The sequence below is a fragment of the Lissotriton helveticus genome, chromosome 12 (assembly GCF_964261635.1).
Source record: "Lissotriton helveticus chromosome 12, aLisHel1.1, whole genome shotgun sequence".
NCBI classification, from domain to species: Eukaryota; Metazoa; Chordata; class Amphibia; order Caudata; family Salamandridae; genus Lissotriton; species Lissotriton helveticus.
This window is the reverse complement of record NC_136073.1, coordinates 105,592,835-105,737,013: the sequence shown is the minus strand read 5'-3', so window position 1 is coordinate 105,737,013 and position 144,179 is coordinate 105,592,835. Positions and strand designations below refer to the sequence as shown.

The following is a 144,179-nucleotide window of genomic DNA, read 5'->3' as shown; positions in this document are numbered from 1 at the left end:
ATCACTATTTGGAAGGGGGGTTTTAAGGGCGTCCCTTCTAACTATCGCTTTATTAAGGTATGTATTAATGTGTTGTTAATGAAAACTGGTATGTGGTAACCCATTTGCAAACAGAAAGGGGTCTCCATGGGACTCCTTCCCCTTTGTGAATGGTGTCATTTTGTTTTTCAGTAGGAGGCAGTGGTCCCATGGTCCACTGCCTAATCTTAAAAACATTTTGTTAAAAAAATTAATTAACATTTTCCTTTTCTTTTTGTAAACGCATCCCGTTTTCATTTAGGAAAACAGGTTGCATTTAAGAAAAGTCTGCTATATATAAAAGCTGTCACAGACACGGTGGTCTGCTGACCCCAGCAAGCCACTACGCCTGTAATTTTAGGCAATCATAATAGCAATAGTATTTATGAGGTAGGTCGATTTGCGAACCACTGTGAGTCTGTATTTTGTGAACCGACCTATTAGTACATAGTTCGGTTTGCAAAATAGGAACGCATTCGGTAAAAGTCAGTGTGCAAATTGCAACCCCTTTTACCTAAAGCCTTCTTCGTACATAAGGTCCCAGAAGTAAAGGGCTGCTGAACAGCACTGGGAGGAGCATATCCTAGGCTGACCTCCTCCAATTTTCCAAGGTTTAAATAAAAAACGATACTAGACCGAGAAAAAAGTGTCTTTAGATGCCATACACTTCTGAGAATATGGTCACTGTTTTCAATTGCGAGCTTTGATATTAGACAAACGAGGTCCCAGCAGCATTGACGAGTGAGTAGCTGATTCGTCTTAAAACAAAAATAAAATAGTAAGTAAATATTGTAAAAAAGAAAACTTTTTTTTTTAAATTAAAAATGACACATTTGCCCACTTAAGGGAACCTCTTTTCAAGCACTTGTGCACATGTGAAATGTTAAGGAAACAAACAGCTGAAGGGGCTGACCCACTGATCCATGCTGTATAATGTGGTGGGTGGAATCAAAATGTGAATGACAAGTGAAAAGACCACTGAATGGAGAGAGCTGGCAGAAAGCCCCTATATGTATCTGTAATATATAATATTTGTTTTCTTAAAAACGATAATCTGGTGAAATGTCTAAAACTGTCTAAAAATAACATCCTGGTGAAATGTTAAGCAACGTAGGGCGAGATCCCAAGACATCTGTATCGATAACTACTGTTTTTTGTTTTAAAGATATATTTACTTAGACAGAGCCTGCCCTGAAAACTTCAAAATACATTTAAAAAGTAATTAAAAGAGAAAACATACCATGTGTTGGAGGAAGCATATCAAATGTTTAGGTTAGTGTTTAAATAGTACTTTTCTCTCAACAGTGGACCATACCAAAAACCTCCAGTGAACCTAGAACCTGCCTTGTGCTTTGCATTGGTTGGTTTTATTGTCACACTCATTGGCTTGCTTTTTATTTAATGGCTTGATTTCTGCTTCTTGTATTTGTTCCTCCTTATGATTGGCTAACATTTATCCTTGAATTGCGCAACATTTCGAGAACTATTTATTTTCATTTTCATTGAGCACTCCCTGAGAGTGCATGTGTTTTCTTGCTCTCTCTCGTGTGCTGCTCCTGGCATCACATAAGCACCTCCATTGCTCCCCTATCAGTGGCAGTCGTCACAAACAAAAATGTGGTGGGGTGGGTGAAGGAGGTGCGGCGAAAACGCAAGAGGGGAACGCGGGGTGAGTTGAATAATAATTTAAAAAAAGGAAGATTTACATGAAGCTGCCGGTCGCCTTCCACTTCGTGCCTTGGTGTTCTTTTTCCTGGTCCCAGGAGACACTGGGATAAAATCACAGAATCCCTATGCAATCCCGCGCTGCTCTTATGCTATGTGAGCAGCACAGGGATTGGCCTGAGCGGGCTGGTTTGACGCTCCACTCAGGACAGGGAGTCTGTGCTGTTTCTCCAACCCAGCTGTTCAATACATAAACGGAAGAAAGCAAAAATAAAATCTTTTATCGTTTTAAAATTGGAAGTCTCCTATCTAGCTGGGGACTGTTGGCATGGGCACGGCCGATCTAAAAGCTTTAGGTCAAGCCCTAGACTTTTTACTGTGGTGGGTGAGATTGCAGAAATACACCTTATCACACCTCCTCATTCCCAGCGTCCGAGATCAATGAACACACAGAAGCAAAATCCAGGGAGGAGAAAAAGGCTCAAACAATTCAGACCTCAACGCTATGTGGTGCCTTGCCCTTAGCACACACACACACACACACATATATATATATATATATATATATATATATATATATATATATATATATATATATACATATACAACAGAGACAGACTTGGGCTTAGGTCTACAGGGAAGTAGTAATTCAATGTTTTATATAAACTGTAGAGACTAATATTCAGTAAATCTCTGGATAAAGACTAGTAGTTAATTTAAGAATCTTAATTCTTCTTTAAAACCCCTTCCGCGCTAAGCGTTTTACCGCTGTGCGCTGAAGATTCGCAATTACTGCGTTACATGACGAGCTCAGCTCGTCATGAGCGTACGACAGGCGTACCTCATGACGAGCTGAGCTCGTCATGAGCGTGGAAGGGGTTAAGAGAACAAAAAGAGGTTCTGTGTTGTTTGAAGCATCACATAAATGGACTATGCAGAATGAGAGCCATAGTCTTTCACTCTCACTGAGAGGTGGGTATTTTGTTTGCTCACAACTGTCACTTTTGCCTCATGTAACTTAATGTTTGCTTTTGTAACATGCTGACTTGTAATTTCCTCCTCATGTATCATTACTGTTCCTTTTGTGAAGTGCTCTGACATCTACGGTATATAAAAGCGCATAAATAAATAAATAATAAAAAAAAATACACCCCAAAAACTTGAGAGGCATGTTGCTCATCACTGCCTTTTCTGGGTTCCAGGCACGTTTCATAAGTCAAAGCTTGAGCCACTCTTTAGCCGAATTTCTCTTACATTACAGCTAGCCTACGGCCCCCAGAATTTTTATTAATCACCTTTTTGAGACTCAGACAAATGAAATGACTCCTCTTTGTCCTCAACCGACACCTCCCTTTGGAAGTATTTGGTAATTTACATATTTCAGGTGACGTGTCAGCTTCCGCAGTCTCCATCGTACTCGGACTTCATAATATCCTTGAAGAAGAGGGTTCATAGGGCAGATAGAACTTGCCCCCTTGGATGTTGGTCCTTCACATGCACTTGGTTACACCATTGGATGTCTGGTAGAAGAAATCCCCTTAATTTGCTGACTTTTTCATTGTGTTTCTATTTTTTCTATTTATATGCAGTCTGGAACTGCATGACCCAGGCACCGTGGCATGGTGGCTCTTACTATGACCATCCTAAGAAGGTTTGTTGGTGAGCAGCAAGTTGACCAGTGACATCAGTTCCAATACACTATGAAGAACAGCAACAGGCCCTGCTCCAAGTACATGCCATGCTACACCCTGAAAAGGTGCATGATTGACTGTTTTTATCTACTGGTGTAGTCCACGAGTGGCCAACCGCTTTCTTCAGTTTGGATATCAACATGTGGTTTGTTACCGCTTTCCCAGAGTGGAAAGAGAAATGATCCTCAAGAACCAACAGATGAAATCCATCTGGAACAAAGGTTGAAGAAATCTGCACTGATCTCCTCCTCTTAGTGCTATGTTTTTCAGTGCTAATTGGCGCTCACCAATTGCCTTATACACATGATATGTATTTACAACTCCACCAATAAATACAACCCAGTATATTTTCCTTGGGTCTCAGGAAAGCATAGGTTTGAACCAACTAACCAGATTAAGGGGGACACCCAGGCAGACTGTGACCCTGGCACCTCCCATCACCTGCCTGGAGATAATGCTCATCGGGTAATGATCAATCCGGATAGAAACTTTCAGGAATTACATTTAATTTAGATGTGTTTTTTTTTTTGTCCTCATAACCACCATATAGACAAAGTACCAAAAGGAATTAACAGAGAATAGCTGTCTCAGTTTATCTGAAAACGAGTCTTATGGGGGCCAACTATCCCTCAGCTTTCGACTGTATTCCAGGGAGGCACAGAGGCATGAAAGTAGATACCAGAAGGCCCTTTTACTGTGATTATCAGATCTGGCCGGATCTGTACATGAGGTCTGCAAGACTGAGTTTTGCCAATCTCTAAAAGTAGGAGGTGAAGAGTCTTTCCATTTCCTGCAGATTTCCCTTCTTGCAAGCAGGATAGCATAAAAGACTAAACATCTGGCTGGATTTTGTACGCCTTCTAGGACACCAAATACTATTAGAGGCAAATCTATGGTGACAAGTCTTCCCAATGATTCTGTGAGGGAATTACTGATATCCTCCCAGAATGTGGTTAATAGTGGGCATTCAAAAAACATGTGTGTATCTGGTGCAGCAATCAAACCGCATTTAGCACAAGACACTGACTGTCCTCCTGCAAATTTAGATAGTCTAAGAGGGGAATAGTATGCGCTATGCAAGGTAAAGATATGATTTCTGCGAAGCCAGGACAGCTTAACAATGTTCCACAGAAGTTCAAAAGAAGTCATCCAAAGATTTTGTAAATTCTGGTCCGTCAAAACAGAACCCCATAATAACTCCGGCAGAACGAAGTCCCCGTCCGACTCCTCCAGGATGAAAATGTACCATTTAGATATTTCTTTTTTTAGCAGAACCACAGCTTAGTAGATCAGAGATAAATGGGCTATGTCCTCCGAGTTTAAATGTATTCCTATTGGCGGGAGATGTTTTATAGGCGACAGTCCAGCTATGGATCTGTATGTATTTGAAACGTGAAAGACTGGGGCCAACCTTGGCTTGCAGATGTTCCCACAAGAGTAAATCCCCCTCATAAAAGAGGAAGTGTGGCTCAATGGTTAGAGCGGCAGACCCTGATGCAGAGGTCTAGCCCGGGACCAAGGTTCAATTCCCTGCCTCGGCGGGTCTTGGGCTCATAAATTCCACGGACCCGATAATTCTCGCCTCGGTGCCTATTCCAATCATGGAGTCCCACTCTGCAACTCTGGGCAATAGCTTGCTTAATCTCCACAACGGCCCCCACAACGCTAAGGATGTCTGGCCTCCACCTTGGGGGTGCTCAGGAGTGGACACCTCGCAGGGAAAGCCAGGATGGGTTCCACAGCGGTATTCGTACAAGCGCCTTGAGACCCTTGCGGGTGAGTAGTGCGCTATACAAGTATCAATTTACAATTTTTACAATTACCTCACACTTCCAGGCCTGCCTCTCTCACAGGGATTGCTAGAGTGTCATCAAGCCAAGCAGGATTTTCAGGCAACCCCCACAGCGGAGTTTTTTCACAAAAGTAATTTAATTTTATGGATTTCATGACTTCAGCCCATGTTCTGGCAAGACCTTGTAGGGTCTTCAATTGAAATTTTTTTTTAAACTTAGGATTACCAAACTTAAAAAGAAAACCAGAATGATTAATTCTTTCCCCATCCAACATAGCTGCATACATAGGCCCCACCCCCGAGACTGCAGGACCCTTCAACAACATTCGTGAGTGGTATAATTGAAAGGCCCAAGCATAGATTTTTAGGTCTGGAGCCGCCAAGCCCCCCTTATCACGTCGCCGTCTTAGTTTTTTCCAAGCGATCCGTGGAAAATGATTATTCCAGATAAAAGATGAGATATTAGATTGGAACTTGGCTAAAGTAGTTTGATGAAAGTGTAAAGGAATAGTGTTAAATAAAAAAGAAATTTTAGGAAGAATAGACATTTTTATAAGGTTGGCTCTACCTAGTATTGAAAGAGGCAAGTGTGACCATGATTGAAGAAGCTTACGGCAATCTTTAAGAACTGTAGATAAATTAACTTGGACAAGTTTGTTAATGTCCTTCACTATTGTCAAGCCTAGATATCGCATTGAACTGCCTACTTGGAGTTCTGTTACAGAGTTCTCATCATTCCAAACAAGCATTTCAGTCTTGGCTGCATTAATTTCGTATCCCGACACTTGTCCAAAAGTGTGAGCCAATTTCAAGATAGCCGGAAGAGCAGTAGTGACTTCTGATGTTAAGATAAGCACGTCGTTGGCATATAATGCTACCTTTCTCATCCGACCTTGATAATAAAAAGGTTTAATGGAGACCTTCTCCCTTAGATATTGCGCAAAAGGCTCAATGTAAAAGTCAAAAGGCAAGGGAGAGAGCGGGCATCCCCGTTGGGTTCCCCTAGTGATGGAAAAAGGGCTCGAGAGGTCACCATTGACAAGAAGGCATGCAGAGGGATTGCTATATAACAGGCCTATCGCCCTACGGAACCTTTCCCCGACACCAAATTTGGCCAAGGCCTCCGACAGGTACACCCAGTTAACCCTGTCGAAAGCCTTGGTTGCGTCCAGTGTAAGGGCGGCCAATGGGAGATTGTTGGTTGTTGCGATATCTATGGCACCAATTAAATCATAGGTTAATTCATAAAGTTGTCTGCCCTTCAGGAACCCCTTTTGATCAGAATGAAGGACAGAAGGCGCGATAGCGGCTAATCTAGAGGATAGAACTGTGGTAAAGATTTTATAATCCACGTTCAGAATGGAAATTGGCCTATACGACCCACAGGCCTCCTTAGGTTTACCCGGTTTCAAAATAAGGGTGATAGAGGCATTATCCCAAGATGTCGGAGGGGGCATTCCTTCTAAAAGTATTTGATTAAACAAATTAGTGAGGAAGGGAGCGATCTCTGAGTCTAGGATTTTATGTAGCTTAGCTGGCAGCCCATCAGGTCCGGACGCCTTCCCCTTCTTACCCTTCCTAATGGCAGATCTCACCTCATCCTCTGTGATGGGATTATCCAAATGTTGGGATTGTTCAAAAGAAAGAGAGGGTAAAGTGATAATATTAAACCAACTCTTGATAGACTCAGCCGTGATTACCCTATCTTCTTGATATATTTCTTGGAAGAACTCCCTAAATGCCCTCCTAATTTCATCGTCTGAAGAAAAGTTGTTGTTTCCTACCTTTATAGATGCGATGTTGTTCCGGACCTGATCTACTCTAGTCTTCCAAGCCGGTAGTTTACCAGCGCCTTCACTATATTCGAAGTGCGCCAACTTACTGGCTTCCCATCTCTGTTGAACCCTCAGATTTAAGATCGAAGCCAGGCTTCCTTTCAGAATCAGCAATTGATTGTGAAGAGGATCTAAAATAGACCCTGAAGCTGTGCTGTTAATATCGATCTCAAGTTGAACACGAGCCATTTCTGATTCAATGGAAGAAATCTTTTCATTATAATTCTTCCTCCAAAAGGCAACTTTAGCAACAATCAGTCCTCTCAAAGTTGCCTTAAACGAGTCCCAGATAATTCTATTTGAGGCAGAACCATTGTTTAATAAAAAGAAGTTTCAAGGCTCCGACTTAAGGGATGAGATATCCTCATCATTAGTAAGGAGAGAGCGATCAAAGGACCACGTAGTCAGGGTTTTTTTACTACGGAGACCTAACACCAATTTAACCGCAGAATGGTCTGAAAGATGCGAGGGGAAGTAATCTATTGTCTTAACGTAATCGACCAATCTTTGAGTAATTAAAATAAAGTCGATCCTTGACTTGTGATGGTATTTAAGATTCCGAAAAGAAACCCCTTGTTGTTTTCCTGACCTTTGTTGCCAGACATCCACAAACCCATACTGCCTCATAGCGTCTAATAGGAAGGATCTAGCCTTAGACAAAACCAAAGATCGATTATTGGGAGACTTATCCAAGACGGGGTCCAACACGATGTTAAAATCGCCAGCTAGAATTATAGGTCCTGAAACGGAAAGTAACTGCGAGAAAACAGTTTCCAGACAAGAAGGGTCATCCTGGTTCGGACCATAATAGCCAACGATTGTAACTGAAAACCCAGCCATAAGGACTGAGGCTATGGCCCATCTACCAGAAGAATCTGCAGCCTGTGAAATCAACTTAGCTTTAGCTCCTTTTTTAAAAATAATCGCAAGCCCCCTAGTATGGGAAGTTTGAGTGGTAGAGACCACAAAATCAATCCATCTATTCTTCTTGGTAAGTGCAATCAGTTCTGAATGAGTTAAATGGGACTCCTGCAACACCAAGACCTGCGCATCCAAGTCCTTCAGATATTGTAGGATTCTATTGGCTCGGGGTTTGGTGCGGAGGCCATTGACGTTCCAGGAGAGAAAACCAACACTACTCATCTATCATCCATTAGACCAAGATGATTAAAAAATACTATACCAAAGAGAATATTTATGATCACGTTCATGACTTGCTTACAATAATTGTGTGTAATGTGCGAATTACCATTCCAAAAACTACTATTTAGGTTATTGAGGACTTTTTTATATTTTTGCCACCCCTTAGCGCTCACCCCCTCAGGGTGAAGGCCCCTCCCCCGTGAAGAACTCTTGCATTATCTAACCGGAACAGTGTCCAGTAGATAGTGCCTGACCGGTTGACCCCCAGCAAGAAAGATCACCCGCCTACTATTTAAGTGACTGATAAAGAGTGAAAAGAAGAAGAGAAAAAAAAAAGAGAAGAATGAACTAAGACTGTGAGCATATTGACTAGTGCAAATAAGTGCATATAGGTAAGTACGTCTGCATCTTGATTTTCCAGATCAAAACTAGAGGATTAAATGGAAGGTCCTCTTAAGTAATTGCGGTGGAGTAATGGGCGCCTAATGTTAAACCTTACGAGCCCCTTTGCCCAGATCCATTAGTAGCTTATCAGCTGCTTGTACAGACCTGATGTTAAACATCTTGTTATTGTACATTAGTTTAAGGGCTGCCGGAAACACAAGCTGAGCTGTTGCACCCAATTTTCTAAAGGCATCCAGGTGCCTCCCAAATTCCCATTGCTTTTCAAGTGTGATTCTGGAAAGGTCGGATCTTATCAAAAAAGTAAAACCTTTCCCAGACAAAGACTTTTGTTTCAAAGCCATATTTAGGATGCGTTCCTTTAAAACGTAGGTGTGAAATTTTACTAAGATTTTACGAGGTTTAGACCTCTGAGGATTCAGTTTAAAGGGATCCCTGTGAACTCTCTGAATGTCAACCGACAGTTCTGCGAGAGTATGCTCTAAATTCAGTGAATCCTTCAGTAAGGACACGATGTATTGTTTGATATCTGACCCTTCAGATCCTTCCGGAACATTCAAAATACGGACGTTCCCCCGTCTCGCATTGTTTTCAAGAGTCTCCATCCTCTCGTTGAGAGCCAGATCTTCCCTTGTGAGTTTCTGAATGTCCACTTTCGCTTGGTCCAAATAAATTGAATGGGCACCAACCGTTTCTTCTAGCACACCAGTTCTTATAGTGAGCCCTTGTGGGTTTTTTGAACAACTATCCCAAAGGATGCGCACACACGGGAAATCCACAAAATAATTTTTAATGGCTTTATTAATGGCTTGGTTTTAGTGAAACCTATGAATAAGCACAGATACAAATACTAAGGTGAGTAAAATAAAAGGAGCACGTATAAACAATAAACATTGGCAACATATTAGCAAAATAGGTATCAAGGCAACATGTATAAGCAATACAAATTGGCAACATATTAGCAAAATAGATGGCAAGGCAACATGTATAAACAGTAAAAACAAATTGGTAACAGCAAAATAGATGGCAAGGCAACATGTATAAACAGTAAAAACAAATTGGTAACAGCAAAATAGATGGCAAGGCAACATGTCTAAATAATCAAAATTGGCAACATATTAGCAGAATAAATGGCAAGGCAACATGTGTAAACAATACAAATTTGCAACATATTAACAAAATAGATGTCAAGGCAACAAGTATAAATAATAAAATTGGCAACATATTAGCAAAATAATGTCAAGGCAATACATATAAATAATGAAACTTTGCAACATGTTAGTGGCAAGGCAATCTTAGAATGAAATGTAGCTTCCTAAATGAGCTGCAGCAGATATATCTGTACATAATTTTGTATTTTTCAAGGGTGCAGCTTGCTGAGAGGAGCAGGCCAATCTTATTTTATGTTATGTTGCTGTTCCTTGAGGAAACAGACAGCTCCCACCAGCAAGCGCCAGGGTGCCACCTTGACACAGAATGGAATGGGACAGACGCTGCTTCCCGAATGCCTGAAGCTTCCCTCTATCCAAAAGGGTTTTGCTCAGACCTTATACACCATTTCTCAGCATTATTATGAGAAGAACAAGCCTTGTGATTTGTGAAGTAAAGTGTGACTAGAAACGTACATGATCTTGCATTATTGACTAAAACTACTGCGTTAAAAAAAATATCATAATGTATGAGCATATGATATAAGATACACATATATACAACGTTTACGAAATCATTGTTATACTGCAAATACATGTAATGAAATTGTAAACAAAATCATGCATTATTATAAAATATACAAAAATGATAATCACGTGAATAAGTGTGTTCTTTAAGCGGGCTTGAAACTTTTTGAAACTGCTTCCAGCTGCTACAGGCAAGAATTTGCAGTAACTCTCTCTTGCTCATCTCTACACCTCGCGGAACCCGCTGTGCGGGTCCCGCTTCGCTCTGAGGACAGAGCGCTTCTTCACCGTGGTGCCAGAGGGGTGTGCGACAGGGCAGGGCTGCGAGCGAGCAAACCGGGACTCGATCTCCCAGAAGTCCCGGTTCTTCTTCTTTCACTGGCCGTGTGACCTGGCCTGCTCTCCCTGACCGCCCCGCCCACCTCTACCCTGCAGAAAAGGCGAGGACGCCTAAGACCTGTGGGATACCTTTTTGAAACTGCTTCCAGCTGCTACAGGCAAGAATTTGCAGTAACTCTCTCTTGCTCAACTCTACACCTCGCGGAACCCGCTGCGCGGGTCCCGCTTCGCTCTGAGGACAGAGCGCTTCTTCACCGTGGTGCCAGAGGGGTGTGCGACAGGGCAGGGCTGCGAGCGAGCAAACCGGGACTCGATCTCCCAGAAGTCCCGGTTCTTCTTCTTTCACTGGCCGTGTGACCTGGCCTGCTCTCCCTGACCGCCCCGCCCACCTCTTCCACTCCCTCTATTAATACCCTGAAGCTCCGCTGCGCGGGAGCGCCCGGGGCTAAGCCCGGGCAAAGGGCGGGCCGTCTGCGGCCGTCCGAGGACGGACGAGGACGGGACGGGCCACCCTACTAACATCTGTGTCCAAAATCAACATCTCAGTGCACCCTCGCAAGAAGGTCCACTATAAAAATAGAAACGTGCTACGTGTTCAATTAAACACTTACCGGAAAGTGAAATGGGCTTTAAAAAACTACGTTCGCGTACAATATTTATGAAGCGAATGGGTACCGAGGAAGCTGTTAGGAAATCTACAAACAAGGCAATAAAACATGGCCGAATCACCTCAACCCCGGCAATTAGTAATTATTTTTCAGCTCTACCATCTCAAAGGGAATCCGATACGATTTTGCCGGAAACAGAAATCAAATGTAAATCACATTTAAGTATTGGGAAACAAACGAGCTTATCAGCTACTCCACATTTGTCTCTAAATTTAAGTGATTCGATCTGTAAAAATAAGTCCAATCAGTCCCAACATGATCGAGACTTAATGGATCATGAGGCAATTTTCTTAAAATCTTCAACTCCTTTAAGAGGTACTGGGAGTCCAGGCAAGCCAGAGGAACAAAGCGTAATTAACTTGAAATCGGAAGAATAAAACTCTGAACTAAAGTTATTTAATAGCTCTTCGAAAAAAGCATTGGACCGATCTTTAGAAATCGACTCTTTTCTGGATCCTCTATTATCTGAAAATAATTATTTGGCTAATTCTGCAGCGCCAATATCAAAGGCTCTTTTTTCACTACAAGAAATACTAGAATCGGTTCTCTCCTTCCTAGGAAATATTTTAGAAAATTCAGATCAAACTTTGGATGTCCAAATAGGCATACTAAAGTTCCTTGTAGAAGAGAAGAGAAAAGAAAAAAAAGAGTCCTCCAAGCCAATCGTGAACCAAATAAGCAATAGCATCAAGCAAACGGAAAATGTCCAGAAACTAATAAAATGTGACTCTAGCACTCAGACAACAGAAATCGTACTAATAGAAGGAAAAAAAAGGGAATAGATGGAAGGTCAAAATGAATCTACACTTTATTCCTTGAAAAAATTATTTAGAGAAAAACCTCAAAAATCCCCAAAACAATTTCCAATTTTCTTAAAATCTAAAAAAACGGATTTGCACGAAAACGACTCTGTCAAGGACGATCATAATATCAGCACAAAAGATATATCTGAAATTGTAAAAGGAGAAATAATAAATAAGAATAAGCAAATTGAGCATGAAGGGAGCAAAAAGAGGAGAAAAAAACCTCCAAGAAGGATTCAGAAAAAGAAAACCCGCAAGCTAAAATTTCGAAAATCTATTACACCTCAAAAAAATTGTAAGGAACAAGAAGAAGAACATAAAAATACAGAGCCTCATAATACAAAAAAAGTGGAATCTTCTACTAGAAATATCGTAGAAAAAATACAAGTATTGAACCCAAGAGCCGAAGAATACTTCCCAGAAAGGACATGTACAAAGTCAAGATACAGTAATATGGGGGACGCAGGAAGTGATGAGAGGTATGCTCAATGCAGCAAAAAGACACAGACCAAATTACTTCAATTTGAAGAACTTTTTCCAACTGATAGCGTTCCTCTCAATAGAGGAAGGATACTCAATCTTTTACAACTCATAAGGCCTCTCCAAACATTGACTAGTAATGAAATAGATTTAGTAACCTTTCCTAAAAAAGATTACAACAAAATTGCTCTGGTTTCCTTCTGGTCACCAGTCTTACCTGGGATAATTCTTAATGAAAAAGAGACACTACATAAATTAGGATATGATATAATTGGAAAATCTGAACCTAAAGAAAATAAAACCTCTAAAATGTTCAAGGATCAACCACGTTTAATTTCTAGTGCGCAATCTAAAAATACCTTTAGAAATCCCACTATGCAAGAAGATTCAGGATCAAGTTATTTAGGAGGTATGCATCCAGGGGAGGATATTTTGAAAATTCAAGTAACAAAGGGGGAAAGAGCAGTCTGGCATCTAGATTCTAGTGTGAATAGAGCCACTGATATCGTAAAGTCCTGGTCTTGGATAACGGAGACACTAAATAGCAATAAAATCTCTACCTGCCCGAAATATCCTGTTTAACAACGGATTACAAATTACATCGTGGAACATGGCTGGTAGAACTAAAAGTAAAATGATTGGAGCTCTAAATAACCAGCCTGATATCCTGACATTGCAAGAAACTTGGGCAACTGAATCCTTCTCTCAGACAGGATACTATGTCTATGATATACCGGCTAAAGCAACTAACTGGGGTCATGCCAAAGGAGGTCTGGCTATATTAATGAAGGAAGAATACCTGTGGTCTCAGGAAATAGTAGAGACTAACCTCGATAACCTACAATGCATAAAGTTCTTTTTAAGCACTCATAGTTCTGCCTCAAAAAATGCAATTCTGCTTTTCAATATATATGCCCCTCCTGGGAGAAAGCAAGACACTCTATTTGTAGATATCATGAAAACCATCACGCAGACAATAGAGGACCAATTTTTTCCGTCCTATATAATTATGGGCGATTTTAATGGAAAAATTTCAAATTCTGAAATAAGAAAGTGGGAAAGTATTTACGAAGAGGAAATACTGGAAATTTCAACACCACAATTCCCCAAAACTATCCGTTCAGATAGAAGAGGTAAAATGTTGCTATCAGCATTGCCTAATATAAATGGGGTAATCCTGAATGGTAACGTTGAAGGAGATATTCCGGCATCACACACCAGACGGGGAAAAGGGTCCCTCTCTATTATAGACTACTTTATTTGCGGTACGGATTTATTTGAAACTGTTATGTATCTGCATTCTAACTTTACAGCAGAAAGCGATCATGCACTGATGCAATTAACCACTAGTTGGTCAGCTCATCCTACAGCTGTAGGACAGATTATCCTTCATAGAAATACAACCACGGTAAACAGCGACCATAGACGAATCTTCTGGAACTCATCACTCATGGATAAAACATCAGCTCTGATTAAATGCACACAATTTCTAAGGAAAATTTACTCAGATGATCCTATAGCAAATTTTGAGCACATAATCAAGGATCTTAAAGAGTTACTACTAAATAAGTTTCATCAGGATGTAACAGGAAACAAAACGAAGAAAAACATAAACAAAAACAAAATTCGGAACTCACTAATTAGGAAAAAACTTAATAAATTAATACGTGCTCAATATACTAACTCTTCGCCTTCAAGAGAGAAAGAAATAAACAAATTAAAAAATCAGCTGAGAAGAGAGAAAAATAGTCAGAAAAAAACTCTACATGATCGCAATTGGATCGACATTCAAATAGCCGCAAAAGAATATAATCAGCGTAAATATTGGTCCCTAATAGCCAAATTAACTGGAACAAAAAAGAAACTACAAGCAATACCGGTTCCGCCTAAAGAATGGGAAATTTACTTGACCGATCTTTATAAAGAAAATTTGGCTACATTAAATGAAAACAGTGCAGGAAACATAAAGGAAAAGCACAAAAATCCTATTTCCAAAACTACCGCAATAATGGTAGAGGCACATATTCGAAAAGCTAGAAATACTGGTGCCTTTGGCCCAGATCAAGTATCCATCAAAGTCCTGCAAGTAGACCCCAAGGAATGGAGCCGTCTGTTACCCCTCTTTTTAACCATATTTTTCATACTGGACAAGTACCAAAATCATGGCAGGGGAGTACCATCATCCCCATACATAAAAAAGGGAGTAAAATAGTAGCGGGGAACTATCGTCAAATAGCACTGATGGATGCCACCGGAATTTTTTTGCCGCGGAGGTACTACAACATCTGAAAGATTGGGCATTTTCGCAGGGACTAATACCTATGTTTCAAGCTGGCTTTAGACCTAAGCATTCTGTTACGGATAATATTGCAATTATTCAAGTCATTTTTGATAAATACGTAACTCGGAAAAGTCAGACTGTTTATTCAGCATTCATCGACTATTCTACCGCGTTTGACCGCGTCGATCGACCTACCCTATGGAACAAATTAAGGGGTCTTGGCATCTCTGAACAACTGTTACAGGTCATAGTAAGCCTCCATTCCAATACCTGGAGTCAAGTACAAATGGGAGGTGAAAAAGGTCTAACTGGAATAATAAAAACAACCAATGGTCTCAAGCAAGGGTGTCTTTTAGCCCCAATGTTATTCTCTTTATATCTCAGTGACTTACCCCATCAGCTACAACAGGGTTCGAGCTTGCCTCCAAAAATTAATAAACAAAGCATTCATGCGTTGCTCTACGCGGATGATATAGTGATGTTTGATCTGACTCCCTTTGGATTGCAAAAATTATTAGACATCCTGTACAAATATTCAAAAGAAAATTTCTTAATCCCAAATATAAAGAAAACAAAAGTTGTAGCCTTTTCTGGGAGGAAATCAAGTGCTAAATATACCTGGAGGCTCGGTGGAGAAAAGATAGATGAAGTAGATGAATATATATATTTGGGCAGGACTCTCTCAAAGAACTTAAAAAATACAAAACATATAGATAACTTAATAAAGAAAACTGATCTACACGTTGGAGCACTATCTAGACTTTATTGTGCGACTGGTAGCAGGCATTTTTCCTCATTGTTAAAAGTATATAAAGTAAAGATTCCTGCTGTCCTATCCTACGCGACGGAATATATCCCTATAAAGCAGTGGGGTTACATGGATCGCAAAGAAGGAAAAATCCTGAAAAGAATTATGAAGGTATCCGATTCTATACCAGTTCAAGTTTTAAGACTAGAATTTTCTATAACAAGTTCTTATGCTACGGCAGTGGCGAATGTCATAATGTGGGCATATAACCTCCTCCATGCAAAGGAGGGAACGCTTAGATTCTTGTTGAAAAACGAAACTTTTAACTCAGGAGCAGCTCAGCAAACTTTTTTAGGGAACATGACGGTTGCATTTCGAATGGCTAAAATCTGTCCTGATATTTTACTCACTTGGTCTGTATCACAGTTGAAACTTTTTCTTAAATGTTTTACTTCAAAATTGAGCTATGATCTTGATCTTGCGCATAGCGAAAAATTATCTACTTACAAATCTTTCATAGACCTACTGGAGTACAAATGTATACAGCCGTACATTGGGTTTTCCCTAACGCATAGCGCGAGGAGGGCGATCTCAATGTTACGTTTGGGCATACTACCTGTGCAATCTTTTAAGTCGAGATGGTCATCTGGAGAAACCCCTTTGTGTTCCCTCTGTTATGGGGGCATTCAGACCATAGAGCACTTATTATTTGTATGCCCTAGTTCTAATGTAACAGTAGCACGTGCTATGCACCTTGATCCAATATATCGTACTTGTAGGATCAAAAGGGTAGAAGATCTATTAACTGTGTGTAAACAGCCTCCGAATGAACTAGTATGTTACAATTTTTATAAATTCTTAAAATCTTTGTTAATCTTATACTGATTTATGAAATTATATTTCTTTCTTTTGTTTTTATTAATTGTTTGATGTTGGATTTGTGGTCCTCTGTTGAGTACCAATACAAATAAAATCTTTTTTGACTTTGACTTAAGCGGGCTTGAGTGCAGAAATTAGGCTCGCCATATAAAAAGGTGCATTGTCAGCATGGCAAGTTAGGTATGTGTTGCCAAAGTCAAAATCTAATATGCATTAGATGAGTCTCTTCAGTACAGGCACAAGCTGGTTCTGCCTGGCATCGGGCGTTTCCCAGAATGCTGGACAGATGGGGGGCGGATTAGGGTTGAGGGCCAGGCTGGGTGTCACCGCCAGCATGTGGGTATTCAGGCTGCCGTGAGTGCAAGCAGGGGCAGTCTAGGTCTGGCCTAGAGCACCAGGCAGGTCCCTGGCTGTGGTTCCTTGGAGGGCTTGGCTGGGTGAAGGAAGGTCTGTCTGCCAGTGCCTGGAGACTGGAGCAGACCAGTGTACCTGAGATTGACTGTGCCTCAGTGGCGTAACATAGGCCCCTGCCGCCCCCGCGATGCTCAGGGGCGCCTATGCTTCAGGGGCCCCCTCAGCCCAGTACCCTTACCTGAGAGCTCCTGATTAAGACCAAAGAGGTCCTTTCCTTGTACCTTGCAGCACCCCCCCCCCCCCAAAGTTTTGTTACACCACTGCTGTACCTGCTGTTCTATCTCGCTTGCTCCTGCTGTGATTGATGAACAAATGCAAACATAAATGGATTTAAAGCAGGTTTAGTCAGACCACGTGCACTTTAAAACCATTTGTTGTTGAAGTTGGTTTTAAAGTGCTGCTAAAAAAGTAATACGTTCTGACCCGACTCCTGCCTCCAGCAACAATGCCACGAGCAGCACTGGCATCTGGCCAGAGAGTGAATCCAGTGGCGGTTGGCATGTATTGAGAGTGGCTGGGTGGCAGAGAAAAAAATAAATAAAATACACTTACCTTACTTCCTGCGTGACCACGACGTCCTCCCCGATCAGTCTTCTCTCATGGAGGTAGGCTTTCAAATCCCAAGCCAATCCTGGCACTGTTCTTACGCTGTTCACCAGCATGGGAGGAGCACCAGGATTGGAGGGAGTGGCCTCTTTCAGTGCTCTTAAGAGCGCTGGAAGCCTGTGCTTTCTCCAACCCTCACTTAGAGAAGTTTAAAATGCGAAAGTCTAGCTGGCTGTTGCAAGATGGCTGGCCAAAGGGACATTCTCACGTTAAACATATGTGCACAGCGCCCTGCTGCTACTCAGCAGCAATGGCACCACCCCGTCCTGATGCTAGTACGGGGCGGGTTGGTTGCCGAAAAATAAAATGGTAATGAATACATTTTGTTACCATTTATTTTTCAGCTCTGGCCTGGGGCATTTTTTTGTGGGGCGCCCCTCCTTGGCTCAAATGGAGGCGCCACCCCTGGGTGTGACTTGTCAGGAGCATGACTCAAAAAGAAGGGAGGCAGTCCACTCTTCGTGAATGTTCTGTGAAGAATATAAGTGTGAGGGTGCTGAAAACACCAACAGGACAGCTTAAGCTGTGTAATCAATAAACCTGCAACATATTTTATCCACAAATTATCACTGTCATTTATTGTGTTGCATGGATTCATTTGTTCTGTTTCTAAGGGTTCTCGCATCCAAAAGGCTATGGGTACCAATGCCATGCTACCTCGCCTGTGGTCCAGCCTCTGGGCATGCACTTGAGACAAGGCCTCTCCAAGCTGCAGGCGGCCAGGGCAAGACTTCAGGGGTAGCCTGCCTACTGGCATCACAGGCCTTACTGACAGTCACCTGTAGTGAATCCTCCAAGCAACCTCCAGTTCACTCACCGGGGCACCTCTCTTCACCAGCCTGACCCTGGATGTCAACACTCCCTGCTTCATTGAGTCTACCCAGACAGGCCTCTCCCTGGCTGGTGCAGGTTGGGTTGGGCCCCTGCACTCCCAAGACCACATACAGGCTCAAATACAAACCAGCAAACCGTGAAGACCAGGCACACCAGCAACATCACAACTGGAAGTAATGCTTCTATGAGAACATTGTCGACAATAAACAAATTGCGTTGTATGTTTTTAGATCACGTTGGGCTAGAAAGCGGTCCTCTAAAAAAGTCAATAATACTAATTGAATTACTGTTTCCACATTTCCCTATGTCTAGGGGTGTGTTCTTAAATTGTTTTTACAAAGCTTTGCCTGTAAGAGCTGCATTTTGTTTAGTTTGGTTCCACATTTAAAAGAAAGTCACCACAACAAAAACAGGAGAAATCTCACCCTGAAGCACATCGCTTCCCTCAACTCCTGCTAGCTCACCGCCAACTATTCATAGGGCCTGATATGAGTTACTAGGCATATTCCGACTGCTGCATAAACCCCTCTTTATGCACGAGTCAGAATTACGAGTTAAAATGTATTTAACGCGTCCAATAATTATTTATGGATGTGCAAAATACCTCAAACTAGTGATGACGCAATACCCAAGGCCGGCTGAAAGCTTCGCAGATGACATCGGTCGGTCGGAAGCATTGTTGGGGAACACGGCACTGCTGTGACAGAACTCATGGTTCCAGGTACTCATAGCTGTCCAGTTGCCTGGTCAATGTGTGACTAAATATTTCCTGTTCGCCCGATCTTTCCAGGCGGGCGGGTGGACGGACTCAGCGGACGGACGGACTCAGCGGTCAGCAGTCAGCAGACCGAGGTTTTGCGGGTTTCTTTGAGCCCGAGGAGGCCGAGCCCGAGCTCGAGGAGGTGAGCGCTGAAGTGAGCGCTGAGTGACGGGTGGAGTGACGGGTGGAGCAGCGAGGAGAGCAGCGAAAGGCGAAAAGGCGGAAAACGGCGAAAAGCGGTGCTAGCGGGCGGGCAGTTTCCGTGAAGAGTGAAGAGCGGCAAGTGAGCAAGAAACGCGGTAAGGTCGGCAAAGGGCGCCCTACCGAGTCCTGTGACCCGAGCCCCCCTCCTGCCGCTGCGGCCGCCGCAACCCCCCACCCCCGCTCCTTGCTCCTCGCTCCCCGCTCTCCCTTCGGTAGCCATCTCCTACAGCACCGCCCCAGTTGCTTTGACGTTCGCAGAGGGGGTCGCAGAGGGGGTCACAGCTTGCACATCGGCGGCGTTGCTTATACCGTCAGTACCGCCTGTGCAGTCATTCTGCCATCCCCGCTGGGAACTACCAACACTCATCCACACCCCCATCCATATCCTTGGAGAGTGCATGCGAGCACTGACATAGCAGGAGCCGCCAACACCAACACCAACACCAACACTAATACCTCAATACTTCATTGACCTGAAGAGTGGCTGAAAGGTGACGTGGTGAGACCGCCGAGCGCTGGAGGCGCATTATCAGCCTTGCAGCCCTGCCAGCCTTGCCAGCCTGCCGGTGGTGCATCTCCTCACTAGTTCCACCTAGTGAGGTCAGAGAGGGTCGGCGCCGGCGCTGACGGCGGTGGGAACGGGGCGCCGGCAGTCCGCCATGAGGTCTGGAAGGGAAAGAAAACCTCCAGTGACACAGCCTAACAAACGGAAACGGAACAACACAAGCAAATCCACAAGCCCAGCGCCACCCTGCACGACCAAGTTGACCCCCTGCAGGAGAAAGGCTCCCGACAATACAACAGGGTATGCAAGCTCGCTGGATGGAACCGACAAAGGACCCAACACTAACACCGGCCAGCTTGATGATCAAGTAGAACAAGCAGAAGGACTAAGACTAAGACTAGGAACAGAGGTCAGTCCCGCCTCAACACCTGAAAAGACCGGAGACAAGAAAACAAAAAATAGCCCTTCCCCAAAAGAAGGGAGGCGCAGAAGTCACAAAAGGAAAAATAACCAAAAATTAATTAGATTGCCAGAACACCAAAGTGATACAAAATACAACTTTCAGCCAAAAATCTACACCAAATTTAATTTCCTAAAAAACCCAGGGAATGCAATCTATTCTTCAAATGATTCCATCACAGGCCTTAAATCCCCTCTGCAACCGATCAGCGAGCCCAACGCTTGCCCCGCAACTACAAGCCACACCACAGCGGAAATTCACACGGCACCAATGCCAAACGAACCAACAAACAAATCCGAACACGGAGTAGACAACAGGCGCGACCTGGCACAGCGACATACTAGTACATCGTCAAAAGAAGACCAGTCACTCCTACAAGCGGGCCGCTCAGGGGAAATCCGACCAACAAGCCCACTACAGTCACCCGATATAACGAACAACCAAGCAAAAGGGGAGGATGGGAATACAGGGTCTCTCAGAAGTAACCCACATCACCAATTTGCAACAACAACCCACTCCCTACCCATTCAAGACGTAGAACCAGAGGAGGAAAAAATCCGAGAAATCAAAGATCACCAAGAACAAAACACCCACGTAACTATAGAATCTAAGTTTCACAGCAATAAAAGGGCTTCCAACTTCCTAGAGCAAAAACTAGAAGACGAAATTTCCATCTCGACTTCCTCACCAATTAAGGATATGACCTTCCTGACCTCGGAAGAATGGATTGACCTGGAGACAGCCTACAACGGCAGGCAGCCCACAAACAACACCAGTGAAGAAAGTTCACACCTGCCACCAGAGAGGATCACGGACCCAGTCAATACTTTTTGGTCTACTCTTCTCAATACAATACAGCTATCTTCAACGGCTCTACAGTACCAATCTGACAAGATGGATTTACAACTAACTGTCCTGCAAAGCTTAGCAGAGGCCACCATGGGGATAGACAGGAAAGTGGCAGACCTGAATGGACTCATAAAAAGAGGACAAGAGTCAGTCAAATTAATCGAAATCGACAGAACTAGCTGTACCTGCTCGTTAATAATCGATAAGTTATCATCATTACCCACGATGCTGAGTAACCTTTTGGATGAAGTTAAACTAAACATCATAAAACTCCCCCAAGCGGAAGCAAGATCGGAGCGGCCCGACCCAAAAACAGACGTGGAGCAGTCACCTCCAACAAAGTCAGGAACTATAGAAAAAACTGTTGATATGCAAAAACTCAACTTGCCGGGGGTCAAACCCAGAATGTCACCCCCTCACCAGAAAAGACCACCCAAAAAACTCTCACAGCAGGACAAATCAACGAACAAGTGAGCCCACAGAACGCACAGGCTCGTCGAAAGCAAAAAAGGAAGGGGCGAAACAGAAAGGTCAACGAGGACTGCAAAGGAGAAAACTGGGAATCCACAACATCGGAAGGCACGAGGCCTCCAGAAGACGGTGAGCTTCATAGAAAAGACAATCTCCTTCAAGTGAAACCAGAAACCCCTTTGCCTTCAACGGGACCGCATATAGAAGGACTAGGAACCTTTACCTCTAGTGCGGGTCCAATAAACCAACTGGAGAGAAAACAAACAGCAAACAGAAATGAGTCAACTGGCCAACTCCGAACAGAGCCGGCACTTGGGCAACCGGACAGCCACTCAACAGCTAGGAACAAAAACTCGGAGGAAGAAACAGAAGATAAGGACGACCCAAAACACACCAAAGACAACGCGACATTGAACAATTCTATAACACGGAGCACCTGGAAGAAGGTGATTATGACATCTAGCAACGCAAACCTTCAGACTCCATGCACTGAAATCACCGGAGACAAGCATTCTAGCGATCAATCTCAGTGGGCTATCTCGGAGCGCAAACCAATCGATAATAACACCAAACTCTCAGAAGGAACACGCGAAACTAAGGAACAGCCCCACCAGAAAACGTTGCCCCCAAGGGAAGTAGATACAGAAACAATCTTTTTCATTCCCGAATACAAATCGAAGGGAAGAGTAGACATCTTAAACAGGGGCAATATACTAAAGTTAATCAACTTAATAGACAATCTAAAATCCATAAATACCTCGGACTTGCTTCTAATTGAATTCCACCCTGCAACACACCCACAAGGGAACGAGATAACTAGGGCAACGTGGAAAACTAGGGAGGTAGCAAAATCAATCATAGAGAATGCTTCTAGTTTCTCCCAGTGGGGAATTCAGCTTGAACCAGAAATAAAACCAGCTTACCCCACACCGCTACTTGAAGGACGGAAGGAAGAACGACCCTTACCGGCCAAGTCAATACTCAAAGGGGCACAAAGCTATTCCCCGGTACGGGACAAACACCTGGTGAAATCGCAAAACCCATTGTTTCAACAAACTGCCTCTTGTAAAGAAATAATAACTCGTACAATAACAGGGAGCAACACCCACTTCCAACAAATAGCCCCCAGCAAAGAAAAAACAACTCGTACAATAACAGGGAGCGACATCAACTGACAAATAAAGTCAACCTCAGCCACTAAAACTGTGGCTTCCCTCAATAATAAAAACAAACTCAGTATTTGTAGTTGGAATATCAACGGACTAGCCGACAAATTAGAGGACCCCGAAACACTGAGCTACCTGCAAACCTTTGACCTGATTCTGCTCCAGGAAACATGGAAACCCAACGATATAGCCCTACAAAGATATACAGCTTGGACATACCCGGCCCGTAAAGCATCACAGTACGGCCGTTGCTCCGGAGGCCTGGTAATCCTCGCATCAATATCAGCTATAGGAGAAATCAAATCAGCAAGTATAAACATCACCCCACTGAACGCAATACAGGCAATATCACTCATAACCGACAATAACCAAGAAAGCCATCAGTTACTTGTAGTAAATACTTACATCCATCCAAAGAATAAGTTGACTGGATCAAACGAACTGGTTCAAGAACTAACAAGACTCATAGAGGATGAGGAAACGGACAACATACTACTGGCCGGCGACTTCAACCTCCATCTATTTGGTGACCCGGCAACTGACAACATGACACAGGAGATGGACACATTATGGAAAATACCAACACAATCTACCCTTTCCAGATACAAACATAGCAATACTGCTTCACAGTTAGTAAAAGCGCTAGAGCAATTGAACCTGCGCGTTCTCAATGGACGATTCAAAGAGGATATTCCTCCAGCACCAACATACCACTCGTCAATTGCCTCATCCTACCTAGACTTCATGCTAGTTACACTCCCGTTGTACGACAAACTACAATCATTTAAGATAGGAGATAGAGCCCAGAGCGACCATCTGCCACTAGAAGCTCACTTAGCTCTGACCTGTAAGACTGAGGCAACAGAAACAAGAAACATGTGCACAGAATATACCGCCAACTACAAGCGTTTAAGATGTAAGATCACGGATATGGACACACTAGCAATCAGTGCAAAAACAATAATACAGGAAATATCCAATAGAACCGACAATCCCCTTGACCTCTGGGAAGATTTTACAGCGACACTAGGAGTAAAACATGCCACGGCGAAGAGAACTAATAAAGGGAACACCACAAGGTTCACGCATGGCAAGTAGAAATAAAAAACATCAAGGTTGAAATAAAGAAGACCCTCAGGCAATTCCGCCAGGATCCAAACAACTCGGAAACTCAATTACAACTTCGAGGGTCAAAAGCATTGTTAAAAAAGAAAACTTGGGAAAGGAAAAGGCAATTGAACGAAGATCTCTGGGCAAAAATTCTACATAATTCCAAGCAGAAGAATAGCTCTAGCTTTTGGAAGATCATCCATAGGCTCAACGGCCAGAACACAACGGTATCTACTCAGAAATATTGGAATCTGACTGGGCCAATTATTTAACAACTCACTTTAATACAAGCAACCTTGCAACGAAGGAAGCCGTAGGGGTCGATTTGGAGGGAGCTCTCCGACAATTGGACAAAATTGATATACAACCCAAAATAGCAAACGAAGCGCCTAAGAAGAAAACAACCGAGTCCCACATTCCAACAAAGGCAGAAGCCAGTCCAAGGACAGTTGGGCCTAGAAAAAGTGAAAACGAACTATCAAATCAGGAAACAACAGACACCATTCTCAGAGAAATCTCTAAGGGAAAACTTGAGGGGGCTCCAGGACCAAACGGGATCCCCCGATATTATACAAACAGGATCCAGGTTTTTGGAGCACAATTTTTACCCCAGTATTCAACGAAGTAAGGGAAACAGGAATAATACCAACATCATGGAGCGGCTCAATTATAAGCCCAATATATAAAAAAGGTGCGAGGATCGATCCAAGCAGCTACCGTCTGATTGCCCTGATAGACGTAGAGGCAAAGTACTACGCAGGCCTTATAGCGAAGGACCTAACAACATGGGCAGAAAAAAAGAACATCATCCCAGCTACACAGACGGGCTTCCGGAAGGGCCAGGGTACCCTAACAAACATCATGGCGTTAACCCTATTGTTTGACGCAGCAAAAACAGCAAAAAGCTCCCTGTTCGTGTGCTTCATCGATTACAGCGCCGCATTCGACCATGTAGATCGGCACAAACTATGGCGGAAGTTGAGCACATGGGGAATCCCTGGCCCCCTGCTACAGCAGCTGGTTATGCTACATACCGATACCTGGGTCCAAATAAAACTGGGATCTGGCACACACCTATCGAGAAAAATAAAGACCAGCAAAGGACTAAAACAGGGCTGCGTCCTAGCCCCAACGTTGTTCAATCTCTTCCTCGCGGACCTGCCCGAAGAACTAAACACAGTTACATCTCACGCACCTCGGCTAGGAAACATTACACTCTCAAATCTGCTCTATGCAGATGACCTGGTCCTCATCAGCCGGTCTCCCATTGGCCTCCAAAACCTTCTGGATAGAACTAATGCCTTTTCGAAAGCAAATTCCCTAACAATCAATTTAAACAAAACCAAAGTCATGCCAATGAACCATTACAAAAAACGGAAACCTGCATGGTACCTGGACAACCAAAGATTAGAACAGGTGACCTCATATAAATACTTAGGAGTCATAATTGAAGGTAACGGCTCCTCCAAACAACAACTAGAGGCCATCCGTCAGAAGGGCATGACCTTTCAACTATCAACAAGGCCCCTTCAGAAAGCTCTCCCTGACAGGACATTAGCACCACTTCTCCAGGTAATAAAAGCTCGCCTACAGCCCATGCTCTCCTACGGCAGCGAATCAATGCGAGGCAAAGATGCAAGCACCCTGGACAATACTATCAGTCGCGCATACAGGGCAATTTTAGACCTCCCTAAAAACTCTTCGCCCGCTCAAATTCGTCTCGAATTTGGACTGCAGAAACAAACTGTGGAGAGGAAAGGCCAATACATAAAAAGCTGGCGCAAAATTAAAGACGCCGAGGAAGGATCACTCAACGCCAACCTATGGATTGAGCTCAACGCCAAAGAAAACTCACCTGCAAGGGCCTACCTAACAAACTCACTGGAGAGCCTGGGACTCTGGGAAACAAGAACGGATTTCGGGACCTTTAAAAAAGCAGTGTCGAAAATCACCAAACTGGTCTCCTCACTTGAGGACAGAGCCACCCTTACCAAGAGAGCGCACGGATGGGTTGTGCTTGAAGGGTACAGAACTATAAAGCCACAAGAATATCTATCAACGGGCCTTACACAAAAAACAAAAAATAAGTTTCTAAACATGCGCTTAGGCAACATACCCATAGCACGTCATCTGGCACCATGGAAAAGGCCAAATCCATCAACCGCCTGTCGCCTTTGCCAATCTGCAAAAGAGGATCTTATACACATCATTTGTATCTGCAAAGCACTTATGGGTATAAGGCGCTCCTTGCTACGGCCTTTATGGAACCAGAAGGGCGTAAAAACCTGCAGGCAAGCAGTGATGCTCTGCTTCAACCCCAAAGAGACACAGTTGAACTGTAGAAAAGTCAAATACTTTGATCTAGTGGCCAAAAAACTAAACGAAATTACACTTGGGCGGGATAACCCTACCGGCACCAGGAGAACAGTAGACTTCCTTAATGGCCTTGAAATTATAAAGATCCATAAGTAAATAAACTACAGCAATCAGAACAAAATACGGAATCACACACAAAATTAACAGAAAAGACAGTTGGGTGAAAATACGGCCCTACAACCAAAAGAACAACAATTATCAAGGCCAAGACTAATAGGAAAGACTTATTAATTTACTATGGACCCCCTGTGATTTTATCAATGTGCAACACCTCTTTGTAAAACCCTTTTTAAACAGTCAAATGATTTTTACCTATTGTGTATCAATTGTGAGTTTTAACTAACTGTACAATAAACAAAATTCAAGACTAAATAGGCACCTCCTGTTTTTTCTTAGAACTCTGGGTCTTGTTGTCTTATTCAACCCAGTATAAAACCAGAACTACAAGTTCCAGAATTCTCAGTCGAAACCGAGACAGGGCTTACTAGTCACACATGGCCTGGGATACTTGGAAGCTAGGGTGGGGGCCACCTGCTGGAGAGATCTGGCCAGCGCAGTATGCCATGGTAAGCCATAATTATTGGGCATGCACATGCTACATTAATCCTTGAAGCCTGGGCTTTTCTCAGGAGGGCTGACAGCCTGCCCACCAGGTTAGACGACAGGTGCCAAATTTATTTGCATGCTCACAGCAGAGTCCTGCAAGCCGCCTTTCCTTAACATGTAATCTTGTGTGAATTGTCAACTTAGATATGTGTAACTCTAACCACTAGTATCTGTAGTAGACATATGGACTTGCTACCATTCTTATGTGAGTTTAGAGATCATCTGTTTAGTATCTTTTAGATAATTCATGCACTCTGAAGTCCTTATGTACTGTAACTGGTTCGATTGTAAAAAAAACCTCTGACACCTTCGGGTAAAGTTTACGCTATTTAAAAATCATTCATAAATAAGAAACAAGAACCACTCAGTTAATTTCCAAGGGCTAGAGCTGTTTTCGGATAGTCTATTCTGATGGCTACAAAAGCCTGCCACCTTTGGCTTCTCTGAGCACTCCAGAGGAAGAGAGAGAGATGCAGGTCCAGGCATCATCACCACCACCACACACTGACTCCCCCCCCCACCCGCCATGCAAGCTATGCCAGGCCCCTGAAGAAGGCTGCACCTCTCCTGCACTGCTAGCTGCTGTAGGACCCAGCATTACTCTGGGATGTATGTGTGGACATGGATGAGGGGTCCTTAATGCTAGGTAATGTGGCCATTAGTACACTCTGCATCTCTCTGCCACAATACACCACAGAGCTCACAGGTTTCCCAGTTCCATGCGTGAGGAGCTCACACAGTCCAGGAATTTTGTTTGAATTCTTTGAATTGTAGTCCTGATTCTATAATGCGTCAAACAGAACTACAAATCCCACAAAGCAATGAAAAAATCTGGCCTGGATAAGCAACTCTTGGATTGAACAGGATAACTTAAGCTATACCAAGACACCAATCGTAGGCACATATAGTCCACATACAAGCAGTGAAGAGGACCTGCAGGGCACAGAGAAGGACACTGGCATCCATTGTAGGCTGTCATACCTTCCTCCCACTTCTTCACTGCAGGGAGGCCAGGATGGCGATATGATGTGTATATTAGATATAAGGGTAATGATTTGTATGCAAGATATATAAATATAAATACTCCCAAACCTGCGGACATGGAGTTATGTTCTTATCATGAGATATGAAGCAGACATTTGCCCTAAGGGGCTTCCTGGTATTGAGAACAAAAGCCCTCATAGGTTTTGCTTCTGTCTGGGTGGGTCAGACTGCACCCTGAGGATGTGCTTCTATCCGCGAGGGACAAACTGCACCGTGAGGATGCGCTTCTCTTCCCTGTTACTCGATTATAGGTTTCGCTTCTGTCTGGATGGGACAGACTGTACCGTGAGGATGTGCTACTCTCCCCTATTAATCATTCATAAGTTTTACTTCTGTCTGGGTGAGACAGATTGCACCATGAAGATTTGATTCTATCTGGGTGGGTCAGACTGCACCGTGAGGATGTGCTTCTCACCTCTGTTGTGCCCTCTATGGGCTGAACTGTGGGGTTTTGAGAAAGCGGGTGATCATATAGTGACGGAGCATAAGTTCCTTAGGAACTTAGTATCACTTCCCTCGAAGGACACCACTTCTCCCTCTCAAACTGGACATGGCGGTCAAATCTCTAAAAGATTTAGCAAAACTTTGTCCACTCCTCTTCTGGCGGAGACTGGTTTCAACCCGCAAATTGTCCTCATAGGCATCAGCTCTCAATGAAGTTTGCACTCTAGATACATTCAAGAAGATTGGTTGGATTAGGAACATTGATAACCTACTTGATAGTATCAGGGTAAAGGGGGATAATTGTCTAGAACTGCCCACAAAAATCTGGGTAGCCGAGAACGAGATTAGGGACAATAAGCTGGGAAGAGTAACGGGAATTTTTACATTTTAAATGGTTGCATTCCCTATAAGGTGTCCTCAAACATATTTAGTTGCCAGCAGATAGAACGCTTTACATCCAATTACAACTAATTTACAATTTACAAACTCATGGTCATGTAACGCAGCCCAGAACAAGGGCTGTCCCTGTTGCCCTGCCCCGACTGAATCCATAGGCCACGTTTTTTGGCTGGCCAAGCATACTCTGGCCCTAGATGGCCTATTCCTATCTGTGAACGGCTGGGAACCAGAGATCATGGTGTAGTTTTACGCATTTTAAAATCTGACACAAGACCCCTATTTGCTTGTGCAATTGCAAAGTTTTTGGGCACATGTGGGGAATCAGAAGGAAAGCCCAAAAATCAAATCTATTATCCCATCCATCAGATCAAGTATGAACCTACTGCCAGTGGTGAAACCTATCTATGTACTCATGAAGAGCAGACACTGAGTGGTCTTTACAAACCAGAAGATCAGGTCCCCAGTGCTGATTGATGTTTTACTACACTAATCAAATGTCAAATTTTAATCAGCACAATTTTTAGATGATTGTATTTTAGTAGTGAGTTAGAAGTATCGATCAGATACTATTCTTTTCAACAAAACCAAGGAACTTTTGTATATGTAAACTTTAGAAATTTGTATTTATGCACTTTGCACTTTTATGGTCTGTAAACTGAAGTAAAGTTTATTGACACTCTCCTCTATTACTCAGTCATAAGTTTTGCTTCTGTCTGGGTGGGACAGACTGCACCGTGAGGATGTGTTTATGTTATAACAATTTATTGTACGCACTACTACCCGAAGGTTTCTAGGCGCTCGCGGTCTCCAAGGGAACTGAGTCAGAAGAACTAGATTTTAAAAAGCCAAGTTTTGAGCAGCTTCCTAAACTCAAACAAGGAGGAGGACTTCCTAAGAGGGAGTGGAATGGCATTCCATTCCTTAATGGTATTATAACTGAAGCTCCTTCCTCCCCAATTGGAACTTTTAATTCTGGGTGTGAGCATCAGTAAGGCATTGGCTGAACGAAGCAATCTGTTGGGAGAGTACCAGCTAAACTGATCTTTCAGAAATCGTGGTCCTTCTCCATGAAAGGCCTTGAAGGCCGCGCAGAGGGCCTTGAACTTAATCCGCTGACGAACTGGTAACCAGTGTAATTCCCGAATTCCTGCACTGATAGACTGATATTTAGGAACCTCCAGGACCAGTCTGGCAGCGGTGTTCTGTACTGCCTGCAACCTTCTAAGTAAGTTAGACTGTAGATTAATATACAGTCCATTATAGTAATCCAATTTGGATAACACCAAGGAGGTCATCACAGTTTTTCTAGAACTTATAGGAATGAAAGGCAGAATTTTCCGTGTTATCTATAATGACCTCCAGATTTTTAGCCTTAGCCACTGGTGTGGGAGTAATGCCCAAAGTATCTGGCCACCAGACTGGAGACCACTGAGGAGAAAGATTGCCAAATAGCACCACCTCAGTTTATCCTGAGTTCAGCTTAAGGCAATGTCTCCCCATCCAGTCACTCAGGGAGACCATACATTCATGGAATTTGGTTGAGTAATTTATGTCCTTATCTACTGCTGAGATGACCAACTGAGTGTCGTCAGCATAAGAGGTTGGACATAAGTTAAAACACCTGATCAGAGGGGCTAATTCCGAGACGTAAATATTGAACAGTGTGGGGCTCAGAGAAGACCCCTGCGGCACCCCACATGGGAGGATGAAAGGTGGAGATTTAAAATTGCCCAGTTGCACCGTCTGTGTTCGTTCCGAAAGGAATGAAGTTAAGAGGGAAAGGACCCTTCCTCCTATCCCAATGGTTTTTAGGCGATTGACCAAGCTCGTATGGTCCACGGTGTCAAACGCCGTGGAGAGGTCAAGGAGAACAAGGGCAGTCAATCCCCCACCGTCTAGTGTTTTACGGATCTCCTCCGTGGTTTTTATCAGAGCTGTCTTGGTACTGTGACCCGCTCTGAAACCGAACTGACTCTGATCCAAGATTTCGTTTACCGCAATAAAGTTGGAAAATTCAGTATTTAACTGTTTCTCAAAGATTTTGGTGGGAATAGGGAGTCTAGCAATAGGACGATACTTGGCAGGGTCCATATTATCTAGATTGGCTTTCTTTAGGAGAGGCAGGATGCAGGCTTGTTTCCAAATTGTAGGGAAGTGCCCTTGGAATAACATTTGGTTAAACACGTTGGTTAGCAGTGGGCTGATAATATGGCTAATGTTTTTGAGAATCCTAGGGGGACAGGGATCATCCGGGATCCAGATTTAGTGGAAGAAAGAAGGGTAGATACTTGTTCGGAGCAAGCCGGAGAAAAATCTAGGAAAGTCACTTTGTCCGCCTATACTTGTACTGCGTTGTTAGAAGCAGAACTGTGTGTAGAGAATAGATCATATATTTGGTCCACCTTGGTCTTGAAATAGTGGGCAAGAGTATTGCAGAAATCTTGGTTAGAGTTAGTAGCATCATCCTTGGGTGCTGCGATTAGATTCTCTATAGTTTTAAAGAGTTCCTTGCTGGACGTGCCCGCACTCTCAATTTGCGCCGTATAATACGGACTTTTTTCCAAAATTTATTTTTTCTTATAGTCGGCCAATGTGGCTTTGTATATTTCCTTCTCTGCTTCATCATAACATTTCCTCCATCTTCTTTCCTGCTTTCTGCAAGCTTGCTTATCTAGTCGAAGAGCCTCTGAAAACCAAGGGGCAGACGGAACTTTCCTATTTTTATTTATCACTGAGGTGGGAATTATCATAGCAAAGTTTGACTCTAACCAATCAGTGTAATTAATGGCTGAGCCTTCTGCTTCCTCGTGCAAAGCAGGTTGGCTTTGACCTAGCTTAACCTCCAGAGTACTCTGGTCGATTTTTTGCCATGCTCTGCCAAGAGTCTTACTGCTGGTCATATTACCAGCCGAAGATCGAGGCAGGTTGTAGCTAAACAGGACGGCATGGTTATCCGACCAGGTCAAAGGGAGAGAAAGAGTTTTAGTGATGGCTGGATTGTTGGTGAATAGTCCGTCCAAAGTATGCCATCAAGAAGTTTGCGTGACTCTCTCTCTTCTGGAAGGTCAAGATGGAAGTTCATATCCCCTAGGAGAGTAAAGAATTCTGAATGAAGCCCTAGCTCTAATAATGAATGCACATTAGTAAGGAACCTGTTTCTAGGGCCGGGAGGACGGTACATTAGAATCCCATTAAATGTATCTTGGTCATTAACCCCTTCCACGCTCATGACGAGCTGGGCTCGTCATGAAGTAGCCTCCTCGCACGCTCATGACGAGCCCAGCTCGTCATGTTGTGTGGGATTTCCGATTTCTCAGCACAGCAGGGGAATATGCTGAGCATCCATGTGGTTAATGGAAATCTTAAAATGAACTGCCTCACAGTCCGGTGAAGAACAGATGAGCAAAAGGTGTTAAGCTCGACCTTAGGAAAGGATTGCAAGCCCTCCCTCTTTCTTGAGTAGCCTATCCTGTCTGACAACTTTATACCCATGGGGGACAGCGATGTTGAAGTCCGAATCAGACGATTGGTCACCCCAGGTTTCTGTAACAAACAGGATGTCCAATTTCTTATTAGTGATAAAATCCGCAATTTCATACTTGTGTTTGAGCAATGATCTCGCGTTAATAAGTGCTAGCTGGAGTTCTCTAGATTCCGGGGCAGAGCTGTTCAATATATCCTTCGATTTGGGTGGGACCCGGGTGCTCCTTGCAATTTTAGTTAGACATTCTGGACACTGAAATGCCTCACTATGAGGCGCTTCACAGGGGAGCAGAACACGTCTTACTCCTATGTAGGCGTAGGGCATGAAGATTATCCCTTGAGTAAGTAAGTCCCTCCCTTTGATACAAGATCCAGGGGTAATGGCCCTGGGCCCGGACGAGGCGCGGACCGTGCGCCAGCGGCACGCCCGCTGCGCGTCCTCTCCAGCCTGCCCTCAAGTATGAGCAGCTGTAGAACTAGAGCGTCAACCTGGGCGGATGTGCGGCCCCGGAAGTGTGTGCAAACTAACTGGTCTTCCCTCCGCAACAAGCGGTACAAACCTTGGCTGACCGGGGAAGCCAGACAAGTAACAGGTGAGCAGGAGCGTCAAAGTGCAAATGCTTCTCTCCATTATTTCTCAATCATAGGTTTCGCTTCTTTCTGGGTGGGGCAGCCTGCACCGCGAGGATGTGCTTATGTCTGGGTGGGACACACTGCACCGTGGGGATATGCTTCTATTTGGGTGGGGCAGACTGCACCATGAAGATGTGCTTATGTCTGGATGGGACAGACTGCACAGTGAGGATGTGCTTCTCTCCCCCATTACTCAATCATAGGTTTTGTTTCTTTCTGGATGGGACAGACTGCACCGGGGTATGTACTTCTCTCTGGGTGGGAAGGACTGCACCATAAGGGTGTGCTTCTCTCCCTTATTACTCAGTCATAGATTTTGCTTCTCTCTGGGTGGGACAGACTGCACTGTGAGGATGTGCTTCTCTCCCCCTATTACTCAATCATAGGTTTTGCTTCTTTCTAGGTGAGACAGACTGCACCGTGAGGATGTGCTTATGTCTGCGTGGGACAGACTGCACCAGGAGGATGTGCTTTTCTCCCCTGTTATTCAATCAAAGGTTTTGCTTATGTCTGTGTGGGTCAGACTGCACCGTGAGGATGTGCTTATGTCTGTGTGGGCAGACTGCACCGTGAGGATGTGCTTATGTCTGTGTGGGTCAGACTGCACCGTGAGGATGTGCTTATGTCTGTGTGGGCAGACTGCACCGTGAGGATGTGCTTATGTCTGTGTGGGTCAGACTCACCGTGAGGATGTGCTTATGTCTGTGTGGGCAGACTGCACCGTGAGGATGTGCTTATGTCTGTGTGGGTCAGACTGCACCGTGAGGATGTGCTTATGTCTGTGTGGGCAGACTGCACCGTGAGGATGTGCTTATGTCTGTGTGGGCAGACTGCACCGTGAGGATGTGCTTATGTCTGTGTGGGCAGACTGCACTGTGAGGATGTGCTTATGTCTGTGTGGGTCAGACTGCACCGTGAGGATGTGCTTATGTCTGTGTGGGTCAGACTGCACCGTGAGGATGTGCTTATGTCTGCGTGGGTCAGACTGCACCGTGAGGATGCGCTTCTCTCCTTTATTACTCAATCATCAACTTTGCTTCTGTCTGGGTGGGTCAGACTCACCGTGAGGATGTGCTTATGTCTGTGTGGGCAGACTGCACCGTGAGGATGTGCTTATGTCTGTGTGGGCAGACTGCACCGTGAGGATGTGCTTTTCTCCCCTGTTATTCAATCAAAGGTTTTGCTTATGTCTGTGTGGGTCAGACTGCACCGTGAGGATGTGCTTATGTCTGTGTGGGTCAGACTGCACCGTGAGGATGTGCTTATGTCTGTGTGGGTCAGACTGCACCGTGAGGATGTGCTTATGTCTGTGTGGGCAGACTGCACCGTGAGGATGTGCTTATGTCTGTGTGGGCAGACTGCACCGTGAGGATGTGCTTTTCTCCCCTGTTATTCAATCAAAGGTTTTGCTTATGTCTGTGTGGGTCAGACTGCACCGTGAGGATGTGCTTATGTCTGTGTGGGCAGACTGCACCGTGAGGATGTGCTTTTCTCCCCTGTTATTCAATCAAAGGTTTTGCTTATGTCTGTGTGGGTCAGACTGCACCGTGAGGATGTGCTTATGTCTGTGTGGGCAGACTGCACCGTGAGGATGTGCTTATGTCTGTGTGGGCAGACTGCACCGTGAGGATGTGCTTATGTCTGTGTGGGCAGACTGCACCGTGAGGATGTGCTTATGTCTGTGTGGGTCAGACTGCACCGTGAGGATGTGCTTATGTCTGTGTGGGCAGACTGCACCGTGAGGATGTGCTTATGTCTGAGTGGGCAGACTGCACTGTGAGGATGTGCTTCTGTCTGTGTGGGTCAGACTGCACCGTGAGGATGTGCTTATGTCTGTGTGGGTCAGACTGCACCATGAGGATGCGCTTCTCTCCTTTATTACTCAATCATCAGCTTTGCTTCTGTCTGGGTGGGTCAGACTCACCGTGAGGATGTGCTTATGTCTGTGTGGGCAGACTGCACCGTGAGGATGTGCTTATGTCTGTGTGGGCAGACTGCACCGTGAGGATGTGCTTATGTCTGTGTGGGTCAGACTGCACCGTGAGGATGTGCTTATGTCTGCGTGGGTCAGACTGCACCGTGAGGATGTGCTTATGTCTGCGTGGGCAGACTGCACCGTGAGGATGTGCTTATGTCTGCGTGGGTCAGACTGCACCGTGAGGATGTGCTTATGTCTGTGTGGGCAGACTGCACCATGAGGATGTGCTTATGTCTGTGTGGGTCAGACTGCACCGTGAGGATGTGCTTATGTCTGTGTGGGCAGACTGCACCGTGAGGATGTGCTTATGTCTGTGTGGGTCCGACTGCACCGTGAGGATGTGCTTATGTCTGTGTGGTTCAGACTGCACCGTGAGGATGTGCTTATGTCTGTGTGGGCAGACTGCACCGTGAGGATGTGCTTATGTCTGTGTGGGTCAGACTGCACCGTGAGGATGTGCTTATGTCTGTGTGGGTGAGACTGCACCGTGAGGATGTGCTTATGTCTGCGTGGGTCAGACTGCACCGTGAGGATGTGCTTATGTCTGTGTGGGCAGACTGCACCGTGAGGATGTGCTTATGTCTGTGTGGGTCAGACTGCACCGTGAGGATGTGCTTATGTCTGCGTGGGTCAGACTGCACCGTGAGGATGTGCTTATGTCTGCGTGGGCAGACTGCACCGTGAGGATGTGCTTATGTCTGTGTGGGCAGACTGCACCATGAGGATGTGCTTATGTCTGTGTGGGTCAGACTGCACCGTGAGGATGTGCTTATGTCTGTGTGGGCAGACTGCACTGTGAGGATGTGCTTATGTCTGTGTGGGTCAGACTGCACCGTGAGGATGTGCTTATGTCTGTGTGGGTCAGACTGCACCGTGAGGATGTGCTTATGTCTGTGTGGGTGAGACTGCACCGTGAGGATGTGCTTATGTCTGTGTGGGTGAGACTGCACCGTGAGGATGTGCTTATGTCTGTGTGGGCAGACTGCACCGTGAGGATGTGCTTATGTCTGTGTGGGCAGACTGCACCGTGAGGATGTGCTTATGTCTGTGTGGGTCAGACTGCACCGTGAGGATGTGCTTATGTCTGCGTGGGTCAGACTGCACCGTGAGGATGTGCTTATGTCTGCGTGGGTCAGACTGCACCGTGAGGATGTGCTTATGTCTGTGTGGTTCAGACTGCACCGTGAGGATGTGCTTATGTCTGTGTGGGCAGACTGCACCGTGAGGATGTGCTTATGTCTGTGTGGGTCCGACTGCACCGTGAGGATGTGCTTATGTCTGTGTGGGCAGACTGCACCGTGAGGATGTGCTTATGTCTGTGTGGGTCAGACTGCACCGTGAGGATGCGCTTATGTCTGTGTGGGCAGACTGCACCGTGAGGATGTGCTTATGTCTGTGTGGGTCAGACTGCACCGTGAGGATGTGCTTATGTCTGTGTGGGTCAGACTGCACCGTGAGGATGTGCTTATGTCTGTGTGGGTGAGACTGCACCGTGAGGATGTGCTTATGTCTGTGTGGGTGAGACTGCACCGTGAGGATGTGCTTATGTCTGTGTGGGCAGACTGCACCGTGAGGATGTGCTTATGTCTGTGTGGGCAGACTGCACCGTGAGGATGTGCTTATGTCTGTGTGGGCAGACTGCACCGTGAGGATGTGCTTATGTCTGCGTGGGTCAGACTGCACCGTGAGGATGTGCTTATGTCTGCGTGGGTCAGACTGCACCGTGAGGATGCGCTTCTCTCCTTTATTACTCATTCATCAGTTTTTCTTCTGTCTGGGTGGGACAGACTGCACAGTGAGAATGTGCTTCTCTCTCCTATTACTTAATAATAGGTTTCACTTCTGTCTGGGTGGGACAGACTGCTCAGTGAGGATGCGCTTCTCTCCCTCTATTACTCAATAATCGCTTCTGTCTGGGTGGGACAGACTGCACCTTGAGGATGTGCTTCTCTCACCTGTTACTCATTCATACGTTTTGCTTCTGTCTGGGTGGGACGAACTGCACCTTGTGGATGTGCTTCTCTACCTTATTATTCAATCATCGGATTTGTTTCAGTTTGGGTGGGACAGACTGCACTGGGGGGATGTGGGACGGACTGCACCTGCATGGCATGGTGGCAGGGCTTTAAGTGGAACAAAAAAACGACGGGGTCTCTCAAAGGGACGTGGCCGATGTAATGAAGGGCGTGGCTTAAAACATACAAGCTAAAAATCTGCGCTTACCATATTGTGCCGCCCGGCTAGTATTTTGCTGCTTCTGTCATTGCATACAGATAAATAATATAATAAGTAACATTACACCTACAACAAACTCGGGCTATTGGCTTTGCCAAACCTGGTTAGTTGTGGAATGTGAATCAGCAACAACTAGGGCTTAGCTATATAGAATATTTAAAACACTTCAGTTCTGAAATGATGAGACTATATAAGAACTATAACAAGTGTCTCTGAAGTTGCCTCAAAGGCAGTAAAGGATGGTACTGCTGCAGAGCTCAGACTTTTTTCCACCTTGAGGGCAAACAATGGAGAGCCTGATAGGGACCCGTCTCAGAACCTGCTTTTTAGACCTGCCGGGACTGAGCCCCGGCAGGACCTGGCCAACTTAAAGCCCTGCATGGCAGTATATCTGCAGAAGTCATACATGCTTTCAATTCAACAAAGTAAAACACCTACTTCTTGTTATGCTTTTTTGGCCTTGTGACAATTATCTTTAAAGAAACACTTTTACTGGAAATGTCTGCTTTTAATGAAATGTTTCTGTTCCGAAGTGCAGCCTCAGGACGGAGTGGAAAACAAGCATTGAAAATGCAATAGGTATCGCAATAGAAGAGTTTAACATTTTTCGTTTTGCAAATGGATGAGTGGCGTTGCGTGGATGAGTGGCGTTGCGTGGATGAGTGGCGTTGCGTGGATGAGTGGCGTTGCGTGGATGAGTGGCGTTGTTTGTGTGAGTGGCGTTGTTTGTGTGAGTGGCGTTGTTTGTGTGAGTGGCGTTGCGGGTGTGAGTGGCGTTGCGGGTGTGAGTGGCGTTGCGGGTGTGAGTGGCATTGCGTGTGTGAGTGGCGTTGCGTGTGTGAGTGGCGCTGTTGTTTGAGTGGCGCTGTTGTTTCAGTGGCGTTGCGTGTGTGAGTGGCGTTGCATGTGTGAGTGGCGTTGCGTGGTTGAGTGGCGTTGCGTTGTTGAGTGGCGTTGCATGTGTGAGTGGTGTTGCGTGGATGAGTGGCGTTGCCTGTGTGAGTGGCATTGCGTGTGTGAGTTGCGTTGCGTGTGTGAGTGGCGTTGCGTGTGTGAGTGGCGTTGCGTGGCTGAGTGGCGTTGCGTGGGTGAGTGGCGTTGCGTGGGTGAGTGGCGTTGCGTGGGTGAGTGGCGTTGCGTGGGTGAGTGGCGTTGCGTGGTTGAGTGGCGTTGCGTGTGTGAGTGGCGTTGCGTGGTTGAGTGGCGTTGCGTGGTTGAGTGGCGTTGTGTGGTTGAGTGGCGTTGCGTGGTTGAGTGGCGTTGCGTGGTTGAGTGGCGTTGCGTGTGTGTGGCGTTGCGTGTGTGAGTGGCATTGCGTGTGTGAGTGGCGAGAATATATACATTGAATAAATGCAACAATATGGTTTCAATTGAGATGTGGTCTAATTTGTTCTAGATGAACCATATTGTATCATCGCGCCTTTGTTTGCGCTGCTTGGTCGACGGCGTTTCGATCCTCTTACCTTTAGATCATCATCAGGACTGGGTTGGTGGAAACAGTGCTGTACAAGGGGGTAAGGGAGGGGGGTTAGAGGGATAGAGTGATTTTAAAGGCATCGCAGGCGAACTACATTCGAAGGGGACAGGGTAGCGGGGGCACGGAGGATGGGGGGTATATGAATGGATCACCCAATGTTGGAAATGGGATCCCCGGCTGGCCAGGGCTTTCGCCAAAGTCAGTCAGAGACCACCACTCCCAAGTCAGGGCAAGGGAGTTACACGCCAAGATAACCCCTACTCACCCTCTAGGTAACGTGGCGCGAGCAGCAAGGCTAAACTTGGAGGCGATGTAGGCTAAGTATTTGCGCACGCACCCCAGCAACAACAACCAAAGGCCCACCACAAAGGAAACTCCACACCAGGTTATATAAAAATAGCCTTTGTATTACACCAAAACACATTAGATAAAACACACACTTTACAATGTGCCAGGGGCACGGGCAGAATTTACAAGGGATTATGTACAAGACAGGGCCACCTGGACCACTGTCAGGAATCAGCACTTTTATAAGTAACAATACAATACTTGTAGGCCTAGAACTTAGAACATAGCCTATCAGACAGTACCTTCCGTCCTGGTTGCACGGGATAATGCGAGTGACCTCCTTAGTAAGCTTGAGCGGGCGACCCAGCGAAGCGGCGCGGCTCAGGGGAGAGCGGCGCTGCTCGAGGCTTGGACGGGCTGCCGGCATGGTACAAGCGTTTCTCTGGGGCGACCAATGTGTGCGGCTCAGAAGAGGAGGGGGAGGCAGGATGCGGGCGACCCAGCGAAGCGGCGCGGCTCAGGGGAGAGCGGCGCTGCTCGAGGCTTGGACGGGCTGCCGGCACGAGCTGCCGAGGGGAACGAGCGAGGCACACTTCAGCGAGGCCCCAGGGGCCCAGGGAGATCAGACAAGTCCCATCAATTTGGCAGGGAAGGCACCATAGAGTCCACTGGTCCTGGGACTCTGGTCAGGGGGCAAGCTTAGTATCAAGCCCTTGGGATCACTTATAACAGAAGATCACTGTAACACAAAATAGGACATAAAGCACAAAACCAGTACCCACTGGTAACTGGTAAGTCCCCCCTACGCAATCCTAACCACCCTAGGAACAGGTCACGCAGGGAACCAGGACCTTACTAGCACCACCTGCACTAGCAAGAACAACCACCTCAGTATCACAATACAAGTAGGGGCATAGACCTGGGGACAAAACACATGATGCAGAACCTACATTCAGCGGTGTAAGGAACACATGACGCATCAACACACGTTCAGCGGTGTAAGGAACAGGGCACATAATGTATCAACAACACATTCAGAGGTGCAGAACACAGGGTGCGCAAAACATACTACACATTGTACATTTCCTAACACCCAAAAGCAATAGGACATAGATCATAACAGCATCTAAACCTTTAGCGTAGAACTCACAAAGTCCAGGTTGCGCCACTGCGCCAGAACCTAAACGTAGCAGCTGCCCACTACTTGCTGGGCAGCTGAGGGACAGAACAGGGGGCCTAAACGCGGCAGCTGGCACTAAGTGCTGCGCAGCTGGGGAAAGGCCAGGGATGAAGGAGTGCGCCTCACTCCTAAAGTCCAGAACCTGTCCCTAGAGAAGCAAAACCTAAAATGGTACAGATGCCCACTAATTGCTGGGCAGCTGTAGATCAGTAAACTGCGCCAGGGCTCTCATCAGCCCTCTGGGACAACCACGGCGCCAAACTGAGCCATCTGGCTCTGGGGCCTCGGGGGAGCCTCGCAGGCTCTAAACACGAACTGCCCCACATGTTGGAGTCCCTCCTCTGGGGACTTGAACCACTTAAAGGCCCCCACTGAGCCTCTCGTGACTCTCGGACCCCCGGTGGTGCCTTGAGGAGCCTCTTAGGCTTGGAAGGACAATTGGCACCGGTGGAGCCTCTCGGGCTCAATAACTGAGTAGGCCGTCTTGGTTGGAGTCCGTCCCAGGGGACTCTGAAACAACTGGGCCCCCGGGAGCCCCTCGGGCCCGGGGTAGGGGTTAGGCGGAGTCCCTCTCGGGGGACTCGGCATCACATGAGGCCCCACGGGCCTCGTAGCACCTCAAGGGATTCACTGGAGGGGAGGGGCGGGCACCGACAATGTGCCCCGATGCCCTCCTCCCCTTCAGTCCACTCACCGGGTCTGGCGCGCCGGACTCTTCTTCTCCCTTCACCCGGGCCCCCATCTCGGGACCGGGACTCGATGTGGAGTCTTCGTGGCTCCGGGGCAATTAGTATCCGGGGCTCCCTCCTGGTCACGGGAGCCCCGCAACGCTCACACCACTGCCGGCTTCTGCCTCGCTCCCCGGCGGGGGCGGGACAGGGGAATCTCCTCGGGCCGGCAGCCAATCACGGCGCGGCCTGGGGAAATCGTCATAAGGGAATCCCGGGCCGGCCAGCCAATCACGGCGCGGCCCCGGGAAGGCATCATCAGGAGGCTCGGCCGGCTGGACCAATCACAGCGCGGCCCGGGCAGGAGGCGGGCGGCTGCTTTCCCCGGCTTCTCCTCGACCCATGGCTGCGGCGGTGATCCGGGGACAATACCGGGTGGGCACCGGCTGACGAGCATGAAGTGCTCAGGGCGCGACAAAGCGCCAAGGTGCGCTAGGGGCAAAATAAACTGTAATTTGCGGCGTGGGCAGCCGCTAAGGAAAAGGAAAGCGCTCCCAGCGCTTTTAGCAGGAATTATAGCGCTTCCAGGCGCTAGGTGAAAAGTGAAGCGCTCCTAGCGCTATATGTCAAAATAAAGCGCCCCCAGCGCTGCAGGAGAAATCAAGCGCTTCCAGGCACTTGGAAGTCCAGCAAAAGTCCCTCTGGCATCCAGGAGCTGGGCAGGGCAAAGAAGCCCCACAAGTCCAGGGACAAGCACAGCAGAGAAAAGTCCTCCAGGGCATCAAGGCAAGGCAGAAAGACCCCAGAGGGAGAAGGCATCCAGGGGCTGGGCAGGGCCCAGGGGAGGCAAGCCTTCCCCCTGGGCCCAAGCAGCAGCACGCCCCTGGTAGTTTCAAGTTGGCAAACAAGAACCTTTTTCAAGAGGTCACAGCCTCTTTTTATACACCTTTTCCCTTTGTCTTTAGGTGCAGGGTGGGGGCAGAACCAGTCGCAGCTGGTTCTGGAGCACTCTTGATGGCCCAACCACCCATTCTATTCACTGGCAGGGCTTGGGTCATCAGTCACACCACAGGGGGGCGGAGCCAGCATTGTGTGGGGAAAACCCAGCCCATCCAGGACACAGGTACACTCCTCCCACACATCACTCATGCTAATCTCCCACTCACCACCGGGGCAGACCCACACAGACTTCCTGGAGCCTGGCATCCCAGCCAGCTCCAGCCAATCACACGCCAGCACCCTCACAGCACACGTACAGCCATGTCTAGAAATGGCGCTTCCCTACTAGACACATACATGCTGCACACACCATCTCGCAGCATTCACTCCCCCGAGTTCACACATACCAAACTTGACCATGCACACCTCACGCACCAGGAACTACCAGGGACACAGACATTCCCCATGCATTCCTATGGGAGGGCAGGCCAATCTCACACACGCACTCAGGGAGAGCACGCACTTTACACTGCGCCACAGTGTTAAAGTGCGCGAAGGCCAGAAATCACTATACTTTCAAGGCAAAAAGTTCAGGGGTGACCCTGCCAGAAGGCCCAAGTCCAACACGACCCCCTTCCAGCCAAAACGCAGGGTAGGCCAATCACCACCGTGATGGACTTCCCTGCTTGGGGCGATAGAACACGGACGCGGGCCCGCACTGCAGGGACACCCTCCGGTTCTACGCCAAGTTGATCCATAAGACAAGCACATCCTTAAAAAAACACAGGCCCAACTAGGCTACCCCACTGGTACTCCTTAGTTGTCCACGGCTAGGACCAGGCCCTAGGCCACCTAGATACCACTGGTCCTTGCCAATACACAGAGTGGGGGGTAGTAACCCCTGGCCTACAATAGCCATTCTCCACTCCCTTTCTCAGCGTAGTTCCAAACTACCACTGATCCTTCAACCTAGGGTCCGCACCCTCAGGCTGACCAGAGGTCACGGGCAAGATTGCCCCACCCTACCTCTACTTCTGAAGCACCCTCCAGAACACAACTCTCCCACCGGGAGTCCACATTCACCGGATGCACAGGGGTCAGACTCCCTCTGACCCCCTTCCAGAGTTCTGCACCCTCCCACTGTAGAACAGGGTCCCTCCACTTAAGGTAGGCCCCACCTGCTCTCAGGGTAGTACCACAACACTCAGCCAAGAACCCTAAAGATCCCTGCTAGGCCTGTACCACCCCTTCTGGGAAACACAGGGTCTCTTCACTTAAGATGAGCCCCACCTGTGTTCACAGGGGTACCCCTAGAAGACAAACCGGCCAGGACACTGGCTACAGTCGCCCTGCCGTCCAGGACAGGCAACACCTGAACCTGGCTCCCTAACCTAGGGACGCTACCCTTTGGTTAGATGCCTGGCGCACCAGGACTTCTACAAGTTGAAAACAAAAATCTAAGACTTTCTCTCCTCCTTCAGCAGCAAGGCAACCACTGCAGGTCAATACCCCATACAGCTTACCCGGTTCCTTCTCATCAGGCAGGAGTTCCCTCTTGTAACTTCAGGACACTACATACAGTTGTCCTTACGTCCAGATCCGGAAACACCGGCTACTGGCTCCCCAACCGAGGGACGTACCCTTTGGTCAGATGCCTGGCGCACCAGGACTTCCTGGAGGGTGACACAACTAATGTGTTGTGTACAAGTCTGCCTGACACTCAGGACAGAAGTGGCATCACCATGGTCACTCCCTGGCGACACAACCCTTCTGGTTGGCCCCTGACCCACTGGTTCTTCCACTGGGGAACCTATCCCCCTCGCACCCCTCCATCTGGACTTCTGCACCCTCCCAACTGGAGCGGTACTGCCAGACACCAGAACTACTGGAACCCTGGTTACAGAGGTTCCACGTTCTCCAGACACTCTGGAAGATCCTCCTCAAATGACCTATTGGTACAGCCTAGGCCCCCGACCTGATGTTCCCTTCAGAAACACTCCAGGCCCTGACACTGGGTTTCGGGCACCTGGAGACATGCAGTCCCACCCACTCCTTCTCCTCTTGAGACAGGACGTGAGCCCCTACACCGAGACCTAGCTGGGCTACACTGAACCTCTTCCACCACGCTGGGCTGGAAGACACCTCAGACACTCCTTTTGGAATCACTCCATCCCCTATGCCTCTCTCCTCCCAGAACATTACCAACTCCAAAATTCTGTCTCTCAACAGACCACAGAAATCAAAAAGCAGGCTCCACTATCTGCAGACGTTCTTGGGAAAAGTTCAACACACAGGACTTAGGTATCTGAACAAAACTAGCATTCAGCAAGCTCCCCATCCAGAGAACTCACAAACACATCCAGTGCCACACACCATTCATCCACACACACCCCTCCCCAGACTGGTAAGGCAGTTTCTACCACCCCTGACTTCTCAACCTGACCACACTTGACACAGGTACCATTACTCCAGGGCAGGGACGGGGGACACATGCACTGGACACACTTATGCTGCCACCACTGGATCCCACCCTTCTGGTGAATCCAGAAAACACACTGCACTTAGGGGGATGATCTACCCTCCCGAGCTAGGGACACCTAACTCAAAGTGCACAAGAAACACATTTCCACAGAAATGACATTTTCAGCAAACTCCATACAATAATCCCCAAAATGTTTTTATCTAAAATGCAGAGTTTTGTGGTGCAGCCAGCTGCTACTAAGGTACAGCGCAAACACAAATCCTTATCCCACCGCTTGCCGCCAATGTTGGAAATGGGATCCCCGGCTGGCCAGGGCTTTCGCCAAAGTCAGTCAGAGACCACCACTCCCAAGTCAGGGCAAGGGAGTTACACGCCAAGATAACCCCTACTCACCCTCTAGGTAACGTGGCGCGAGCAGCAAGGCTAAACTTGGAGGCGATGTAGGCTAAGTATTTGCGCACGCACCCCAGCAACAACAACCAAAGGCCCACCACAAAGGAAACTCCACACCGGGTTATATAAAAATAGCCTTTGTATTACACCAAAACACATTAGATAAAACACACACTTTACAATGTGCCAGGGGCACGGGCAGAATTTACAAGGGATTATGTACAAGACAGGGCCACCTGGACCACTGTCAGGAATCAGCACTTTTATAAGTAACAATACAATACTTGTAGGCCTAGAACTTAGAACATAGCCTATCAGACAGTACCTTCCGTCCTGGTTGCACGGGATAATGCGAGTGACCTCCTTAGTAAGCTTGAGCGGGCGACCCAGCGAAGCGGCGCGGCTCAGGGGAGAGCGGCGCTGCTCGAGGCTTGGACGGGCTGCCGGCATGGTACAAGCGTTTCTCTGGGGCGACCAATGTGTGCGGCTCAGAAGAGGAGGGGGAGGCAGGATGCGGGCGACCCAGCGAAGCGGCGCGGCTCAGGGGAGAGCGGCGCTGCTCGAGGCTTGGACGGGCTGCCGGCACGAGCTGCCGAGGGGAACGAGCGAGGCACACTTCAGCGAGGCCCCAGGGGCCCAGGGAGATCAGACAAGTCCCATCAATTTGGCAGGGAAGGCACCATAGAGTCCACTGGTCCTGGGACTCTGGTCAGGGGGCAAGCTTAGTATCAAGCCCTTGGGATCACTTATAACAGAAGATCACTGTAACACAAAATAGGACATAAAGCACAAAACCAGTACCCACTGGTAACTGGTAAGTCCCCCCTACGCAATCCTAACCACCCTAGGAACAGGTCACGCAGGGAACCAGGACCTTACTAGCACCACCTGCACTAGCAAGAACAACCACCTCAGTATCACAATACAAGTAGGGGCATAGACCTGGGGACAAAACACATGATGCAGAACCTACATTCAGCGGTGTAAGGAACACATGACGCATCAAAACACGTTCAGCGGTGTAAGGAACAGGGCACATAATGTATCAACAACACATTCAGAGGTGCAGAACACAGGGTGCGCAAAACATACTACACATTGTACATTTCCTAACACCCAAAAGCAATAGGACATAGATCATAACAGCATCTAAACCTTTAGCGTAGAACTCACAAAGTCCAGGTTGCGCCACTGCGCCAGAACCTAAACGTAGCAGCTGCCCACTACTTGCTGGGCAGCTGAGGGACAGAACAGGGGGCCTAAACGCGGCAGCTGGCACTAAGTGCTGCGCAGCTGGGGAAAGGCCAGGGATGAAGGAGTGCGCCTCACTCCTAAAGTCCAGAACCTGTCCCTAGAGAAGCAAAACCTAAAATGGTACAGATGCCCACTAATTGCTGGGCAGCTGTAGATCAGTAAACTGCGCCAGGGCTCTCATCAGCCCTCTGGGACAACCACGGCGCCAAACTGAGCCATCTGGCTCTGGGGCCTCGGGGGAGCCTCGCAGGCTCTAAACACGAACTGCCCCACACGTTGGAGTCCCTCCTCTGGGGACTTGAACCACTTAAAGGCCCCCACTGAGCCTCTCGTGACTCTCGGACCCCCGGTGGTGCCTTGAGGAGCCTCTTAGGCTTGGAAGGACAATTGGCACCGGTGGAGCCTCTCGGGCTCAATAACTGAGTAGGCCGTCTTGGTTGGAGTCCGTCCCAGGGGACTCTGAAACAACTGGGCCCCCGGGAGCCCCTCGGGCCCGGGGTAGGGGTTAGGCGGAGTCCCTCTCGGGGGACTCGGCATCACATGAGGCCCCACGGGCCTCGTAGCACCTCAAGGGATTCACTGGAGGGGAGGGGCGGGCACCGACAATGTGCCCCGATGCCCTCCTCCCCTTCAGTCCACTCACCGGGTCTGGCGCGCCGGACTCTTCTTCTCCCTTCACCCGGTCCCCCATCTCGGGACCGGGACTCGATGTGGAGTCTTCGTGGCTCCGGGGCAATTAGTATCCGGGGCTCCCTCCTGGTCACGGGAGCCCCGCAACGCTCACACCACTGCCGGCTTCTGCCTCGCTCCCCGGCGGGGGCGGGACAGGGGAATCTCCTCGGGCCGGCAGCCAATCACGGCGCGGCCTGGGGAAATCGTCATAAGGGAATCCCGGGCCGGCCAGCCAATCACGGCGCGGCCCCGGGAAGGCATCATCAGGAGGCTCGGCCGGCTGGACCAATCACAGCGCGGCCCGGGCAGGAGGCGGGCGGCTGCTTTCCCCGGCTTCTCCTCGACCCTCGGCTGCGGCGGTGATCCGGGGACAATACCGGGTGGGCACCGGCTGACGAGCATGAAGTGCTCAGGGCGCGACAAAGCGCCAAGGTGCGCTAGGGGCAAAATAAACTGTAATTTGCGGCGTGGGCAGCCGCTAAGGAAAAGGAAAGCGCTCCCAGCGCTTTTAGCAGGAATTACAGCGCTTCCAGGCGCTAGGTGAAAAGTGAAGCGCTCCTAGCGCTATATGTCAAAATAAAGCGCCCCCAGCGCTGCAGGAGAAATCAAGCGCTTCCAGGCACTTGGAAGTCCAGCAAAAGTCCCTCTGGCATCCAGGAGCTGGGCAGGGCAAAGAAGCCCCACAAGTCCAGGGACAAGCACAGCAGAGAAAAGTCCTCCAGGGCATCAAGGCAAGGCAGAAAGTCCCCAGAGGGAGAAGGCATCCAGGGGCTGGGCAGGGCCCAGGGGAGGCAAGCCTTCCCCCTGGGCCCAAGCAGCAGCACGCCCCTGGTAGTTTCAAGTTGGCAAACAAGAACCTTTTTCAAGAGGTCACAGCCTCTTTTTATACACCTTTTCCCTTTGTCTTTAGGTGCAGGGTGGGGGCAGAACCAGTCGCAGCTGGTTCTGGAGCACTCTTGATGGCCCAACCACCCATTCTATTCACTGGCAGGGCTTGGGTCATCAGTCACACCACAGGGGGGCGGAGCCAGCATTGTGTGGGGAAAACCCAGCCCATCCAGGACACAGGTACACTCCTCCCACACATCACTCATGCTAATCTCCCACTCACCACCGGGGCAGACCCACACAGACTTCCTGGAGCCTGGCATCCCAGCCAGCTCCAGCCAATCACACGCCAGCACCCTCACAGCACACGTACAGCCATGTCTAGAAATGGCGCTTCCCTACTAGACACATACATGCTGCACACACCATCTCGCAGCATTCACTCCCCCGAGTTCACACATACCAAACTTGACCATGCACACCTCACGCACCAGGAACTACCAGGGACACAGACATTCCCCATGCATTCCTATGGGAGGGCAGGCCAATCTCACACACGCACTCAGGGAGAGCACGCACTTTACACTGCGCCACAGTGTTAAAGTGCGCGAAGGCCAGAAATCACTATACTTTCAAGGCAAAAAGTTCAGGGGTGACCCTGCCAGAAGGCCCAAGTCCAACACCCACAAACCGGGATTGGTAGATATGGCCCATGGGAGGGGGTAGGACCTGGAAGTCGCGGGTGAAGAGCTGAAGCGGAATGATCGCGCTGGGGGTGCGAAATCAAGGAAGGTTGCGTAGGGGTAATAGCTAGGGAGCAGCGCAATGATCAATGAGGTGTTGGGTATGTCGGGAGAGCAGCAGGGGGCTGCGCGAGGGAGGACTGACGTGGGAGGGGGAATGGAGCGCATGTCATGAGTTGGGCTGCGTGGGGAGCGTGCTAGGTGGCCAGCGAGGATCGGGCTGGTCAACAGGTGTGGGTACCCGGTCGAGTTAGGCTCACCTGGTCGTTCGAAGTCGGGAGGGAGAAAGGGAATAATCTAGTGGAGTGGTCCAATCCAAGGGGGATCCGTTGGATGTGAGTCTGCGCAGTTATCCAGTGTGGATCGGCAGGGTGGAAATGAATCTGGGAGGGAGGAAAACGGCATGGGTTACAGATGTGCTCCGCGACCGGAGCAGGAGGCATGACGGGGCAAGGGGAAGTTAAGGCTCACCTGGTCGTTCTAAGTCGGGGGGGGGGGGAGAAAGGAACGAATCTAGTGGACAGAGTGGTCCGATCCAGGGGAGATCCATTGGATGTGAGTCTGCGCAGTTATCCAGCGTGGATCGGCAGGCTAGAAATGAATCTGGGAGGGAGGAAAACGGCACGGGTTACAGATATGCTCTGCGACCGGAGCAGGAGGCATGACGGGGCAAGGGGAAGGAAAGGGTCACCTGGGAGGAGGCAAGGGAAAACCAGTATTGGCGGAGGCTGAGGCTCCGGTTCTGTTGGACAGGTTCGTAATTGCAAGGGAATCCTGTCTGGTGTGGTAAAGGCGTCGATCCGTGAGTGATCGGCCGGGGATCGAGAGTAATTCAGGAGGCGGAAAGGGGGCTAGTTAGCGAACACATAATCGTGTCATGGAGCGATCTCGTGATCGGGAGCAGAGACGGAACACGTACCTTAAGCGGGGTCTGTCGTGGAGTGAATCCAAGTTGCCATGGAAACGCAGGCAACAGTGGGAGGTTAAAAGTACTTGGAGGGGAGTGGCTGGGACTGGGGTGGGCGGGAAAAGGCCGTGACGTGTGGGGGGGCGGGAACAGGGGAACCTGAGCTAGCTGTGTGTGCTGGGCGTGTACCAGGAGAGGAGGCAGCAATCCAAGTGCATATAGAAACATTAGGCACAAGAACAGGCTAAAAAGAGTGCAGATTAGCCCGTGGCTCCTGCATAAAGTATTGACATGTAGCTAAACCATACAAATAAAAATCCGGCATGATTATACAACAATTACATACAGTTACAGCAATATTCTTGTATTTAGCAGGGAATTGCATAACAATTACATATAATTACAGCAATAATCGTGTGTATAATTTGTGTATATGTGGGAGCACATGGGAAGGGGAGGGGGGAGGAGAAATGCGACACGGCGGGCAGGGGAGGGGGCGGAGCGGGGAGAGGGTGTTAAAGCAGCCGGCTGAGGGAACTGGCTACCCGTCAATAAGAGGATCACTTTCCGACTGCTAACCCACGCACACAAATCACTCTACGACATCGGACCAGAATGCCTCAACTCACGACTGTCCTTCTACACCCCCTCCCGCCAACTACGTTCTTCCAGCCAAGCCCTCGCCACTGTACCTCGCATCAACAAGACCACCATGGGAGGCAGATCCTTCTCATACCTGGCAGCTAAAACATGGAACTCACTCCCCACTTACCTTCGCCTTACCCAGAACCACCTAGCATTCAGAAAGCAACTTAAAACGTGGATATTTGACAAATAATCCTCCTCCCCTCCCTAAGCGCCTTGAGACCCTCTGGGTATGTAGTGCGCTATATAAATTCTTTGACTTGACTTGACTTGACTGACTTGACTTAAGCTCAATGCGCATGCGCATTGAGCTTGAATTTCACGGGCACTGCAAGGAATCGCCACGATTCCTTGCAAGTTGGTTAAAGACTGTTTAAGCCCCAATAGTCTCGCAAGCTCGATGCGCATGCGCATCGACAGGCGATACCTAAAAAGTTCACAATACCCCAAAAAATAATTAACTAAATAAAACAAGACAGTGTGGTCACAAAGTGCTCACATTGGTTTTATTCACACTTAAGCACATTAGCGCCACTTTACTGAGTTTGCCACTGAAGCGCTACTTTAGTTTTGTTTGAGTTTAATGATATCACCCTACTATGAACGAAAAACTGGAACGAGGGATGTACGGAGAGAAGAGAGGCGTCACCTAATCATCAGCAGGAAGTCTTAAAACGAACCGACTCGGACCCTTGTATTTTGCTCAAGTCTTATTAATAAAGTGAGATTCTACTTTTATGTCGGAACACCGAGCACACCATGCGGCAGCTCTCCAGCTCAGAGAGCAATGAATTCAAAAATAAATAAAAGGGTTAGGCACAATTGAAATAATCTCGGCTCATTGCTGCTCCAAATCGTTTTTTGCACAAAGTAACTTATGATAGCAAGAGAGCAATGGAAACTAAAACCGAAGTAATCAAGGAGAGATCACCGGAAACTCTCCTACAAGTTCCTTCAGGCCTGGCCAATCAGGGTCACACAAAAAAGCTTCCGAAGTCAAGCATTCTGAATAGTGGGCCTTTAGAAACATTTACAAAGCCATTTCACTAGCTTGGTGACTTTAGTGAAATGGCATATTTTCAAGCTCAACAGAGCACACTCATCCTCCGTATTATAGCTGTACATGCGTCTATTGCTGCTCAAAATGCAATTGTTTTTGTCATACCCACTTCCTTCATCCCCAATTGCCTTTTCTTACTGGCATTATATTATATTATATGAATAGTGCCAGCCTTGCCCTGCATGATTGTTCACATCCATTTCAATAACCAACCAAGAACACAAATCCACTCCACACCACACAATTCCCACAGCACAATTTCACAACTAACAATTCCAATCCAACCCACATAATTCGCTCCACGCCACATACATCCACTCCAAACCAAAACAGATGGGTACAAGACATTTTCATTTACAGCGCTAATTGCTCTAACTCCCGCAAACGCGAGACCTATTGCATTAAAAAGGCTTGTTGCAACCGCAGTTAGGGATATGCTCCAGTATATTAAGCACCAGGAGAAATCTCCCCAGCTTTGTTATGCATCTATCATTTGGCAATGATGTTCACAAAACAATTTTTTGTTTGGGGCTTTGTCCTATAGTGAATATTATGTTGTTGCTGCTAGGCTCTACATTTAACTACCACAAAGTAGGATTGTGGATATGATGTTGCGAAACACTTTGATAAGCAGTACTCTTATTGGTGGGCTGAAGTATACTAACTGTTCCTTGGAGGTGTAGAAAGCATGTAAGCCTTGTTCTTGTAGTTTTTTATGGACTGTTTAAAACTACTGCATGCACCTAGTAGAACTCCCATGTAAGTGTAGCCTGTGGTGTGCCTCATCTCTGTATCTCTAAGAAAGAATTTGAACGTTTTCTGCTGTGCTTTATTTTTGTTTCTGAAAGACCATAATTTTGGCCCATGTTTTCTGATGCTCTTCCATGAGATTAAGATGTTATTGGAGTCCCATTGCTAGGGTGGCTGCATGAAGGTATTTTAAGCTTTATATTATTGACGTACAAAAATAACTCATCCTCGGCATCTTCAGGCCAGGTAAGTATATATGTGCAAGTTTTACCTCCATATATACTTACATAAACTTACAACTGAAAGTACTGCTTAGGTCAATGCAATATTTGTGTTATGTAATAAGCATGTGATGTAGTGAGTAGATGTGGTCAAGCACACCCTAAAAATATAAAAGAAATCCAGGTCGATGTGTTAATTTTAAGAGGATCACTTATTCCATTTCAAATTCTCATTGTCGTAGTGACATTGGATTTAGGTCAAGTTCAGTTTCCTCAGGTCTATAAACCAATGGACTTGCGCAAGGCAGTTGGGAGTTAAAAGAGTGTAAATTTAAATTTTTCAATGCAAACTTTAAGGTTTGTTTCCGTCATTTTACTGGTGCTCACAAAATATAAGTGTAAAAGCGGATGCTAAGAAAGAACTTCAGGGTGAGTGCTTCTATAGGCAATTGACACCTCTATCACAACTGCCTGCCAAGGTGTATGCAGAGGGTTAACCGAGGAGTGCCCGTGTTTGAAGATACACCGGGATTTCAACAGCAGGGGATTATGTTGAATTCACTCAAGCGGCCACATGCATAATTGTTGCCGTTTGCGATTCCTAAATTGCAAAAATTAAGGAATCGCAATTTAGGAATCGCAAACGGCAATGCATGAAATAATCGTAACTTTTTTTGCGATTCCTTATTTTTCCTTAATTGCGATTCACAATTTGCGAATCGCAATTAAGGAAAACCTTCCCATTGATTCCTATGGGCCAAATGGCCCATAGGAATGAATGGGAAGGCATTCACATTTTGCGATTTTCAATTTGCGAATTTGCTAAATGTGAATGCAATTTCAAGGGTGCAGGGGGGGGTCCAAAGAACCCCTCCCTGCACCCCTGAAATTTAACTTTAAATGCAATTTACACACATGCCCCAAGGACATGTGTGTGTGTAAATTAAAACTTTCAAATATGTAACTTGTGCATGTTTGAAAGTTTTCGGTAAATTAGCATGAAGTTCAACTTCATGCTAATTTACCCCTTCCAATTTGCGAATTCACTATTTAAAAATTATCATGCATTGCATTTAAGAAATCTCAAATTGCGATTTCTTAAATGCAAACGCAATTTTAGAAATAGCAACATGGTTGCGATTCCTAAAATTGCGAAAAGCATGATACATCCCAAATTTGAGAATTGCATTCGCAAACGGCGGAAAATTGCGATTCGCACCGTTTGCGAATGCAATTCTCTATGATGCATGTGGGCAAAAACCTTTATACTTTAGAATGCACTTTAGAAAGACATTATTCCATAGCATGTGTGTACAGCTCAAGTGCTTGGTAGGTTACATTCCTGGTGGGCAAGATTGGTACTGACATACTTAAGTGGATTGTTATGTGACATTGGCCTGTGAACAAGAGGGCCAGAAATTCAGTAATTTGACTAATGACAAAAATCAAAAGAATCAGCCAACAGGGGGATTCTGTTGATGTACAAGCTCCCAAATACACAATATAAAACACTTTTCACAAAGTTTATTCTAATACATTACAACAGTTCACACTTGGAGAACTCTAAGAAACAGAACCTGGACACCGGATGTTCAGCAGTTCTTTTTGTGACCAGGTGATGGCAGCATTGTGGTCCAGAAGACCATGCTACATTTTGCCTTAGGCAAGAGTCCCACCAAAATGTCCATCCATGGAAGGAATTGAGGCCCCTTTAGCTGGACAATTCGTTGCCCATTCCTGGATTGTAGCTCTGGGTTAAAAATCAATCTCACTGGCCCTCCCATCCACGGGCCTTGCTTCAACCAGCCCTCGCAGAGAAGAATGGCAGTCCGCGTATGTAGTTGTCCAGCTTTGTACGGAAGAGTTCACTTTGGATGGGGTCGGACAGGCTGCAGAGGGGGTTCTTCACCACGTACTCCACATAGATCTGCAAGAAGAACAGAAAACGATCACGAGTGAGAATGGGGGTTCAAAGTGGGACGTCCGAGAATGTGAGCACTTGTGTGTGAATTCCTTACACTGCTGTAGATTTGGTGCAAAATGTCACGGGCATTGGTCACACTCAGGTCTGTGTTCATGACAATCTTTAGTCCAGTTGGGGTCTCATAGTAATGCAGTTTGTACTTGCTTGTCTGGAAGGCCAGAAACCCATCCTTCCTGAGGGTTATTCTTGTTAAGGAAGAAAAGAAACATAAAGAGCATCCCTTTTAAGTTATGAAGACAAGAAGGGAGATGCAGCCTGCTTTGAAGCAGTGGTTGGCATGCATAAAAAAACACGTATTGTAACTATAATCATGAGTGAAATGGGGGTGGGGCCAGTGATTGTGGGGGCGGACTCAGAGTGGTTAAAAAGAACACAACCTGTAACTATTTTGTTGCCTGATCACCTTCAGGTAAATGCACATAAATGTAACACATCTTCAATGAAAAAATAAAAGCAGGTTAACACAATCGGTGGGAAATGAAATCTTCTGCCTTATAAAAGCTCAAATGGGTAACACTATCACTGTAACGTCTAAGTGTGCAGCAAGACAGTCGCAGAACTGAATACTGGTTGGCACAGTGGGGATTAGTGATGTACTTATAGTGCTATAGACTGCAGCTAAAAGCACTGAAAATATACAACATATTCTTATTATTATTTATATATGTTTTATTATTTTAAAATTGTATTACACACAATATAGGTTAGGAGGTTGAAAACGTGCAGAGATGTATGCCCACATGCATCAAGCTTTTTTGCATTCGCAAACGGTGCGAATCGCAAAATTCGGCCGTTTGCGAATGCAAAAACCTTTTTTTGGATGCATCATTTTTTTCCCCATTTTTCACAAATTAAGAAATTGCAATTTTTTGCGATTTCTTAAATTGCGATAGCATTTAAGAAATCGCAAATTTTACGATTTCTTAAATTCTATGCATGATTATTTTTAATTTGCGAATTCGCAATTTGGAAGGGGAAAATTAACATGCAGTAAACCTTCATGGTAATTTGAGAACAGTTTAAAAAATACACAAAAGTGCATTTTTGAAACTTATATTTTACACACACACATGCCCTTGGGACATGTGTGTGAGTGAAATGTAGTTACGTGACATTTCAGGCGTGCAGGGGGGGGGTCCTTTGGACCTTCCCCTGCACCCTTGAAATTGCATTCTCATTTTGCGATTCCTTAATTGCGAATTCGCAAAATGAGAATGCTTTCCCATTGATTGCTATGGGCCTCTAGGCCCATAGGAATAAATGTAATGCGATTCCTTAATTGCGATTTGCAATTAAGGAATCGCAAATAAAGTAAATTAAGAAATCGCAAAAACTTTTGCGATTTGATGCATAGGAATTTGCGATTCCTAAATTGCGATTCCTTAATTTTCGCAATTTAGGAATCGCAAATTCCTACAATGATGCATGTGGGGGGTAGTGTTTAAGATAAAATAAGTGCCATCAAAAATGTATATATTTTTTGTAATATGCCAACAGACTGCATCTAATGCAAACCCTTTTTGTAAGTTTCCACAAGAAAATACACTCCAGAACTCAGATGCCAAACACTCATACATTAACACTCAAAAATGCATCTTTGTCACCATAAACTTCAAACAACTCCAACTAATCAAAGCAACATACTGGCTCCCAAGCAGTCTTCAGATTTGCTGATTAACCAAATGCACACATTACATTTCTTTGAGGTAACAGACACCCTTGCGAGAAGCTTGCTTGTTTATTGGTTGCCTGCCATTCCCTGGCCTCACAGTACAGGAGCTTCCATTCCCTTTCCTTCCAGCCACCCCAAGGTCGGCATTAACTGACCATGGACGATTGTTTTTTTTCCAAAAGGTGCAGGAAATGTTTTTGTTCAATAAAAAAAAAGACTGGGAACCTTATTCCCATTAGATCCCGTTCATGTCAACCACTGGTTAGAAGAAAATATAAATGTCCGATTGGTTGGGATTCGTGGCCTTTTTTCCCCCAGGGACACATGAAATAGAGGCACCAAAGAGGATTTTATAGACACATCCACAAAGCTTTGTGTCAATAGTAAACAGTTACACAGCAACGTATATTACACCGAGTGGGTACAAAGATTGAATTGACAGAGAATTTGCACTGTGGCTCTCGTCCACTTCCCATTAAGAGTACAGTTGAGAGAAATAACACGCCTGAGCTTGGTTGGGCCCAAGGGTGTTCATATAACGACACCCATGCTTTTCCTTCTCAAATGGGTTAAACTGTCAAGACACAAAGAAACCAAAACTTTCAGAATCCTTTCAGACATGATTGGAGAGAAAATTGCTCTGCGATTCTTGGCCTTTTCACTTTGAGTATAAACATCAATTCAGTAAAATGGCAGATGTACTGCATCTGAGATCTGCATACTTTGCCGCTAAATTACATTATAAGGTTGTTCTCTTGTCCCACCTGCAGCCACTCAGCAATCTCCTATTTGATGGAAACTACAGAAAGTAAACATGCTTCTTGGAGCTCTTTTTACTTTCTTGTCTGTTGCCTTCATGGACCCAGAGTGCAGAGGTAGCAGAGACAGTTCTACTGTTACCAAACATCAGACCAGGTGTAGCAGATACTACCTGACATCCATGAATCCTGAGCAAATGGCAGATACTAAGCATTTCACCAGTGATAGCGTGTTGGGCTCTACGTGTTGGCACATGGACTGAAGGATTTTGATTTATGGACCGAAATAGAATGAGATAATTGTGCTAGCATGCATCTAACATGAGGGCATGGATTACTAAAATAGTGATTAAGGCAACTACACTAAAGACTATGGTAACAGGTATTGATTATGTTATGGATAGGTAAAATATTCCAAATATCTGAGCTTTGATAGATTGATACCAGAATGCCAAACCTGCTATCGCCTCATTTTGCGCAACATAGTTATCATGATGGCAAAGCTCCCCTATAGATCAAGCACCATTCTGTTTTAAACAGCAGTCGATAGAGTGCACTTCATTGATCAAATCTCCTTTTTGCTTGATCCTTACAGACGTTTCCCTTTCCGATTTTGATTCTGCTCTGTTACCTCACAGGTGCAAAGGATACATGTCGACAGGAGACATCTTGCTGACAAAAGACCGTATTGAGAAGAGCATACCATACATCAGCTTGTACTCCTGCCCAGGACAGAGAAAACATACAGGTGAGAAGAAAGCATACACAAAAAATCCATACAGACTGTGGGACTATTTTTACAACCCTGCCCTGCAAGCGTTAAAACTTTGGAAGAACACATCCTTTTTTTCTGTACAAAATACCAAAAGATCCGCAGGAGATGGATACGACCGACCTGCATAAACATTGGAGTTAGGCAACAACAGATTGCCTATAGAATCCTGAAAACCGACACCACAGGACCAATAGTTTACGCGGTCAGTCGTTTCCTATTCTCGTTCTGAATCAAACGGGAAAAGCTTCTGCATATAGTTGGCGCCGATTGTTAACAGTAAAATGAATCCTAATGATACACATTGATTTGCTGGCTTAAATGAATTGCATGCTTTAAGCAAAACCCCTTTCTTACTGTTAATCCAGTGTTGTGCTCCTCAATTGTATGCTGCTTTACATGTTATTAGTTGATAAATGTGCTGATAATTGTTTTTAGAATTTTTAACTACGCACTCTTATCGATTTTAGATATGTCTGATGACTTCTTATTTTGTTCAAATACTTTTAAAAACCAAGTATTGCTCGTACTAGCATTTGTACACTTTGATGGTTTTAAAGAAACCGAATAAAGTTATTCAACATCCATACAGAAATCAACAGATGCAGCCACCAATCAGTAGAGAAGTAACAAGGACAATTAAGATCTCTTATCTCCTTCACATCCACTGGAAATGGACCCTGCTGCTCTCCATCCCACCACTAAACGTGGTATATAGTGGGGTTTATACCTAATAAAAGGTAAGGAGAGAAAACAAATACTCCTTATGTAGAGGCCCTGTCTTTGCTTGACCCTACTAGATTGGCATAACCCAACAGACCTAATATACTTGACCCTAGGGTACCTCTGTTGTGTGGAGCCATAGTCTCATAGAATATAAACAGTGCTCAAACCCCCCAGCTCACATAAATGTATTTTCCAATGCTCTGTAGCATTTATATTTCAAATTCAACTATAAACAGTGTTAAACACTACTATCCAATTGTCCACAAACTCTTAAATACTTTTTTCTCAAATATAACAATGCGATGTGTTAAAGCACGTTCACATTAAAAAGTGTATCTTTCAATGGCCAGCCATTACACATTTTGCAGTATCGCTGTTTATCTGTAATGTTTTATATGCTGTCCTATTGTTTCGATTTTCAACTAACATGGACATGCGCTGATAAATAATGTATAGCGTCCTCAAGAAGAGTAACTTCGTTACCATAAAAATGTGTGTACTTTGAAATATAAAACCCGTAGATGCACTGTTGATATTCTCTGAGACTAAGGGTCGGCACTGCAAAGGTACCTTAGGGTCAAGTGAATTTTACTAAAGAATTGTAAAAAATGCATGTGCCTTTGGTACGTTAGAGCAGTCTATTAATAGTGACCTTGACCAGTCACCCTTCCTTGGTAGGGGACTACAGTCGAACTCCGCTTGTGCACATTTGCTTCACTACAATTTAGCCTCATCTGGTGCCTTTACCTTGCCCATAGTCAGTTACAATGCTATCACTCCTGATTTACTTGAGCCAAATTCCAGGCAGCAGAAAATCTTGTGTGACTCTGTCTCTCCCTTCAACTATCAATGACTACGGACTATCCATCTAGCCAACTGACTCCCTCACAGTCCTATAAACTGCTCCCAAATGAAGCCGTCATAGTTGCACCAATCACTGAGATGTCAATCACCCCTCTCCTGCTAAATCTGTTCTCCAACACCGACCTTTCCCCCATTTGAAGGTGATTAGTCACTGTTCCACTTGTACTGCACCTCAATCTTACACAATAAAGGCCGGTTGGGTGCTCACCGTCTAGAGTGATTTGTGTATTGCCGTCCCAGTCTTAGCCTCGTTAGGGTAGCAGGTAATCAATTCTCCTATCCTTCTAACACAATAACATTCTCCTTACCCATCACCGAGACCCATCCTCTCCTACAAACTTGATTGAAGACACCTCATTGCTACTGATCTGTTGAGGGCGTGTGTTCCTTATTGCCCGGGCACATCTGGGCCAAAATCCCTCCCTCACCATAGGGTAGAAGATGGTCCTTACTTTGTTGACTAACGTCTGCTAGTTAGCTTATCCTTCCCATCTACATGAACATTATTCTACTCTACAACATATGCCTAGTCAATTCTCAATCTTAAGTGTAATTAACTGTGGAGGACTCTCCAGCCCGGTCTGTGGGAAGATTGGTGGATTCTTCACTGATTTGCACATACCCCTACCTTGTGCAGAAGCTGTCACCACCTCCTTTTTAGGTCTCGCGCCCATCGCGCAGGCGCGATACTATAGTTACCGGGTCTGCTTCCCAGGAGACTGTCACGCGCACGCTCAGGAAAGCAATCGGAGCCGGCCACGCGCGCGCGTTCCCAATCTCCTGTCTCTCTGGCGAAGCAGCTGAGCCGCGATCTCATAACCCGAACTCGTTTTAGGACTTGTTTAACATGTTGTAGCAGCCTTTCTCATCCTGTGTGTAATGCAGGTTTGAAGTAGTGTAAGTCGCTGTCCTCCGCTGCAGCGGCCAGGGCTCGGGTCTGTGGTTCTGTCACTCACAGACAGACAGACCTCTGCGGCACATTCACTAATCGAGGTTTCATAACGCGCCTCGGTGCGTTTCCCAGATTACGCTGCCTGTCTTTACTTCGTCATTCAGGCTGGGCTTCCAGGGCCTTTTGTTTTTACATGTAGTTACCGGAAGGTGAATAAATAAAAAAAGTTACAAAACATTTAGTTTTCATCGCCACGCCTTTGACTCCGCCCCCCCCTCCCCTCTCCCCATTTGTGCACACAGCATCAGAGTTGCACTTCGACCACGGGGAAGGGGGGGGGGCATGGGTCTTGTGCAGGAGCTCCTGGGCGCCGTTGTGTGGGGGTGAGGGTGGGCTCCGGACCCTCTGCCCCCCCCCCCACGCGCTGGCACCCAGATGCCACATGGTTCCGTCGCCCCTCGTGTGTGCTGCCCTTGAGCAGTCAGGACAGGTGGCACCAGCTGTGGGCGCTGGCAGACCCCTGCCAGCAGCCCTGAAGACACCCCCAAGGCATGTGACCCCAAACACTCCAAGGGCTTTAACTAGCTCCGCCTTTCATCCTATCTAAATCTCTTGTGTGTGCTGAGAATTTCTAGGCTCTTTGTAAAGTGGAGGCGACCACCCCTCCCTGCTCAGCATAGCGCGCATTATTCACACACTCATCCACTCCGACCCCTCGCCCCTGGCAAGAAATGGAAACACTCTGGGGGTAGGACACCCCACAGCTCTGACGGGCCGCTACCGGAAGCACGGGCCTTCAACAGACAGGCGCCCCCTATGGGCGTCTGAAGTCTGGTGCTCACTTCCTCCTGCCCTCCATCCCCTCCCCTCCGCCTTCGCCTCCGCCTTCAAGAAGGAACTAAAACTGCTCCCTCTTCACCTTCCCTTCCTGCTCTGAGTGCTCAGGGCTACTCCTGTCCGTGCTGCACATCTCCCTGGCCCCTCTCCTTGGACCTGATTGGCTGAATACCCACCATCAGCTTCCTGCAAAGTCTGCACAGTGGTGTGATGAAAGTTGAGGGGGTGTCCCCTGCGAGGTACATGGACGCCCCCTCCGGACTCAACCAGGAGCTCTCAGGCTAGGGTACTATGCTGAAGGGGGCCCTGTGCGAGGTGTCCTTTTTTCCCCACACTTGAAACAAGACTGATTTAGAGCAAAACAAAATCATAGTAGTGAGTGCAGAGTAGTGAGTAGTGCGTGCAGAGTAGTGAGTGCAGAGTAGTAGTGAGTAGTGAGTGCAGAGTAGTGAGTGCAGAGTAGTGAGTGCAGAGTAGTGAGTGCAGAGTAGTGAGTAGTGAGTGCAGAGTAGTGAGTAGTGAGTGCAGAGTAATGAGTGCAGAGTAGTGAGTGCAGAGTAGTGAGTGCAGAGTAGTGAGTGCAGAGTAGTGAGTGCAGAGTAGTGAGTAGTGAGTGCAGAGTAGTGAGTAGTGAGTGCAGAGTAGTGAGCAGTGAGTGCAGAGTAGTGAGGGCAGAGTAGTGAGTGCAGAGTAGTGAGTGCAGAGTAGTGAGTGCAGAGTAGTGAGTGCAGAGTAGTGAGTGCAGAGTAGTGAGTGCAGAGTAGTGAGTGAAGAGTAGTGCAGAGTAGTGAGTAGTGAGTGCAGAGTAGTGAGTGCAGAGTAGTGAGTGCAGAGTAGTGAGTGCAGAGTAGTGAGTAGTGAGTGCAGAGTAGTGCATGCAGAGTAGTGCATGCAGAGTAGTGCAGAGTAGTGAGTAGTGAGTGCAGAGTAGTGAGTAGTGAGTGCAGAGTAGTGAGTAGTGAGTGCAGAGTAGTGAGTGCAGAGTAGTGAGTGCAGAGTAGTGAGTGCAGAGTAGTGAGTGCAGAGTAGTGAGTGCAGAGTAGTGAGTGCAGAGTAGTGCAGAGTAGTGAGTTGTGAGTGCAGAGTAGTGAGTGCAGAGTAGTGAGTGCAGAGTAGTGAGTGCAGAGTAGTGAGTGCAGAGTAGTGAGTGCAGAGTGCAGAGTAGTGAGTGCAGAGTGCAGAGTAGTGAGTGCAGAGTGCAGAGTAGTGAGTGCAGAGTGCAGAGTAGTGAGTGCAGAGTAGTGAGTGCAGAGTAGTGAGTGCAGAGTAGTGAGTGCAGAGTAGTGAGTGCAGAGTAGTGAGTGCAGTGTAGTGAGTGCAGAGTGCAGAGTAGTGAGTGCAGAGTAGTGAGTGCAAAGTAGTGAGTGCAAAGTAGTGAGTGCAGAGTAGTGAGTGCAGAGTAGTGAGTGCAGAGTAGTGAGTGCAGAGTAGTGAGTGCAGAGTAGTGAGTGCAGAGTAGTGCGTGCAGAGTAGTGAGTAGTGAGTGCAGAGTAGTGAGTGCAGAGTAGTGAGTGCAGAGTAGTGAGTGCAGAGTAGTGAGTGCAGAGTAGTGAGTGCAGAGTAGTGAGTGCAGAGTAGTGCAGAGTAGTGAGTTGTGAGTGCAGAGTAGTGAGTGCAGAGTAGTGAGTGCAGAGTAGTGAGTGCAGAGTAGTGAGTGCAGAGTACTGAGTGCAGAGTACTGAGTGCAGAGTAGTGAGTGCAGAGTAGTGAGTAGAGAGTGCAGAGTAGTGAGTGCAGAGTAGTGAGTGCAGAGTAGTGAGTGCAGAGTAGTGAGTGCAGAGTAGTGAGTGCAGAGTGCAGAGTAGTGAGAGCAGAGTAGTGAGTGCAAAGTAGTGAGTGCAAAGTAGTGAGTGCAGAGTAGTGAGTGCAGAGTAGTGAGTGCAGAGTAGTGAGTGCAGAGTAGTGAGTGCAGAGTAGTGAGTGCAGAGTAGTGAGTGCAGAGTAGTGAGTGCAGAGTAGTGAGTGCAGAGTAGTGAGTGCAGAGTGGAGAGTAGTGAGTGCAGAGTGCAGAGTAGTGAGTGTAGAGTAGAGAGTAGTGAGTGCAGAGTAGTGAGTAGTAAGTGCAGAGTAGTGAGTGCAGAGTAGTGAGTGCAGAGTAGTGAGTGCAGAGTAGTGAGTGCAGAGTAGTGAGTGCAGAGTAGTGAGTGCAGAGTAGTGAGTGCAGAGTAGTGCGGACAGAGTAGTGAGTGCAGAGTAGTGAGTGCAGAGTAGTGAGTGCAGAGTAGTGAGTGCAGAGTAGTGAGTAGTGAGTGCAGAGTAGTGAGTAGTGAGTGCAGAGTAGTGAGTAGTGAGTGCAGAGTAGTGAGTGCAAAGTGGTGAGTGCAGAGTAGTGAGTGCAGAGAAGTGAGTGCAGAGTGCAAAGTAGTGAGTGCAGAGTAGTGAGTAGTGAGTGCAGAGTAGTGAGTGCAAAGTAGTGAGTGCAAAGTAGTGAGTGCAAAGTAGTGAGTGCAAAGTAGTGAGTGCAAAGTAGTGAGTGCAGAGTAGTAAGTGCAGAGTAGTGAGTGCAGAGTAGTGAGTAGTGAGTGCAGAGTAGTGAGTAGTGAGTGCAGAGTAGTGAGTGCAAAGTAGTGAGTGCAGAGTAGTGAGTGCAGAGTAGTGAGTGCAGAGTAGTGAGTACAAAGTAGTGAGTGCAAAGTAGTGAGTGCAGAGTAGTGAGTGCAGAGTAGTGAGTAGTGAGTGCAGAGTAGTGAGTGCAGAGTAGTGAGTGCAGAGTAGTGAGTGCAGAGTAGTGAGTGCAGAGTAGTGAGTGCAGAGTGCAGAGTAGTGAGTGCAGAGTGCAGAGTAGTGAGTGCAGAGTGCAGAGTAGTGAGTGCAGAGTAGTGAGTAGTGAGTGCAGAGTAGTGAGTAGTGAGTGCAGAGTAGTGAGTAGTGAGTGCAGAGTAGTGAGTAGTGAGTGCAGAGTGCAGAGTAGTGAGTGCAGAGTGCAGAGTAGTGAGTGCAGAGTGCAGAGTAGGGAGTAGTGAGTACAGAGTAGTGAGTGCAGAGTAGTGAGTAGTGAGTGCAGAGTAGTGAGTGCAAAGTAGTGAGTGAAAAGTAGTGAGTGCAAAGTAGTGAGTGTAGAGTAGTGAGTGCAGAGTAGTGAGTGCAGAGTAGTGAGTGCAGAGTAGTGAGTGCAGAGTAGTGAGTGCAGAGTAGTGAGTGCAGAGTAGTGAGTGCAAAGTAGTGAGTGCAGAGTAGTGAGTAGTGAGTGCAGAGTAGTGAGTGCAGAGTAGGGAGTGCAGAGTAGTGAGTGCAGAGTAGTGAGTGCAGAGTAGGGAGTAGTGAGTACAGAGTAGTGAGTGCAGAGTAGTGAGTAGTGAGTGCAGAGTAGTGAGTGCAAAGTAGTGAGTGCAGAGTAGTGAGTGGAGAGTAGTGAGTGCAGAGTAGTGAGTGCAGAATAGTGAGTGCAGAGTAGTGAGTGCAGAGTAGTGAGTGCAGAGTAGGGAGTGCAGAGTGCAGAGTAGTGAGTGCAGAGTAGTGAGTGCAAAGTAGTGAGTGCAGAGTAGTGAGTAGTGAGTGCAGAGTAGTGAGTGCAGAGTAGTGAGTGCAGAGTAGTGCGTGCAGAGTAGTGCAGAGTAGTGAGTAGTGAGTGCAGAGTAGTGAGTGCAGGGTAGTGAGTGCAGAGTAGTGCAGAGTAGTGAATAGTGAGTGCAGAGTAGTGAGTGCAGAGTAGTGAGTAGTGAGTGCAGAGTAGTGAGTGCAGAGTAGTGAGTGCAGAGTAGTGAGTGCAGAGTAGTGAGTGCAAAGTAGTGAATGCAGAGTAGTGAGTGCAGAGTAGTGAGTGCAGAGTAGTGAGTGCAGAGTAGTGAGTGCAGAGTAGTGAGTGCAGAGTGCAGAGTAGTGAGTGCAGAGTGCAGAGTAGTGAGTGCAGAGTAGTGAGTGCAGAGTAGTGAGTGCAGAGTAGTGAGTGCAGAGTAGAGAGTAGTGAGTGCAGAGTAGAGAGTAGTGAGTGCAGAGTAGTGAGTAGTAAGTGCAGAGTACTGAGTGCAGAGTACTGAGTGCAGAGTAGTGAGTGCAGAGTAGTGAGTGCAGAGTAGTGAGTGCAGAGTAGTGAGTGCAGAGTAGTGAGTAGTGCGTGCAGAGTAGTGAGTGCAGAGTAGTGAGTGCAGAGTAGTGAGTGCAGAGTAGTGAGTGCAGAGTAGTGAGTGCAGAGTAGTGAGTGCAGAGTGCAGAGTAGTGAGTGCAGAGTGCAGAGTAGTGAGTGCAGAGTAGTGAGTAGTGAGTGCAGAGTAGTGAGTAGTGAGTGCAGAGTAGTGAGTAGTGAGTGCAGAGTAGTGAGTGCAGAGTGCAGAGTAGTGAGTGCAGAGTAGTGAGTAGTGAGTGCAGAGTAGTGAGTGCAAAGTAGTGAGTGCAAAGTAGTGAGTGCAGAGTAGTGAGTGCAAAGTAGTGAGTGCAAAGTAGTGAGTGCAGAGTAGTAAGTGCAGAGTAGTGAGTGCAGAGTAGTGAGTGCAGAGTAGTGAGTGCAGAGTAGTGAGTGCAGAGTAGTGAGTGCAGAGTAGTGAGTGCAGAGTAGTGAGTGCAGAGTAGTGAGTGCAGAGTAGTGAGTGCAGAGTAGTGAGTGCAAAGTAGTGAGTGCAGAGTAGTGAGTGCAGAGTAGTGAGTGCAGAGTAGTGAGTAGTGAGTGCAGAGTAGTGAGTGCAGAGTAGTGAGTGCAGAGTAGTGAGTGCAGAGTAGTGAGTGCAGAGTAGTGAGTGCAGAGTAGTGCAGAGTGCAGAGTAGTGAGTGCAGAGTGCAGAGTAGTGAGTGCAGAGTGCAGAGTAGTGGGCGCAGAGTAGTGAGTAGTGAGTGCAGAGTAGTGAGTGCAGAGTGCAGAGTAGTGAGTGCAGAGTAGTGAGTGCAGAGTGCAGAGTAGTGAGTGCAGAGTGCAGAGTAGTGAGTGCAGAGTAGGGAGTAGTGAGTACAGAGTAGTGAGTGCAGAGTAGTGAGTAGTGAGTGCAGAGTAGTGAGTCCAAAGTAGTGAGTGCAAAGTAGTGAGTGCAGAGTAGTGAGTGCAGAGTAGTGAGTGCAGAGTAGTGAGTGCAGAGTAGTGAGTGCAGAGTAGTGAGTGCAGAGTAGTGAGTGCAGAGTAGTGAGTGCAGAGTAGTGAGTGCAGAGTAGTGAGTGCAGAGTGCAGAGTAGGGAGTGCAGAGTAGTGAGTGCAGAGTAGTGAGTGCAGAGTAGGGAGTAGTGAGTACAGAGTAGTGAGTGCAGAGTAGTGAGTAGTGAGTGCAGAGTAGTGAGTGCAAAGTAGTAAGTGCAAAATAGTGAGTGCAGAGTAGTGAATGCAGAGTAGTGAGTGCAGAGTAGTGAGTGCAGAGTAGTGAGTGCAGAGTAGTGAGTGCAGAGTGCAGAGTAGTGAGTGCAGAGTGCAGAGTAGTGAGTGCAGAGTGCAGAGTAGTGAGTGCAGAGTAGGGAGTAGTGAGTACAGAGTAGTGAGTGCAGAGTAGTGAGTAGTGAGTGCAGAGTAGTGAGTAGTGAGTGCAGAGTAGTGAGTGCAGAGTAGTGAGTGCAGAGTAGTGAGTGCAGAGTAGTGAGTGCAAAGTAGTGAGTGCAAAGTAGTGAGTGCAAAGTAGTGAATGCAGAGTAGTGAGTGCAGAGTAGTGAGTGCAGAGTAGTGAGTGCAGAGTAGTGAGTGCAGAGTAGTGAGTGCAGAGTGCAGAGTAGTGAGTGCAGAGTAGTGAGTGCAGAGTAGTGAGTGCAGAGTAGTGAGTGCAGAGTAGTGAGTAGTGAGTGCAAAGTAGTGAGTGCAAAGTAGTGAGTGCAGAGTAGTGAGTGCAGAGTAGTGAGTGCAGAGTAGTGAGTGCAGAGTAGTGAGTGCAGAGTAGTGAGTGCAGAGTAGTGAGTGCAGAGTAGTGAGTGCAAAGTAGTAAGTGCAAAATAGTGAGTGCAGAGTAGTGAATGCAGAGTAGTGAGTGCAGAGTAGTGAGTGCAGAGTAGTGAGTGCAGAGTAGTGAGTGCAGAGTGCAGGGTAGTGAGTGCAGAGTGCAGAGTAGTGAGTGCAGAGTAGTGAGTAGTGAGTGCAGAGTAGTGAGTGCAGAGTGCAGAGTAGTGAGTGCAGAGTGCAGAGTAGTGAGTGCAGAGTAGGGAGTAGTGAGTACAGAGTAGTGAGTGCAGAGTAGTGAGTAGTGAGTGCAGAGTAGTGAGTGCAGAGTAGTGAGTGCAGAGTAGTGAGTGCAGAATAGTGAGTGCAGAGTAGTGAGTGCAGAGTAGTGAGTGCAGAGTAGTGAGTGCAAAGTAGTGAGTGCAAAGTAGTGAATGCAGAGTAGTGAGTGCAGAGTAGTGAGTGCAGAGTAGTGAATGCAGAGTAGTGAGTGCAGAGTAGTGAGTGCAGAGTAGTGAGTGCAGAGTGCAGAGTAGTGAGTGCAGAGTAGTGAGTGCAGAGTAGTGAGTGCAGAGTAGTGAGTGCAGAGTAGTGAGTAGTGAGTGCAAAGTAGTGAGTGCAAAGTAGTGAGTGCAGAGTAGTGAGTGCAGAGTAGTGAGTGCAGAGTAGTGAGTGCAGAGTAGTGAGTGCAGAGTAGTGAGTGCAGAGTAGTGAGTGCAGAGTAGTGAGTGCAAAGTAGTGAGTGCAGAGTAGTGAGTGCAGAGTAGTGAGTGCAGAGTAGTGAGTGCAGAGTAGTGAGTAGTGAGTGCAGAGTAGTGAGTGCAAAGTAGTGAGTGCAGAGTAGTGAGTGCAGAGTAGTGAGTGCAGAGTAGTGAGTGCAGAGTAGTGAGTGCAGAGTGCAGAGTAGTGAGTGCAGAGTGCAGAGTAGTGAGTGCAGAGTAGTGAGTGCAGAGTAGTGAGTGCAGAGTAGTGAGTGCAGAGTAGTGAGTGCAGAGTAGTGAGTGCAGAGTAGAGAATAGTGAGTGCAGAGTAGTGAGTAGTAAGTGCAGAGTAGTGAGTAGTGAGTGCAGAGTAGTGAGTGCAGAGTAGTGAGTGCAGAGTGGTGAGTGCAGAGTAGTGAGTGCAGAGTAGTGAGTGCAGAGTAGTGAGTGCAGAGTAGTGAGTGCAGAGTAGTGAGTAGTGAGTGCAGAGTAGTGAGTGCAGAGTAGTGAGTGCAGAGTGGTGAGTGCAGAGTAGTGAGTGCAGAGTGCAGAGTAGTGAGTGCAGAGTAGTGAGTGCAGAGTAGTGAGTGCAAAGTAGTGAGTGCAAAGTAGTGAGTGCAAAGTAGTGAGTGCAGAGTAGTGAGTGCAGAGTAGTGAGTGCAGAGTAGTGAGTATTGAGGGCAAAGTAGTGAGTGCAAAGTAGTGAGTGCAGAGTAGTGAGTGCAAAGTAGTGAGTGCAGAGTAGTGAGTGCAGAGTAGTGAGTGCAGAGTAGTGAGTGCAGAGTAGTGAGTGCAAAGTAGTGAGTGCAAAGTAGTGAGTGCAGAGTAGTGAGTGCAGAGTAGTGAGTAGTGAGTGCAGAGTAGTGAGTGCAGAGTAGTGAGTGCAGAGTAGTGAGTGCAGAGTAGTGAGTGCAGAGTAGTGAGTGCAGAGTAGTGAGTGCAGAGTAGTGAGTAGTGAGTGCAGAGTAGTGAGTGCAGAGTAGTGAGCTGCCTCAAGTGAAGTCCTCTGGTACCCAAGGATGACTAGCAAACAATATTATTCACAACGTTGCTTACTTTTCAGCAACATTTGACAGTTTTCAAATCATCTTTATACAACAATTCAGAGTTTGATAACAAATTAATGGATCGACGTTGGGAGCTCCGTAAATTAATGGACTCCTTCAAGGCTATTGGCTGTACGGTATACTTACAAGAACCGGCACGCCTTAAAATTATTAGGGGTGGACAATCACTATTTCTTACTGAACCGGAGGAAGCGATCAAAAACATAGAGAGGTGGACGAGAGAGAAGGACTAAAAAAAGACTCTATAGTCTATAAAAGAGGGAATAGGATGTAATTTTGAGCTTTTGAGAAATTTGGAAAATTAATCGAAACACAATGTGATTACTAACGGAGGACTCATTACGACTAGAGCACATCTGTCTAACTATCCCTCTTTTCTTTTTGCTTCCTGCCTTTTTCTCCCTTTTTTTTTTTCTCTTCTTCTTCTCCCTCTATAGCGCTCTTTCTTTGCTGTGGAAACATTCATACTATGAGTCGCTCTAGCGGTGTGGAGCAAGTCCCATGCTCACAACTTCACTGTGCTGCCCTTCCAGCGGCAGCCAAGATAGCGGGGTTTCCCCCCCTGGGGGTCTTGTGGATAAGGGGGTGAGCAGGTGGATTCGAGCCATCGGGGTGGGTTGGGCAGAAAAATGGGAAAAAATGTTATTGCAAGAATAAGAGAAGCTTAAAAAATAGCAACAAGGTTAATGAAAGTGCTTTTTGGGAGAGATCGAGAAGTAACAATATAAGCTATGACTTCTTTTAAATGTTTAGTCTGGAACGTTGCCGGTCTCAATAACAAAGACAAAAGGAAACTAGTACAAGAAGAAATGGACTTGTATAGACCACATATGATATTTCTTTCAGAGACTCATATCAGATATCAAGACCGTAAGTTTCTATCACAAATGGGTTGCGATCTTGTTGTTTGTTCTACTCTAGGGGCACCAATTCGCGGTGTTGCTATTCTAAAACAAAAATGGCTAAGAGTGAATGTTATTAAGACTGCCGCCGATGTTAAAGGCAGGTGGGCAATAGTACAGCTGCAGTTTAATCAAAAGTGCTATGTATTCTGCATAGTCTATGGGCCAAATTTAGATATACCTAAGCTGTATGAACAATTGACTATCGAGTTATTGGACTGGGAGGGGGAACTTTTGATAATGGGGGATTTCAATTGTGTCATGAATTATGCTATAGACTCCACAAGTAAAGGAACTAGAAATAGGATGGGTAAAGTGAGGTCAGCTATTCTAGAACTAGCTAGGATACACAACCTAAAAGATGTCTGGCGTACTAAACATCCCACCATAACCGGCTTCACATATTACTCCTCCCCACTTCAAACCTTCTCTAGAATTGACATGATCTGGGCAACAAATTGCTTTCTGGAAAATTGTGTAATACAAATCTGCCCTAAAATCACCTCAGATCATAACCCGATATTATTTGAATTTAAAAATTTGGACATTCAACCCATAGCTCGGCAGTTTACATATCCTAGATACTTACTTACGGACCATAAATATATCTCTGGTATTAAAAAGCACATCCAAGAGTATATATCATTTAATATCAACTCTACTGCTATTAACCATGTATGGGATGCATGTAAAAGCAGTATTAGAGGCTATACACAGCAATATATTTTCCGGGATAACGCTGAAAAACGAGGGTTAGAAAAGTCCATCACATCAAATATCTCTTTAGCTGAACAACAACTTTCAGACGCTATAACACAAGGCAAATCCAATATTAAAGAACTAAGTCTTAGACTTATTTCACTAAGGGCATCTCTTAAGAAAACCCTTAGGGAAAAATTTAGTATAAAAATCCACAAATACAAACTCGCACAATATGAAGGCGGTGACAGAATTGGGAAAATTCTGGCGTACAAGGTAGCGGATAAAAAGGCCAAAACTACTATTAAAAATATAAAAGGACTCGACTCTAAAGTCTATACTAAACCAGAACAGATCCTGAGACAATTTGCTAAATATTACTGTCATCTCTACACTCCAGAAAAAATACCTACTTTAGAAACAATAGAAGCATATCTAGAGAAATACAGTCCTGAAAGATTAGACCCAGAAATAAATTAGACCACTTAATATTAACATCTCTATCGAAGAACTTGGAACAGCTGTAAAGGCACTCCCCCCAAATAAGGCTGCAGGTGAAGATTGCTTACCTGTGGAAATCTATAAGGTCTGTGAACAGGAACTTCTCCCACTACTTAAACAAGTGATAGACTTTGTGGGAGAAACAGGAGCTGCTCCTGCTTCATGGCGTACAGCTAAAATAGTATTCTTTTTAAAAAAGAATAAACCACCGGAAGAACAGGGATCATACAGGCCAATTTCTTTAATCAACACTGATGCTAAAATCTTCGCTAAAGTACTTGCCAATCGGTTAGCGCCAATAATGCCAATTTTAGTTAACTGCCAACAACACGGATTTGTGCTAGGCAGGGATACCACTACCCATGTCAATACTGCAATAACTGCTTTCGATGTCGCGGCGACTACTCTCACCCCACTCGGTATGGTCATGTTAGATGCAGAGAAGGCATTTGACCGAGTGGGGTGGGAATACCTCTGGGCAACACTACTGGCTTATGGGATACAGGGGCAATATTTAAGATGGATACAATCCCTGTATGAGACACCTACAGCAATTGTCAGCTATATGGGGAATAACTCGGACAACTTTTCAATAAAAAGAGGCACTAGACAGGGGTGTCCTCTTTCACCCCTGTTATTCGCACTTATTGGAAAGACCAGAATATCAACAAGCTCGGGGATCTTTATGGTCCAGATGGCCTTCTGAGCTTCAACACACTAAAAATACTTTATAAAATCAAAGAGACATCACATTTTAAATACATACAGATTCAAGATTTCTTAGTTAATAAAAAGAAAATCGAGAGTGTTGAAAATTCAGATATTCTACAGCTTATCTATTCCAATCAGACTAAAGCCATTATTAGTAAGAGCTATAGGCTCCTCAACAAAAATCAAGTCGGCGATTGTGGCAAAATGGCAGACAAATGGACTAGTAGGCTAGGAATAAACATCAATCCAAGCCAGGTTGCGTGTTCATTAAAACAAATAAATCGAGTTGTTCAGTCTTCAAATCGGAGGCTACAATTCTATAGGACAGTTATTCAAATGTACTATACACCTCAAAGAATCTCTAGCTGGGCTTCTGGCAACATTTCTAACGAACGCACTAAATGTTCAAAATGTAATATGGAAGCTGTAGGCATAGAACATATGCTCTATGAGTGTCCAAAACGTATCACCTTCTGGTTGGGAATAATCGATGTTCTCAATAGGAAGCATATACCAACGCCTACACTTTCTGCTCATCTAGTTTTGTTAGACATACAAGACACGAACAGTATATACAAGGATTTGCTAACTATCATCTTCGCCTGTGCTAGACTGGCCATCGCGCGAACATGGATCTCGAAGGAGCCCCCTAGCGTCATGGAATGGTGGTATCTCATCCATGAAATACATACTATGGAACTCTCATTGGCTAAACTAAGAGGCTCTAAAGCCCTAAAAGGAAGGGGAAAAATTTGGGGAACGTTTATCAGTTAAATGGATTACTATCAGTTAAATGGATTAATATTTCGTGAGACCGACATGTCATACACGTTATGCATTTATACATGTATATATATATCTATATTTTTCTTTTCATTTTTCTTTTCTCTCTCTATAATGATAAAAATACGTACAGAGAATTATGCATACTTGTATAACTGAGTTGATTTTATCATTGTATTTTCTGTTTTTTCTTGCAATAAAAAAAAGGGGAAAAAAAAAAAGATACATTAATGTAACACATTGTAATATACAATGCCAATAGCTCAAACTTTAATGCTGCGAGACCTATTGCATTGTAAATGCTTGTTAGAAGGGTTGGTGAGTTCATCACTCACGTAGATCACTCACAGCCTACACATACCCTTCTCTTTTGCACACAATGCTAGGCCACCTCTGCCGATGGCTCCTCATGTTTGCTCTAGTTCAAGGCTAGCTGATTTACCTCATCTTTAGAGATCCCGGCTTGCTTCTTGCGGTTCCACTCGCTGTAGTGCAGACAGATACCGTTTCGGTCAAAGATGTACAGGTTGTGCACAGTCATCTAGAATGAGAGCAAGAGGGTTCAAAAAGCTGGGAAGTGAGTGCCTGAGATGCCACCCTGATCCCACTAAGCATCTCCTTTATTTACATCCACACTTCCCCGACTGCGGCTCTTCCAAACAGCACTCACCTCATACAGATTGTATCCCTGCAGTCCTGTGGTCACGAAACTACTACCAGAAACCACAGCCTCCCCTGACTGAGGGCCATGCGTATGGAGGAGGTCTTTGCAGCACTGAGGATTTTCTATTCTCCCAGTCTGCATGCACAGAGTATTTCCCAGACTCAACTCACTTAGCTTCCTCCTGGCCCAAGCTTCCAATACTGAACTTCTCAACTAATCCTATTGTTCCTGTCTGGTCCTTCAATGGCCACCAGCCGATCCACTGAACTACTCGTAGAATTCAGCATCCCCACTGAGACTCTGCTTGTTCAACCCTTCTTTACCCCGCCTGGACACCCAGCCTCCCCGTTGAGTCTTTCTTGGAGCCCTGGCTTCTCTATCAGCTCGTCCATCGAGTCTTAGACTGGCAGCCTCTCCACTGAGCATCACCCCCCCCGTCCCCCAACTCTTAAAGGTAAAGAGGGTCATGTATTGTGCCATATCGAGATCAATGCTGCACCAGATTTTCACGACGCTCCCGCACATTAACTTGGGAGACAAATATTCCAATTAAGTGGGATAAACAAAAACATGAACTACTGAGGCAAGTTCGGCAACCACTTAAGATATCCACCGAGGTTTGGATCATAGTGAGGAAGAGCAAAGTGAAGAAACAAAGGAAACATAAAATCATAACCTAGGCAGACCTGCAGCACATCAAAAATGACTGACAATGTATACCGCTTAAGAACGTTTGAGGAATAGATTGAACTCTGGAACACTTGAGAGCCCAAGCGATGTATATGGAGGAGGTCTGAGAGCCCAAGCGATGTATATGGAGGAGGTCTTTGCAGCACAAAAAAAAAAGAAGAACCAATAGATTGGGGTGGGAAAGAACACCACTGTATGCCTGCATGCCAGAAGACGATAAATACCCAATAATGCCTCTCTTACATCCACAATGGCAGAAAAGCATACTTTAGGAGTGCACATTCTCTGCATGTGGAAATCTGATTATGCACAGATTTACCACTGGAAGAGCAAGTGCGACAGTCATCGACAAAGCCAATAAATTTGCTTTAAGGTGCCAATGCACAAACATAGGTAGGCAAACTTGTTAAACGTAAAGGGCCAGATGTAGGTAAATAGCATTTACCGATTCGAAAATAGCAAATTTTACTGATTCGGTATTTTCGAATCGGTAAATGCTATGTAGCCAATCATTCAGCAAAAATTACCGAATCGGTATTTACCGATTCGGTAATTGCCATTCATTCCTATGAGCCTGGAGGCCGATTCGGTAGAAGGGGGAAAACATTGAAGGGTGGCAGGGAGTCACTTTGACACCCTGTTGCACCCCTCAATTGTGTATGGGTGTACATGTTGCAGACATACATGCACATGTTGCAAGACATACATGCCTAAGGCCATGTATGTCTGCAACATGGCACTGTGGCAATTTGCATAAAATTGCTTTTTGGGGTGTTTTCGTTATTTACCACCAACTTGTAGTTGGTGGTAAATAACAAATCCTAACATGGGATAAGCACTCATTTAAGTGCTCCCTACATTAGGAATTCGGTAATTTACCAAATCGGTATTTAAGAAATCGGTAATTTACCGATTCCATAAACTACCGAATCGTTAATTTCGGCCCCTACATCAGAAACGGCCGAAATTAGTTAATTTCGGCTGTTACCGACCGGTAATAGCATTCCGACATCTGGACCAAAGTTATTATTTATTGCATATCGGTTTAGAGAAGATAAAATACACTTAGGGAACATCAAGGTGATGGACACATTTACCAGTAAATACATGCAAAAGATAAAGACTTTTTCTGCTGTACACCCTATTTTATTTCACTTAGAAAGCAAAACATGTTCATAACGCATTAAATTAGAGCGCAACGGCATGTCTATCTGAAACATTCATACCTAGAGTTACACACAATCCATGTGGAGAGTGGGAGACACAGGTGGGAGGTAGGGACGGAAGAGAGGGAGACATGATCGGACAGGGAGGAAGAGAAAACAGAAAAATGAGGGAATGAAAGAGGTAGTCAAAGAGGACGAGAGCGTGGGAGTGAGCAAGAGAAAGCAGAAAAAGGTGTGAAAGCAAGAAAATGGAGTTGTAACAAAAGAGAGAATGGAAGGAGTTGGAGAGAATGCACAGCCAACAGTTAGAGAGAGGTGGCAGGATGTGAGAAAAGGAGAGAGAAGGCAAGACAGACATGAGGTAAAGAGGAGAGACGAGGAATAGGGAGAGATTGAAGAGCAGTATGGCGAGAGAGGTAGAGAGAGAGACCGACCTAAGAATAGGAGGGAGCAAGAGAAGCTGATAAAAAGAGAGGGCAGAGGAAAAATAAGCGGGAGAGATAAAAGACGGGCAGACACATGCATAAATATAGTTTCATAAGCTCATAGAGGACAGGCTATAGTTTAAAGTTGTAGTTTCAAATGTCACTTAGTTTTGCAGTTTGCAGGTTACATTGTAGGTCTTTGGCGTGATTTCGGTTGACCTCTTGCAGCTGGCCTTCTGAATTCTGTGTGGGGGTGCAGCTTCTCGTTTAATACTCTGAGTGCTCTAGGAAAACGACTTGCTTAACATCCTAAGAGTAAGATTGTAATGAATTGAAGCAGCTGGGGTGTTCAGTAGATCTTAACACGAAAAAGAAATCAACAAGAAAGGATCTAGAGGTCCTGAACCCTGTACTTCAGCAATGCATTTTCAAGTGGAGCCTACCAGACAGCATAAGCTGTCTGGGTTTGAAAGACCTAGACTGAGGATTTACCAAGAATTTACAGGGGCTTAAGAGCCTGCCTACTGCTTACCATGGGTTGGCTTTATTCTCACTCTCATTTGCTTCCTGCTTGGGGGTTTTCCTTGTCCATCTTGTGCTTGGCCCTCCCCTGGAGCACAGCCTCTTTATCGTCCTATTGACTGTGTTACTTGTGTCCTTCCACTGCTATATTTTAAGGAGCTACATTGTTTTCATTTTGGTTAAGCACTCCTTCAAATGCATGTTTTCCAGCTCTCTTCCTCTTGCGCTTCTCTCCCACTACCCTCAAATTACCCCCTGTGCTTTATGTTTGCTCTCTCTCTCCTGTGTACTTCTCCCCCCCCCAACCCTTTCAACCACTGCATCAGACAGAGCCCCTCTGACCCCCTCCCCCTCGCTCATTGGTGATCGACACTTGGCCCTTTGCCAGTTCATCTGTCACTCCACCACTGGTTTTGTTATTCATCAAAGGCTTTATTAAAAAGGTGCAATGTTTACATTAGTGACAGAGAGACAGCTACCGCGCAGCTGCTACTAGCCGCACAGACAAGAAAAGATGATATTCAGCAGGGTGATTCAGGGGAAGTGCTTTGAAGTTTGACAATGGCTGCTGAACAGGGAAAAAAATATATTCCACATCGACACATGCTTCTTGTCAGCAGCAGCTATAGCAGAAAAAGTATTGTGAAATTTCTGCTTGTGCTTGTTTTGGACTAAATCATGAAGGTCGTCTGAACTGGAGCCTCCACCCACCGCCCCAAGGCCGCGGGGAACTACTGCAAGTACACAAATATGGACACAAGAGAATGAAGGGCACGCGGGGCTTCCACGTGCCCAGCAAAACGTAACCACCAGCACTACTACACGACTGGACCACGTGCCACAGCTCTTCCCGCCTCCTTTAGTTCGCTTCGCCATTTGGTGTCCTTGCACGTCGCACATGGAGAGCATCCCTTTCTTCACATGGAACAATGGCCATGCTTCTGCAATCCCTTGCTTGCCCATTATAGTAGCACGTTATTCTGCATTTTAGTCTTGAAAAAGATTATGGAACAGATGATCCTTGAAATGCATCACTCTTCAATTAAAAAGGATTTTGTCAACACTAGCTGCATCTCTTTGTAGGTCTTTGCTTTTATGTAAACAATTAAGAACATAGAAAGATTTCCAACCACGCGCACCTCAGAGCGTGTTCACTTATCTAAGCACTGACAAATGACCAGTGTTTGTTTGAAGGGCATTAACATATGTTTGGGAACTGGGTAAAGAGAAGTAAACATTTTGCACCTTTTTAGTTGGCCTTTCACCCACCTGCAAACACATATTTAAGCAAAAGTAATCGTTGGGGAAACAATTATATTTTAGTGGTATGGTACCCCACCTCGTTAATGGGATGTCTGTGCGCGTGTAACCAGTTGCAGAACAGTATCCTGGCTGGATCAGGGAGAATAGTGACATGCCTTTATAGTGCCTCGATGTCCCAGCTTGCGGCTAAAAGCACTGTAAATATGCAAGTCATTTTATTGTAAAATTGTATTACCCACCGCATAAAGGATGCGGCAAAATGTGGAATGCCTGCCCATTGCGTACCATTGGTTGGCTTGTCAGTCATATGCTTGCTTCTTATTCAATCGCTTTCCTTGTTTCAACTTGTCCATCTCATGTTTGTCCCTCCCCTGCAGCATACCCTCCTCACGTTCTCTCCCATTGGCTGGCTTTTATCCTTCCACTGCTCACTTTCAGGGGCTACTTCTTTCTTCTTGGCAGAGCACCACATGACGTGTGTGTTATCCAGCTCTCTCCCTTTTATGCTTCTGCCCCACCAAGTACCCTTGTTGCTGTCTCACTCATGTGCTGCATGCTTTGTCTTGTATGCTTCTACCCTTCGCCAAAACCCCTTATGCAGGTTTTCCTCCCACCCTTCATGTTGCCTCGCCCTTGCTTTCTGCTTTTCCCCTCCCCACGCCTAATCCCTATTGCTCACCATGTTGAAAATGACAATGTATATGTACATAAGCGGCGTTCATTTGTGTTCACTGTACCCCTTGTTGTAAGCAGAACAGATATCGCTAAACACTTGCTGTGTTATCCCGCCAGCATGGACCCATGCACACACATACACGACAGCCATTTTAGACACCATGGCCTCTCTGCCCATCTGTCCCCGGCACCCCTCCCCGCGCGCACTGCTCATGCATTAGCCACGAGACCCTCTCCCTCTGCGTGACCCTGCTCTAGAAATAGCACTCCTGCTTGACCCACACCCCCCATTTCCTCCCAAGAACACCCTTCCCCTCAGCTGACGACACCCCCGGCTGCGCTTGGCCTCTCGACCCGGTCCCAAGTCCTAAGACCAAGCCTCGTGGATGTACATCCCCCTTTTCCCTGCCCAGCATAACAAAACCGTGATACACCAACCGAAGTGTCCGACCTTATCACCTGACCAACCTTTGACCTGATCATCCCCTCCTGCCCTCGTGTCCTGTAGGAATGTCCGGCTGAGAGATCACAATCTCTCTTGTTACATTCAGGAGGGGAGGATGACATCTGAGCGACTGGTATGTGAATAGGCCTGAAGCTGGGATTCCAAGCATGCCTTTTTCTACTTCAATGTGAACAATAAAGAATTTGCTAGCCCCCACGGAAATGGTTAGATAAAGAATTTTCAAGAAAAGCACAAACAAAGGAATTCTTCTGCTCGTGCGGGTTTTTTTATTTAAACCTGTTTCAATTTTTTATCAAATTTGTTTTTTTCATGGAAGAGAAAGGTACTTATGAACCACATTTATACATATTTACAACAATTAACCGACAAACATATATACAAATATAAACAATTATTGCACAATCTTCTTTTACAAAAGCTACGTGTTCACAAATATTGATTCTTTGTGAAATATTTCTCACTTGTGATTACCAGAGAATGAAAACAAGAAAAAGCAACCCGATTAATGCAAGGGGAAGATCAAAAACAATTAGTAATATGATCAGAAATGAATTCCTGTTCCCTTTCTTAAAGTGCCGACGCGTTTCGAATCTGAAGATGAATGACAGATTCTCTTCAGGGCGCTTTCATTGGGGGTAATCTTCATCTATGGGCAACGCGGTCCCGCGGGTCCAATGTATGTAACGAAGCTTATGACTCCTTGGGTCCTTTTGCTGTAGCTGTGGACCTCTATTGGTGTTGGAAACATGTAGGTTTCTTTTCTTTCCCACTTTCTGACTTTCGTTGGTGATGGCCTGCGTGCTCGCACTAGGATTTCAAACTCCTGCGCTGTTTTCTTTTGCTGCACAGAGAGTTTATTGTTCTTCGCGGGCCTCGTATGTTTATGCTGTGTTGGTTGATGGTTTACAACGATAGGAATCCATACGGAGTGGAAGATGTACAGAGCGAATTAAAACGCTGCTGAGTGTACCGCGAGGTATGCTGAATCACGGTTCCAACCGGTGATATCAACACAGCATAAACATACGAGGCCCGCGAAGAACAATAAACTCTCTGTGCAGCAAAAGAAAACAGCGCAGGAGTTTGAAATCCTAGTGCGAGCACGGAGGCCATCACCAACGAAAGTCAGAAAGTGGGAAAGAAAAGAAACCTACATGTTTCCAACACCAATAGAGGTCCACAGCTACAGCAAAAGGACCCAAGGAGTCATAAGCTTCGTTACATACATTGGACCCGCGGGACCGCGTTGCCCATAGATGAAGATTACCCCCAATGAAAGCGCCCTGAAGAGAATCTGTCATTCATCTTCAGATTCGAAACGCGTCGGCACTTTAAGAAAGGGAACAGGAATTCATTTCTGATCATATTACTAATTGTTTTTGATCTTCCCCTTGCATTATTCGGGTTGCTTTTTCTTGTTTTCATTCTCTGGTAATCACAAGTGAGAAATATTTCACAAAGAATCAATATTTGTGAACACGTAGCTTTTGTAAAAGAAGATTGTGCAATAATTGTTTATATTTGTATATATGTTTGTCGGTTAATTGTTGTAAATATGTATAAATGTGGTTCATAAGTACCTTTCTCTTCCATGAAAAAAACAAATTTGATAAAAAATTGAAACAGGTTTAAATAAAAAAACCTGCACGAGCAGAAGAATTCCTTTGTTTGTGCTTTTCTTGAAAATTCTTTATCTAACCATTTCCGTGGGGGCTAGCAAATTCTTTATTGTTCACATTTAACTGGTCCAGCTTCCCCTGCATCCCAGGACCACACTCCCCTTTTTCACAAATTTTTCTACTTCAAACGTCTTTATTGTAATAAGGAATGTTTGTGCATCATAAACATGTGTATAAAAGACGAAGCCTCAGAGAACTAGTTAGAGCACCTCCTGAAGACACTATGCGAGTGTCCGAAATGACAGGCTCTCCTCATGAGAAATAAAACTCTATTCTTGTCTTCCTGCTTCCAGCGCTCGTCTATTGATTTGGTAATTGTTCAAGATGGAAACTAAGAGGCGTCCTGCGCCAGCAGCCTGGGCATCAGGTGTGTTATGGGCTGACTTTTCCTCAATTGGCGCCCCAACGCGGGGTCCATCAGCGACATAAGGTCCGGTAAGAGAGGTCCAGACGATGGGGTGAACATCTAAACGATTGGAGTATACCTGCCTTGAGAGGGCCCTCGTCCGGCTGCCGATTGAATGAACTTCACCAATTCTGAACGGACCTCTCTCAAGTGACCTACTGTCCTGACTGGAATCCCACAGGAATGCTGCGGTAAAAACATGGAGAAAGAGAACGATGGGGCGCTGGAAAAAGGAAGGCGAAGAATTGCCCATATGGTCCGGTCCGGGTAAGGTTAAGTAGGACGTCTTTACGTCCGATTGGTAGGATGGCTTTATCCATCTGATTGACTGATTGATTGATTGTTTTGGAATCAGTATTTAAAATACTGGTATTGTTCATTGATTGGTTCATTTAGCCTCGGTTGCTACTTGAAGTATTGGTTCTCTTTGAGACATTCTCTGTTTGCAAACAGCGACGAATAGGAACGTTCCTCTCTCTTTGCAAATAGTGAAGGATAGGTAATGCGGACTTTTGTCCCCCGTTGTAATCCGTCATGCCTATTTTTCTCCCCACTGATTGATTGGTTGCTCTGTTGCTCTTTGAGACATTCGCTGTCTACAAACGGGGAAGAATAGGAATATTCTGTCTCCCTTTGCAGATAGTGAAGGGTAGGTAATGCAGACTTTTGTCCCCGTTGTAATCCGTCATGCCTATCTTTCTCCCCATTGATTGTTTGTTATCGATTTTTATCGATTATTGCTCTTTGAGATATTCCCTGTCTACAAACAGGGAGGAATAGAAATATTCTGCCACCCCCTTTGCAGATAGTGAAGGATAGGTAATGCAGACTTTTGTCCCCGTTGTAATCCGTCATGCCTGTTTTTTCTCCCCACTGATTGATTGATTGTCTGGACATTTATTGTTCAAGGAATAGTTCTTTTGAGGCATTCTCTGTTTGCAAATAACGTGGAATAGAAATGTTCTGTCTAGTCTTTGCAAGTAATGAAGGGTAGGTAATGCGGACCTTTGTCCCCCGTTGTAATCTGTCATGCCTATCTATTCCCCACTGATTGGTAAACCAGTTCCACCCGGACCATTTATTAGAGGTAAGTCATCTGGCTCGGCCAGGAGGGCACCCCTAATACAAAAGGACAAATATTTAAAAAAAAAATGCGGATTAGCCGCTGTATCGTGCTAGCAAATAAGAGAAAAAAAAATATATATATATATAAAAATCGTTATGGAAAAGAAAAGGAATCGAGTGAAATCAGTAGGCCGCTGACGAGATCTCTTTTTCAACCTCGCTGAAATAGAAACATAGGGAACAACCCCTCAGGAGATATGAAACTGGTGAGGAAAGCCGAACTCAACGCTATGACTTCGACACAGCTTGGCTCCACCACCCACCCCGCCCAATTAACGACAAACCTTAGGCGAATAATAGAAAATATACAACACTATAGCGAAGTAACAGGTGAACACGTTTTATTTTTTTTAACAAAAAAAACATTCAAAGCAACTATTTACATGACAAACGGCTGCATCGACAAACGAAACCCACAATGCATTTCGCCGTCTGCCTGACGCCGTTCCAGTCCTTCCTTCCCCAAAGTAGCACTGTTGGACTACTTTGGGCTACTTTCTAGTAGTTTTTGGGCGTTTTAAAGTCTACAAAAACCGTCAGGGGCGGCCTGGGGTGGAAGGACCACTACGCGAATAGCCCGAAGGCGGCACCACGCGCCAAGACCTGTCCCCCGGATGAACCAAGGGACCCGTTCCTGGGGCCGGGGTGAAGAAGCGTCCGGCCGCCATCGGCTGTAGGCCCGGCCCGAAACCTGCCATGCGTCCCCACTTCTTTAATAATGGCTGAGGCAACACTGGGGGGGGGGGGAGGTCTTGCACATGCCTCCCACCCCCCCCCCCTCGTCCTCATCGCCTGGTCCGGCCATAACAAATGTCAAGCGAGACGCCGTGGGGTGCACCGGGAGGGAGAGGCGGCGCGAACGAGCCTCTCCCACCTCCCCAGGTGAAGGCTCCCCAGCTGCACCCCCAACACTCCTCGCACCCGGCAAAGGGTTCGTCCACTCTTGCGGTGCAGCGACGCTCCACTCACCCAGCAGGGTCTCGTCCACTGTGGCGATGCTGCAACGCCTCGCCCGACAGGTTGAAGCCCGTCTGCTCATTTAACCCCGTGATTGCCGGTAGCTGCCGAACTCTCAAAATGGCGGTCGACCCTGCAAGAGCGGGCCCAGCATGAAGGAATGGCCTGGTTGCTTGTTGATTAAGAAACGAGTCCCACCATCATAAAAGTTCTCCTCGACCTTGAAGATTCTATAGGAGCCGCGGGGGTCCCCGACTCCCGCAGATACCCCCGATGGGGAATGACTGCCATGATTGCCCGCGGAACGATGAAAATATAGCCGATGGACGTCGGCGCTCCCATGCTGACGCCAGCCTCAATTTGAATGACTAAAATCCTGCAGACTACAGTTCGGATCAGTTCCGGTGAAAACCCAGTATGACCCGGTAGGAAACAATTGTTGCCTCCCTCCCCCTTTTGACTGATGGTTTATACTGCCGATCCTTTCTGTTGCCCTTTAACTGAACTTTTTGGACTGCCGAAAGAGGCTCTGGGCCAACCACGAGTGGGTAGAGGTTTTGACTATGCCTGGATCTGACTAGCTGCACCCAAAATGGCGCTGGTACAAATGAAACTTTCAACTCTTTGTTGTACCCCGATTGCTCAGCCTTGATGTCATGAAATATATATACAGTTTTTTAAAAAAAAACAATGAATTGATATGGGATGGGTACTGATTATGTGTTTGGACAATGAATTGAAGTGAGATGGGTGCTGATTGAACATTCGGACAATAAATAGTTGTTAAATTTGGCGCATCATGATTATTGAAAGTTCAAATTTCAACACTTATGATACTTGCTCACACTGAAGTTTCGATATGATTTTGTTGCACTTGTCGCACTTTTAGTATGAAATAAACGACCACCGACACCATTAGGTTTTCCACTAATAAGTATTCCCACATGTACAGTTCTGGCCGGCCCACTACTTTGCACATTTTTGTACAACCTAAAGCAACTGCTAAAAGACCCTGGAATTCAGCCTATACTTTATATGCTACCTGTATCAGGAAAATTGTGCTAAAAATACCCCTAAGTCGCCCTGAAGGAGTGCCACCTGGCCTCCCTACATGCGATCCGTAATACCACACTTGGGTGACTTATGCTATCCATCGGCTTCCGATAATCATCTCTCCTACACTAAAAGGTCCATCTGGGCTTAAATGCCGAGTTGGCATGGACCGCGTTCCGTGGAGATAGACCGAGTATGTAGTAAGTAAAAGCCTTTTCGGGTTTATGCGCGCTGATGTGTTTTTTTTAAATGCTGCCCCCGCTCCCTTCTTTTCCCTCTTTCTGCAGGTCACATTGAAACGTCGATTAAAATACGAAAAAGAAAAATGGTGATCTAGCGGACGAAGAGACGGGAAAAAGGCGTTCGATTATGGTACCTACACACGATGAGCGAACAATACCCTGAACTTAGCGCTTGAGAGGACAGCCTGAAGCAGAAAATACAAAATGTGACTTCGCTTGGCACCCCGAATAATGAATAATACAACCAAAAATGACGTGCACTTATGATTAAGCATTCTACACTTAACTGAATAGGGAAAGTTTAAAAGAATATTCTGAGGTGAGGTTTACTCTAGTACTCTCCGCTTTGGAGGACTAGGAATGTTGTCAGTGTTTAGAAAATTACTACATCCTTTCCACACCCTCATGGACCGGAAACTTGGAGCTGCCCTATTGCTCTCCCAACTGACACCCACTGTTGCCTCCGCCTGGAAACACATTAGCCCGACCAGGTTAGTTCTTGACCGGTTGCCAAAGGCGTAAGGATGCGCAGCATACAGGAAGAGATCATTATGGCCAATAACGGTTATATGTCTTGTCTTGGATTTTTGTAAATAATACATGTATTGTCTCCCCCGCCTGAGTTTGTGGACCATTTAGAGTGCGGTGTGTGTCTCTGTGTGTGTGTCTCTGTGTCTGTGTCTGTGTCTGTGTCTGTGTCTCTCTCTCTCTCTCTCTCTCTCTCTCTCTCTCTCTCTCCTCCTCCCCCCCCTCTCTCCACCCCCCCGGTCCCTCCTCCCTTGTACGGTAACTTTTTTTTTTTTTTTTTACGGTAACGTTGTGCCTCCCCGGCACAAACCTAATTGGGTCTCTTCGAGCACAAAAGGTGTTCCGCAAAATCGATAGGAACTAAAACGATTGTAACTTGCCATATTACTACCTCTCCTTTCTGCCAAACGATAGAACCCGAGTTGGTAATGAAGGAAGGGACAGGTAAGACGACTGATGTCCCCTAATCCGGCCTTTTTTTAGGGGGACTATAACGTCAATGGTCTTCTGTTTTTCAGTTCGCTAGAAATACAATTCCCAATGCACAGATTACCTCGCCCCTCTGCACTTAAGTGCGGATGTCCAAAGTGCCCCCCCCCCGATTCTCCCGATTGACCCCAGCTCCCTGTCCAAAGCGTCCCCGCTTCCCCCGATTAACCCCAGCTTCATGTCAGCTACCCTCGAAGCGTAATTGATGACCTTGATTAACGGTCATTCCCCAAGAAAGGCATGTTTAACATCTGCCCCCCCCCCCTCCCCCTTCTTCCTGACGATAGCGCTCCTGTTTGCAAGAGTTAGCCGACCCTGAAGGGAAATGTAAGATTGTCGATACTTGGGTTAAAAAGAAAAAGGGCGAGTCTCTACATAAGGACTCGATTTTGAGTTTGATATAATACACTGTGTATAAAGGTCCAATTTCTCTCCACATACGTCACGAATGAACGCCAAACAGGTTCATGAATTCAATGGTAATGCCCTCCTACATACTCCATAAGTGATGACTTCTGACTGTGACCGTTGAACTTATCACCCACCCACATAGGATTGGGGATGGAGTTGAAATGTATAAATGTCTTCTCCTGCCAGTTTTTCTAAAACTTGTTTTGTACCCATTCAAAGATACAATCACCGGAAGAGAGGAGCTGGACGTGACGCACAGCCTGGCCACAGATCATGGAGCACGTGTGACCTCAGTCAAAGGTGGAGCCACAGAGCAACGAGACGCGGGACGAGGCACCATTCTCAAACTCGGCAGATGAAGGAATGAAGGGCCGCCTTGAAGCCCTCGATTTGCTGACCCACTCGTGCCTGAAGTCCCCGTCCCTCTTCGCCTGACTGATGGGCCTGCCTGCTCGCCATCCTTTGCTCCTTGTGGTCCCTTGGTGTGCTCAAAGATCTGATCCCACTCCGCCCTCTCTTCCCTTGATTATTCAACGACATCACCCTTTTCGCATAACTTTTGACTATAGAATAAGGTTTTTTGCCAGGAAAGAAGAAAGACACGCAGGTGCTCAGCATGAGGCACCCCTAAGAAGATCAGCTAGGAAACAGGACTGTGATCTAACAGCAGAGGACTGATCGCACCCTGCAACGCGTAAGGATGAATACGAGCTGGACCTATAGCTCCACCGCCGGTGCTCAACAGCGCCAACAAAAGAAGACAGACTCGGTTAAAAAGACATTGTGACGAAAACCCCCCTTCCTGAACTTTCTACCCACCCCTTGACTAAGTGCTTGTATCGAATTGAATTCCTCCCTCAACAATTTTTGTATTGCTTTCTAAAATGTTTCATCGGTCACTCACGTATATAGTTTTCCAAAAGTTTCTTATAGCACTGATAAGACCCGAAGGTATCAGAGCACTTTTACTGTATGTTGATGTCACCGGAGAGAAAGTCTGAACTTGATTCTATAATGTTTCGGAACATTTTTCTTGATTGACCCCGACTAAGTATTATACCGATCTCTAGACTTGTATGAACAACCCGACAAATGTAAATTCACATGTACCGCATTCCGCCTATCGTATCGACTGTATAGAACTGAACTAGCTTATGTAAAAAAAGCGGCGACTGTTGAAAATGACAATGTATATGTACATAAGCGGCGTTCATTTGTGTTCACTGTACCCCTTGTTGTAAGCAGAACAGATATCGCTAAACACTTGCTGTGTTATCCCGCCAGCATGGACCCATGCACACACATACACGACAGCCATTTTAGACACCATGGCCTCTCTGCCCATCTGTCCCCGGCACCCCTCCCCGCGCGCACTGCTCATGCATTAGCCACGAGACCCTCTCCCTCTGCGTGACCCTGCTCTAGAAATAGCACTCCTGCTTGACCCACACCCCCCATTTCCTCCCAAGAACACCCTTCCCCTCAGCTGACAACCCCCCCGGCTGCGCTTGGCCTCTCGACCCGGTCCCAAGTCCTAAGACCAAGCCTCGTGGATGTACATCCCCCTTTTCCCTGCCCAGCATAACAAAACCGTGATACACCAACCGAAGTGTCCGACCTTATCACCTGACCAACCTTTGACCTGATCATCCCCTCCTGCCCTCGTGTCCTGTAGGAATGTCCGGCTGAGAGATCACAATCTCCCTTGTTACATTCAGGAGGGGAGGATGACATCTGAGCGACTGGTATGGGAATAGGCCTGAAGCTGGGATTCCAAGCATGCCTTTTTCTACTTCAAAGCGTCTTTATTGTAATAAGGAGTGTTTGTGCATCATGAACATGTGTATAAAAGACGAAGCCTCAGAGAACTTGTTAGAGCACCTCCTGAAGACACTATGCGAGTGTCCGAAATGACAGGCTCTCCTCATGAGAAATAAAACTCTATTCTTGTCTTCCTGCTTCCAGCGCTCGTCTCTTGATTTGGTAATTGTTCAAGATGGAAACTAAGAGGCATCCTGCGCCAGCAGCCTGGGCATCAGGTGTGTTATGGGCTGACTTTTCCTCAACCATCCTTCACCCCATACATACCGGCTCGATCCTTTAAAAAAAATCATTAATGCTTTTTGGAGGGTTATGGAGCAAACAGGTGACAGCTCCTACACCATAAAAAGTGTTTTTACACTACTTTAATTTAACATTTTTTTATTTGCCGATCCAATACGGATCAGAAAATAAAAATAAAAAATGGTGCGTGTGTTACTTTGTGAGTGTGCACGTGTGGTGATGATGCACGTGCATGCCTATGAAATGTTGTGGCCAGCCACGTCACCTGACCTTTTCATTTTAACTTTTAGCCATGCTGTACATCATTTTGAAGATTCTGTGTATCATCACCAAATGGCGTTTGCAAAAGTCAACAGGCCCCAAAGGCAAGCCCTGTTGGTTTTGCCACTGCTTATTCCTTTGAGGAACACGCCTTCTAGAGCTACCGGCGGGACGATTTTACTGCTTACCACCAGCTACAGATCACATCTAAGGAATGCTTATTAATGTCTCTCCAATGTCCTGGTGTTTACAGACCTTTTCTATATATTGCATAAAGTATTTTGTGTATAGTCTAGTGCTTTATTTGACGCGCTGGTTTCTGATGCTCGGCACCAGCACTTAATTGACAACACCGGCGCTTATGGCAGTTTGCCACTAGGTTGCGCTGCCTGGCTAATTAAGAGATGACCACAACAACAGTTCATTATTAATGTAATATACATTAAACATTTCTATTACCCGATGCCAAAAATTAAATCTTTATCGCTATGGGGGCCTGGAATAGTCTGAATTGTCGGACTTGCCAGAAAACTAAAGCTGTAGCCAGACCCTAAAAAGTGTCAAAGATAAACAACCCTAAGCACCCTAGTATCCCCAAAATACAGCACAAGAGAACCCCCTCTCCCAACCACAGTCCCTTAATGAAGAGATAAATACCACATCATATTGTTGCTACCTAGCGGCAACCTGAAGACACAAACAAGGCTCAGGTGAAGAGTGAAGAAGTTGAGGCCATGGCAGCCGCGAATTCAAGGAATTAGAACTTCAGAAGTTTCTGAAGCCCAAGTGTGTGTATATGAATATGTTGGCACTCTGCCTTACCAGTGATAGGAGCCTTACCCAGATAAGGCACAATTGCCCACAAAGACAGATCAGGAGGTGCCCATTACAGATTCTAACACAGGGAATCTAAGGAGTTGCCACAGGGCAGGTAAAGCTGCCATTTGTGCATTTTGCACCAATCACTGGCTGAAACAGAAGAGCAGATACTTGACAATTATTCGATATTAGAGATGCCTGAGGGGCAGATCCACAAGTGTCCTCGGTTATTGTACCATGAAAAGCAACCAGCTTCATCAGGTGTGCATCTCTGTGGACTTGCACTAACTGAACTGGGCCATCAAATGGGAAGCCACAAGCCACCATTTCTGGTATTTTAGTTCATTTTAGCACAAAGCCCTCAAACATAGCTTCCAAGATTCCCAGGTTCATGCCTGACTTGATAGGCCAGTCCTGTTTTTTTCTTATAATAATAGGACTTGAAGTAATATTTAACCAAGTATAAAGCCAGGACAAGTCATAGAAATCTAAGATAAACAAGCATTTGCAATGTAATAGGTCTCGCATTAGGAAAATTTGAGCTATTGGTCTTGTAAATGACACATTTTTTATTTATGTGTTGGTTTTGAAAATAGCGAAATTAATAGCTTTGTCATTTACAATGCCAATACTTTTAACTTTTGCAAATGTGACACCTATAGCATTTGTAATGCAACATGTTTTGTATTTACGGGACTTAGATGTATTGATATTACAAATAACAATGGCTTTTAATTTTTTTAAATAATACTTAAATAAAAGTTATTGTAATTTATAATGGCAATAGCTTAAACTTTTGTACATAACTTTTGTGAAGATTATGTTCAGTGTATTTTATTGTGACGAAAATCCAAGAATAGAAGTGAAATATTAACATCTTTTTGTGACATTTGTAATAAAGCTTGAAACATTGAGAGAACATATTTTAACCAGTTGTTGTTGAATGGTTGCACAGATTGATACTGTGATGGCGCTGAGTGATGTTGTGGTGGCGATGAGTGATGCTGTGGCATTCAGTGATGCTGTGGTAGCGCATAGTGATGTTGTGGTGCCCCTGAGTGATGCTGTGGTGGTGCGATAGATAGATAGATAGATAGATAGATAGATAGATAGATAGAGTGAGGGCGATAGATCACTAGAGAGAGAGTGATAGATAGATGGATAGAGTGAGGGCGATAGATAGATGGATAGAGTGAGGGCGATAGATGTGTGTGGTTGTGTGTGTGTGGTTGTGTGTGTGGTTGTCTGTGTGGTTGTGTGTGTTTGGGTGTGTTTGGGTGTGGTTGGGTGTGGTTGGGTGTGGTTGGGTGTGGTTGGGTGTGTGGTTGTATGTGGTTGGGTGTGTGGTTGTATGTGGTTGGGTGTGTGGTTGTATGTGGTTGGGTGTGTGGTTGTATGTGGTTGGGTGTGTGGTTGTATGTGGTTGGGTGTGTAGTTGTGTGTGGTTGTGTGTGGTTGTGTGTGTGGTTGTGTGTGTGGGTGTGGTTGTGTGGTTGTGTGTGTGGTTGGGTGTGTGGTTGGGTGTGTGGTTGTATGTGGTTGGGTGTGTGGTTGTATGTGGTTGTGTGTGTAGTTGGGTGTGGTTGTGTGTGTGGTTGTGTGTGTGGTTGGGTGTGGTTGTGTGTGTGGTTGTGTGTGGTTGTGTGTGTGGTTGGGTGTGTGTATGGTTGTGTGTGTGTGTCTGTGTGTGTGGTTGTGTGTGTGGCTGTGTTTGTGATTGGGTGTGGGGTTGGGTGTGGGGTTGGGTGTGATTGTGTGTGTGTGGTGTGTCTGGTTGGGTGTGAGATTGTGTGTGTGGTGTGGTTGTGTGTGTTTGTTCGGTTGTGTGTGTGTGTGTGTGGTTGTATGTGTGTGTGCGTGGTTGTATGTATGAGTGTGTGCAGTTAGAGAAGGATGTATGTGGAAGAGAGCAGCAGATTAGCACAGCAGAAGAGAACAGGGAGTTGGAGAAGGGGGCGGGGTGGAAGAGAGCAGCAGATCAGCACAGGAGAAAAGAACAAAGTTCAAGAAGGAGGTGGGGTGGAAGAGAGCAGCAGATCAGCACAGGAGAAGAGAACAGGGAGTTAAGAAAGGAAGTGGGTGGAAGAGACCAGCATATTAGCACAGGAGAAGAGAACAGGGAGTTAGAGAAGGAGGTGGTGGAAGGGAACAGCAGATCAGCACGGGAGAAGAGAACAGGGAGTTGGGGAAGGGGGTGGGGTGGAAGAGAGCAGCAGATCAGCACAGAAGAGAACAGGGAGTTAAAGAAGGAGGTGAGTGGAAGAGAACAGCAGATCGGCACAGGAGAAGAGAACAGGGAGTTAGAGAAAGAAGCGGGTGGAAGAGAACAGCAGATCAGCACAGGAGAAGAGAACAGGGAGTTAAAGAAGGAGGCGGGCGGAAGAGAGCAGCAGATCAGCACAGCAAAAGAGAACAGGGAGTTAAAGAAGGAGGTGGGGCGGAAGAGAGCAGTAGATCAGCTCAGGAGAAGAGAACAGGGAGTTAGAGAAGGAGGCAGGGTGGAAGAGAGCAGCAGATCAGCACGAGAGAAAAGAACAAGGAGTTGGAGAAGGAGGTGGATGGAAGAGAGGAACAGATCAGCACAGCAGAAGAGAACAGGGAGTTAAAAGAAGGAGGTGGGGTGGAAGAGAGCAGCAGATCAGCACAGGAGAAGAGAATAGAACAGGGAGTTAGAGAAAGAGGTGAGGTGGAAGAGAGCAGCAGATCAGCGGAAGTAAGCAGGGAGTTAAAGAAGGAGGCGGGGTGGAAGAGAGCTACAGATCAGCACAGGAGAAGAGACGAGAACAGGGAGTTGGAGAAGGAGGCGGGTGGAAGAGAGCAGCAGATCAGCACAGGAGAAGAGAACAGGGAGTTAGAGAAGGAGGTGAGGTGGAAGAGAGCAGCAGATTAGCACATCAGGACAGAACAGGGAGTTGAAGGAGATGGGGTGGAAGAGAGCAGCAGATCAGCACAGGAGAAGAGAACAGGGAGTTAAAGAAGGAGGCGGGTGGAAGAGAACAGCAAATCGGCACAGGAGAAGAGAACAGGGAGTTAAAGAAGGAGGCAGTGGAAGAGAACAGCAGATCAGCACAGGAGAAAATAACACAGTTAAAGAAGGAGGTGGGGTGGAAGAGAGCAGCAGATCAGCACAGGAGGAGAGAACAGGGAGTTAGAGAAGGAGGCGGGGTGAAAGAGAACAGCAGTTCAGCACAGGAGAAGAGAAGAGACCAGGGAGTTAAAGAAGGAGGTGGGTGGAAGAGAGCAGTAGATCAGCGCAGCAAAAGAGAACAGGGACTTAAAGAAGGAGGCGGGTGGAAGAGAGCAGCCGATCAGCACAGGAGAAGAGAAGAGAACAGGGAGCTAGAGAAGAAGGCGGGTGGAAGAGAGCACCACATCAGCTCGGGAGAAGAGGAGAGAACAGGGAGTTGGAGAAGGAAGTGGGTGGAAGAGAGCAGCATAACAGCACAGCAGAAGAGAACAGGGAGTTAAAGAAGGAGGTGGGGTGGAAGAGAGCAGCAGATCAGCACAGGAGAATAGAACAGGGAGTTAAAGAAGGAGGTGGGGTGGAAGAGAGCAGCAGATCAGCACAGGAGAAGAGAACAGGGAGTTAAAGAAGGAGGTGGGGTGGATGAGAGCAGCAGATCAGCACAGGAGAAGAGAACAGGGAGTTAAAAAGGAGGCGGTGGAAGAGAACAGCAGATCGGCACAGGAGAAGAGAACAGGGAGTTAAAGAAGGAGGCGGGTGGAAGAGAACAGCAAATCGGCACAGGAGAAGAGAACAGGGAGTTAAAGAAGGAGGCAGTGGAAGAGAACAGCAGATCAGCACAGGAGAAAATAACACAGTTAAAGAAGGAGGTGGGGTGGAAGAGAGCAGCAGATCAGCACAGGAGAAGAGAAGAGACCAGGAAGTTAAAGAAGGAGGTGGGTGGAAGAGAGCAGTAGATCAGCACAGGAGAAAATAACACAGTTAAAGAAGGAGGTGGGGTGGAAGAGAGCAGCAGATCAGCACAGGAGAAGAGAAGAGACCAGGAAGTTAAAGAAGGAGGTGGGTGGAAGAGAGCAGTAGATCAGCGCAGCAAAAGAGAACAGGGAGTTAAAGAAGGAGGCGGTGGAAGAGAGCAGCCGATCAGCACAGGAGAAGAGAAGAGAACAGGGAGCTAGAGAAGAAGGCGGGTGGGAGAGAGCACCACATCAGCTCGGGAGAAGAGGAGAGAACAGGGAGTTGGAGAAGGAGGTGGGTGGAAGAGAGCAGCATAACAGCACAGCAGAAGAGAACATGGAGTTAAAGAAGGAGGCGGTGGAAGAGAGCAGCAGATCAGCACAAGAGAATAGAACAGGGAGTTAAAGAAGGAGGTGGGGTGGAAGAGAGCAGCAGATCAGCACAGGAGAAGAGAACAGGGAGTTAAAGAAGGAGGTGGGGTGGATGAGAGCAGCAGATCAGCACAGGAGAAGAGAACAGGGAGTTAAAAAGGAGGCGGTGGAAGAGAACAGCAGATCGGCACAGGAGAAGAGAACAGGGAGGGAGAGAAAGAGTGAGGGCGGTAGAGTGGTAGAGTGAGGGCAGTATAGTGAGAGCGGTAGAGTGAGGGCGGTAGAGTGAGGGCGGTAGAGTGAGGGCGGTAGAGTGGGGGCGGTAGAGTGAGGGCGGTAGAGTGGGGGCGGTAGAGTGGGGGCGGTAGAGTGGGGGCGGTAGAGTGGGGGCGGTAGAGTGGGGGCGGTAGAGTGAGGGCAATAGAGTGAGGTCGGTAGAGTGGTAGAGTGAGGGCGGTAGAGTGGTAGAGTGTCAAGACCAGTGTCTGACGTCATCATAACTCCTGGTGACATATTACAATTGTACACATTTCCCTGTTATGTTAAGGTGAAACGTTTTGGAATACCAACACAGATAGTTATGTTTACAGTGTGCAACGACCAAACTTGCCATATTAACTTTGTGAAATAGTAATTGCTAGTAACTTGTGCAAAGGTAGTGGAAAACAGCCTTATGGCATGCTGCTAAGGCTACTTAAGGAACCCAGCCTGGTAGCAGTACTTTCCTGTCCTAGATAGGGTAACATTTTGAAGCTGCCACTACCACTATATATAGGCTGCCTTGCCTTGCTCAAGGTGTGCATAATATTTATGGGTGGTCGCCTTGCTGACAGTGCTCTAGGCACAACTTAATTTCAACGTCCCATATTATCCACCCTGATTGAGCCCACTAACTTAAAAAGCGTGGTAACATAGTCTGCAAGCCATTTTGCTCCTCCTCAGGTACAGTCGTATAGAATAGAAAGTACTGTGTAGTTAAATTAATTGCATAACAATTCGCTGCTCTTCATTGTGAGATCGAAAGTTGTTTGACAAGGTGTAGCAATAAGAAGACTTGATACAAAGATAAAAAAAGAGCAGCAAAGAGACAAGAGGAAATGGTGAGAGGAAGAGTGGAAAGAGATAAACAGGAGGAGCAGATAAAGAAAAAGAGAAAGGGTGACAGAGGACGTGCGAAAGGAAGATAAATATATAGGAAAGGGGAAATGAGTAAAAAATACATGAAAACTTGCCCCCTGCTTGTAACAGTACATGTGTCAAAGGACACGGCCTGCAAAGAAAGCTGGAAAATGGTGACTGCCCACTTGAAGAGACAAAACCCATGCGCAATACAAACCCCTAGCGTCGCCTTCTTGCATTCGCTCCTTACCCCCCACTGTCCCCCGCCGATACTTTTATTCATTGTGCGCCAACAGCTCAGAGCCAGAATGCTTAATAAAAATATTGCTAAGGAACAGTTTATAGAGCAGTACGATTCCAGGGAATGGGAAACAGCGTAGGGGGGAGGGGAGGGGGGCAAGCAGATGAGGTGAACGGAGGGGTGTCTGGGGTTGCAATGGGGAGATTGAGGAATCCAGAGTGAGGGCAAGAAATAGTTGAGGAGAAGAGGGCGTGGGAACAGGGGGAGGTGTGAGTGAATACAGGAGCATGAGAGCTCTGGGGAGGGCTGTGAAGAAGGGAGAGAACGAAGAGCAGCCGGCTGACCGGACAGTGTGGGGTGTGAGGAGACTGGTGTGAGGGGGGAGGGGGAGATAAGGGTTATAGAAATAAAAGGTGAAGATGGGGAGCCAGGAGTCCGGGGGGGGGGGGCACAGGGGTGATGTGGAGGAGAGAAAGAAGCAGTAGTGCACTAAGCGAGGTTCAGAGAGTCGCGTGAGGAGTTTCTGTCAGGGATCGAGGGGAGACGAAGAAGAGATGCGCCTGGAAAGGAGCAGATGGGCGGGAGAAGCATTTATAGGAGGGTCTGAGGGGAGAAATCAAAGAAGAGGACGTTAGTGAGGAAGGCGATGCGTATCAAACGAGAATCCTGCATTGGCGGAAGGCAGCCGATAGCCCTGTATCTGAAGCAAGGAGGGAGTAGAAGGGCCATTGTCGTGATTCCACGGACACAGACATCGCTCTGCTGATCAATTACAATGACATATTGGCCAGATAGTATTATTAAACAGAGTTCAACAAGAACCAGAACGTCTTTGTTTTTGTGGAATCCTTTCCCTCCTTGGCGGCGTGAGTCGTGATCGGAAGGCAGGGATGCTCAACAGGCTGTCTCGAGACTCCCTGTCTGCGGTTGTGTATTGAGCCTGTTATTCCAGAAGGAAACACTTAAGAATGGGTCCAATGAGACTGTCCTGTAAAGCGCCGCAGGGGCTGAGGAGAGAAAGTGCCAAAGGAAAACAGGAAAGTAGAAGGAGATAAGGAAACTAATATGTGGGGGAGAAGACCAGCAGATATCGGGGTTCACGATCCGCGATGTTCCAGGAAGTAGTCGAGAAAGGCACAGGGCCGCGCGGCCATGAAAGTGAAAGCGCGGCCGCAAGACGCGCTCTGTGGAGGGGGAGGGGCGAGCAATAAAAAGGCAGATGGTGGGATGGCGGCTGTGAATGTGCCCGTTCAGAGATATTAAAAACAAGCAAAATTGAGGAGAGAAGAAAGAAGGGGAATGAGTGAGAAGACTTGAAGAGAGGAGGCAATCATAAGAGCGATGGGGAGGGGACCTTGGAGAGGAGAACATGGGAAATGCGCTGCACAGCATTAAGAAAGAATATTTGAGAAGAAGAGGCTAAGAAAAGGCAAGAAATACGGAAATTAAAGAAGGATGAAGAAAGAGGGGGAGCTAGATGGTGTTAAGAAAGAACAAGGAAGAGAAGAACGTGAGAGGTGGGGGACAAAGGGACAGCGGAAAACAAGCTCTCGGCATTGCTGTGGCGGGGGGGTGGGCGGGGGAGCGGCAGCCTTTGAAGTCTGATGCGAGGCACAGACAAATGGTGATGCCCGATGTGCACGCGGGGGGGTGGGGGAGCGGCAGCCTTTGTAGTGTCTGATGCGAGGCAATGATGGTGTGCGAGTGGCTTCCTTTCAAGTCTGATGGGGGGCGGGGGAGCAAATGGCGAGTGCGCGCCCGGCGCACATGCACTGGCCATAATCCGCATTCCAAAGCCCTCTTGGTTGGATTTTCTGGTGCCCCTCTATATCTCTCGCATAGTGATTGCTTACGCAATAGCTAGGCGAGAACTAAAAAATAAGAATAGCATGGACCTAGGAAACTTGTCAACTATGTTCAAAACATCTTTCAGCTACGCAGCTAGAATGGCATGGCTCTTATTTTCAACACTTTAAACTAATATGACCAAATGTGCAAATTTCAGAAACGCCAAAGTGAGTGGCATCGACTCCGTGTAGCATGTCAGGCAGGATCAAGCTTTCGAGGACATCAAAGGAAACATGCATACTTTGATTTTATTAAGAGCGGCTGTACTAGTGGTAGACACCATAGCCCCATGACTGGGGGCAATCATACTACAAGCTAATCAGAAAGGACACTGGCATCTGCTACTGCGAACGCTAGCATCCAGTCAGCATGACACAAGCAGAAAAGTAAGAAACTTCCTTAATTGGACACTGTAACTATTACCACATACCTCTCGCTATGGTCACCATTTTACAGTCTGAGCTATTGCAAACAATGTGAACAAAAATGGTAAATTCTGCATATTTCAAGTTTTCCTATGGAGTAGGTTGTGGCTACAAAAACACAAGACCCTTCTGAGTCGTTCAAAGATTTAAGTGGGAAGAATAAGGTAGGGACATGGCGTAACCAAAGAGGAGTGGACAACATTAATAAGGGCTTAAAATATGAATTTGAACTTTGTGTTTCGCAAATGTGTAGTGTTCTGCTACAAAGAGCAACAGACATCAGTAAGCAACAAAATAAAACCAATAAATCACTTATATGATATTAGGTCCCTCTGTACAGCCCCTAGTGTCTATTGTGGAAAGGGATTTCCCAGAGTATTCTGCCCCATGGGCCTGAAGTTTGACGAGGGCAAAAATAAAATCCAGAAATCTCAGTACAACCTCAAATGACAATCAATAACAACCGATGAAGACAGAGCACTTTAAAAAATCTGCATAGCCTTGCTATTGGCAAATTGTGCACCATACAAAATTCCAAATGACAACAATAAGTAACAGAAGCTTTAGTATAAACCTTTGTTGCAATCTTGATCTATGCTCTGTAACCCTGTTATTACTGGCACCGTCAGGGCATCAAAGTATTACAGGTGGACCATTGGAAGTACAGTAAGCTCAGAGTGGTTTGAGATCTCCGTTTCTGCTGCAAGCAGTTTTTTTTAAAGATTCATGATCAGCAAAGCAATTCTAGCATTTAAGACATATAGCATTTAAGACATAAGCGAATTAGGTTAACCTATTATTATTATTATTATTATTATTAATAGGGTTTTGTAGAGCGCTTAGTAACCCGGAGGCATCCCAGCACTAAGATCAGGACAATCAAGAGGGTGGATAGCGGGGAAAGGAAAGGGGGGGGGGATCAGACTCAGGGGAAGAGGTGCGTTTTCAGTAGTTTCCTAAACCGGAGGTGGTCTGGTTCCGTCCTTAGTTTGCAGGGGAGGGAGTTCCAAAGGGTGGCTGTGTTCACGGAGAAGCGCCGTCCGCCTGTGCGCGCCTTTTTCACTCTGTGAACTGTGATGAAATGTTCGTGGTCGGAGCGGAGGGACCTTGTAGCCTTGTAAGGTCTGATAAAGCTTTTAAGAATGGGGGGACCTTTATCCTGTAGGAGTTTGTGGGCCAAGCAGAGAGCCTTGAATTTAACTCTTTCTCTTACAGGAAGCCAGTGAAGGAGTTTCAGAGCTGGTTTGGCCGAGGATCTAGCCGGAGTGTTGGTAAGGAGCCGGGCTGCGGCGTTCTGAATCCTTTGTAGTTTGTTGAAGGTGGCTTCGGGTGCTCCCAGATAGATGGCATTGCTGTAATCCAGCCTAGATAGAATGAGGCCTTGGATGAGCAATTTCCGGGAGATGGGAGGGAGCAGAGGCAGGATTTTCCTAACTGATCTGAGGAGCCCGAAACAGATCCCAGCGGTTTTCTTGGCCTGGGTTTTGAAGGACAGGTCTTTCTCGAGCCAGATTCCCTGACTCTTGATCTCGGTTTTGGGTGCAGGGGGTTCACCCAGACAGGAGGGCCAGATATTGGGGGGGAAGAGAAAGGCCATTTTGCCCAAGGAGCAAGATTTCTGTCTTGGACCCGTTGAGTTTCAGCGCTGAGTTGTTCATCCACCCCTGAATTTTGGAAATGCAGCTGTGGAGATTCGCTGGTTCTTGGTTGGGATGGGATAGGGACACAACTAGCTGGGTGTCATCCGCGTAGCTGATGATTTTCACGCCGAACGGGGTGACTACCTCTTCCAATGGGGACATGTAGACATTAAATAATGTCGGGCTTAGTGAGGAGCCCTGCGGCACTCCGCATTGGAGGGGGACTGTAGGGGAGCGGATGTCGTTCTCCCAGACCTGGAAGGAGCGGTGGTTAAGGAATGACGCGAACCAAGCAAGGGCAGTGCCCTCCACACCGCTATGTCTGAGTCGCTGGATAAGAACCTGGTGGTTAACCGTGTCGAAGGCCGCACTGAGGTCCAGGAGGATCACTGCCACTGATCCACCTGCGTCCAGAATGCATCTGGCCTCCTCCACTGCCGCCAGGAGGGCGGTGTCCGTGCCCTGGCCCGGGCGGAATCCAGTCTGCGAGTTTTTAAGCAGATTATTGGACTCCAGAAACTGGGAGAGCTTTTTATTTACTAATTTTTCAGCGATTTTACTGATACCGGGGAGGAGGGAGATTGGCCTGTAATAGGGGGTCCAGAAGAGGTTTTTTTTAGGAGTGCCTTGACAACGGCCGCTTTCCAGCTGGGGGGGACCTTACCCTGAAGTAAAGATAAATTGATGAGGTCAGTGAGAGGGGGGGCGATCGTGGGTGCCACTTTTTTGAGAATTCGAATGGGCACCGGGTCACTGGGGGAGCCACTTTTGATTGAGGCGAGCGTGGTCGAGAGCTCTTCAATTGTTACAGGGCCGAGGGTGTTAAGGTGGATGATGGCCGGGTCAGGTTCGAACCAACCCTCGAACCAACCCTCGTTGTTGGGACTGTGATCGACTGGGGGTAGAGTGGCGAGAATTTTCTGAATTTTCTCGTCAAAGTATTTTGCTAGTTTTTGGCATTTGTCCTCAGAGGTGTTGGGATTTGGGAGATTCCCTGGAGTTGGCTCCGGTACTTTGAGTAATTCTTTTAAGATGATGAAAGTTTCCCTGGCAGAACAGGATGAGTTTTTTATTCTTTCGTCGAAGAATTGGCTTTTGGTGTTACGAAGCGCAAGTTTATACTTCTTTAGGGAGGCGCGGAAGGCATCTTTTTTCGCTGCGGATTTGTCTTTCCTCCATGAGCGCTCTGTTCTTCTACACTCCTTGCGTAGTAGGTTAAGCTCAGGGGTGTACCAGGGGACCGGGTTTACTCTTTTGGCTCGTTTCACGGTGCTTCTTTTGGGGAGGAGGTCGTCCAGAGAGTGAGTGAGCCAGGAGTTAAACTGTGCATCCGCAATGACTGGGTCGTGGGCAGGGGGGGGGGGGGAAGAGTTGTCGTGAGCGTGGAGGCCCATTCTTCCGGCGAGAGTTTGTGCCAGCATCTGTCGGTAACCCAGGTCTTGGATGTTTGGTGTGACGGGAGAGAAAGGTGCCAGTCTATAGGAGTCAAGAAGTGGTCTGTCCATGGAAGAGGGAGGGGAGTGCCGGTTTTAAGGTTGTGGATGTTTGTAAAGATGGGGTCCAGGAGATGTCCTTTGACGTGGGTGGGCTCTAGGTTCACTAATCGCATGCCGAAGGAGGTGAGGTCAAGAAGAAGATCGGCGGCAGTAACATCCTTGGGGTCTAATAGATGGAGATTAAGGTCTCCCAGGATAAGAAAGTTGGGAGTTGTTATTGCTATAAGGGACACAGTATCAACGAGAGCGCTGGCGAACTTGGCTGGGGCTCCAGGAGGCCGGTATATCAATAGGCCAGAGAGGAAGGTAACAGGTGAAATTTGTAAAGCAAAGTGACAGCTTTCACAATCCTCGATATCGCCATTGTTAGTTCTACAGGAGAAATGCTCTTTGTATATTATAGCCAGGCCACCTCCTCTGCCGAGGGGTCTGTTCTGAGCGTGGATTTGGTATCCCAGAGGTAGGGCATTAACGATATCAGTGAGGGGGGTGAGCCAAGTTTCCGTGAGGAATAGGATGTCGATGGCTAGTTCCTGAATGAGAAGGTTTATTTCGTGGGAGTGTTTGGGGAGGGACCTACAGTTCAGGAGACCGAACTGAGGGCCGTGGCCCTCAGCGTCGGTAGGGGCTGGGTTGCAGAGGTCGCAGTAAGCAAACGGTTTTTCTCCTGTGTAGGTATAAGAGCAGTTAATGTTTTTCGATGGGTTGAGGGCAAGGAGTTTAGCTTGTGTATAAGTGAGGCGACTGACGGAAGATTTGGGCATAGTGACCGGGACTGAGGCCGGCCGGGCCCGGATGGGCCCAGACGGGCTTGCCTTAGGCAAGCCTTCGGCGCGCAGACGGCGCGCCCGCTGCGCCCGTCCACTGCGCGTATGTGGAAAGCACATTTTTTTATATGGGTGTTAGGGGCGTGGCCTAATGCCAGGCTCGCTGATGGCGGCAAATGCGAGTTTCCTGTCCCGCGGCAGCGTTTACCTCGGCTGCGCGGGGGTCAGGGAGTGGAGACAGTGCCCCAGAATACAAGGTAGGTAGGAATGAGCAGTTAAAACAATTTCAATCAATTTTTTTTAAAAAGCGGCTTGAGACAAACACACAAAGCTCCCAGCTGAGCCTCAGGAGTGTCTAGATCTGGGGGCGAGCTAGTAAGCAGCTCGGTTATGTAGGCGGGGGGGGCGTGCCCTTGTTAAAGTGGGCGTGGCCTGAGGTCAGGCTCGCTGATGGCGGCAAATGCGAGTTTCCTGTCCCGCGGCAGCGTTTACCTCGGCTGCGCGGCGGTCAGGGAGTGGAGACAGTGCCCCAGAATACAAGGTAGGTAGGAATGAGCAGTTAAAACAATTTCAATCAATTTTTTTTAAAAAGCGGCTTGAGACAAACACACAAAGCTCCCGGCTGAGCCTCAGGAGTGTCTAGATCTGGGGGCGAGCTAGTAAGCAGCTCGGTTATGTAGGCGGGGGGGCGTGGCCTCGTTAAAGTGGGCGTGGCCTGAGGTCAGGCTCGCTGATGGCGGCAAATGCGAGTTTCCTGTCCCGCGGCAGCGTTTACCTCAGCTGCGCGGGGGTCAGGGAGTGGAGACAGTGCCCCAGAATACAAGGTAGGTAGGAATGAGCAGTTAAAACAATTTCAATCAATTTTTTAAAAAAGCGGCTTGAGACAAACACACAAAGCTCCCGGCTGAGCCTCAGGAGTGTCTAGATCTGGGGGCGAGCTAGTAAGCAGCTCGGTTATGTAGGCGGGGGGGAGCTTGGCCTCGTTAAAGTGGGCGTGGCCTGAGGTCAGGCTCGCTGATGGCGGCAAATGCGAGTTTTCTTCATGCTGGATCCAGAAGAATTCAATGAAAGCTCAAGGCAATTACACTTTAAGAGCTGTGTCTGCTGCAGGACTTCATTCACGTGATCCGGACACGGGCAGAAGAGGCATTTGGGTTCTGTCTTATGTGGTATGCTTGTTTGTTCATCAACCACGTGAGTGGTTTGTAAACACACTGCACTGGAACTGTGGAATTCATCAGTTCCGGCTAATACACAAGATTTTTGTTTGTCTTATCTCTAAATGTGTCCACTTCCCTACTCTATTTCTTATTCCATGATAGTACCCTGACTTTCTCCTCCTACTTTTTTAAATCACCCCTTCGCACAACTGTCAGGTTTCCCAGGCTCAGTCAGCCATAAGTAGCTCATCAAGGACAGATTGTGCTTTGCATTCGGGACTTGTAGTCCTGAAATTATAATCAGCTCAATACAAATACATATGCCAGAGCACAAAGCAAAAATAGAGACAGGGTGAGCTACTTACCCCTGGACACAGTAAACTTGAAATTATGTCTTAGGCCACTTTGTCACAGCTGCATAAGCATGGTAATTGGGATGGTTTCTCAAATTCAGGAGCATCAAGGCATAACATCCCGAGCGTGCTTTGGACTTCGGCACCAACAAGCACACGCCATCTCCCTATAACCACCCCAACACCTCATTTTTTTAGTGTTATGTCATTCTGAGAGGGGTCAATGAAAAGGTCCTACCCATCTCATTCCAATCCCTCAAATGAGTGCATATTATTATGTTATACGTGTATGTTCAGCGCACTCGGGAGGGTATCTTGCCACTGAGCTGGTGTGAGTCTAGCCTGGCCTAGGGCAAGCAGGAGGGGGTTTTTAGAAGAGCCAGGTCCTCAGCTTTTTTCAGACCTCAGGAATTGAAAAGGTGAATCTGATTTAGAGCAGTACCGGTAGAAGCATTCAGGGAAGCCTTCTTGACTGTCACTGACTGGGTTATTTTTTCTCATCTTTGTATTTATATTTTTGATGGTGAATGAACAAGAAAAGAGGACACAGAAGGAATCTGTTTCAAGGTCAGGAGAGAAGAAGTACATGGTCATTTATGCAGAGGCGGCTGGTGATCTTTAAAAGTGGTGGGCGTAATCTTTAGCTTGAATTCCAGTTACTCAGCCTGACTTCAGAGTGGATTGGGGCGCTCACCCGGTCCTACTCTGACTCACTCAGTCTCATTCTCTCTCTGGGCCACTCACCTAGTCTTACTTACTCATTCCCAGTTAGTCTAAATCAGTCTCACTCATTTTCACTTACCCCACTCATTCTTACTCAATCAATTTCACTCCGACTTACCTATACTTCAATCTCGCTCTGACTCCCCTAGTCTCACTCGTTCCCACAAAGTGCCTCTCAATCTGACTCACTTTGTCTCACTCATTCTCTGACTCACTCAGTCTCACTCATTCACTGTCAATCTCACACCCGCTAATTTTCAATCAGTCTTACTCTATTTCAGTCAATCTCACTCACTCATCTAGTCTCTGTCATTCCCACTCAGTCCCACTCATTCAGACTCACTTACAAAATCAGGCTCATTGCTTCTCACTTTGTCTTGCTCATTCTAACTCACTCAGACTGCGACTCACTCAGTCATACAGACAGTAACTCTCACTCTCCCTCACAGTAACATAAACTGTCATTCTCCTACTGTCATTCTCCCTCCCAGTAACACTCAGTCATTCTCCCTCACAGTTACACTCACTGTCATTCTCCCTTAGTATAATTAATTCACACTCAATCTTCCTATAACTCATTGTCACGCACTGACTCCCTCCACTGATTCTTTCACTCACACACACAATCTCTATCACTTACACACTCTTATCCACACACACCCATAGGCACAGCACACAACCGGTTGGCCTTTTACAGGTTTGAGTTGTAAAAGGTGTAGACTTTTTTGTTTTACTTATCTTGCTGCATGCCCTGTTTGGGCTCTTGCTCCTTTGAGCTTTTGGTGCTGGGGCACGAAACTGAAACCTCAAACCTGCCCATCGCAGACTTGAGGTTTTCGTCCACCCTTTCCCAACTCTGTCACTAGGTGGGAAAGGGTGGATGACAAGATGATCGTCATGTAGCCACGGGCACTGTAGGTTTAAGCCTGCAGCACCCAGGCCTGCCTTTAGCTGCGACGCTTAGAATGTCACAAATTGGGGAACTGAGGCATGACAGGGATGGGATTTCTCCAGCCCCAGTGATCTCTCTCTCTGAAGGCTGGTGCAGGCGCCTGCCACCACATACTTACTGAACCCGAAGAAGGTAGTCATTTTTATTATACCAAGAGTGAATAATGCAGTATTATTCACTATTGATATAATATCAAACAAATGGGCAAGAAAACAAGAGGGCTTGGCCCCTAAGCCCATTAAGTGGAGCCGCCACTGCATTTACGACCCTGATCTTGCATCTCCATCATCTCTGCATCGACTCCAACCCCTTTCTCCAAAGCTTCTCCCACAAATCTAATCTCACTGGACCACAGTCTCTTCCAGACCAATCAGCCACCCCCGATATATCTATCCCAGAACTCCATCCTGACGCACTTCGCCTCTAAAAGACAGTCAGCGCCCTCCGCAAACTCTCTTAGAGCCTCAACAGGACCCAACCCACATTCTTTACCACTCATCTGACAATCTTCCCAAGAGCAACTTCTTATAGAGACGTTATAAGGCATGGGCAAAGTGACCAATTGCCCAGGGCCACCACCTTCCAAGAGGCCCCTGAGCACCTGATATGTCTCTTGCTTCTGAGTATTTTTGCAACTCAAACATTTTAAACCTGCCCCTGAGAAACTGAAATGCCTCTCTTGCTGGCTTCTGTGTATCTTTACAACTCAAACTTTTGTACATACAAGTCAATATTATTTGGAAATGCAGGGCTGAGATTAGCAGAAAACGGGTACAATTCAAAGTTTTTCTAAATATTGTATTGCCCAGGTCCCTCAAAATCTTTAAGATGGCACGGTCTTCTTAAACTTGCAAACACCCAAACTCTTTGCCAAACCTCACTCCCAGCACCCTCTTTCACCCCCTCTGTATCCCAAAGACGCCTGTTTCACCCTCCATCATCACCCACACTGAACAGCCAGTCTACATACCTTCTCCCCAACCCAGACCTCAGGCCTTTCCTACTGATCGTCTCCCACACCCTCGAACCTCCACCGCTGACCTACTACCACAGCCCCCATCATTAGCCGCAAAGCCTCTAACAATCAGTGTACCCATACCTCTACCCATGAACCCAAAACCAAACCCCTTCCAACCACTCCAGCCCAGCTCACCCTGCTGCAGGTCCAGGAACAACAGCACTGGCTAGTTCCTATTAGAGGAAAAATCCTTAGCTTCGGCACAGACGCAACATTACGTGCCCAGCACGTCACGTCCAGGCAGCGTTGAATCGTCAATGGCTAAACGTGCGTGAGGAGGCGGGGACCTGCTTCATCCTCACTAGAGCGGAGGAGGAGCTGCAAGGGTGATTGTGAAATGTTTCTGTATGATAAATGTTTTCCCGGTGGTATTTCACTGTCTGTGTTTAGGCACAATCTTAGTTTTCTTTTGCAAGCCCCCAATCTCTCGCGGTCCGTGCGCCAGGCATTCCTGTAAAGGCTCTCTTACCGGCTGTGTAGGTAAACTTGCACTGGACAGGCAGGTGCGGCCCCAGCATACTAGAGAACATTCACTTTGGTAAAATACCTATCAAAACTTCTGTCAAGTCTAGTGTTAAATTAAAATTGAGGCTAATGGCATGCAGCGTCACACCAGACATCTTGCTAACTTGTAACTAGATTTATAGAGCAATTAATACCACGAGGAGGTGGAAAAGCTCTTAACACTGGGCACCACACTGCTTTTGAATGAAAAGTCCGTGTTTTTTTGAGCAGTTATTGTTAGGATTAGTCGTGTGCTTTTAAGGATACAATTTTCTGCATTTACTCCAGTTTTTATGTGGTAGGTTAAATTAATAGGGGTTACGTCTCTTCTTTAGTGTGTGGGGTGATTATTTGACTTTCTGTTAATGGGTGGTGGTATTAATTAGAGGTGGGCGAGCCAACAAATTTAATAGGGAGAGCTGAGCCCTGAAAATGTTTGGTATCTAAATAATACAACAAACATAACATAAAATAAGACAAAGTTGTAATGATGCTCTATTTAAATAAACTACTGACCCAGTGTGGCTTGTTGACAGCTATTTATTTGCAATATAATTGTTCCCTGAAGAGCGCCGGGCCAGCGCTCCGATACCTCGGCTGCCGCGCTCCCTAATGCGCTGCGCGCGCAGTCCCTCAAAATGGCCGCCGCACGTCACGTATCAACGTGACGTGCATAGACTAGAGCGCGCCACTACATATCTCCCCTTTTTCCAAACAGTTCAGAAGTCACTTACAGTTCAATTGTCCATTTCAAAATCTTGGAACCTTGCTGGTCTCACCACAGGTCTTCCACTCCTGGTTACCTGGGTGTGGCCTCCCTGGGACCTTTGACTTGGTACCTCATCGCTTCCTTCCTCTCTCTGTTCCGCCATGTTCTCCTCTACGCTCCCTCTACCCTCTCTGGGTTCGTCTCCACCACTTCCTTCTCCACGTTGCTCGCCGGTTCCTTGCTCTTCTTCTGCATTCGGCTCTTCTCCATCGTCCCACTCAGCTCCATGTCGATTCCATTGTACAACTTTGTTACATCTGGCCATGCGGTCTTGGGACCACACGTTGCCGTCGCTCAGCAGGGCCGCACGATCATACACCTCCTTTACTTGCATGGGCCTGCTGTATTTACTGTCTCCCTTCTTCTGTAGTGTTGCCAACTTTACTCTTACCCACTCATCCTTTTCCAACTTTGTCCCCTTTACATTTCTCCGTTTGTTGTAGTGGCTGGTGTATATCGATTGTGCCTTTTCTAGGTTAGCCCGTACCACTGCCGGGGACCACTCGCTGGTGATTACTTTCTCCTTCCAAATTCGATTGTCATGGGTGAAAGGTTCTCGTCCTCTCAGTATCTGAAATGGACTGTATCCTGTTCCAGTTGGTGTGATCCTGTAAGCCCATACCATGTTCTCTATGGCCTTTTCCCAATCCTTATTACAGGAAATCGCTGCTTGTACGGCACCCATCACCACTCGGTTAAACCTTTCCACCAAGCCGTTCCCTGCGGGATGGTAGATTGCTGTGTGTTTAATGGCTATGCCGTTCCTTTGCATGAAGTTGTTCCACCTTTCTGACGTGAACTGGGGGCCATTATCGCTCAAGATGGATTTGGGTATGCCCTCCCTCACGAAGGTGTCTGACAGAAACTTCAGGATGTTCTCCGTATCCATGGTCTCCTCCACTTTCAACTCAGGCCATTTAGAGTATCTATCTATGAGGACACAAACATACTTCTGCGTGCCCTGGCTATCCAGGATGGGACCTAATATGTCTATAGACAATTCCTCCCACGGGTTCTGCGGGGTCTCGAACTGTCCCAGCGCGGGGCGCAGGGGCTTGAGTGATTTGTCCGCTCCCTGGCACTGTGGGCACTCTCTGACATGCCTCTCCGCTCTTATGTCCATGCCTGGCCACCAGTAATTTTGTTTGGCTCTTAACTTCAATTTCCCAATGCCTAGATGGCCCTCATGTAGTATGTCCAGTAACTGGGTTGCGAGTGTCCTGGGGGGGATTACCTTGTCCCCTCTGTATGTGAACACTCCTCTATCTCCCACTGATAATTCTTCTCTGACTTCATAATAGGGTTTGACATCTTCACTCACGTGCCTCTTTTCTGGCCATCCCGTTACAATGTACTTCTTCACTTCCTCCAACACTCTGTCTGCCTTATATCCTTCAACCCATTCATTATAGTCGATGACTTTGCCTTGATCCCCCACCAAAGCCACCAGCTCTGTGCGGTCCGTGGGGTCTTCTTCTCCAGGCTCCATTGCTGCTGCCCTGCTCAGGTAGTCTGCCACTCGATTTCGGTTCCCTGGGAGGTACTCTACATCGTACCTGAATTCGAGTAGTTTTAGGGACATCTTCGAAATCCTGGGCGTGGCCATGGCATGCCCACTCGATGTTAACACTTTTACTAATGGCTTATGATCTGTTCTGAGCAGGAATCTGGTGCCCCATAGGAACTGCCTAAATCTCGCTGTAGCCCACACTACCGCCAGCATCTCCTTTTCGATGACGCTGTACCTGCTTTCGGTGGCCGTCAATGCTCTAGATGCAAAAACTAATCGTCTCCATCTGACCTTGTCCTCGTTCTTGCATGAGCACAGCTCCCAAGCCTTTGTCGCTGGCATCAGTGGTGAGGACCGTGGCACCTTGTGGGTCATATCCTTTCAGTGGCACTGCTCCCGTGACGTTTCTCTTAATGGTATCAAACTCCTGTTGTGCCTCTGGTGTCCATTCAAAAGTGGTGTTTTCTCTAGTCAGCATCCTCATATTGTGCGTTTTGGAGGCAAAGTGAACCACAAACTTACTGTAATACTCCGCCATACCCAAAAACGACCTGACTTCCTCCTTGTTGGTGGGGGGCGGAGCTTCAGCAATTGCCTTTACGTTGTCTGCTTTGGGTGTAATACCATGCACCCCTATCTCGTGACCTAGGTAAGTCACCGATTCTAGTCCCAAGCGGCATTTAGTCCACTCTGCCGTGAGGCCTTTGCTTTCCAGGGTCTTCAACACTTTCCCTAGTTTCTGGTCGTGGTCCATCCTGTCTCGCCCCATTATCAGAATGTCATCTTGGAAATACTGGATGCCAGTTAAGTCCTTAAACAGTTGATGCATTAACCTTTGGAATACCGCAGCCGCCGAGGCCAGTCCGAACGGCATGCGGCGGAACTGGTAGCACCCGAATGGGGTTATGAAAGACGTGAGTTTCCTGCTGTCTGGGTGCAATACTACCTGGTGGTACGCGGAGGTCAAATCGATGGTGGAGTACCATTTGACTCCTCTGGTCTTTGCTAGCATCTCGTCGATCCTTGGGAGGGGAAATTTCTCAACGACAATGTTCTTATTTAACTCTCTCAGGTCGACGCAGAGCCTGACCTTTCCATTTGGCTTCATGACTACCACCAAGGGTGCGAGCCACTCTGCGCAGGTAATAGGCTCAATTATTCCCTTGCTCTCCAATTCTTGAAGCTCCTTCTGGACCGCCTCTCTTACCGCTATGGGTATATTCCTCACCTTATGGGCAACTGGAACAGCGTCTTCCTTGAGTATGATCTTATGTTGAAACTTTTCCAGCTTTCCTACTGTGCCTCCGAACACTCTTGGGTATTCCTCTTTCCATCTTTCGAGATTGGGCCAGGTTTCTGGTTCTGTGAGCAAAATCTGTTCTTTGCCTCCCGGGTCTAATTTGATTCCCAGGTCGCCCTGGTCCAGCCACCCTAAAACGGACGGTCCTCTCTCTGAGATGTACAACTTGCATTCCGCCGATCTGCCTCTGAACTCAAACTTCAAGAGTCTATATCCTACCATTGGGATACGATCGCCATTATATGTGACTGGTCTGATGTCCAATCTCTCCAGCTCCGGTCCGATCTTTGGTCTGAATGTTTTCTCCCACACTGCTCTTGGTATTATCGTGAAAGGAGAACCTGTGTCTGCCACTACGCTGATGGTTACTCCTCCCATCTTCATTTCCAACACGGGTTTAGTTGTCCTTCTCCCTTCTATGCTCATGACCTGGTCGTATATGCATAACACAGTGACGACTTCTTCTTCTCCCGTCTCTTCCTGGATTTCTCCATCCTGGTCTATGTGTTTCACCACGCCCTTGGACATTTTCTTCCGGCACACCTTCTCGTAGTGGCCGATGATGCCACAGTGCAGACACTTGGCCCTGAACGCAGGGCATCTTCTGTCGTGTGCCTCATGGGACCAGCTTCCGCACCTGTAGCACGTTTTCTTGTTGCCACTTCCTTCCGGTTTCTTTTGCGATCCGAAGTTGCCCTGCCATTTGTTGGAACCCTTCCATGTAGTGCCTCTGTAACTCTGATCCTTGCGGGGTTCCTCTTCCTGTATCCTGTTCACGATGGCGGCAGTTGGCGGCTCTTTCTTGGTTGCGTCAGCGCACCTCCGTGCTAGTTCAGCCCTCTTGACAATGACCATTACGTCCTTGAGTGTGGTATCCCCACTTGCCCATAGCTTGTCCTGGACATTCGTGCTGGTCGTGTGCATAACTATCTGGTCTTTGATAAACTCTTCCTCCCACAGGGCATACCTGCACGTGGCCGCCAGTTTCTTCAGGGCCGCTACATATTCCTCTATCGACTCTCCGGCGCGTTGTTTCCTCTGCTGGAAGTTGAATCTATCAACTGATACACATACCGTGGGCCGATAGTGTTCATTCAAATCGTCGATCGCATGGGCATATACATCATCGTCCGAGTCATCTCTCGGTTTGGGTACCAGGCTTTTGTATATTCTAAGTCCCTCTGGCCCTAGGTTTAGTAATAAGATCCGTTTTTTTCTGTTGGGTTTGAAGGACTCTTCATTTTCGTCCTCTAGGACCTCTATGAAGTTGTTTATGTAGTCGCGCCAGTCCTCCCACTTCATCAGTGGTTCTCCTGGCTTCGGGAGGAACTGGACCGGTGCTATGGCATATCCCGCAGGGGCGCTCATTTTCTCTTCCTTGGTCGTCGTCGTTCTGTTTCCTTTCCCTGTGGGGCTCCCTGGGGTGTTATCCGTCTCCTCTTCCTTGGTCTGTACTGGGGGGCCTTCAGCGTCAGCCCCCTCCCCCTCCTTAATGGTAGCCAGGTCTGGCTCCTCCGTGGATACGTGGGCCGACTGCGACGCGCTGCCTGGCTGCTATGGGGTCACTGTGCTCTTGTCTGTATGTGTGCCCAGCGATGGCCCTGCCGCGCTCTTCAGGGTACAGTACCTCCTGTGGTGACCACGGTCCTGGTGGTTCTCCAGGGACACTGCACTGGTTTGCTGTTCAGCTGTCCGGTCCCCTTCTCCGTTGGTGACACAGGTTGCCTGGGGTACCGCTGGTTCCACGTGCTTGCGTGGATGTGGGTCTGCTGTGACCCCCTTGCCACGTGGTGGGTGTGATGCTCTTCGTCGTTTTTTCTTTTTTTTTTTTCTTTATTGAAGGTTCTGGTCGAATCCCGACCTCGTCGCCACTGTAATGATGCTCTTTTTAAATAAACTACTGACCCAGTGTGGCTTGTTGACAGCTATTTATTTGCAATATAATTGTTCCCTGAAGAGCGCCGGGCCAGCGCTCCGATACCTCGGCTGCCGCGCTCCCTAATGCGCTGCGCGCGCAGTCCCTCAAAATGGCCGCCGCACGTCACGTATCAACGTGACGTGCATAGACTAGAGCGCGCCACTACAAAAGTCTCTTCAATTAAAAAAAAACCCCTGTATTTCTATAAAATGCGAAAGCTTTGACATTAATGCGTCACATAACACTGTAGAAAGAATTACATATTAAAAGAGACCGTTTTTAAACATGAACGCTAGTGAACTAAGTGTCAAGACATCTGTCATGTAAACCCTGTATGTAGTCAAGATTAATATAAAGCACCATTATAGTCTATTACCTCAAACACAATAGGTTTTAATACAACTAGTTTTCTGAACTCATATGAAAGTGCTTTCATGCGCAGTTATGAAGAAAAGGAGTTTTGGTTAGCGACCTCGAAGGTATTGGAGCGCTTTACGCGAGCATTAGTTACATTGCACAAGGTCACCTTAATAGGCACGGGGAGATTAAGTGATTTTCCCAGAATCACAGGATATTGGGACAACACAGAGAGTCGAATCTGGTTACCCCGTTTCAAAGCCAGCAGCTCTGGCCGTAACACCACATCCTGGGTAGAGGAGCACTATTCATCTCGATGTATATCCTGTTTGCAGAGTGTATCTCAGGTTGTACACATGACTAATGTATACCACTACATTTCAACATTTATTTTGTTTTTTGCTTCTCTCTTTGAAAAAATATTAAAACATGTTTAAAAAAAATCCTGGGTTGATGGAGATTGGGAGGCAGAAGCCACATGAAAGCTTGACTCATGGCTCAAGGTTCCAACATGACTTTGAGCTGAGCCAGAGCCAGGCTTCATGGTCAAGCTGGGCTCGAGATTTCAGAGGCTCGCTCACTTCCATTATTAATGTATGAGCTACAGGAGATTTGGTATTCCAGGGGTAGGACTGTTGAAGTAGAGGTTATGATCTTTTGAATATGTAGTAAATATCAAGGACTCTAGGCTGCACTCAAAGGCAGCAGTAAGCTCATGATTATAGCAACGCAACAATTAATAATGCAAACATTGCAATGGATACTCTGCAAATGCTGGAGCAGATGGCTTTTTAAGTTCACCCATTAAAGATTGGCTCACAGTATTAATTATGAAAGTGAAGTGGGATCCATTTTGGGTGCCCCTGGTTATGGAATGGCACAAGATAGAAGTGAGAATAGCTTTGACAGCCAATGGAAGTGTGTTGCTTACATTCCTGTTGCGTGGGGAAGTAGGGAGAGACCCAGACAGTGAAGCAAGGAGGATGACCGGGTTACTTTTACCGATTCCATTAACTTCATTACTAAGCGATTTCAATGCAATAGGTCTTGCTTTTGCGAAGTTTAAGCGATTGGCATTCTAAATGACAATGAGTTTTATTTATGTGTTTTAAACCCAACACATATATAAAAGGCATTGTTATTTTTAATGCCAATAGCTCAAACCTTCGCAAATGCGAGAGCACCTTAATATTGGCCGTACCCGTTTCTTTAAATGCTGCTTGCCTATTCAGGTTACAGTGAGTAGCTGTGAGAAAGTGTCATCTTTCTTGCATGGTATGCCCCCACTTTTTGCTGAATTGCTGATGTACTTTGACTGAGTGTGTCCTGGGCTCCTGCCAATCAGATGCCCAGGGCATGTGTTCCTTCCCTAAACCGTATTGAATCCTAAACCGGATTGGCATGTCTGGCCACATGTCAGCCCCTGGTAAATGGTACCTTAGGTACCCAGGGCACTGTGACCAGCGAAGGCCCCTAAGGGCTGCAGCACTTATTGTGCCACCCTTAGAGGCCCTGTACCCTGACACACACACACTGCCTTTGCAGGCTGAGTGTCTTGGTGCATGTGAGAAGTTGGCCTGATATATAGTGCTCACTATTCTAGTGATCACTTTGTATCATACCAAACAACCCTTATTGATGATTGGTTGTAAGTCAACCTTTCAGACCAGCTATCCTAGTAGCATGGACACGAGCAGTCTTCAGGCTAAACTCTAGAGGGCGTGTTAAGCCAGCTGTTTTACCATCACATATACCCCTTGAACACCCAGTGAAAGGACACCACACAAGTTGTTATAAAAATATAGGATATTTATTAATAACAGTTCTACCCTGAACTCTTTATGAGTCAGGGAGCTAAGCACAATACAAAACTCTTACGAAAATATTTTAAGTTGCACAATTTACACAAATGCCCGAGGGGCATGAAAAACCATATACTACCAAAGTGGAATGCGAAATACTAGCAGGTAAGTAACAAGATCCAGAGGCTTCAGGATCGCTAGGACTACACTACTGAACCCTAAGGTTAGGAGCAGGAGGCCTAGGGAGATCGGGTGCAGAGTGTGCACTCTCACGCGGGATGCGGGAAGAAGTCTATGGATGCTAGATCTCGTAAAGTTAGTGTTATCGGACGAATCCGACCAGTGAGGCTGAAAACGAAAAAGGATCTGGACACTTAGATAGTGAACCTATGTTGGAGCACCGAAATGCTCGAGTTACCTAGCCCAGGGGCTGCGGCTGCATAGGGTTCAAAAGACACCGGGAATCCTCGTTACAGTCTATGGAGCCTGAAAGAAGAAGTTGCTGGCAGGCGACCAGTGATGAAGCCCGATGGGATCCAAGCCTGGATCGGAGTTGAAGATGACCTGAAAGCAGAGGGGACTCAGTTCTTGATCACTAGCCAGTGATCAGATGGGCACCAAGGTGGCACCGGATGAAGTCACCTCGACCAGGTGAGTGGGCGACGCTGGGCTCTGCAGTCTCTCGGACCAGGAGGCGTTGTCGGCGACCAGGATGGAGGGGCGAGCTGTCCCACGAAGGTGTCTGCTGTCGGCGCTGCTGAAACCAGGATTGGAGCAACAAGCCTTGGCAAAGGCAAGCCCACGCGGTGGACTCAAGATGGCGTCTGGAGTGGACCAGGAGGGTCCAGGGTGCTCCTCTGTTGGAGGGGAGCAAGGGCCAGTCTGGAGCAACCAGACCAGCGATGGAAGTGTCGTGGTTCGTCGTCAGGAGGGCCACAAGCCAGCAGGCAAGTAGCCGGACAACGCGGTGAGCAGCAAAGAGCAGAAGGGCCCCACGCAGATCTCGTGGAGGCTGGGGGGCTGGACTTCGGTGCTGGAGCTGCTCAGGGGTAGGGCTTCTCAAACCCCAATGCACTTACTCGAGGGTCTCTCGGGGGTCGTGCTGGTGAAGCATCGTGCAGGTCTTGAAGATGGCCGGTCCCACGGGTCTCGTCACACCCACGAATCTCAGCTGGGCTGGATGATGTAGGTAGAGGTCAGAGATGGAGGGAAAACCGGGTCTCGTCGAGCTGGGCAGTCTTGATCCGGAGGATGGACTTCAGCAAACCGCAAGAGCTTCGATGGTGCCTGCTGGTGCAGGGTGGCTACTCCTTAGCCACAAGGGAGAGTCTTCAGAAGAGTCAAGAGTTCCTTTCGTGGAAAGTAGTTTCAAGATCCAAGATTATCTAATTTGGGAAGGGGGCCTGCTCCTATCTTTATACTAAGAAAAGGGGCTGGCACGCGACTAAGTCCTGCCCTATGGGTGGGACTAGGAGGGGGGTGGTTACACCCCTCTCCTTTGTCCGGTCTCTCCCCAGCTCAGGGGCTGGGGTGCCCCCGGAACTGGTTTGAGCCGGCATATGCACAGTGAGCACCGGGGTGCCACTTGCAGTCACCTTCCTTTCAGCCCTGCCTACCTGGAATACACAAAATCCTGTCTGGGATGGTGCTGGCACCGCCCCTGACAGGAAACCCTTTGTCCATGCCTCCGTTGCTGGAAGGACTCCCAGCAGCAGGAGGGCAGACTTGTGTCTCGGTGGCAGCATCCATTTTGTGGAGCTGAGGCTATGTCTGACTTTAACCGGGGTTCACAGTTACATACATGTCGTGTCCCTCTAGAAGGGTGGAATGCTAACCCCGTCGCCAGAATTGGCGAGGGGTTAGTATTCCAATTCGTATGACACCTTACTCGACATGTTTTGATAAAGCTATACCAAAGTTAGCATTTAACCGCGAGGATTATAATGCACTTAAGAGTATATGGTATAGCGTTATCATGGAACAGCTATTTGGACTTGGTTCCGCAAGCTGCAAACGGGCTCAGCTCATGCCAGAGCACCATCTCACATAATTCCAAGCACTCTGCCTTCAGGATTGATAAGGCCTGCCATAGGAGTGACTGATAGGAATATATGTGTCCATTTTAGGGTTAGATATAGGAATACTATATCTAAAGCAAAGGGTGTTTACACCACCTTGCCCCAGCTGTCGTGCAGCCAGTTGTGCCTGTTTGGGTGGCCAGCCAGGGGTGGCATAATACATGCCTCAGCCCCTGGTAGGCCCTGGGTACACCTATGCCCTGGATACCTAAGGTATGCTGTACAGGGACTGATAAGGTGGCCCAGTACCAATTGGTAAAATGCACCTAAGGTACATGGTTGTAATTTAGAGAGAGAACAGCTAGGCTGTGGGTCTCATTAGCAGGCCCACAGCCAGGGAAAGTCGTAAATCAGTGAAGCGAAAAGCAAAAATCTGGGGTGGCCATGGGATTGCAGACCCCACTCTCCTACATAACCCCCCCCCCCAAACTTAGGGACATTAAACTAACCTTGACCAGGTGAGTCTTCTTGCTCTAAGTGGAAGTACCTGGAGAGACCATCTGCATTACCATGGTCAGTTCCTGGGCGGTGCTCCACTGTAAAGTCCATCCCCTGTAGGGAAATGGACCACCTAAGAAGTTTGGGGTTTTCACCCTTCATTTGATTTAGCCATAAGAGGGGCTATGGTCGGTATGAACTTTGAAGTGAGTACCAAACAAGTATGGCCTCAACTTCTTCAGGGCCCAAGCCACAGCAAAGGCCTCCCTCTCAATAGCTGACCAACGTTTCTCTCTAGGGGTCAGCCTTCTGCTTATAAAAGCAATGGGCTGGTCATGACCATCAATATTCAGCTGAGATAGAACAGCTCCCACACCCAACTCAGAAGCATCTGTTTGGACAATGAATGGCTTGGAGTAGTCTGGACTCTTGAGAATAGGTGCAGTGCACATGGCCTGCTTTAGGTCATCGAATGCCTTCTGACAGCTAACTGTCCACTGAACTTTCTTTGGCATTTTCTTACTTGTCAGGTCATTAAGTGGGGTCACAATGGTCCCATAATTTCTGACAAATTTCCTGTAATAACCAGACAGGCCCAAGAAAGCTCTGACCTGTGTCTGGGTGGTTGGAGGAGCCCAGTCCTTTATGGCCTGTATCTTGCTCTCCAGAGGTTGAACTTGGCCTCCACCTACAAGGTGGCCCAAGTATACAACTTCACTCTGCCCTATCTGGCACTTAGTAGCCTTGATAGTGAGGCCTGCCTTTTGCAGGGCCTCTAAAACTTTCCTCAGGTGGATCAGGTGATCCTCCCAGGTGGAGCTAAAGACAGCAATATCATCTAGATATGCTGCACAAAAGTCATCCAACCCAGTGAGAACTTGGTTCACCAACCTTTGAAAAGTGGCAGGGGCATTTTTCAAACCAAAGGGCATCACCACAAATTGGTAATGACCTCCTGGGGTAGAAAATGCTGTCTTGGCCTTGGCATCCTCAGCTAACCTGATTTGCCAATAACCAGCTGTCAGGTCAAATGTACTCAAGAACTTGGCAGAAGCCAATCTGTCAATAAGTTCATCTGCTCTTGGTATTGGATGGGCATCTGTCTTAGTGACAGCATTGAGACCCCTGTAGTCTACGCAAAACCTCATCTCTCTCTTACCATCCTGGGTGTGAGGTTTAGACACCAGAACTACAGGACTAGCCCAAGGGCTCTCTGAGGGTTCAATGACTCCCAATTCCAACATCTTTTGTACTTCAGTTTTTATGCAGTCCCTGACGTGGTCAGGTTGCCTGTAGATTTTACTCTTTATATGCAGACTGTCTCCAGTGTCCACCTCATGTGTGCACCAGTTTGTCTGACTGGGGGTCAGAGAAAACATTTGTCTGAAGGATTGCAGGACTTGCCTACAATCCTGTTGCTGAGGCTCAGAGAGGCTGTCAGAAAAGACTACACCATCCACTGACCCATCATCAGGGTTCTGAGTGAGCAGGTCTGGGAGAGGGTCACTCTCTTCCTCCTGTCCCTCATCTGTGGCCATGAGCAAGCCCATGTCCTCCCTGTCAACAAATGCTTTGAGCCTATTCACATGAAGTACTCTGTGAGGGCTCCTGGGAGTTCCCATGTCCACCAAGTAGGTGACTTCTCCCTTCTGTTCAATGATGATGTGGGGTCCAGACCATTTGTCTTGGAGAGCTGCAGGGGCCACTGGCTCCAACACCCACACCTTCTGTCCTGCATGGTATACAGTTAGGACAGCCTTTTGGTCATGCCAAGCTTTTTGAAGTTCCTGGCTGGCCTCAAGGTTTTTAGATGCCTTCTCCATGTACTCTGCCATCCTGGAGCGGAGACCAAGTACATAGTCCACTATGTAAAGTTTAGGCTTTTTGAGAGGTAACTCCCATCCTTCCTTCACAAGACATAGGGGTCCTCTTACAGGATGTCCAAACAAAAGCTCAAAAGGGCTGTAACCAACCCCCTTCTGTGAGACCTCTCTGTAAGCAAACAGAAGGCATGGTATTCAAAATCTTTATTCGATTGTAAATTTTACAATCATAAAAGTTCATTTTAAAAAACACACAATTAAAAACGGTTACACACAATTCATTTTCAAAGGCAAAAAATGACACAGTAAACAGTACAATATATCAGGCAATAAAAGCATGGGCAATATATGGTTAAAAATATAAATAACTGTAAACTTAAAAAGCACCAGCACAATTTTACAGCATGGTTAGCCATCCATGCTTTTCCTAAAGCAGATGGCTTTTTTTTAAAAATTACAAATAAACAAAGTACAGTCAATATTCAGTAGTTGTAAGTAATAAAGTGCGGGTTTAATTTGTGTGAAGCTCATTTTTTTAAGGCACGGTTTAAGGTATAATTTCCGTGGAGTGGAGTAATAAGGGCAAATAAAAAGGAAGTGTGCCAGATCTTGAGGAGACTTTCCGTCGCAGCCACAAGCTGGCAACACTTCGCCCCGCTGAGCGCCACTTGGGAATGCCAATAGGAGGTGATAGAGGTCAAAGCGGAACCTTGTTAGCAGAAACCGATCATAGCTGGACATAGGCCATGTCAGGTAAGGTTCTATTTGCAAGCATGTTTTTAACAATAGATGTTTCCTAATACTGACCTTCTGTATCTCAGCCTCTTCTCTATCGGTACATCTTAACAAAACTAAGGCATTCTTAACCAGGTTCACATCAGATTTTCTAATTGTATTTGGGGCATAAAACAGATCATGTCGGCCAATTGCCGTTAAGCTGTCCTTTATGTACTTTACCCACGGTACCTTAAATCTCCCATCTAGCTGTAAAGCTTCTTTCAGTAGGGCATGTGTTAATGGAATTTCATTGTTTAGCCAACATTTCAGCCAACATGTGATTGGGCTTACTGCTATTCTGTCACCTAGATAGGGGACCCCCAGCTCCTCATGTACTGAGTAATTCCCAATACCCCTAGGTAGTCTTAGGATCTTTTTTAGGAAGTTATTTTCTGCGACCTCTAGGTCTTTAGCCTTGCGATAGCCCCAGAGCTCGCTCCCATAACAGGCAACAGCAACGCTTTTTGCCTGGTACAGTTTAAGCGATGCGGCCAACGGGCAATTGCCGATTTTTTTTGCAAAGCCAAGGATGGCCGCATTGACCCTTGTAGTTTCTCCCTTCTTTTTGGAGACTGCTGGGCCCCATGATAACTTATGGTCTATCAGGACCCCGAGGTAAGAGAAGGAGTTGGTTGATGGAATTTTTTCCCCATTTATACTGAAATGGCCAGGTTTCAGAATGCCCTTACCTGCCTTCATGACGAAGGACTTGGAGTTATTTATACTTAAACCACGTGACTCCATACATTTGTGGAAGGAATTTAATAGTTTCTGGAGACCGATTGCTGTTCTGGAAATAAGAACAGCGTCATCGGCGTAGAGTAATACAGGTACCCCTTTGCGCTCGACTAAGGGGTAATCTGCTTCTACAAGTAAGAGAGATTCCTCCAGTTCATTAATATACAGGTTAAATAAAAAAGGGGCCAAGATACAACCTTGTCGGACACCCCGATTTATTTTAAATTCATCCGTTACATTAAGGTCTTGAGAGTAACGGACATTCGCCCTTGTGTCTGTATGCAGATCAGCGAGAAAATTAACAAGGTTCCTCTCTACGCCCATTCTCAGCAAAGTGGCCCATAATAGGCTTCTGTCTACGCAGTCGAAAGCGGACGACAGATCCATAAAGGCCATGTAGACAGTGCCTTGTCTCGCCAATGTATACTTACTTAGAATAAGGTATAGGTTCAGACACTGCGTAATGGTCGAGTGATCTGGTCTAAACCCGTATTGTATGGGTGAAAGGATTTTATTTTCTTTAGCCCAGATAGATAACCTGTTAAGAATTACACCCCCTACCACTTTAACTACTGAATTCAGTAAAGAAATTGGCCTGTAACATAACGGGCTACTGCGATCGCCCTTCTTAAAAATGGGGACTATAGTCGAGAGACCCCAAGTTCTTGGGCAACCAGTTGTCACCGCTGCATTTATTACAGTCGTGAGAACCGGGGCCCAAAACGGGATACTAGACTTAAACAGGTCCGGCGGCAATCCATCCGGACCCGGGGCCTTGTTGGTAGTTAGACCCTGTATTCCCCTAACGGTCTCTTGTACTGTGAAACACAGTGGAATCGCAGTTGGAATTAAAAGGTCGGAGACTTCCCGTTGCTCATTGCTCTTAAAAATTGTACTGAAATGGGACACCCACTCCCCCTCTGGGATGTTTGTTCCAATAGCTGTGTCATTTGGGTTTTCAAACATAGGTTTATTAATTATTTGCCAAAACTTACTGCTATTCCCCAACACGGATGGGTCTAAGAGGGATTCAATAACGTTTGCCTTAATTTCCTTTTTTCTAGTGGCTATTACTTTCCTGTAGGCCATGCGAAGATTTTTTATCAGTTCACGATCTCTTGGTTTGGTTTTTAATGCAAGTTTCAGATCCCTGCTTGCCTTTGAGCAGTTATGATCAAACCATTTAGAATTATTCTCACTATGTCCCTTTGTTGGCGCTGTGAGCATGGAACCAATTTTAGCGACCAGCCCCTCGAACCTAAACAAAATGTTCGAGGGGATTGAGTCAGATGAAAGACAAACGGACAGCTCCGCTTCACATGCGCTGGTTATATTAGTATACAAGGTGTCTTGATTTACCATTGACCATTTAATGCGACGCCTGCCATTTACGCACCTTAACGTGCCATGATCGAAACGTGACTGACGTTTAGCAATAAATGGTCCACCCAAGTTTATAACAAGGGGATTATGATCGCTGTATATACTAGTGAGAATAGAAAAATGCAAGACCCATTGAACAGCATCTGAAGATATTAATATGTGATCAATAAAGGAACCCTGCCCATGCCCTTTAAAGGTTGGGGTGTCAAAGATTTTTATATCGGGGACCAACGACATAGCTACAATCAAATTGTGCTCGTTCGTTAGATCGTTTAGGTTCTTACCCCCCCTACCATGGGAGAAGTGAAAACCTTCCTCATTATGACACCCTAAAGACCCCATTGGCGTGCTAGCTGGGTTACCACATGGTTGAACATTAAAATCACCTGCTATCAACAAATGCCGTGATACATTGTAAACATTTTTGCTCAGAATATCATTTAAAGAGGCAATATTGCAAGTTTCATTATTACTGTTAGCATTGTAAAAATTAACCAGTGTCATCACAATCTTCCCATTTTTTAAATCAATCTTCTGTAAATTCAGATTTACGCTATGGTAGTTGCTTATGTTACATTGCAGATCTTGGCTAATGAAGATGGCCAAGCCACCCTTGGCTCTACCCCTGGTCGAGGCAACTGCTGGGGTAATGAAGCTTAAGAAACCCTCCATATGAACATTATTTTCCTCTATCCAGGTCTCTTGGAGACACACAATACTAAATTTTCTGATAAATGATAGCCATACTGGGTCTCGTAGCTTATTTGCCAAACCTGCAATGTTCCAGGAAATTAATTTTGCACTGTCATTGAGGGCAGGACAAGTAACGGACTCTCTAATTAATTGTGAGGATGTTGAAATAGGCGACATTGCGCCTGCCACCACCGGGCCCACAGTACACTCTGCATCTGACTCCCGAAGCTCAGATGTATCACTAGTAACTAGCCTTATATCTGATGGGGGTGTGAAGGGCACCTCATTTTCCCCTGGGAACACTATGGGTAGTGCTTTAGGGGGACTACTGTTTTTAACAGCGGCGGTTTGGACACTATGTGAATTTTTATCATGACAGCGACCCCCTAGCTTCTCAGGTGACCTTAAATTACATGAAGCACTTACCCCATCCCCCGTAGCTTCTGCATTCCTTAACCATCAATCGCAGTCCTCTAGGCTACTAAAGGCCATAAACCTGTTGGAGAGCTCTAGAGGCGTAAATGGTAACAGGTTTAACATGTTCCCATTGAAACCAGTTTTATGATTAAAGGGTATGGTATTCCACCCGTGTGTGGCTGGTGGTGGAGCCAGTTGGTGCATGTATACGGGGTTTAGAGCCTCGATGTTAGGGAACTGAGAAGAGAAGAAGGTATTGTTGTTATAGTGTTGTGGAGGGAAGACAGTGGATCTGGGGTAAAAATATGTCAGGGGGCGTGGTACTATGCAGTTCTTTTCATTTCCGTAAGGCCAGTTCAGGATATGTTGTACGGCTCTCCTGTCTCTAAAGTTTATTACCACAACATCGCCACCAATGTCCTTTGCTCTGCCCCCCAGCCAGGACAGGCGCCGGACATGGACTATCTCACCGTTAATCGCAATGGGTTTGGGTCTATAAAGAGAAAGCCAGTGCGTTATTTTATTTTTTAACTGTGAGTATCCCTCTCTTTTACCAATGGGCAATTCTGGGACCCCGGTGAGTATGACCACAAACTGTAATGCTTCTGGGGGAAGTTCTGTTGGTGGTGCCCTAGACAGGCCCCCTCTTCCCCAGTTATTCTCCTTCCCTTCAGGTTTAGGGGATCTTCCCGGGAGAGTACTAGGTTCCCTGGATGGAATATTTGCGGAAGTAGTTGGTAATGAGATGGTAGGTTTACCCTGTATATCAGTTGAAGCTGTTGTTAAAAAGTTTTTACAGGTATTACCGCCATGTGCTTTCGGTGCCACATTTAGGGAATTAGGGGTGGCTGAAGTTGCTACAACAGCCTGGCTATTACTTGTACTAGGTTTAGACGGTGTGGGACCCACAGTATTTTTTAAGAGGGGTTGGGTTAATGTGGTGACTTGTTGGTGCTGTACTTTGGGCTGACCTTGTAAACGTACAAAATTCCCTAACACAGTCAGATCCCCCTCAATTTTACCTAGACGTGCCTCCATCCCCCTAAATCTGTCTGACAGAGCAAGCATGTAACTACGTATGATCAACTCAATATTGTCCAGAAGCGACTTGGGGGTGGCGGGTTGCAAGTCCTCCTCCATCTGGATAAGGGTAGTATCAGAGTCTGTAGGTGCTTGGGGTAAAGGTAACGGTAAAGTGGGGCTAACTGTTATAGTTTGGTTTGTATCAGAAGATCCCATTAAAGGTAGTGTAGCAGTGTTCTTCTTTTTACCAAACTCAGTGTGACTTGTTTTGGGCTTGTTAGCTGTTAAAGTTTTCCTTCTTCTTTTCGGTGGAGGTGGCCCATACGTTTTATCAGTCACTGGCCTCGGGCTTTTACCTCGTACAACTTTACCAGGCCTTATTGTGGGGGATATTAGGATCTTAGAAATGTTATTATGTTCAATGGTCACTGTAGGGGTGGTTTCCTGGGAATGGGTAGGTGACAATGCCGGAGCTAAACATTCTTGGAGGAGCAAGGGTACGCTGCAAGTCAGTAAGGTGTTATCTACTGGGGTGCTAATCAGATCGTCGTCTAAAGAAACAGACATTATAGGTTCAGAGAATGTTCTGTTTTTTATTCGCTCGATGGAACGACGGCGGTCTGCCCTCCTCTCGGCTAACAAAAGCTCCTTGTTGCCATCTATGGCTGGTTTAAGGAAATAATCATCCAGTGTTCGGTTGGTGATATTTTTGTCCGACCCCACTAATGCCGGGCTTGTAGCCGCAGCAGCCATTCAATGGTGAGGAGTGTTCACGAGGTGGGCACACAACAGAGACAGTTACTTACGTAAACCTTGTGCCAGGATCTCTGGCCCAGCCCAGCCTCTTCTAGCCGATGAGGGCCGTAGAGGGCCCGCCCTTTGCCCGGGCTTCGCCCCGGGCGTCCCGCTCGCGTCCCGCGTTGCGGGCGTGGGGCCGCTTTGTAGCGCCGCCTGGCGCAAGATGATGACGCGCTCCTATGCGCGATAGCGGTGCCCCCTGGGAATGCTAGTTCCTGCTACCTGCGGCGCTGTTGCTTCTCGCGTCCCGGCAGGGAGGAACCAGCGGTGTGAGGCGGTCAGGTGCGTGGGCGTCCCAGTCAGCAGGCAAACGTTCTCCCTCCTCAAACGAGCCTCCTCGGACCCGTCTGTGTAATTTAGCAGTTCGCCCCTCTGGTCGGGCGTGGGGCCGCTTTGTAGCGCCGCCTGGCGCAAGATGATGACGCGCTCCTATGCGCGATAGCGGTGCCCCCTGGGAATGCTAGTTCCTGCTACCTGCGGCGCTGTTGCTTCTCGCGTCCCGGCAGGGAGGAACCAGCGGTGTGAGGCGGTCAGGTGCGTGGGCGTCCCAGTCAGCAGGCAAACGTTCTCCCTCCTCAAACGAGCCTCCTCGGACCCGTCTGTGTAATTTAGCAGTTCGCCCCTCTGGTCGGGCGTGGGGCCGCTTTGTAGCGCCGCCTGGCGCAAGATGATGACGCGCTCCTATGCGCGATAGCGGTGCCCCCTGGGAATGCTAGTTCCTGCTACCTGCGGCGCTGTTGCTTCTCGCGTCCCGGCAGGGAGGAACCAGCGGTGTGAGGCGGTCAGGTGCGTGGGCGTCCCAGTCAGCAGGCAAACGTTCTCCCTCCTCAAACGAGCCTCCTCGGACCCGTCTGTGTAATTTAGCACGTTCAATATGAACACAAACAAAATAGTCCCACGCCAATGCAGGTCTCAGAGAGACAGCGCATGCCTCAATCGGCCATTCAGGGAATATTTTTTTCTCAGATAGAACTATGTAGCCAGTCAGGAAACGCAGACGAAAATGTGACTCATTGGGATCATAGAGACGAAATCAGACAGTACAAAACACACAGAAGGCATGGTAAAAGGATGTCCCATCTTCGCCTAAGCTTTTCTGGTAACCCTTTTATCATCCCTTTGAGGCTCTTGTTGAATCTTTCAACAAGCCCATTGCATTGTGGGTGATAGGGTGTGGTGAATTTGTAATTGACACCACATTCCTTCCACATAGCAGTCAAGTATCCTGACATAAAGTTTGCACCTCTGTCAGAGATCACCTCCTTAGGGAACCCCACTCTGGAGAAAACTCCAACCAGGGCCCTTGCCACAACAGGAGCTGTAGGGGTTCTAAGGGGAATGGCTTCTGGATACCTGGTGGCAGGATCCACTACCACCAGTATAAATCTGTGCCCAGATGCTGTTGGGGGGTCAATTGGTCCAACAATGTCAATCCCCACTCTTTCAAAGGGAACCCCCACCACAGGTAGTGGTATAAGGGGGGCCTTTGTTGTGCCACCTGATTTGCCACTGGCTTGGCAGGTGATACATAAACGACAAAAGTTCTTAGTGTCCTCAGACATATGGGGCCAGTGAAAGTGTGGGGCAAGCCTGTCCCAAGTCTTATTCTGGCCTAAGTGACCTGCAAGGGGAATTTCATGGGCCAAGGTGAGAAGGAAACCTCTCAGAGACAAGGGGATGACCAGCCTCCTGGTAGCACCAGGCTTGGGGTCTCTTGCCTCAAATTAAAGGAGTCCATCGTCCCAGTACACTTTATGGGCACCTGTGGCATTCCCTGCAGCCTCAGCAGCAGCCTGCTGTCTGAGGGGTTCAAGAGAGGAACAGTCTAACTGTGCCTGCCTCAAGTCTGCCCTGGAAGGGCCCCCTGTCCCAAGAAACTCAACCTGTTGAGGGTCAAGCTCTTCTAGGATAGTTCCTTCTGGGGTCTTGGGGTCAGTCTCCTGAGAGAGCTGATCCTGTTCCTGAGGCAGGGTGGAAGGGTCAATCTTACCCCTACTGCTCTTTCTCTTGGTTAGTGTCTGGTCCATTGTTCCAGGATCCAGCACTAGTTCAGCTGGGCATTTCTTGGCCTGTGACCTAGTCACAGCAAGGACATGTGCTGACAAACCTAACATTTCCACATGAGTCCTATACTCCACATCTGACCATAAGGAGGATTCCAAATCATTGCCCAAAAGACAGTCCACAGGGAGGTCTGAACTAACAACAACCCTTTTGAGGCCATTTACCCCTCCCCAGGAGAAGTTAACAAGTGCCATACTATGGGAGGTAGTGGCATTGCTAGCATTGGTCACCAGGTAGTCTGCACCCAGTATTACCTGGTCAGGGTCCACAAAGTTAGGTGTCACCATGGTGACACTGGCACAAGTGTCCCTGTAGGCCTGAGCCATTTTTCCATTAATCAAAGGCGTCTGCCTGTACTTGCCCAGAGTACTGGGACTTATTGTAGGGGTCATATTCATGTCCCCAGTACAAACAAGAACAGCCTGAGTAGGTGTTCTGACTAAGTCAGAGCCCGCCTCAGTTCCCAGGGTTAACCCCACTATAGCCTTAGGAGGATTACTACCACTACTAACTGTACTAGGGGGTGCAGGTGCCTTAGGGGCAGTAGTGGTAGGAGTTGGGCCTTTCTTGGTGCACTCACTAAACCAGTGAGTATTACTTTTGCAGTACTGGCACCATGGTTTCTTCTGACCATTCTTCTTCTTTTGGGGATTCTGGGAATTCTGGGGCCCACCCTCTTTAGATTGTTGGGGCCCTGTTGAAGACTTCTGGTCATTTTGCTTGTTCTCATTACCCTTGGGATCTGCTTTCTTCTGGCCACCACCCTGGTTCTGGTTCTGCTGCTTGACCCTTGTCCTGACCCATCTGTCTGCCTTCTTTCCCAATTCTTGGGGAGAGGTCAGATCTGAGTCAATAAGGTGCTGATGCAACAACTGATTCTGACAATTACTTAAGATTTGTTCTCTCATAATTAGATTATACAATCCTGTGTAATCAGTAACTTTACTTCCCAGTAACCAGCCTTCAAAAGCCTTAGTGGCACAATCTACAAAGTCAGTCCAATCTTGAGACTGAATTTTCTGGGTGTCTCTGAACAGCAACCTGTACTGTTCAGTGGTTAAGCCAAACCCATCAATCAGTGTATTCTTCAAGACTTGGTAATTGTTAGCATCCTCAGCTCTAGTAGTGAGGAGCTTATCTCTACCTTTGCCTTCAAAGGAGAGCCACAAAATAGCTGCCCACTGACTCTGGGGGATGCACTGGACAGTGCAGGCCCTCTCCAAAGCAGTCATCCACTTGTGGATGTCATCCCCTTGTTTAAAGGGGGGCACTATTTTACTCAGGTGTCTAGTGTCAAAACTCCTGTCTTTATCCTTAGGGATATTGCTGCCACCAGTGGGGACTACCCCACTTAACTGTTGCTCTCTAGCAAAGGCAAGCTTCTCCTTGGCAAGGGCAAGTTCTTCCCTCTGAATCCTCAGACTAGCCTGTTTCATCCTTGCTTCATGTTCTCTTCTCTGAGGGGAAGTCAGTCTCCTCAGGGGAGAGATCATTCTCCTCTGAGCAGAGGCATGAGAGTGCACAGAGATGTTGGGGTCCCTAGAATGAGATCTATCTCTTCTAACTCCAAAGTTAGGCCTGCTTAGGGTCAGTACTGGGGGTCCCCCAGATCCTTCCCTATGTAGGTCTAAGTTGGCCCTAGTAAGCCTGACTAGCTCAGGACCATTGTCTGCCTCATCCCCAGAGATTTCCTCTTCCTCCTCCTCCTCCTCTTCTACTTCTGTTTCAGGGAGGTTGGAGTCTGGGTCACCACGAGTACCTTCTAAGGGGGGCATGCTCCCATCTGTCTGAGAAGCTTTCCTAGCATCATAAGTCTCTAAGAGACCTAACAGAAAAGGAGTGGTAGGGTTAGAACCCTGTTTTAGTTTCCTGGAGGTACACAATTGTCTCATCTCCTGGAAGCTAAGGCCTGCATATCTGGAAGTGACCCGTGGAGGGTCAACAGCCACAAGGGGAGTCTCTGAAGACTCTCCATGGGTAGACATGCTTCTAGTGTGGTGTAAGTGATGCACCTACCTACACTATGGGTTTACCTACTGATCCCTTGCTAAGAGTTGTAGTCAGGGTGTGCTAAGCCCTGTTACACTACAACAGCTGGTTCAGTAGAACTCGGAGTATTCTAAGTTAAGTTATATGTACCTGGGTACTTATGTGATCTTTCAATTGATATTCTTAGGATACGTGCGAGGTAAAACAACAGCAAGCTCAAATCCCAACCGCTGCACACCAATGTGAGAAGTTGGCCTGATATATAGTGCTCACTATTCTAGTGATCACTTTGTATCATACCAAACAACCCTTATTGATGATTGGTTGTAAGTCAACCTTTCAGACCAGCTATCCTAGTAGCATGGACACGAGCAGTCTTCAGGCTAAACTCTAGAGGGCGTGTTAAGCCAGCTGTTTTACTATCACATATACCCCTTGAACACCCAGTGAAAGGACACCACACAAGTTGTTATAAAAATATAGGATATTTATTAATAACAGTTCTACCCTGAACTCTTTATGAGTCAGGGAGCTAAGCACAATATAAAACTCTTACGAAAATACTTTAAGTTGCACAATTTACACAAATGCCCGAGGGGCACGAAAAACCATATACTACCAAAGTGGAATGCGAAATACTAGCAGGTAAGTAACAAGATCCAGAGGCTTCAGGATCGCTAGGACTACACTACTGAACCCTAAGGTTAGGAGCAGGAGGCCTAGGGAGATCGGGTGCAGAGTGTGCACTCTCACGCGGGATGCGGGAAGAAGTCTATGGATGCTAGATCTTGGAAAGTTAGTGTTATCGGACGAATCCGACCAGTGAGGCTGAAAACGAAAAAGGATCTGGACACTTAGATAGTGAACCTATGTTGGAGCACCGAAATGCTCGAGTTACCTAGCCCAGGGGCTGCGGCTGCATAGGGTTCAAAAGACGTCGGGAATCCTCGTTACAGTCTATGGAGCCTGAAAGAAGAAGTTGCTGGCAGGCGACCAGTGATGAAGTCCGATGGGATCCAAGCCTGGATCGGAGTTGAAGATGACCTGAAAGCAGACGGGACTCAGTTTTTGATCACTAGCCAGTGATCAGATGGGCACCAAGGTGGCACCGGATGAAGTCACCTCGACCAGGTGAGTGGGCGACGCTGGGCTCTGCAGTCTCTCGGACCAGGAGGCGTTGTCGGCGACCAGGATGGAGGGGCGAGCTGTCCCACAAAGGTGTCTGCTGTCGGCGCTGCTGAAACCAGGATTGGAGCAACAAGCCTTGGCAAAGGCAAGCCCACGCGGTGGACTCAAGATGGCGTCTGGAGTGGACCAGGAGGGTCCAGGGTGCTCCTCTGTTGGAGGGGAGCAAGGGCCAGTCTGGAGCAACCAGACCAGCGATGGAAGTGTCGTGGTTCGTCGTCAGGAGGGCCAAAAGCCAGCAGGCAAGTAGCCGGACAACGCGGTGAGCAGCAAAGAGCAGAAGGGCCCCACGCAGATCTCGTGGAGGCTGGGGGGCTGGACTTCGGTGCTGGAGCTGCTCACTGGTAGGGCTTCTCAAACCCCAATGCACTTACTCGAGGGTCTCTCGGGGGTCGTGCTGGTGAAGCGTCGTGCAGGTCTTGAAGATGGCCGGTCCCACGGGTCTCGTCACACCCACGAATCTCAGCTGGGCTGGATGATGTAGGTAGAGGTCAGAGATGGAGGGAAAACCGGGTCTCGTCGAGCTGGGCAGTCTTGATCCGGAGGATGGACTTCAGCAAACCGCAAGAGCTTCGATGGTGCCTGCTGGTGCAGGGTGGCTACTCCTTAGCCACAAGGGAGAGTCTTCAGAAGAGTCAAGAGTTCCTTTCGTGGAAAGTAGTTTCAAGATCCAAGATTATCTAATTTGGGAAGGGGGCCTGCTCCTATCTTTATACTAAGAAAAGGGGCTGGCACGCGACTAAGTCCTGCCCTATGGGTGGGACTAGGAGGGGGGTGGTTACACCCCTCTCCTTTGTCCGGTCTCTCCCCAGCTCAGGGGCTGGGGTGCCCCCGGAACTGGTTTGAGCCAGCATATGCACAGTGAGCACCGGGGTGCCACTTGCAGTCACCTTCCTTTCAGCCCTGCCTACCTGGAATACACAAAATCCTGTCTGGGATGGTGCTGGCACCGCCCCTGACAGGAAACCCTTTGTCCATGCCTCCGTTGCTGGAAGGACTCCCAGCAGCAGGAGGGCAGACTTGTGTCTCGGTGGCAGCATCCATTTTGTGGAGCTGAGGCTATGTCTGACTTTAACCGGGGTTCACAGTTACATACATGTCGTGTCCCTCTAGAAGGGTGGAATGCTAACCCCGTCGCCAGAATTGGCGAGGGGTTAGTATTCCAATTCGTATGACACCTTACTCGACATGTTTTGATAAAGCTATACCAAAGTTAGCATTTAACCGCGAGGATTATAATGCACTTAAGAGTATATGGTATAGCGTTATCATGGAACAGCTATTTGGACTTGGTTCCGCAAGCTGCAAACGGGCTCAGCTCATGCCAGAGCACCATCTCACATAATTCCAAGCACTCTGCCTTCAGGATTGATAAGGCCTGCCATAGGAGTGACTGATAGGAATATATGTGTCCATTTTAGGGTTAGATATAGGAATACTATATCTAAAGCAAAGGGTGTTTACACCACCTTGCCCCAGCTGTCGTGCAGCCAGTTGTGCCTGTTTGGGTGGCCAGCCAGGGGTGGCATAATACATGCCTCAGCCCCTGGTAGGCCCTGGGTACACCTATGCCCTGGATACCTAAGGTATGCTGTACAGGGACTGATAAGGTGGCCCAGTACCAATTGGTAAAATGCACCTAAGGTACATGGTTGTAATTTAGAGAGAGAACAGCTAGGCTGTGGGTCTCATTAGCAGGCCCACAGCCAGGGAAAGTCGTAAATCAGTGAAGCGAAAAGCAAAAATCTGGGGTGGCCATGGGATTGCAGACCCCACTCTCCTACATAACCCCCCCCCCCCCAAACTTAGGGACATTAAACTAACCTTGACCAGGTGAGTCTTCTTGCTCTAAGTGGAAGTACCTGGAGAGACCATCTGCATTACCATGGTCAGTTCCTGGGCGGTGCTCCACTGTAAAGTCCATCCCCTGTAGGGAAATGGACCACCTAAGAAGTTTGGGGTTTTCACCCTTCATTTGATTTAGCCATAAGAGGGGCTATGGTCGGTATGAACTTTGAAGTGAGTACCAAACAAGTATGGCCTCAACTTCTTCAGGGCCCAAGCCACAGCAAAGGCCTCCCTCTCAATAGCTGACCAACGTTTCTCTCTAGGGGTCAGCCTTCTGCTTATAAAAGCAATGGGCTGGTCATGACCATCAATATTCAGCTGAGATAGAACAGCTCCCACACCCAACTCAGAAGCATCTGTTTGGACAATGAATGGCTTGGAGTAGTCTGGACTCTTGAGAATAGGTGCAGTGCACATGGCCTGCTTTAGGTCATCGAATGCCTTCTGACAGCTAACTGTCCACTGAACTTTCTTTGGCATTTTCTTACTTGTCAGGTCATTAAGTGGGGTCACAATGGTCCCATAATTTCTGACAAATTTCCTGTAATAACCAGACAGGCCCAAGAAAGCTCTGACCTGTGTCTGGGTGGTTGGAGGAGCCCAGTCCTTTATGGCCTGTATCTTGCTCTCCAGAGGTTGAACTTGGCCTCCACCTACAAGGTGGCCCAAGTATACAACTTCACTCTGCCCTATCTGGCACTTAGTAGCCTTGATAGTGAGGCCTGCCTTTTGCAGGGCCTCTAAAACTTTCCTCAGGTGGATCAGGTGATCCTCCCAGGTGGAGCTAAAGACAGCAATATCATCTAGATATGCTGCACAAAAGTCATCCAACCCAGTGAGAACTTGGTTCACCAACCTTTGAAAAGTGGCAGGGGCATTTTTCAAACCAAAGGGCATCACCACAAATTGGTAATGACCTCCTGGGGTAGAAAATGCTGTCTTGGCCTTGGCATCCTCAGCTAACCTGATTTGCCAATAACCAGCTGTCAGGTCAAATGTACTCAAGAACTTGGCAGAAGCCAATCTGTCAATAAGTTCATCTGCTCTTGGTATTGGATGGGCATCTGTCTTAGTGACAGCATTGAGACCCCTGTAGTCTACGCAAAACCTCATCTCTCTCTTACCATCCTGGGTGTGAGGTTTAGACACCAGAACTACAGGACTAGCCCAAGGGCTCTCTGAGGGTTCAATGACTCCCAATTCCAACATCTTTTGTACTTCAGTTTTTATGCAGTCCCTGACGTGGTCAGGTTGCCTGTAGATTTTACTCTTTATATGCAGACTGTCTCCAGTGTCCACCTCATGTGTGCACCAGTTTGTCTGACTGGGGGTCAGAGAAAACATTTGTCTGAAGGATTGCAGGACTTGCCTACAATCCTGTTGCTGAGGCTCAGAGAGGCTGTCAGAAAAGACTACACCATCCACTGACCCATCATCAGGGTTCTGAGTGAGCAGGTCTGGGAGAGGGTCACTCTCTTCCTCCTGTCCCTCATCTGTGGCCATGAGCAAGCCCATGTCCTCCCTGTCAACAAATGCTTTGAGCCTATTCACATGAAGTACTCTGTGAGGGCTCCTGGGAGTTCCCATGTCCACCAAGTAGGTGACTTCTCCCTTCTGTTCAATGATGATGTGGGGTCCAGACCATTTGTCTTGGAGAGCTGCAGGGGCCACTGGCTCCAACACCCACACCTTCTGTCCTGCATGGTATACAGTTAGGACAGCCTTTTGGTCATGCCAAGCTTTTTGAAGTTCCTGGCTGGCCTCAAGGTTTTTAGATGCCTTCTCCATGTACTCTGCCATCCTGGAGCGGAGACCAAGTACATAGTCCACTATGTAAAGTTTAGGCTTTTTGAGAGGTAACTCCCATCCTTCCTTCACAAGACATAGGGGTCCTCTTACAGGATGTCCAAACAAAAGCTCAAAAGGGCTGTAACCAACCCCCTTCTGTGAGACCTCTCTGTAAGCAAACAGAAGGCATGGTATTCAAAATCTTTATTCGATTGTAAATTTTACAATCATAAAAGTTCATTTTAAAAAACACACAATTAAAAACGGTTACACACAATTCATTTTCAAAGGCAAAAAATGACACAGTAAACAGTACAATATATCAGGCAATAAAAGCATGGGCAATATATGGTTAAAAATATAAATAACTGTAAACTTAAAAAGCACCAGCACAATTTTACAGCATGGTTAGCCATCCATGCTTTTCCTAAAGCAGATGGCTTTTTTTTAAAAATTACAAATAAACAAAGTACAGTCAATATTCAGTAGTTGTAAGTAATAAAGTGCGGGTTTAATTTGTGTGAAGCTCATTTTTTTAAGGCACGGTTTAAGGTATAATTTCCGTGGAGTGGAGTAATAAGGGCAAATAAAAAGGAAGTGTGCCAGATCTTGAGGAGACTTTCCGTCGCAGCCACAAGCTGGCAACACTTCGCCCCGCTGAGCGCCACTTGGGAATGCCAATAGGAGGTGATAGAGGTCAAAGCGGAACCTTGTTAGCAGAAACCGATCATAGCTGGACATAGGCCATGTCAGGTAAGGTTCTATTTGCAAGCATGTTTTTAACAATAGATGTTTCCTAATACTGACCTTCTGTATCTCAGCCTCTTCTCTATCGGTACATCTTAACAAAACTAAGGCATTCTTAACCAGGTTCACATCAGATTTTCTAATTGTATTTGGGGCATAAAACAGATCATGTCGGCCAATTGCCGTTAAGCTGTCCTTTATGTACTTTACCCACGGTACCTTAAATCTCCCATCTAGCTGTAAAGCTTCTTTCAGTAGGGCATGTGTTAATGGAATTTCATTGTTTAGCCAACATTTCAGCCAACATGTGATTGGGCTTACTGCTATTCTGTCACCTAGATAGGGGACCCCCAGCTCCTCATGTACTGAGTAATTCCCAATACCCCTAGGTAGTCTTAGGATCTTTTTTAGGAAGTTATTTTCTGCGACCTCTAGGTCTTTAGCCTTGCGATAGCCCCAGAGCTCGCTCCCATAACAGGCAACAGCAACGCTTTTTGCCTGGTACAGTTTAAGCGATGCGGCCAACGGGCAATTGCCGATTTTTTTTGCAAAGCCAAGGATGGCCGCATTGACCCTTGTAGTTTCTCCCTTCTTTTTGGAGACTGCTGGGCCCCATGATAACTTATGGTCTATCAGGACCCCGAGGTAAGAGAAGGAGTTGGTTGATGGAATTTTTTCCCCATTTATACTGAAATGGCCAGGTTTCAGAATGCCCTTACCTGCCTTCATGACGAAGGACTTGGAGTTATTTATACTTAAACCACGTGACTCCATAAATTTGTGGAAGGAATTTAATAGTTTCTGGAGACCGATTGCTGTTCTGGAAATAAGAACAGCGTCATCGGCGTAGAGTAATACAGGTACCCCTTTGCGCTCGACTAAGGGGTAATCTGCTTCTACAAGTAAGAGAGATTCCTCCAGTTCATTAATATACAGGTTAAATAAAAAAGGGGCCAAGATACAACCTTGTCGGACACCCCGATTTATTTTAAATTCATCCGTTACATTAAGGTCTTGAGAGTAACGGACATTCGCCCTTGTGTCTGTATGCAGATCAGCGAGAAAATTAACAAGGTTCCTCTCTACGCCCATTCTCAGCAAAGTGGCCCATAATAGGCTTCTGTCTACGCAGTCGAAAGCGGACGACAGATCCATAAAGGCCATGTAGACAGTGCCTTGTCTCGCCAATGTATACTTACTTAGAATAAGGTATAGGTTCAGACACTGCGTAATGGTCGAGTGATCTGGTCTAAACCCGTATTGTATGGGTGAAAGGATTTTATTTTCTTTAGCCCAGATAGATAACCTGTTAAGAATTACACCCCCTACCACTTTAACTACTGAATTCAGTAAAGAAATTGGCCTGTAACATAACGGGCTACTGCGATCGCCCTTCTTAAAAATGGGGACTATAGTCGAGAGACCCCAAGTTCTTGGGCAACCAGTTGTCACCGCTGCATTTATTACAGTCGTGAGAACCGGGGCCCAAAACGGGATACTAGACTTAAACAGGTCCGGCGGCAATCCATCCGGACCCGGGGCCTTGTTGGTAGTTAGACCCTGTATTCCCCTAACGGTCTCTTGTACTGTGAAACACAGTGGAATCGCAGTTGGAATTAAAAGGTCGGAGACTTCCCGTTGCTCATTGCTCTTAAAAATTGTACTGAAATGGGACACCCACTCCCCCTCTGGGATGTTTGTTCCAATAGCTGTGTCATTTGGGTTTTCAAACATAGGTTTATTAATTATTTGCCAAAACTTACTGCTATTCCCCAACACGGATGGGTCTAAGAGGGATTCAATAACGTTTGCCTTAATTTCCTTTTTTCTAGTGGCTATTACTTTCCTGTAGGCCATGCGAAGATTTTTTATCAGTTCACGATCTCTTGGTTTGGTTTTTAATGCAAGTTTCAGATCCCTGCTTGCCTTTGAGCAGTTATGATCAAACCATTTAGAATTATTCTCACTATGTCCCTTTGTTGGCGCTGTGAGCATGGAACCAATTTTAGCGACCAGCCCCTCGAACCTAAACAAAATGTTCGAGGGGATTGAGTCAGATGAAAGACAAACGGACAGCTCCGCTTCACATGCGCTGGTTATATTAGTATACAAGGTGTCTTGATTTACCATTGACCATTTAATGCGACGCCTGCCATTTACGCACCTTAACGTGCCATGATCGAAACGTGACTGACGTTTAGCAATAAATGGTCCACCCAAGTTTATAACAAGGGGATTATGATCGCTGTATATACTAGTGAGAATAGAAAAATGCAAGACCCATTGAACAGCATCTGAAGATATTAATATGTGATCAATAAAGGAACCCTGCCCATGCCCTTTAAAGGTTGGGGTGTCAAAGATTTTTATATCGGGGACCAACGACATAGCTACAATCAAATTGTGCTCGTTCGTTAGATCGTTTAGGTTCTTACCCCCCCTACCATGGGAGAAGTGAAAACCTTCCTCATTATGACACCCTAAAGACCCCATTGGCGTGCTAGCTGGGTTACCACATGGTTGAACATTAAAATCACCTGCTATCAACAAATGCCGTGATACATTGTAAACATTTTTGCTCAGAATATCATTTAAAGAGGCAATATTGCAAGTTTCATTATTACTGTTAGCATTGTAAAAATTAACCAGTGTCATCACAATCTTCCCATTTTTTAAATCAATCTTCTGTAAATTCAGATTTACACTATGGTAGTTGCTTATGTTACATTGCAGATCTTGGCTAATGAAGATGGCCAAGCCACCCTTGGCTCTACCCCTGGTCGAGGCAACTGCTGGGGTAATGAAGCTTAAGAAACCCTCCATATGAACATTATTTTCCTCTATCCAGGTCTCTTGGAGACACACAATACTAAATTTTCTGATAAATGATAGCCATACTGGGTCTCGTAGCTTATTTGCCAAACCTGCAATGTTCCAGGAAATTAATTTTGCACTGTCATTGAGGGCAGGACAAGTAACGGACTCTCTAATTAATTGTGAGGATGTTGAAATAGGCGACATTGCGCCTGCCACCACCGGGCCCACAGTACACTCTGCATCTGACTCCCGAAGCTCAGATGTATCACTAGTAACTAGCCTTATATCTGATGGGGGTGTGAAGGGCACCTCATTTTCCCCTGGGAACACTATGGGTAGTGCTTTAGGGGGACTACTGTTTTTAACAGCGGCGGTTTGGACACTATGTGAATTTTTATCATGACAGCGACCCCCTAGCTTCTCAGGTGACCTTAAATTACATGAAGCACTTACCCCATCCCCCGTAGCTTCTGCATTCCTTAACCATCAATCGCAGTCCTCTAGGCTACTAAAGGCCATAAACCTGTTGGAGAGCTCTAGAGGCGTAAATGGTAACAGGTTTAACATGTTCCCATTGAAACCAGTTTTATGATTAAAGGGTATGGTATTCCACCCGTGTGTGGCTGGTGGTGGAGCCAGTTGGTGCATGTATACGGGGTTTAGAGCCTCGATGTTAGGGAACTGAGAAGAGAAGAAGGTATTGTTGTTATAGTGTTGTGGAGGGAAGACAGTGGATCTGGGGTAAAAATATGTCAGGGGGCGTGGTACTATGCAGTTCTTTTCATTTCCGTAAGGCCAGTTCAGGATATGTTGTACGGCTCTCCTGTCTCTAAAGTTTATTACCACAACATCGCCACCAATGTCCTTTGCTCTGCCCCCCAGCCAGGACAGGCGCCGGACATGGACTATCTCACCGTTAATCGCAATGGGTTTGGGTCTATAAAGAGAAAGCCAGTGCGTTATTTTATTTTTTAACTGTGAGTATCCCTCTCTTTTACCAATGGGCAATTCTGGGACCCCGGTGAGTATGACCACAAACGGTAATGCTTCTGGGGGAAGTTCTGTTGGTGGTGCCCTAGACAGGCCCCCTCTTCCCCAGTTATTCTCCTTCCCTTCAGGTTTAGGGGATCTTCCCGGGAGAGTACTAGGTTCCCTGGATGGAATATTTGCGGAAGTAGTTGGTAATGAGATGGTAGGTTTACCCTGTATATCAGTTGAAGCTGTTGTTAAAAAGTTTTTACAGGTATTACCGCCATGTGCTTTCGGTGCCACATTTAGGGAATTAGGGGTGGCTGAAGTTGCTACAACAGCCTGGCTATTACTTGTACTAGGTTTAGACGGTGTGGGACCCACAGTATTTTTTAAGAGGGGTTGGGTTAATGTGGTGACTTGTTGGTGCTGTACTTTGGGCTGACCTTGTAAACGTACAAAATTCCCTAACACAGTCAGATCCCCCTCAATTTTACCTAGACGTGCCTCCATCCCCCTAAATCTGTCTGACAGAGCAAGCATGTAACTACGTATGATCAACTCAATATTGTCCAGAAGCGACTTGGGGGTGGCGGGTTGCAAGTCCTCCTCCATCTGGATAAGGGTAGTATCAGAGTCTGTAGGTGCTTGGGGTAAAGGTAACGGTAAAGTGGGGCTAACTGTTATAGTTTGGTTTGTATCAGAAGATCCCATTAAAGGTAGTGTAGCAGTGTTCTTCTTTTTACCAAACTCAGTGTGACTTGTTTTGGGCTTGTTAGCTGTTAAAGTTTTCCTTCTTCTTTTCGGTGGAGGTGGCCCATACGTTTTATCAGTCACTGGCCTCGGGCTTTTACCTCGTACAACTTTACCAGGCCTTATTGTGGGGGATATTAGGATCTTAGAAATGTTATTATGTTCAATGGTCACTGTAGGGGTGGTTTCCTGGGAATGGGTAGGTGACAATGCCGGAGCTAAACATTCTTGGAGGAGCAAGGGTACGCTGCAAGTCAGTAAGGTGTTATCTACTGGGGTGCTAATCAGATCGTCGTCTAAAGAAACAGACATTATAGGTTCAGAGAATGTTCTGTTTTTTATTCGCTCGATGGAACGACGGCGGTCTGCCCTCCTCTCGGCTAACAAAAGCTCCTTGTTGCCATCTATGGCTGGTTTAAGGAAATAATCATCCAGTGTTCGGTTGGTGATATTTTTGTCCGACCCCACTAATGCCGGGCTTGTAGCCGCAGCAGCCATTCAATGGTGAGGAGTGTTCACGAGGTGGGCACACAACAGAGACAGTTACTTACGTAAACCTTGTGCCAGGATCTCTGGCCCAGCCCAGCCTCTTCTAGCCGATGAGGGCCGTAGAGGGCCCGCCCTTTGCCCGGGCTTCGCCCCGGGCGTCCCGCTCGCGTCCCGCGTTGCGGGCGTGGGGCCGCTTTGTAGCGCCGCCTGGCGCAAGATGATGACGCGCTCCTATGCGCGATAGCGGTGCCCCCTGGGAATGCTAGTTCCTGCTACCTGCGGCGCTGTTGCTTCTCGCGTCCCGGCAGGGAGGAACCAGCGGTGTGAGGCGGTCAGGTGCGTGGGCGTCCCAGTCAGCAGGCAAACGTTCTCCCTCCTCAAACGAGCCTCCTCGGACCCGTCTGTGTAATTTAGCAGTTCGCCCCTCTGGTCGGGCGTGGGGCCGCTTTGTAGCGCCGCCTGGCGCAAGATGATGACGCGCTCCTATGCGCGATAGCGGTGCCCCCTGGGAATGCTAGTTCCTGCTACCTGCGGCGCTGTTGCTTCTCGCGTCCCGGCAGGGAGGAACCAGCGGTGTGAGGCGGTCAGGTGCGTGGGCGTCCCAGTCAGCAGGCAAACGTTCTCCCTCCTCAAACGAGCCTCCTCGGACCCGTCTGTGTAATTTAGCAGTTCGCCCCTCTGGTCGGGCGTGGGGCCGCTTTGTAGCGCCGCCTGGCGCAAGATGATGACGCGCTCCTATGCGCGATAGCGGTGCCCCCTGGGAATGCTAGTTCCTGCTACCTGCGGCGCTGTTGCTTCTCGCGTCCCGGCAGGGAGGAACCAGCGGTGTGAGGCGGTCAGGTGCGTGGGCGTCCCAGTCAGCAGGCAAACGTTCTCCCTCCTCAAACGAGCCTCCTCGGACCCGTCTGTGTAATTTAGCACGTTCAATATGAACACAAACAAAATAGTCCCACGCCAATGCAGGTCTCGGAGAGACAGCGCATGCCTCAATCGGCCATTCAGGGAATATTTTTTTCTCAGATAGAACTATGTAGCCAGTCAGGAAACGCAGACGAAAATGTGACTCATTGGGATCATAGAGACGAAATCAGACAGTACAAAACACACAGAAGGCATGGTAAAAGGATGTCCCATCTTCGCCTAAGCTTTTCTGGTAACCCTTTTATCATCCCTTTGAGGCTCTTGTTGAATCTTTCAACAAGCCCATTGCATTGTGGGTGATAGGGTGTGGTGAATTTGTAATTGACACCACATTCCTTCCACATAGCAGTCAAGTATCCTGACATAAAGTTTGCACCTCTGTCAGAGATCACCTCCTTAGGGAACCCCACTCTGGAGAAAACTCCAACCAGGGCCCTTGCCACAACAGGAGCTGTAGGGGTTCTAAGGGGAATGGCTTCTGGATACCTGGTGGCAGGATCCACTACCACCAGTATAAATCTGTGCCCAGATGCTGTTGGGGGGTCAATTGGTCCAACAATGTCAATCCCCACTCTTTCAAAGGGAACCCCCACCACAGGTAGTGGTATAAGGGGGGCCTTTGTTGTGCCACCTGATTTGCCACTGGCTTGGCAGGTGATACATAAACGACAAAAGTTCTTAGTGTCCTCAGACATATGGGGCCAGTGAAAGTGTGGGGCAAGCCTGTCCCAAGTCTTATTCTGGCCTAAGTGACCTGCAAGGGGAATTTCATGGGCCAAGGTGAGAAGGAAACCTCTCAGAGACAAGGGGATGACCAGCCTCCTGGTAGCACCAGGCTTGGGGTCTCTTGCCTCAAATTAAAGGAGTCCATCGTCCCAGTACACTTTATGGGCACCTGTGGCATTCCCTGCAGCCTCAGCAGCAGCCTGCTGTCTGAGGGGTTCAAGAGAGGAACAGTCTAACTGTGCCTGCCTCAAGTCTGCCCTGGAAGGGCCCCCTGTCCCAAGAAACTCAACCTGTTGAGGGTCAAGCTCTTCTAGGATAGTTCCTTCTGGGGTCTTGGGGTCAGTCTCCTGAGAGAGCTGATCCTGTTCCTGAGGCAGGGTGGAAGGGTCAATCTTACCCCTACTGCTCTTTCTCTTGGTTAGTGTCTGGTCCATTGTTCCAGGATCCAGCACTAGTTCAGCTGGGCATTTCTTGGCCTGTGACCTAGTCACAGCAAGGACATGTGCTGACAAACCTAACATTTCCACATGAGTCCTATACTCCACATCTGACCATAAGGAGGATTCCAAATCATTGCCCAAAAGACAGTCCACAGGGAGGTCTGAACTAACAACAACCCTTTTGAGGCCATTTACCCCTCCCCAGGAGAAGTTAACAAGTGCCATACTATGGGAGGTAGTGGCATTGCTAGCATTAGTCACCAGGTAGTCTGCACCCAGTATTACCTGGTCAGGGTCCACAAAGTTAGGTGTCACCATGGTGACACTGGCACAAGTGTCCCTGTAGGCCTGAGCCATTTTTCCATTAATCAAAGGCGTCTGCCTGTACTTGCCCAGAGTACTGGGACTTATTGTAGGGGTCATATTCATGTCCCCAGTACAAACAAGAACAGCCTGAGTAGGTGTTCTGACTAAGTCAGAGCCCGCCTCAGTTCCCAGGGTTAACCCCACTATAGCCTTAGGAGGATTACTACCACTACTAACTGTACTAGGGGGTGCAGGTGCCTTAGGGGCAGTAGTGGTAGGAGTTGGGCCTTTCTTGGTGCACTCACTAAACCAGTGAGTATTACTTTTGCAGTACTGGCACCATGGTTTCTTCTGACCATTCTTCTTCTTTTGGGGATTCTGGGAATTCTGGGGCCCACCCTCTTTAGATTGTTGGGGCCCTGTTGAAGACTTCTGGTCATTTTGCTTGTTCTCATTACCCTTGGGATCTGCTTTCTTCTGGCCACCACCCTGGTTCTGGTTCTGCTGCTTGACCCTTGTCCTGACCCATCTGTCTGCCTTCTTTCCCAATTCTTGGGGAGAGGTCAGATCTGAGTCAATAAGGTGCTGATGCAACAACTGATTCTGACAATTACTTAAGATTTGTTCTCTCATAATTAGATTATACAATCCTGTGTAATCAGTAACTTTACTTCCCAGTAACCAGCCTTCAAAAGCCTTAGTGGCACAATCTACAAAGTCAGTCCAATCTTGAGACTGAATTTTCTGGGTGTCTCTGAACAGCAACCTGTACTGTTCAGTGGTTAAGCCAAACCCATCAATCAGTGTATTCTTCAAGACTTGGTAATTGTTAGCATCCTCAGCTCTAGTAGTGAGGAGCTTATCTCTACCTTTGCCTTCAAAGGAGAGCCACAAAATAGCTGCCCACTGACTCTGGGGGATGCACTGGACAGTGCAGGCCCTCTCCAAAGCAGTCATCCACTTGTGGATGTCATCCCCTTGTTTAAAGGGGGGCACTATTTTACTCAGGTGTCTAGTGTCAAAACTCCTGTCTTTATCCTTAGGGATATTGCTGCCACCAGTGGGGACTACCCCACTTAACTGTTGCTCTCTAGCAAAGGCAAGCTTCTCCTTGGCAAGGGCAAGTTCTTCCCTCTGAATCCTCAGACTAGCCTGTTTCATCCTTGCTTCATGTTCTCTTCTCTGAGGGGAAGTCAGTCTCCTCAGGGGAGAGATCATTCTCCTCTGAGCAGAGGCATGAGAGTGCACAGAGATGTTGGGGTCCCTAGAATGAGATCTATCTCTTCTAACTCCAAAGTTAGGCCTGCTTAGGGTCAGTACTGGGGGTCCCCCAGATCCTTCCCTATGTAGGTCTAAGTTGGCCCTAGTAAGCCTGACTAGCTCAGGACCATTGTCTGCCTCATCCCCAGAGATTTCCTCTTCCTCCTCCTCCTCCTCTTCTACTTCTGTTTCAGGGAGGTTGGAGTCTGGGTCACCACGAGTACCTTCTAAGGGGGGCATGCTCCCATCTGTCTGAGAAGCTTTCCTAGCATCATAAGTCTCTAAGAGACCTAACAGAAAAGGAGTGGTAGGGTTAGAACCCTGTTTTAGTTTCCTGGAGGTACACAATTGTCTCATCTCCTGGAAGCTAAGGCCTGCATATCTGGAAGTGACCCGTGGAGGGTCAACAGCCACAAGGGGAGTCTCTGAAGACTCTCCATGGGTAGACATGCTTCTAGTGTGGTGTAAGTGATGCACCTACCTACACTATGGGTTTACCTACTGATCCCTTGCTAAGAGTTGTAGTCAGGGTGTGCTAAGCCCTGTTACACTACAACAGCTGGTTCAGTAGAACTCGGAGTATTCTAAGTTAAGTTATATGTACCTGGGTACTTATGTGATCTTTCAATTGATATTCTTAGGATACGTGCGAGGTAAAACAACAGCAAGCTCAAATCCCAACCGCTGCACACCAATGTGAGAAGTTGGCCTGATATATAGTGCTCACTATTCTAGTGATCACTTTGTATCATACCAAACAACCCTTATTGATGATTGGTTGTAAGTCAACCTTTCAGACCAGCTATCCTAGTAGCATGGACACGAGCAGTCTTCAGGCTAAACTCTAGAGGGCGTGTTAAGCCAGCTGTTTTACTATCACATATACCCCTTGAACACCCAGTGAAAGGACACCACACAAGTTGTTATAAAAATATAGGATATTTATTAATAACAGTTCTACCCTGAACTCTTTATGAGTCAGGGAGCTAAGCACAATATAAAACTCTTACGAAAATACTTTAAGTTGCACAATTTACACAAATGCCCGAGGGGCACGAAAAACCATATACTACCAAAGTGGAATGCGAAATACTAGCAGGTAAGTAACAAGATCCAGAGGCTTCAGGATCGCTAGGACTACACTACTGAACCCTAAGGTTAGGAGCAGGAGGCCTAGGGAGATCGGGTGCAGATTGTGCACTCTCACGCGGGATGCGGGAAGAAGTCTATGGATGCTAGATCTTGGAAAGTTAGTGTTATCGGACGAATCCGACCAGTGAGGCTGAAAACGAAAAAGGATCTGGACACTTAGATAGTGAACCTATGTTGGAGCACCGAAATGCTCGAGTTACCTAGCCCAGGGGCTGCGGCTGCATAGGGTTCAAAAGACGTCGGGAATCCTCGTTACAGTCTATGGAGCCTGAAAGAAGAAGTTGCTGGCAGGCGACCAGTGATGAAGTCCGATGGGATCCAAGCCTGGATCGGAGTTGAAGATGACCTGAAAGCAGACGGGACTCAGTTTTTGATCACTAGCCAGTGATCAGATGGGCACCAAGGTGGCACCGGATGAAGTCACCTCGACCAGGTGAGTGGGCGACGCTGGGCTCTGCAGTCTCTCGGACCAGGAGGCGTTGTCGGCGACCAGGATGGAGGGGCGAGCTGTCCCACAAAGGTGTCTGCTGTCGGCGCTGCTGAAACCAGGATTGGAGCAACAAGCCTTGGCAAAGGCAAGCCCACGCGGTGGACTCAAGATGGCGTCTGGAGTGGACCAGGAGGGTCCAGGGTGCTCCTCTGTTGGAGGGGAGCAAGGGCCAGTCTGGAGCAACCAGACCAGCGATGGAAGTGTCGTGGTTCGTCGTCAGGAGGGCCAAAAGCCAGCAGGCAAGTAGCCGGACAACGCGGTGAGCAGCAAAGAGCAGAAGGGCCCCACGCAGATCTCGTGGAGGCTGGGGGGCTGGACTTCGGTGCTGGAGCTGCTCACTGGTAGGGCTTCTCAAACCCCAATGCACTTACTCGAGGGTCTCTCGGGGGTCGTGCTGGTGAAGCGTCGTGCAGGTCTTGAAGATGGCCGGTCCCACGGGTCTCGTCACACCCACGAATCTCAGCTGGGCTGGATGATGTAGGTAGAGGTCAGAGATGGAGGGAAAACCGGGTCTCGTCGAGCTGGGCAGTCTTGATCCGGAGGATGGACTTCAGCAAACCGCAAGAACTTCGATGGTGCCTGCTGGGGCAGGGTGGCTACTCCTTAGCCACAAGGGAGAGTCTTCAGAAGAGTCAAGAGTTCCTTTCGTGGAAAGTAGTTTCAAGATCCTAAATTATCTAATTTGGGAAGGGGGCCTGCTCCTATCTTTATACTAAGAAAAGGGGCTGGCACGCGACTAAGTCCTGCCCTATGGGTGGGACTAGGAGGGGGGTGGTTACACCCCTCTCCTTTGTCCGGTCTCTCCCCAGCTCAGGGGCTGGGGTGCCCCAGGAACTGGTTTGAGCCGGCATATGCACAGTGAGCACCGGGGTGCCACTTGCAGTCACCTTCCTTTCAGCCCTGCCTACCTGGAATACACAAAATCCTGTCTGGGATGGTGCTGGCACCGCCCCTGACAGGAAACCCTTTGTCCATGCCTCCGTTGCTGGAAGGACTCCCAGCAGCAGGAGGGCAGACTTGTGTCTCGGTGGCAGCATCCATTTTGTGGAGCTGAGGCTATGTCTGACTTTAACCGGGGTTCACAGTTACATACATGTCGTGTCCCTCTAGAAGGGTGGAATGCTAACCCCGTCGCCAGAATTGGCGAGGGGTTAGTATTCCAATTCGTATGACACCTTACTCGACATGTTTTGATAAAGCTATACCAAAGTTAGCATTTAACCGCGAGGATTATAATGCACTTAAGAGTATATGGTATAGCGTTATCATGGAACAGCTATTTGGACTTGGTTCCGCAAGCTGCAAACGGGCTCAGCTCATGCCAGAGCACCATCTCACATAATTCCAAGCACTCTGCCTTCAGGATTGATAAGGCCTGCCATAGGAGTGACTGATAGGAATATATGTGTCCATTTTAGGGTTAGATATAGGAATACTATATCTAAAGCAAAGGGTGTTTACACCACCTTGCCCCAGCTGTCGTGCAGCCAGTTGTGTCTGTTTGGGTGGCCAGCCAGGGGTGGCATAATACATGCTTCAGCCCCTGGTAGGCCCTGGGTACACCTATGCCCTGGATACCTAAGGTATGCTGTACAGGGACTGATAAGGTGGCCCAGTACCAATTGGTAAAATGCACCTAAGGTACATGGTTGTAATTTAGAGAGAGAACAGCTAGGCTGTGGGTCTGATTAGCAGGCCCACAGCCAGGGAAAGTCGTAAATCAGTGAAGCAAAAAGCAAAAATCTAGGGAGGCCATGGGATTGCAGACCCCACTCTCCTACAGTGCAGAACAAACCACAGAGTCGACATGGCACACAGCCCTGTGTGCCATGCCCACAACACACTGCCCTGGAATACCTCAGTCACCCCTCTAGGTGGGTGCCCTATGCCAGTGGTGTAGGTACAAGGGCATGAGCCCTGTACCACTACAGTACCCAGGTCCATTCCTGGGCACTGTAAGTGCAGTGCTGCCATTAAGATTATATGGTGCTGGGAGGTTGTCATTCCGAACTCCACAGCACCATGATGGTTACACTGAAGACTAAGAAGTTAGGTATCAAACTTCTCAGCACATTAAACCCACACTGATTCTAGTATGGGATTTAATGTAAAGTGCACCACAGAGGGCATCTTAGAGATTCCCCCTGAACCTAACCTACAACCCGTGTCCTGACTGAGAGGCTTCCTAGGGTGCCACCCAGCAGACATGTTGCTGGAACCCTGGGTAGAGAGCCATCCGCTCTCGTTGGCCTGCCACAATGCACATCCTGGGGCGAGGTGCTAGGCCTCCTCCCCCAGGATGGGCAGGGGGAGCTTCAAATGATTTTGTGAGCTTCTCCAGGCCACTTGCTGTACTCAGCAACTGGCCCCCACCGGTTCTGACCCCCACTCTGGCGGGAAGACAGGCTGGAAAACCTAAGTGAGGAAAAGGGGAGTGCCAGCCTCTGCCAACCCCACCTGGGGGAGGCGAGGTGAAGCACAACTCCTCGCTCTCGCCATCTTGAGGATGGGGAGCCCTACCCAATCAGAGTAAGGCTCCTGCCCCCTCCCACAGGGGAGTGGCAGGATAGGGGGTGTACTCACCCCAGAGAAGGGACCCATTGGTCCCTGAGCTTCCCATACCTGTAACACCCCTACATTTAGTATTTAGGGGCACCCTGAACCTGTCGTGCAGCTGCTAACGAGGATAACACCAACTGACTTGGCCCAAGCCCTACAGGCCTGTCGATCCTTGCACCTGCTCCTGCTACACCCCGGCGTCTCCAGTGATCAGCAACCTTGAAAACCCCTGAGGACCTGACTGCCTTGCTCATCTAAA

The 144,179-nt window shown here is 47.1% G+C and overlaps 1 protein-coding gene across 1 annotated transcript; it reads right to left on the bottom strand.

The window, feature by feature from the left end:
• Nucleotides 1-53,013: 53,013 nt before the first annotated feature.
• Nucleotides 53,014-103,340, bottom strand: TRAPPC1 (trafficking protein particle complex subunit 1). The gene is made up of 5 exons (XM_078669431.1): nucleotides 103,225-103,340; nucleotides 71,595-71,693; nucleotides 56,570-56,640; nucleotides 53,523-53,661; nucleotides 53,014-53,431 (listed from the first exon to the last, which is right to left on the bottom strand). Exons 2-5 carry the CDS (start codon nucleotides 71,691-71,693, stop codon nucleotides 53,303-53,305), a joined length of 438 nt encoding a protein of 145 aa, XP_078525557.1. The 5' UTR covers nucleotides 103,225-103,340; the 3' UTR covers nucleotides 53,014-53,302.
• Nucleotides 103,341-144,179: the final 40,839 nt, after the last annotated feature.

Coding starts and splice junctions, on each gene's coding strand:
- TRAPPC1 (XM_078669431.1), bottom strand. CDS start 71,693: ATGACTGTGCACAACCTGTACATCTTTGACCGAAACGGTATCTGTCTG. Junction 56,641..71,594: donor CCGGGATCTCTAAAGATGAG/GTAAATCAGCTA, acceptor TGTCCTGGGCAG/GAGTACAAGCTGATGTATGG. Junction 53,432..53,522: donor TGCACCAAATCTACAGCAGT/GTAAGGAATTCA, acceptor TTCTTCTTGCAG/ATCTATGTGGAGTACGTGGT.